The 142,865-nt window shown below is 48.1% G+C and overlaps 3 protein-coding genes across 4 annotated transcripts in view; 2 read left to right on the top strand and 1 right to left on the bottom strand.

Annotated features, from left to right (window-relative positions):
* Window positions 1-6,488, top strand: part of OSTN (osteocrin) — an 11,839-nt gene extending 5,351 nt beyond the window's left edge. The window contains exon 3 of the mRNA XM_077825487.1: window positions 6,404-6,488. Within this exon, the coding sequence (XP_077681613.1) occupies window positions 6,404-6,488 (85 nt within the window). The remainder of the gene's footprint in view (window positions 1-6,403) is intronic.
* A 7,528-nt stretch (window positions 6,489-14,016) lies between these two features.
* UTS2B (urotensin 2B) lies at window positions 14,017-23,313 on the bottom strand. The gene is made up of 5 exons (XM_077826044.1): window positions 23,211-23,313; window positions 20,867-20,968; window positions 17,085-17,122; window positions 14,958-15,051; window positions 14,017-14,042 (listed from the first exon to the last, which is right to left on the bottom strand). The coding sequence occupies exons 1-5, from the start codon at window positions 23,311-23,313 to the stop codon at window positions 14,017-14,019; spliced, it is 363 nt and encodes a 120-aa protein (XP_077682170.1).
* A 16,186-nt stretch (window positions 23,314-39,499) lies between these two features.
* On the top strand, window positions 39,500-96,016 carry CCDC50 (coiled-coil domain containing 50). 2 transcript variants are annotated; one of them, XM_077826108.1, is made up of 11 exons: window positions 39,500-39,667; window positions 65,294-65,356; window positions 65,948-66,077; window positions 70,143-70,233; window positions 76,413-76,530; window positions 85,080-85,195; window positions 85,907-85,951; window positions 86,794-86,898; window positions 87,495-87,574; window positions 88,918-89,027; window positions 90,201-96,016. In XM_077826108.1, exons 1-11 carry the CDS (start codon window positions 39,619-39,621, stop codon window positions 90,218-90,220), a joined length of 927 nt encoding a protein of 308 aa, XP_077682234.1. In that variant the 5' UTR covers window positions 39,500-39,618; the 3' UTR covers window positions 90,221-96,016. The 2 variants fall into 2 exon arrangements, with proteins under 2 accessions (XP_077682234.1, XP_077682235.1); XM_077826109.1 differs by lacking the exon at window positions 39,500-39,667 and adding an exon at window positions 43,367-43,420.
* The last annotated feature ends 46,849 nt before the right edge of the window (window positions 96,017-142,865 follow it).

Raw genomic sequence — 142,865 nt, 5'->3', positions numbered from 1 at the left:
AGTAAAACTGTTCAAGGAATATATACTGTCTGGGGTTTAAAAGTGAAGGGGGGGAGGTTAAATATTTCCAAGAACAGATGGCTGGTGAGAGGGCATCTTACACAGCAAATCTTGACTGACACTGTAGTGTGTGTAAAAGTCATGGACAGTACATGATAGGAAGGGCATCTTGAGTAAGGCCTTCAGGATCCTGGTCTATTGGTTTCACTGAGATTGGGTCCTGAGCAAAATATGCCTATCCTACAATGCACCTGTTAATATTCAGGCCTGGTACCTTGACTGTTCACCTTAGAGGAGATGGGGCTTTATGTTGGAAAGAGCCAAGGAGATGCAAATTAAGAAGGCAAAGGAGATGCGTGTGGCTGCAGGGCAAGACTTGCAGGGTGTCTGCTGCTCATCGTAACAGAAAGCATTCGCTGAGATCTCTCTCTTTCCCCTCCCCTGCTATTTGCTGCTGGTGACCATCTTCCCTCACCTTTCAGCCCCAGTCCAGCAAAGCACTGAGTGACGTGCTTAAAGTTAGGCACTCGCTTTACGTGATTTGCTGGAGAAGGGCCTTTGTGTGGATGGGTAAACAAAGTTCTGATCAAATAAAACCTGATCCAAGCCTTCACCCAAAACTCACCACAGACCTGGAACCAGAATTTTTACTGAGGCCTGTAGAAGTTTGGCTGACTGTGTTTAATTTGAAAGTGAAAAATATTCACTGGAGCCAGCCAACGTTTTCCAAAATTGTTTTTTTCAAAGATATTTTTGCAATTAACCAGCTTTAATACTCGCTCTGCACTTCCAGGCTCTGGCCAGTAGGGGGTAAATGATTAAAACCTCAGGCAGGGGTTTTTGCCCTTATAGCTCACTATGAACTCAAAATGGGCCCATTTCTGAGAAAACCAATCACTGCAGTAAGTGCGTGTGGTTTTTAAGCAAAATTTGGCTGTTTTGAGGAGCAAAAATGAGCCCTTTTTTCAAAAGAAAAATCTTTCCACAAACCCATGGAAATTCATATTTTAGATGTAAAAATAAAGATTTGATCGAAATTACAGAGAGAGCGAAACACCTGAGGAAGGGGAGGAGGAAGTTTGGGAAATGGGCCAATATTTCTCGTGACATTTCTCAAATCAAAAACAATTTCATCCAGGTCTAGCTGAACTCAGAAGTGCCAGAGTGTCACCAAATATCGCCTTTCATGAGATTTCCAGCCCCAGGTTCACCCGCGAGTGTCATTGCTCGGAGGAGCAGACAAGCTTTTCGCTCCTGGAGGAACCAAATGTTGAAGCCATTTGAGGTTCTCTGATCGCTACATTTTACACTGCTACTGTTCTCACCAGCATCTTGGGGTCACTCTATACAATCACCACACTAGCGTATAGACCAAGGGAATGCTGTTCGGTCATATGGACCAAATCAGAAATGGTTCTCAGCCTGTATACTAGGGCAAGTGTAAGCCAATGACAGAGTCTCTGCCTTCTCTAGTGGAGGGTCCACAGGAGATGACAGCCTGCTACTGTTACACCTTTAGCTCCAGGAGGTTTAGAGATCCTGAATATAATGGCTTGAAAAGCTCTCAGATGATGAAAAAGACTTTACACCCTGTATTAATACAGTGCTGTGATATACGCTCACATAAAAGAAACTTACCGCAGAGACTGGGGGAAAGCCTAGCCCCACGGAAGTCAATGGCAAAGTGGCCGTTCACTTCATCCCAGATTTCACCTACTCTTAACATTAAGAAGCTTTGGAAAGCATAGACAAAAGCAAGAGAAGACGAGCTTTCAGATGAGATTCGAAGCGAAGGAGACCCCAGTAAGCGTCACAGAGGCGTAAATCATGTTCTAAACAAAATTCCTTTTGATTTTCCTGCCCAAGGCCAAGCCCTGTTTGGTCAGCAGGCGAAGATGCACAGAAGCTCAGCAGACAGAAGCTCTGCAGGGTGGGCTGAAAGTCCCTGTCATTGCTGCAGATGGCCACAGGAGGGATCAGCTCAGCCGTAAAACCTCTTAGCTTTGATCCAGTGCTTTCGATGGGAAACATCAGGCCCAAATTAAAGAATTCTGGGGCCCTGAAATGGAGGGGCTCTCCAGATTCCTTAAATTGTTACTGCCCCTTATGTACCCAGCCCCACACAGACCCCTAAATGCCCCCTCACTTCACATCTACCCCAACAACCCTCCACCAGGCCCCACTGATCCCCCACATATGTCCCAGCAGCCCTGACTTACATCCCGCTGACTGCAGGCCCCAACACTGCCGCCCCACCAGCCACAGCCCCTAGCATCCCCCACTCACCGCCAACATCCCCCAACCCCACTGCCCCGCCAGCACTCGCCCCGTAGCCCTCACCCACTGCCCCCAGGACCTTCCTGGCCACTCACCGGCACATCCCCACAACTCAGCACTCCACTCCAGATGACAGTGGCTCCTCCTTATCCCGGCCACCCAGGTCTGCGTGCTCCCATCGCCCGGCCTTAAGCTGGCAGGCTTGGCCTGGCTGCTCCTCCGTCATGATGAAGGGGCAGCTGGGCCAAGTCTGAGTGAGTGCCATTGTGATCTGGCACACAGCGTCATAGCTCTGCTCGATTTGGGGGGTTTTCTGGTGGCTGGGGACTCCTCTGAGATGGGTCCCTCTGCAAGTGCTCTGAGTGCACCTTGGTTAGTCCAGGCCTGGGACCCGTGTGACAGGGGTTTTTTTAAGTTCTAGTTTTACAGTGAATTTAGGCATGGAAGCACAATGCTGAAAGGCACCAGACTGACAGCTCTGAAAAATTAAGTCCTCCTTATATCCAACCAAACACAGACAGAGAGCAGAACTGCACGCTGCCCTGATGCCTCTGATTCCCCCGCAGTGGTGCGTTATCATTAGGAAAAAAGGTGTGTTCTTCACACAAGTTAGGTAACATGAGGTAAAACCCTGGTGAAGACCAGGGCAATTGGCACATTTCACACATTTTAGCAGGATGAGTTAAAGACCTTGGGGGATCCTATGGTTTACCTGAATCCACTAACTCTTGTGAAAACTCCAGACTGCTTGATCTTCACTAGGATTTTACACTGTTAGCTAACTTGAGTTAAGAACATGCCTTGTTTCCTAGTGAAGACAAGGCCTAAGAGAGTGAAGAGAGTTCATTTTCCAGTCCTCCATCTCTTTGTAAAGTTTCTCCAAGGACAAAAGTTAGGATTATTCCCCAGGTGGAAATTCACTAGGTGTTTGCAGAAACACCAGGGTTTTTACTGCAAAGTGGCCGTGCTTTTATGGGTGAAATGCAAGTTCCTCCACTCTCAAAAACCGTGCTCAGTTTTTCATGAAACATTGGAAGCAGGGATGGAAATATTCCTTCTTCCCTTGTTTCGTTTTTCCTGCACCCCTGGCCGTATTGGTCATGATTAAAGACGCAAGGGAAGGTTTAGCTAGGAATATCTCGCATTTTGGTTTTGTTCTTTTAAAACCAATGATTGAAACCTCATGCTCATGTTTGTGGCTATTGAGTTGTCTAAACGTCGCACTGCAAACAACCATTTTAGAAAGGAGACTGGAAAACACCTGTTAGGTCTCCTCTATTTCATCCTTTCTACCTCTGCAGGATGCTTCCCCCGTGTACCTTTCCCCACAATGACGGAACTAGGAGTAATGGTCTCAAGTTGCAGTGGGGGAGGTTTAGGTTGGATATTAGGGAAAACTTTTTCACTAGGAGGGTGGTGAAGTGCTGGAATGGGTTACTTAGGGAGGTGGTGGAATCTCCTTCCTTAAGGTCAGGCTTGACAAAGCCCTGGCTGGGATGATTTAGTTGGGGTTGGTCCTGCTTTGAGCAGGGGGTTGGACTAGATGACCTCCTGAGGTCCTTTCCAACTCTTATATACTATGATTCTATGATTCTATGATTTACAGACTCTAGTTCTAAATGTCCAAAACAATGGACCAGCTTCGCCACACACACTTCATTTCAGAGAGCGTCCCACAAGCTAATGTTTGAAAGCTAATGAAGTGACTACACAGAATGATTTTAAAAAACCAAGTCACAGCCAGGAAAGTCTTTGCCCCAGGACATCCTGGACGAGGGGAGAAGTGACCTTAGACCATTGCTGAACCACCCAGCTTCTGGGCTGCTGAAATGGCCTCTGGCATAAGTTAGAGCAGCCCCCAGGGCAGCCCAAATTATCATTGTGCCAAGCTCTATGGCTACTCCCCTCCTGCCCCTGGCATGCCCCCTATACATTAACCCAACTTCTTCTTAACTTCTTCTGCACCTGGGGAATTCACCTGTGGCCTGTCGAGGCACATGTCCTGCCCCATGTGCTGCCAGCGTGTTGTCCGGGGGGACAGGATCAGCCCCTTAGTGTTTATCACAAGAAAGTAAAACACAATGTACTCTGCAATACTCAGCACGTAGAGCCCTGCCCACGCTGGGGCTCAGCCCGGATCTGGGCCCCTGGAGCTTGGAGTCGGCCCTTGCCTAAGGCATCCTGCCCTCCTTACAGCCCTTTCCTTGAGCCCTGGTTCTAGAGGAGTGGGGAGCTGAGTTTGAGTTAACCCTTTGTTCACCCTGGCACATAGACGTGGCTTGCAGTCAGGCTGATTTCCTGGGATTCACCCTCTATTTCCCATCCCACTCCTCTGAGTCACACCCCCGCCCTCTCCTCCCTATGGCCTCCCTCAATAATTCCTTTCTGGCCTTGATTTTCAGACCCTTTAGGGACTTGGCTCTACCTACAGCTACCTTTCCTCATAACCCATAATCCGTCCCGCCCCATAACCTTTCTGGGCTTGGCCACCCCATATGGCAGGGGACTTAGGCTCAGATCCTGCCCTTCATTCCTAACAAATTAAGTTGGCGGCGGTGAGGAGGTGCTCTCAGAGCTAAGGCCACCCTGGAGTTAAACTTACTAAGCTACTGAGCTGAGCTGCTGCCGTTTGAGCTGAGGACGGAAGAACGAGTCTGAGGAGGTTTCAAAGGGCCTGGAACTCTGTGGGTTTGAAACGTAACCGCGGATCCAGCCCTCTTTCCTCGAAAGGCCTCATATTTTAGCAACACTGGCCCTGTCACATTCTCAGCCTCGCCACTGAGCCAAGGGGACGCTCCTGTGGATTCCCCGGGGCTGCCAAAGATGGTTGGAGCAACATGCGCTGCATGCCAGCAAGTGCTGCTCCTGGCGAGCAGAGCTGGCGTGGGTGTACAGCCAGCTGCCTGCCAGTGGGAGGAGAGGCCCCTCAGGGTCAGCTGGAAAAGCTGACCAAGTTGCAACTGTTCGCTGGAGGTGTGAGAGAGGCAAGAAGAAGCAAGGAAGGGAAAGTGAGTTCAGAGCAGACAGAAGGAAGCCGGGGCAGGGCTGGGTGCAGCCTGGGAACTTGGAGACAAGGAAGCGAAATCTGTTTCGTTTTACAAGCTTGTTTCATGAACGCCATAAAAAGAGGGGGATGAGTTCAGCACTGCCATGAGGCCCTCTGCGCCACCTAGGCTGGTGCAAAGGGGCCAGATGGGGGGCCTCCTTCCCCACAGAATAACCCCAGCATGTGCGTCTACTATAGCAGGTGCAGAGACAGCTCTCCAGCCCCTTTGCTGCAGCCACTGATGCAAGGGACACTGGGGCAGAGGAGGGAGGGGGCAGATCAGGAGTGGGAGGAGGAAGAGGAGAAGAAGGCATAATGGGAGTGTACTTACCCCGCATTGTGTAGGATGGAACCTGCCACACAACACCTGTTGCTTCTTTGGAACTAGGGGACGAGTCTATCCGTCTCAATATTTCCCTGCCGTTTGCAACATTTGGAGGAACTGTTCAGTTTTGCTGTGACACATTGGCAAGGTCAGATTTGCTGCAGTGACTCAGACTGAGGGTTCATTGTCTTTGGTGTTTTTGTCTCTGACAGTGGACAATGCAGAGTGCTTCAAAGGAAGGTATAAAACCCCACAAAATACCTGACTGTGCCCATTGTACTTTGGAGGAGGGCAGGATGACCGCTTTATGGCCGGAAAAATAAGGTTTCCCAGCCCTTGTAACTTAATATTTTATATTTGCCTTAATAATATCCTGCAGCAATGAGTTCCATGGGTGAATTAAACTTTGCATAAATACTATTCCCGTTCATGTTTTAAAAAGCTTTTCCCTCTTCTTTGAATAGTAGATGAACAACTTCCAAATGGGGATAATGGACCAAATTCAGCCTTGCTGTAAACAGCTGCAACTGTCTGCTCCCTGCAGGGGTAGCTTTTCTTATAGAGGCTGCAGCTTATGAAATGCAAAACACCTTATTTTGAGTAATTGTCCAGAGCTTCCAGCTTTAACAACAGAGCTGCCCTGACCAAACCCCATTGCCAAGACTGGTGTGAAATGGAGGAAGCAAAGATGCAACCACTTTTTGGTTATTCCTGTGAAGTATCTATACCAGTTTTTGCCCTGGTTTTTTGTGCAGGAAGGTGGTGGAGTTGCCCAAGCGACGATTTGGAATTCCTCTGGACCGAATCGGAACGAACCGTCTTGCCAGCACCAGGGGTTAGCAGATGGTGCAAGTAAGTCAGGTTCACCAAAGCAATGTTCAGACGTCATGTAGGATCCAGTGAGGCTCTCGGTTACAGACCTGCAAGCTCATGTTGATGTCAGTGGATTTGGAAGGTCAGATCTGTGGAAAGGTGACTTCATGTCATCATGACAGGGGACCTGGTAACAGTCTTCAAATACGTTAAGGTCTGTTATAAAGGGAACTGTGATGAATTGTTATCCATGTCCACTGGAGATAGGACAAGAAGTAATCGGTAGCAAGGGAGATGTAGGTTGGATATTAGGAAAAACTTTCTAACGCTAAGGGTAGTTAAGCTCTGGACTAGGTTTCAAAAGGAGGTTGTGGAATCCCCTCATTGGAAGTTTTTAAGAATAGGTTGAATAAACACCTGTCACGGGTAGTCTAGGTTTACTTGGTCATGCCTCAGTGCAGGGGGCTGGACTAGATCACTTCTTGAGGTCCCTTCCAGCCTGACATTTCTATAATTCTGTATAACATTGCTTTATCTCTGTGTATTTAGCTTTGATGCCTTAAGAAGTTAGGAATTTGCAATCCCCACAATAAATCCAATACACCTAACTTTGCTTGGTTTCAGAGTAGCAGCCGTGTTAGTCTGTCTTCGCAAAAAGAAAAGGAGTACTTGTGGCACCTTAGAGACTAACGAATTTATTTGAGCATAAGCCTTCGTGAGCTACAGCTCACTTCATCGGATGCATTCAGTGGAAAATACAGTGAGGAGATTTATATACACACAGAACATGAAAAAATGGGTGTTTATCATGCACACTGTAAGGAGAGTGATCACTTAAGATGAGCTCTTACCAGCAGGAGAGTGGGGGGTGGGGGAGAAAACCTTTTGTAGTGATAATCAAGGTGGACCATTTCCAGCAGTTAACAAGAACGTCTGAGGAACAGTGGGGGGTGGGGGTGGGGGGTGGAATAGTTTTACTTTGTGTAATGACCCATCCACTCCCAGTCTCTATTCAAGCCTAAGTTAATTGTATCCAATTTGCAAATTAATTCCAATTCAGCAGTCTCTCGTTCGAGTCTGTTTTTGAAGTTTTTTGTTGAAGAATAGCCACATTTAGGTCAGAAATCGAGTGACCAGAGAGATTGAATTGCTCTCCGACTGCTTTATGAATGTTAAAATTCTTGACATCTGATTTGTGTCCATTGATTCTTTTACACAGATACTGTCCAGTTTGGCCAATGTACATGGCAGAGGGGCATTGCTGACACATGATGGCATCTATCACATTGGTAGATGTGCAGGTGAATGAGCCTCTTTACAGTCTTTACGTAAAAGAATCAATGGACACAAATCAGATGTCAAGAATTTTAACATTCATAAACCAGTCGGAGAACACTTCAATCTCTCTGGTCACTCGATTACAGACCTAAAAGTCGCAATATTACAACAAAAAGACTTCAAAAACAGACTCCAACGAGAGACTGCTGAATTGGAATTAATTTGCAAATTGGATACAATTAACTTAGGCTTGAATAAAGACTGGGAGTGGTTGAGTTATTACACAAAGTAAAACTATTTCCCCTTGTTTATTCAAACCCCCCCCCCCCCCCCCCCCCCCGTTCCTCAGACGTTCTTGTTAACTGCTGGAAATGGTCCACCTTGATTATCACTACAAAAGGTTTTCTCCCCCCCCCCCCGCCCGCTGGTAATAGCTCATCTTAAGTGAGCTCACTCTCCTTACAGTTTTCAGAGTAACAGCCGTGTTAGTCTGTATTCGCAGAAAGAAAAGGAGTACTTGTGGCACCTTAGAGACTAACGAATTTATTTGAGCATGAGCTTTCGTGAGCTACAGCTCACTTCATCAGATGCATACCGTGGAAACTGCAGCAGACTCTGCAGTTTCCACGGTATGCATCTGATGAAGTGAGCTGTAGCTCACGAAAGCTCATGCTCAAATAAATTCGTTAGTCTCTAAGGTGCCACAAGTACTCCTTTTCTTTCTCCTTACAGTGTGTATGATAAACACCCATTTTTTCATGGTCTGTGTGTATATAAATCTCCTCACTGTATTTTCCACTTTACGCATCCGATGAAGTGAGCTGGAGCTCACAAAAGCTTCTGCTCAAATGAATTGGTTAGTCTCTAAGGTGCCACAAGTCCTCCTTTTCTTTTTGTTAACTTTGCTTGTCTTTCATAGACCTTTTTAGAGTATCTTTGTCTGAGGCTTTGAGTTTCTGACTAGGACAATGTAACTTTCACTGCTTTTTTTTTTTCCTGCAGGTGCATCTGCGCTGGATGATTGATGCTGTATTGGGAATGTCACAGAAATATGGAAGACGCTTCAGAGAGTGTCTTGTCATTGAGTAATGATTCAACATTTAAGGAATTGACCTACTGCAAAATCTATTTCACATTGCATTTTACAAACAATAACAGATTCAATCCATCAGATCAGAACATTCTCACAGCGACGTTTTGGTCTGACAATAAAAGGGAACAGAAAATGAGTGTATATAATTTCACTGCATAACCATTTTTTTTTAAACTCATAAAAGTTTCTTATCCTCGCAAGGACTATTAGAATTTTTGAAGAAAAATAAAACTTTTAGAGATGCCAACAGCACTCTATGGAAGGCAGAATTGCTTTGTAAATTTCACTCAAGAGGGTTGGTTATTCGTTTTACTGCTTAAGGGGACAAATCCAGCTTTTATTCAGTCCTTATTCAGGCAAAACTTTTACTGATGTCAGCAGGAGTTTACCTGAATAAAACCCACATAAATACCTTAGGATTTAGCCTGATACTTGTAGCAATCTTTCCCTTACCTCTGTTGTACCTATGTCATGAATCTTTTCATCTGACAGACTCTGAAACTTGGTGAGGCTGTTACTTCCTTTACACCTCTGAGCTGATTAGTTCCTTTCACTCCTTCTTGTGCATAACATGTGATGAACTGGAGGTGCCCTCCATGTAGGAGATGATACAGCCCCTGAGCCGTCTTCATAGAGCACCTGGCTTTAGCTCCCTGAAATGTTTAGGGCAAGGAGATTTCACCCCCTTTTCCTTCTCTCACCCTGCAAAACATTACCGGAGCAGAGATGCGGCTCAGTCTCAGTGTTTGGATTTGCATCCTGATCTGATTTTTCCCGAAGCTGGAGGTGTTCAGTGCTGGAATTTGGGTCCAGCACAAAGAAAGGGGAGTCAGCTGGATAGCTCAGATCAGGTCCAAACTCCAAGGGTGATTTGTACCAATCTGTCGTCAGGAATAATCATATAGAGTCATCCAGGAAAGGAACTATGTCAGGAGGGGACCACAGGAGGCTGGGCCATACCTGGGTCTTTCTCTTAGGTGTGACTGAAGCAAGGCAGCAAGCAGCAATGTGCCACAAAACCCAGTTTTAGGCAGGTGGGCTGTGGCCTATGTGGAGTAGTGAATTAAGCATCCACCTTCTGATCTCATGTACTACGCAGAGGAGGGAGACTGGCCACTAGTAGAAAGTTGGCTGAGTAGGGAGGAATCCGACCAGCTCCCCAAGAGGGGCAATGATGTAAGAAACTAATGTTTAATGACAGTTCCTACCCTACCTCCCCACTCCCCGCCCCCCATGACTGGAACTGGAGCTGGTTGAAAACAAGGAATTTTCACAAAAATCTTTATTTTTGTCAACATTTCTCATTTAGAAAACTTCTCGATGTTACAAAGCTGTGGCCTAATAGGGTTTCACAGCTGTAGCCTGTCACAAATCTGTACTCCAAGGCACTTTGACCTTCACAGCTCCAGCGCTCTGCTGTCTGTTGTATCTGCCTTTGCATGGATTGTGGGATGGCATGCACCAATTTTCTCTGTCAGATAGGAAACGATGGGTTTGGCTGTTAGTTCTCTGCCTTTTTTTAAATATAAATGTAGCTATTAGCTTTTAACCACTAATGTTGTAGCATAGTCACAAACGATCACATCCCCAGACTGAAATCTGCAATGTTACAGAAAGAAAGCAGGGCTATGCCTGAGACGTGACGAGTCGCCTCATTCATTTACTCCCATTTTTCTTGGGTCTGCTGAAGTTTGTGTTGAATTCTGCTTATTTCTTTAAACGTGCAGTCTGAGGAGGACTCTCTCCCGGTTACACACCTGGGGAGGCTCAGACTGGAGAGATCCAGAGTTAATGCATTATGTTGGGATGCTAAAACTATGTTACAATAAAATGTACTGTGTAACTATTGGCCAGCGTTAGCCCTTTTCTCTGTTCTAACCACAGATAAATGGTGCGGTCTACAGGCATGTACAGAAATATCTCCACTTTGGAGGAGAACATTGAACATGGGGAAGGAGTGTTCTTTGTTGGTAATAGCATGGAACTGGGAGTCAGGACTCCTGGGTTCTATTCCCAACTGCCACTGGATTGCTTGTTTTACCGTGGCCAAATCACATAGCCTCTCTTTGTCTCAGTTCATCCACCAAGGCCTAACTTGAAAGGGTGCTCTGAGGCTTAAATTTGTTTGCAAAGCACTTTTTAAATCCATGGATGAAAAGTCCTACTTAAATAGTAAGCCTTAGGAGGCCCATGAAACATCTGTGTTAAAACTGAAGAGGAAAGAGTAAGACTGGGCACCATTGCTGTTCTCACAGACAAATCACGCTGGCCAAGGTCTTTGTCCATAGCATGGAAGTTAGCAAACACGAGGTGATGATACTGTGACATGTACTGTGTAGCAACTTTACCCGTTTTCCTCTGTTCACAAAACCATTCAGATGCCTTTGTGGGATGTCTGCTAATAAATCAACACAACTGAACAGAACATCTTGTGGAAATATGTTTAGAAATTCTTATGTGGGGTCCCTGAGTATCAGGATTCTCAGAGCAACAAATCAGCTCATATTATTGCCACGGACAAAGTGTGGTTATGGTGAGAAAAAATGGCTGTCCAAGTGGCGCCTGAGGAAGATAAAGTTTTCTTTTCTCCATGTTGCAGAGGAAAGTGCAAGAAACTTTACTTAGGGACTAACTTGCCCAAGGAGGCTGTTTCTACTTAACCCAAGGCTCTTGGTGGTTGGTTTATACTTTCCTATTCAGTCTCACTGTTCCTTGTGGTAAGATGCTGTCCTGGCAGCCTGCACGCAGCAGGGCATGGAGCTGCTCATTCGAGAGAGATAGGAAAGGGGACAAGCTGCCTCCTATATACCACAGCCTCAATCTGATGGCTAAGACACGTGTCAAGCCCCTCAGCCTCCCCAGTCAGCTGCCATGAATGCTAGCGTCCAAGCCCCATAGCCTGCCCCATGGGAACTTGAGAGGTTGCCATTAAAAGTTCAGCAATGAACTCGATGCAAGAATCACTGGGAGGGGTTCTCCGGCATATATGATGCAGGAAATCAGAGTAGATGATCCTAATGGGTCCTTCTGGCCTTAAAAATCTATAAATTTAGTAACATTTACCACACCACGGTATCTCATATTGATCACTGCCGCTACCTAAGTACAGGGAAATACACGGTACCTCAGATGGTGCCATGTGGGTAAACGCCAACCATGTAATAGTTACAACCATTTGATTCCCTTTGCAGACTCTCTGTTCCTCATGCTGCTGTGGACACGGCCAGGCTGCAGAACCCAGCTGGCATTTGCTATTCTGGCCGTTAGAAAACCTGGCTCATCACTGGAGAACCTGCACTCAGTTGAGCTGAAAGCCAGTGAGAGGCAGAAATCTAGAACCCTGAACAGGTCCCCAAACTATTGTGACTACACTACTGTTTTAAGAGAGCTATGGCTCTCAAGAATGGGCTGTGGTTATTCCTGTCTCCCTAGCTTTTGTGATAATAGAGAACAACAAATGAAGGCACGTTTACATAGAGATACTGAATATGTATCCATAACCAGCAGGAGAGGGGTAAGATTCAGGGCTCAAGTCCCAAAGAGTTAACTTTCGCAGCATAATGTACTTTGGGTGTGATCAAACTGAACTAATGTATGCAAACTGCTAATATATGCCAAGTACATTGACATTTGATGTGTGCCAGGTTCGGCATCATAACAAGACATGTAGTTCCCCTGTTCTTGAAGAGCCTCCAAGCTGTTGGTGTAAACATGCACCTTTTGCCAGAGCCCAGGCAGCTGGTGTAGGATAATAACTGACGCTTTGTGGGGAAGTGGTGTTTATGAAGAATGTGTACCAAGAAACCTGCAGTTAAATACTATGGCTAGACAGGCCTGGAGACACATGTCCAATTATAGCCCAAATCATTTCACTCATCCATACTGCAAAGCCACATTCTGTTCTTATTTATCTTATTGGGAATCCAGTGTTAACTCTATTGGCTTCAGCAGAGTGATCCTGGATTTACACTTGGGAATATGGCCCAGGAGCTGGATGTATTTCATTTGCAAATAATTTAAAAAAATATTCTCCTCCTTGGTTAGTTGAACAAGTGCCACTTTCAGATGAATGCCTGCAGCAGCAGTATGATGTTTTGTGAATTCTATGCGTGTGGGTATAGCTATGGGGCAGAGGGTGAAGCCAGGAATGGGTAAAGCCTGGGTGAAGTCCACCCATGTGAGTCACAACCCTCGGTAGCTTGGCACTCAAAGAGGTTGGACCAGTGGCTTAGCACTGCAGCTTCATCTCTGACACGGAAGTGCACTGATTCCCAAAACTGGTCAAAGGAAGCAGCTGCTACTTTTGTCACTGTTGAATACCCGGCTAGATAAACCCTTGGTCTATTCCACTGTGGCCATTTCTATGCGAAATTGAACACATGCATCGAGTATTCAAGCGCGAGTATGGAGGGAAGAACAGACCTGGACACCTGGGCCATGCTAATGCAGGAGAAAGAAAACATCAGGGGACTCTGTGAAATATAAATTGGCATTTTACCTTTATTTGACTTATATCCTAAAGGAGCCGGAATTCTGGCCCTTTTCTCCCCTAAAGTAAAGACTGGAGGATACACACACTGCACGCCGACAGGACACAAATAGAGACAACACTACAAAGCTGTGGCAACAAGCCAACCAAATCCGTACAGTGCACTCAGCCTGCTATCATTCGCCTTGTCAGTTAAACGGCAAACTCCTCCCCTCCCAGCTCCAGGCCTGCCACCGCCACAGGAGATGGGGGGCGCCGTTGTCCTGGGCCCAGGTTTAGAAGGGGAATGGGACCACCGACACCACAGTGAATAGCAGCCGCAAAGGGCATTCCCCTCTCACACTCAGGGGGGCTAGGTGAGGGTGAGGCACTAGGAGGGCCTGGAGAAAAGAGGAGTGGAGGAAAAGTGGAGGGATAAGAGCAAATCGGTGATATGCTGAAAGGAGACAGGGTAGGCAGATGCTATAAAAATGGAACGGGAGAGGAGTATGAGGGAAGAAGGGGTGAAACGCGGGAACTTCCCGGTCTTGTCCGAATTCCTGTCAATCCTGGCTGCGGCCCTGCCTAGCTCCTCGCTGGGAAAAGCACCCAAGGGAGCAGCACGATGAAGGTACAGAAGATACGTTAACACAGTGACACCACAGCGAGGCAATTCAGGGCCGGCCTGCTCTCTCTCTTCCTATCCCATCGGGGCTTCACACGCAGTATTTCCAAAAGCAGGCTAGGGAGGCCAGGAGAGAAAGAGAGATGTTAGGAAACAGTCTTGCAGGTGCAAGCTCATGTAAAACTCGACTGGAGGTAGGCAGCCATCCTGCATTCTTGGCAGGGGGAATGGACTGAATGACATCTTAGATCTTGGCCTCCTCTAATTCATTGTATTCTTGGTTAATTTCCATGTCCTTCCTCACTGTCTCTCAGCCACACGAACAATTGCTCCTTGTTTTGCCCATACGGAGACACAGGAGAGCAGTGACCTTGGCAAAGGGGACACGTTTTCACTATCAGCTTGTGTAATGTGGGCTGACTCTCTCTGCAAAAAAAGGGGTTTCTGCAGAATTGAGAGCTGGGATGTACCAAATAACTCCAAATCCTCTCCTGACTGAAAAGAGAGGTCTGCTGCAAGGCTGCTTGAAGTTTCCAAATGGATTTTAGAAGCACTTAAAGGATCCCTGGAGTGGTTTCAGTTGCTAAAATTCCTTTATACATGAGGACCTTCAACAGAGCTATTCCTTACAGCCTGGACTCCACAGTTTCTTTATGAACCAACAAGCTCTTAAAAGCTTCTGATTTTCCACCAAAAGGGACCAAAATAGAACCATTTTAGGATGCTGCCAAAGCCCCTTAAACTATCAAAAGCAAATGGAAATGTGGACAGGCAGTGCTAGTCAGCTCAGGCTAGAAGGAGATCCTGCTGCTAGTCAACAAGGCTGATTAATTAGCAAGCAACGGCAAAGCCCGTAGATGCCCAGCTGGTGACAATGGATGGCTGAGCTCTGTTTGCCTTGGGGTTCTCAGCATATCTGCTATCGCCCCCGGGGGTGCAGAGAGAATGCCCTAAAGGGAGCAGGCGGGCAGGAGGGCTACAGGCAGATAGATCCCAGGGGCTCACAGAGGCGGCTCTAAAACCAAAACCCACCACGTTTGTCAGGGTGTGATGGCAGCAGGCCTGCCTCGGCGTAGGCCTCCTCAGAGCCTTCCCCAGCCAAAAGCTCCTCCTTTAACTTCTCCAGCTGTTTGGAACAAGCACAAGGTTAGATTAACCTCTCCTGACCCACCCCCAGCCCTTCTCCCGCGAGCCACCCACCCACCTATCACTGCATAGAGTACCACCGCCTTATTCCTCTTGCCGCTGTGGCTTTGATATCCTCCCCTCATTTTCCACGCTCGTCTCCCGTTCACTTTCCCTTCGGGCAGCAGTGACCCTGTGGCACTGGTTTCTCTGGGGCAGGGATTCCATGTTAAGGGCCGTTCTTTCCCTCTTCTAGAGGCGAGGGCTGTCCGCGGCAAGGAGACTCTGTGCTTCTGCTCTGGCAACATAGCTCTCAGGAAGCCAGATCCTAATATTCCAGATCTCTGGGAAAGGTCCCATCTGAATCAGGGCACTGTGCTGGGGCCCGTCTCTATCCCAGTCGCAGCTAGGTGTGATATAGTGACACATTGCAGAGGCAGGTTGGACTGAGAGTCAGGAGACCTGGGTTCTATTCCCAGATCTCCCATGACCTGCCATGTGATCATGGGTGAGTCACTTCCACTCCCTGTGCCTCAGTTTCCCCTCACATGCTTTCTCTCCTGACACAGGCTGGCTGGCCCTTTGAGGCAAGCTGAGCTCAGTCGTGCCCATGATTTAGCAGCTAAGCCTAACCAATGAACTTGAAACATAAGGGTGGATCTGTGATGGCAGCTGGTTGCAATTGACTTAATTAGCTGGGGAGGTGAAGCCAGGAGATTGCTAGTTAAAGCTGGGAACTCAGCAGAGGGAGGAAGACCCAGGAGGAAGGAAGAAGCAGGAGAGCCTGAGGAAGTCAGGCTGAGTTTCCCCATTGAGCAGAGTAGGTTCCTGTGGGGGGGATCCCTGAGATGTGGCCTAAAAGGAGCAGGGAGATCCTCAGAGGTAAGCTGCTGGCATGCCTGGTGAAGGGAAGCAGCGGGGCAGTCCTGCTGGGGAAGAAGGAAGAAAAGAGAAGTTCTGCAGGGTCAGGAGATGCAGAGAATTTCCGTGGCGCCCGAGGGGGCCAGAAGAGCTGCTAGTCTGGGCATTTGATTTGGACTTTAAGTTGGATGGCTCTTTTGTTACCCTGGAAGGAGAGTGAACTGTCATGTGACGTGGCCGGAGGGCTGAGGCCCAGAAAACAGAGAGGGAGAGGGGAGAAGACACCGGCTGGGACTAGCCATCACAGCCACCGAACTGGCCACCGAGGGGTAAGAGACCAAGCTCCCTGCACTGCCATGTTCCTAGAGGTGAGGGCGCCTGCTTACACCAGCCTTGTCTGCTTAGACCCTCCGCTCTCTGGTGCAGGGACTGTCGCTCACAGTGGGGTGGATCACCCAGCAAAATGGAGACATGCTCCTGGTGTAGGCCTCGAAGTGCTACTGCGACACAATCATCATAAAGGACCTGGGAAAATTCAGATTAGGAGAAGGACTTTGTGCTGTGGTCCTGTCTCTAATCTGAACCAGTCCCCCCACCCATAGCTCCTTGGTGTGATGGGATTAAACATGAGAAAGCAGCAGCTCCTGCCTCTGTGGCTAGTCCCTTCTACCTCTCCCCTGGGAAGGGTTTCCCTCTTCTGGGAACTTTTTTCCCAAGCGTGCCTTTCCAGATGCTGGCCCTTTAAATATGGCCGAGATGGGTCACTGTTGCAGCCTAAACAATGTTCTCTGCTAGCTTGCTCCCAATGCAAAGCTGATGGTGGACTCTCCATCACTGGCCTCTTTTCAATCACGATTGGATGTTTTGCTAAAATATCTGCTCTGGGAGTTACTTTGGGGAAGTCCTAGGGCCTGTACTATGCAAGCGGATCATAATGGTCCCTTCTGGCCTGGCAATTTATGAATGTATTTCTTCCATCAGGTGAGTATTTTAAACCCCTGCTGTGCTTTCCTCTTCCTCTTCCTGAGGAGACGGCCCGTTCTCATGCTGGGGCACTGAAATCGAGGAAAACAGGCCGGGGATCGCAACGTACCCACGAGTCCAGTCTGGGTATTATTGACACTCGAATGGCTTTTGTCCCATTTGCTCTGCATCAATGCATGCGCCTCTCACCTGTTCAAGTTCTTCAAATTTCTTTGCCAGCTCCAAGCCTGGAATAAGAACACAGGTAGTGTTAATATCTGTAATGCTTCCTGAAACCCCCATGAGAAGGAATTTCCTCATTCACCCTTTATAAGTGCAAGGCCTCTTTACCATTGCATTCCTACTTAGCCCTGAAAATATAGGTTAGTTGAAAACCCAACAGAAGAGTTGGCATTCCCTACAAGTTCTATAGGACTTTCCCTTAATGATAAATAAAAAAGGGGGCAGGTTGTCATGTTTGTTTTGTAACTTATAAAACATACCTAATGGGTACAAATATAACAGCTAAAATACGGTCATGTACTGGCCAGTGCCAACTCAGCAGCTCTCCATCACCTTGGATGGGCAAAAGCCAGAACAAATGGGCCTAGTCCCAGGCCCTGAAGGCCGGTAACTCAGGCTTTGTCAGATTAAAGCAACAGGGGAATTATGTGTCTGTGATTAAGTGACCAGAGCAGGAGAGAGCCAATGCAGTCTCCATTACGGTTATGCTGGAGAGCGTTGGTGCCTCCCAGCTCCCGTGTCTTTGATTATTGGCAATCACAGACCTTGCTGTGGCCGATCCACATCTAACCACCCTTCACTCAGGATCAATGTAAGTGTGAGGGGGTGTCCACCCCACACAGGCCCGGAAGGGGTTAAGGTGCCAAGGCAGAGCCAGGGAGCAGGGAGTTGATTGCATGCAGGTTCAGCTGGGCAGGAACACGCGGGGCCAATCAAGCCAGGAAGCTGGCAATAGACGGGCTGCTGCTGGGAAAGGGTCAGTCACTCCCTGGGAAGAGGGAGGAGTGTTTGAGCAAGGAGGGGAACCAGGAGTTGTTGGACGCAGGCCAGGAAAGGAGCAGTGAGGGCTGGGAGAGGAAAGCCCGGGACTACTGGGTGTAGGGCCCCTGGACTGGAATCCAGAGCAGTGGGTGAGCCCGGGTTCCCCTACCAGCCACTGGCATAGACCAGGCAGGGGGCAGTGAATGGGAAGACTGCCTGGGTCACTGTGGGAGGGGCAGAGAATTGAAGGACTGTACCCCACAAGGGGGACACTGAGTGCCCCGGCCGGAGGGCTGAGTCACAAAGAGGACGCTGCGGTGCCTGGAACAAGAGAAGAGCTGGAGACGTGGTGTGATGGCATGTGACCACGGAAGGGTCGTCGACCTTGAGAGCTAATCCCCAGAGTGACCAGGAGGAGGTGCCAGACAAGCCACGAGTGGTGCACCCCGGGACAGTAAGAAGCAATTAAGCGCCTTGGTGGAGCAACATAGCTAACACAATAGAAAACACTGCCCAAGGGGCGAGGCTACGTGCAAGGCCAGTCAGAAGCTGAGCTATGTGGGCAGAGGTGTTTCCCTGGGTGTTCAGGGCAAACACAGCAGCTGTGCGTGGGGCCTGTCTACAGAGCCTTTGCCGGTACAGCTCGGCCAGCAAAGCCCCCTACTGGAGATGCAGCTTAGGCCAGTGAAAGGAGTTCTGCGGGCCCAGCTACACCCCCTCCCCAAACGACATTAGATATGCTGCCAAAAGCACTCCCCTGTGGGTATAGCTACGCTGAGGGCTTTTCCCCACCCGTAGATGACCTGGCAATGTCAGCAGAACTTTGTAGTGCAGACCAACCCTGAGAGAAGCAGAAAAGTGGCCAGAAAGCCAGGAGACATCCAGAGAAGCACTGGTAACATGGCCTTGAGAGGAAGCCAAGAGACAGAGCTTCTTTTGGGCAGAGTGCGGGTTGGAAAGATGCATGGAACCGTGGGGCTGGAAACTATCTGTTGCTGTTTGTTCTTACTGCGTTCAGGGAAACAGGCCTTTGTACAGAAAATAGACAGGATTGCACCAAAGAAACGTCTGTTTCCACCATCAATTTCTTCCCCTAATGGAGACAACCTGCAAGACTCAGAATATTGGCTAACTGCTTGGGCCAAAAGGGGCAAGAAAAGACATAAAGCCAATACATTAGATCAGTCTCGATTTAAAAGACAGCATGGTCCAGTGGGAATTAAGAGAGCTGGCTTCTATTCCTGGCTGTGCCTCCTGTGACACCTTGGACAAATCCCTTTAAGGCTCTGTGACCCGCTTTTCACATCAGCGAAACAGAGACTGCAAAAGCACTCCGAGATCTAGGGATGAAAACTGCTGCCTAAGCGCTTACGATTGTTACTGCACGCCCATCCACATGTTGCGGCATTTCGGGCGTTTGCTTTGGCTCCGGTTCCCACAAGCCAGCGGGCTGGCCAAGGACTGCGGCATCCCGAAAATGAACAGCAGCTGACATTGGAACAGACGGTCTCGGGGGAGAACAAAAAAGGCTAATTTACTGATGACACTTTGCCTGGGTGGAAAGCCTCTGCCTATGCTTCCCTCGGAGATTAATTGTTGGCAGTTGCCCGGTATAAAATGAAGTCTGCCTCTAGGAGTAATAAATACACTGACCCATAACCCTGCTCATTTTTGAATGCATCCCATTTGTAAGCTGAATTCCTTCATTAGCAGAAGAACTTAATCGGTTTGCTTTGCAGGATCATTCAGCCATTCAGAACTACGTCTGCCTCACTGAGTTTAGCAGAGGTAAGGGTGGAGACCATTGCAGTCCTTGGGGCATTTTGTCCCTGCTTATCCCTGTGCTTTCCTGTTTTCATCTGAATTGTCACTGTGTAGAGAACACAGCACAGTCCTGCTCTGAAGACCTACGCTGCCGGTGAGAACCCATCCATTGACTTCAATGGGCTTTGGACGGGGCCCTCAGTGAGCAAATGTTATCTCATAAGTTTGAATGATGCTCCCTCCTTTTATGCCATGAGAAGTCTCACGATACCCTGCCGCATTCTGGGGTTGGGATCCTGCCGAAATCAACAGGAAGGCCTGGAGCCCTTAGAATTACGCTCTCTGGTTTTTGGTCACGTCAGATCTCACGGGTGGGATAATGCCCCACGTGATAGCTCAGTGCCTCCCGTCCCCACCAAACCAGAACTGCAAAGGGACGGATCAGCAAGAAAAATCCCATTGGCTGAACTTTTCCCAACTTTAACAATGTCAGGTTCTGATAGGCATTCCCCCTGGTTCTTAGCTCATCCAGAGAAACCTTACTAAGCGTGGACTCCGGCTGAGCCCGATCACCTCTTTGCTCTCTGTAAAGCAACTACCCTGGATATAAATGATGATCAACTATTTGTGTGAGCTCCCGGTGAAGATCTTGCCGAAGTTTTAACATTCCAGCCAGACCCTGAGCTGCATCCGAGGGCTGCTAGTTGCGGCATGGGGGAGGGGCTGTCAAAAGTGGCTTCCCTCCCCTCGACGCGGGGCTTGCTCTGAGCAGGACCAGTCTGCTGGCACAGGATAGAACTCTTTCTAGCAGCCAGGGATCGCTGGGGTGCAGGGACACTTCCGTCAGGCTTCCTGGTCACTAGCCATGCCACTTGTGCTTGCTACGGGGGCGTGGGGGGCTGTAGAAGCGTCTACGGCAATTCAGAGCCACCTGAGAATCCCCCTGTGCTGCAGGAGCCTCCGGGGGCCAGCTAAGATGGCTTCAGGTCAGACTTGCAATGGAAAAACAGCATCAAGTAACCCCAGTGTACCAGATGGTCTGATCCACTGCGTGTAGGTGCCAATCCTACAGGGTGCTGAGTAGGCTCCACTCCCATAGCAAGCCTTGGTAATTCGGGTGCTCAGCCCTGAAGGATCAGGCCCTTAGTATTCAAATAAATAAAGCTCCCTCCAGGGAGCTGGGAGATGGGATCGATGAGCGTGTCGCCCGCCCCCTCACTTACTGCTGTCCGCTGGTTGCCTCCAGCCAAGGTTTTGGTTAAGCAGCAGAGTCATCAGCGCGTCTTGGTGGTTGGTGTCTCCTCTCTCCAGAAACCCTGGGCTTTCTGCAGCACATAAAACACCTCTCTCAGGCTGGGATGCCGGGACGAATGGGTTCCCCAGCACAAGACAGGAGGGAAAGAAATCGCTGCTGCATAATGGCAGGTTGGGAGGGATGGGGGGCAGGGAGAGGGAGATGTACTGGGGGGGGTGTCTCCCATGGGTGGGTGGGGGTTGCAATCCTCACCCCCAACCCCAGCAGAGCTGCTTCATGGCTGCTACTGCTTCTAACAGGTCCTGGTCAACGTGGTCCCTCCCTGTTACGCGGAGGGGAGTCAGACAGTGGCATTGCCCAGTCCGTCACCACTCACTGGGGACTCCCTCCCCCCTGGCCCCCCCAGCTGCCCCCCCAGAATCGCACTGGAGCTGGGGAGGAGCTGGGACTCCATCCAGCCTGTCTCCCTGAGACCAATACGGGGGTGATCCCTGGCGCACACTTACTGGAGTTCCCTCCAGCCTAGACGTAAGAGCCCCACCTCTGTGCTTGAGATACACACAGCACAGGTGACAAAAAGCCTTTGTGTTCGCCCAGTCTAGGGCCAGCCACAGGGCAGCCTGGCCTCAGAGCTACTCCTGGCCGCCCATGGGGTCAGGGACTGTTCCAGGTGCCAGGCAGGGCCAGCCGGTATGGATGTCCAAGACATACCTTCATTTTCCTCGGAAAGCCTCCTGGGCTGACTCTAGGCCACGGGGGGATTCCCTGTGCACAAGGGGAATCCTCCCAGAGCCTGTTAAATCAACTGCCTGCTGCCAGAAAGGGGACAAGGCCCTCTGTGAAACCCCCAGGCAGAGCGTTCTCTGTATTGCTCCCTTAGCGAGGGTGGGGAGTCGCTGCTCCCTGGAAAGATTCTCTCCAAACCCCACAGATCCACCAATATCTGATCACTGGACAGTCACCATAGACCAGGGCCGTATGCACCGAGACCCTGTAGTACTGCAGAGACCAGGACCTCCCAGCGCAGCCCAGCCGGTCTCGTTTATAGCCTGAAGCGAGGGGTCGGGCGCACAGTCAGCGTTAACTTTTGTGAGGCAAGCAGTGGGGACAATGCATGGAGCGTGCCCAGGCTCCAAACCCATTTCAGATCCCAAAGCTATGGAGGGGCTCATGTAGAGACCATAGACAGGCAAAAATGGTGCCAGAGGAACAGCACTCTTCTCTTCCTGATCCTCCAGGCTCCCGTTCCCTCCGCACATGGAGATGAGGGGCAATCATTTTACCAAAGTGGCTTCACCCTTATCTAACCGTGATGGTCTTAAAGCAAAACATACACACAGGGGCCAACCCATTATTATTATAGCTGATGTCATGGAGCCTAGTGGAGGCTTAGGAGGTGTGGGACATCTGTTTAGATACAGCTGCATAAATCTGGGGGAGCTGAGGAGCTGTGCCTACTCTGATGATCATAAATGCTGGCCAAATTCGTCCCTGGCATGGTACCTTGACCGGTGTCACTGGGCCTGATCCTCATCTCAGTTGCAAGCTGGAATTAACCCCCTGAAATTTAGCGGAGTCACAAGGGGGATGTGTTTATCATGGTGAGTTTAAAGAGGATTTGGGTTATGATGATTTTGAGGCATGTTGGAGTTTGCTTTAGAAAAAAAAATACAGATGCACAATCAAAATAAAAGGCATTATTACAAAACCAACCAGGCAGTAGAGGAGGAAAAATCAATTTAAAAGCAATGTTATTTTCCAGCTGGTATTTGGCTGCTCGTTTCCCCCTCACAGGCTCTGTAACAAAGAAGATGAATGACACCATTTCCCTGCAGAATAAGTGCAAGCCAAGACGCACTTAAGTTACTAAAAGAAGAACAGGTGAAAAAGAAGCCACCTTGGCTAAAATGTCTAGTGCTGACACCTAGGACCTGGCAGATCTTGTACGTTCTGTGTCAGGACCATCACTGGGTAATGCCAGGGCATTTTTTTCCCTAAGAGATTTTCTTTATGAATAGCAAGAGACATTCTCATCAGATGCATCCCTTCCGATCTGACACTATCACTGTTCAATGTGATGTATTATACAGCCAGAAACGGACACAGGGATGGTTATAGGTCACACGAATAGAATGAGGCCTCTCAGTCGCTCACATGTGTAGTAGAGTGAGGTAGTAATGGGTTACCTTATGTCCTTCCCAAGTGAAAATCAATGCTGTAGGGTTGTGTCAAGCAGAAAGGAAAATCCCCCAACCAACCAACCAGCAGAGATAAGTACCTACCTGCGTCATCTAGGCTGAGTTTCAGCTTACCTTGTAGTGCAAGAGGTTTTCCATGTGCAGACGGTATCGACAGCATTATGGAGAAAACAGTTAGGACCCCAAGGCAGTGCTGGACCGAACAGATTTTGTCCATGTTCCCGCCACCCAAAAGAACTCTTCCTTCACGCTCGATGGAGGACTTCAGTGCAACCCGGCTCCAGAGGAGCTCACTTTTAAAAGCCAGTGAATGTGCAAGGATTACAAATGGTCTTTGGAGGAGGGGGAGAAAAAAAATCTTCTGAAATATAATTCAACCTGTCAATATGATTCACTCCTTGGATAATGGACAGATCAACCCAGGAACAGACGTCATAAGGAACACGGTCAATATGTCTCTTATCTGACCAATCCAATGAATGTTCCCTCTCACACACACACACGCGCGCATCCATATACAGGTTCTGTGACTCTATTACAGAAATGTATTCCGTGAGCTGGCTCGAAGGGAGCTTTGCAATTTATTATTGTACTCTCCCGCGCCTGTGCTAATTAACCTGAGATGTAGAAAGTGCCAGAATGGTGGAGGGGAAGACAGGGCTGTTCATTTAATTTAACTGATTGCTGGCACTCAGGTGCATTGCTCCATCACAATAACTTTGTTGAGCATTGGCTTTATCATCAACTGGCAAAATGCTGCATTTGATTGCAGGGTAGAGTTTAGGCTGGGGGTAACATTTGACATCAGATATGAAATTCAACAAAGAGGAGCCAGATCCCTTCAGTTTTGTCCATTCGGGAGAAGGAAGGGTGTTTGGATGATCCATTTTGTTGGGCAAATGCCTATATTCTATTAAGATAAAATGTGGTATGATGCACTGTGCAACCTTTCAGTGTCTGTTTTAGGGGTCTGGCTCCATCTTGTTTGGCTTGTATGTATTGCCTTCCAAGCTCTCTCAGTGACCTGTTAGTAATTTTCTACTACAACTTTATGATACCAAGAAAGATGCTGCAAGAACAACCGTCCCGGTAAAACTCTGTTCTCAGCCCCTGTTACGTCCGCCGAGCGACGCTGCAAAGATGAGCTGCAGAACTGAGTCACTCTCAGCCTGCACTCGCAACAAGCTGATGTGGACGCACGGTGCCACTGACTCACCTGATCTTCTTGGCTGCCGCACACTGTCCCGAATTGCCCATCTCACTCCGCCTCATGCTGCCTGCAATTAGCATTCACTGGAAGGCAATATTGACTTGGAGTTGGGATTTCTGGGTTTTGTTTCCCAGCTCTGCCAACGACTTGTTGCGTGACCTTGAACAAGTCACTTGTGATGCCCCAGCTTACCCAGCTATACAACGAGGACTAAACAAATTAATGCTGGTGAAGCCCTTTGAGATCTTTAAGTGCAAGGTGCTATTTAAGTGCAGAAAATGACAGCGGTTGCTCATGAGAATGAGTGACAAATAGAACTGGCTTCTGCTAGACATATAGGCCTGACCCCACAAGATGCTCTTTTGCAAGGTGCCAGTGGGCCTCAGCTCCCACTGAAGTCAATGGAAGTTGCATTGACAATGTTCAATGCGTCCTTGCAGAATTGGGACAATAGCACACGAAGGTCGTGTAGTGCACATTTCCCTCTTGATCTTGATGTGCTGCACCCCTGCTTGCTATACCACTGCCCAGGCTCACCTGAGCAGACGTGGGCAATCGTGCTGGATTGCACTGAAGTTCTGTGATGGGAAGGGCATGACTATAGCTGGGATGACAGCATCTTTATTTTCAGCTGTGTCCTGTCCCAATGCAATCGGTCTTCAAGGGCATGTGCAAACCATTATCCTCTAGCCAAATGAGGTGCAACACGGAGGGGAACGATAGCTCAGTGGTTTGAGCATTGGCCTGCTAAACCCAGGGTTGTGAGTTCAGCCCTTGAGGGGACCATTTAGGGATCTGGGGCAAAAATTGGGGATTGGTCTGGGGGTTGGACTAGATGACCTCCTGAGGTCCCTTCCAACCCTATGATTCTCTGGCTTTGACAGGACTATAAAGCTAGAGGGAAAATAAATCTGTCTTTTGGGGTGCTGACAGAAGGTAGTGACTAGGCTGATTCCCAGGACCAGAGAAGCTGAAAGTTATCCTGCAACTCAATTATGATATGAGTGTGTTTAGCATCTCATTAACTGGCCACCCGGAGGCCTAGATTTCAAACAAGGACAATGTCAGTTACAGCTGGTTGAATTTATTTTATTTTATTTTGGTCAAAAAGTAATGTAAATGAAAATGACTTCTAGTCAAAATGGAGATACTTCATTTTTGATTAAATTTTCTGAGTTTGTTTAAATGAAAATTACCAAAAGCTGAAAAAAATGTAGGTTTTCAATTTGGAGTTTTCAATAACAAACAAACAAAGAAAAACAACCTGCACAAACCTGAAACATTCCTGCAAGAAAATTTTTCAAAACTTCCTGCAAAATATTGGTATTTTCCCACTAGCTCTAATTCTGATCTTTCAGAGACCAAACAAACCAGGACTTCCTCCATCATCAGAAGTTAGTGCATCAGCTGAGTGTGATACCTGGGGGACTAACTTGAAGGGGAAAGGAGTCCAGGAGAGCTGGCTGTATTTCAAGGAATCCCTGTTGAGGTTACAGGGACAAACCATCCCAATGAGTCGAAAGAATAGTAAATATGGCAGGCGACCAGCTTGGCTTAACGGTGAAATCCTAGCGGATCTTAAACATAAAAAAGAAGCTTACAAGAAGTGGAAGGTTGGACATATGACCAGGGAAGAGTATAAAAATATTGCTCGGGCATGTAGGAATGAAATCAGGAGGGCCAAATCGCACCTGGAGCTGCAGCTAGCGAGAGATGTCAAGAGTAACAAGAAGGGTTTCTTCAGGTATGTTGGCAACAAGAAGAAAGCCGAGGAAAGTGTGGGCCCCTTACTGAATGAGGGAGGCAACCTAGTGACAGAGGATGTGGAAAAAGCTAATGTACTCAATGCTTTTTTTGCCTCTGTTTTCACTAACAAGGTCAGCTCCCAGACTGCTACGCTGGGCATCACAAAATGGGGAAGAGATGGCCAGCCCTCTGTGGAGATAGAGGTGGTTAGGGACTATTTAGAAAAGCTGGACGTGCACAAGTCCATGGGGCCGGACGAGTTGCATCCGAGAGTGCTGAAGGAATTGGCGGCTGTGATTGCAGAGCCATTGGCCATTATCTTTGAAAACTCGTGGCGAACCGGGGAAGTCCCGGATGACTGGAAAAAGGCTAATGTAGTGCCAATCTTTAAAAAAGGGAAGAAGGAGGATCCTGGGAACTACAGGCCAGTCAGCCTCACCTCAGTCCCTGGAAAAATCATGGAGCAGGTCCTCAAAGAATCAATCTTGAAGTACTTGCATGAGAGGAAAGTGATCAGGAACAGCCAGCATGGATTCACCAAGGGAAGGTCATGCCTGACTAATCTAATCGTCTTTTATCATGAGATTACTGGTTCTGTGGATGAAGGGAAAGCAGTGGATGTATTGTTTCTTGACTTTAGCAAAGCTTTTGACACGGTCTCCCACAGTATTCTTGTCAGCAAGTTAAGGAAGTATGGGCTGGATGAATGCACTATAGGGTGGGTAGAAAGCTGGTTAGATTGTCGGGCTCAACGGGTAGTGATCAATGGCTCCATGTCTAGTTGGCAGCCGGTGTCAAGTGGAGTGCCCCAGGGGTCAGTCCTGGGGCCGGTTTTGTTCAATATCTTCATAAATGATCTGGAGGATGGTGTGGATTGCACTCTCAGCAAATTTGCGGACGATACTAAACTGGGAGGAGTGGTAGATACGCTGGAGGGGAGGGATAGGATACAGAAGGACCTAGACAAATTGGAGGATTGGGCCAAAAGAAATCTGATGAGGTTCAATAAGGATAAGTGCAGGGTCCTGCACTTAGGACGGAAGAATCCAATGCACCGCTACAGACTAGGGACCGAATGGCTAGGCAGCAGTTCTGCGGAAAAGGACCTAGGGGTGACAGTGGACGAGAAGCTGGATATGAGTCAGCAGTGTGCCCTTGTTGCCAAGAAGGCCAATGGCATTTTGGGATGTATAAGTAGGGGCATAGCGAGCAGATCGAGGGACGTGATCGTCCCCCTCTATTCGACATTGGTGAGGCCTCATCTGGAGTACTGTGTCCAGTTTTGGGCCCCACACTACAAGAAGGATGTGGATAAATTGGAGAGAGTCCAGCGAAGGGCAACAAAAATGATTAGGGGTCTGGAACACATGACTTATGAGGAGAGGCTGAGGGAGCTGGGATTGTTTAGCCTGCAGAAGAGAAGAATGAGGGGGGATTTGATAGCTGCTTTCAACTACCTGAAAGGGGGTTCCAAAGAGGATGGCTCTAGACTGTTCTCAATGGTAGCAGATGACAGAACGAGGAGTAATGGCCTCAAGTTGCAGTGGGGGAGGTTTAGATTGGATATTAGGAAAAACTTTTTCACTAAGAGGGTGGTGAAACACTGGAATGCGTTGCCTAGGGAGGTGGTGGAATCTCCTTCCTTGGAAGTTTTTAAGGTCAGGCTTGACAAAGCCCTGGCTGGGATGATTTAACTGGGAATTGGTCCTGCTTCGAGCAGGGGGTTGGACTAGATGACCTTCAGGGGTCCCTTCCAACCCTGATATTCTATGATTCTATGATTCTATGATCTATCCCCTCACTGCCTCTGAAGCTATTATTCCATTCAGACATGAGAAATCCCACATTATCCTGGGAGCACGTCCCCTGATAACACACAAGTTAGCATATGTCACCAGTTTGCCTAAGATCAGTTTAATATATAACAAGTGATTCTCAGGCTGAAATAGTACCACCTTAAGCAGGAACTCACTGTGGATGTTACAACCTTATCAATTATAGTTCAGACTCAAACCACCCTTTTAGAGGGAAGGGTCAGCTACAGAAACACTTGCGGCAACTGGTTTCCTGGCCCCCTCTCAGCTTGTCTCCAGACCTGGGGTAGAACTGAGTCTTGTATTGATATCAATGGTGGCTGCTGCTCTCCTGGTGATAGGTCTGAGTAAGGTGTCTCTGCTGAATCCATTTGTCAGCAGCCCTTGGTACCAATGAGGCTTTGCTGACGTTTTGTAGTATCTTGTAGAAGGATGCTGGAAAAACTCCTCGCTGGGGTTTGCTCTTTCATTGCAGAGAATTCCAGGGAGGTAGCACTGGGCTGCTACGACTGTTTAGTTGCCCAAAGTGTCCTCGCATCTATGGTGCCACCTCTCCAACATTGGGCATGAGGGGTCTGGTGCTGCAGTGTGATCACGGTACGGAGCATGATCATTCTGCCGGGCTCGGATCCTACAATGTCAGGTGTCTGGCCAAATGAAGGACCTGGGTGAAGGTGAATGGGCAGCCAGATATGATGAGACAGATATGAGACTGGCTGGTACAGAATGAGGAGGTATCTAGAGGAGTGGGAGGGATCTGTACGTGCCAGCCTGTTACCAAAGGTCCTATTGGGTTCATTGCTGCTGTGGGATTATGGGATGGCAGTGATTGGCCTTAATGAGAGGTTTCCCTGAATGAGGGCTGAATAAAAGGGACTCTGTGTTTGGCTCATTCATCCAGCTGGGAGAAGCTTTGTCAAGTTGCAAAATGTTGACAAAAAAATGTCATTGACATTTCAATTAAATGGAAACAAATTTGGATGAAATATTTGCGATATTTTTCTTGTTTTCAAAATCAGCTTCAGTCGTCAATAATGTCTTGCACGTCATCTGTTGAAGGACTGCCTCCTGTACTTGCAGGCAGCTGGCGCCTAACATAAGAGTTCGCCAACTTTAATCTTCATGGTCCTAATCTGTCATGGCCACTTCTCATGGGCACAAGCTTGTGAAGCTGTTGCTAGCACAGCATAATGTATCTGGGGTCAAAAGGGAAATGAACAACAATGGACAAAACCCACCAGTCCATATTGTTGGGAATATGCAGACCAGGGGCAAGCTGGCTGGATGCCACTAACTTCAGAGGAGCTGCTTCAACATGCACCAGCTCTGTGTATGGACAGAGGAGGTTAAGCTCCTCAGTGTAATCCCACCTCCATGTCTTTATGCGTTCGGCTCGTCTCTCTCCGCCCCTTGTGCAGACCCTCTTGGTTCTTGTGTGATAAACCATTCAGTCATGATAAGTGCCATCAATGGAGCTTTGCCATTATCTTCAGCGGAGCCAGAATTTCACCCAGTAGCTACCGGCTGCAGGATCGAGTCTCCAAGTAGCCTAACCTCGGATTCATCCCAAAGCAGCATTCGCACCTTTGGGACAAGCATCAGTCAAAGAGAATTCAACACATTCCTCAGATAACTGCTAAGACATGCCACCAGCCTTGGACTGATGAGAGGGAGAGAACGTGGAGGGGCCGCTTCACACAGCAGAGGTGGGGTTTGGAGAGAGAAATCCTGTCTTCACTGGCACTCGGGAGGCTCTGAAACGCTTCAAAGCTCCGCGTGGGTTCCAGGTGAGCCGGAGCGGCGTGGGCTGGGCTTGCTCCGGCTCCTGTGTTCTCCACTGAGCCGCCGCACGCTGGATCCTGGTGAAAACACCCTGCTGAATGCGCACCTCCCGAAAGAGTCTTCCCGTCCGGGACATGTCATCGCTGCGTCCCCCAGGCCATAGCTAATGACAGTGGTCGGCTGGCGTCACTGGCCAGGGGAGAAGGACACTTCAGAGAGACATTGGCCTCATGCCCACAGTTCCTCGGTTCATAGAGGCGGGGGTGGGGGTATGGGGAACGTTGCCCCGGAGCAGGGCCACTGTCAGCTTCGCTCATTCTTTCCACTGGACAGGGTCATGCATGTAGCTTTCTCCTCCCGTAGGGCCAGACTGCCCCCTCTGGACCCCAGTACTCCTCCTTCTCCCCGCTCACCCGGTCAGGTCCTTCCTCCCCCCACTCACTCCAGTGCACCTTCCCCTTCCCCCCGGACTCCTCTTCCCACGTGCCTCGCTCCATTCAGGCGTCTCCCCCAGTCCTCCTTTCCCAACTCCCTTTCCTCCAGACGGGTTCCCTCCCCCCTGCTTGGCCTGGCTCCTCCCACCATGCCAGGACTTTGCCCTCTCCCTGCCCAGGCTGCCTCCCCACCCCACCCCGCCCAGCCCCACATCCTCACCCGTAGCTATCCGGTCAGAGTCAAAGGGGAAACAATGGAAAATCCCCTTCCCCCTCCCAGCTGGACACAAGTGGCTCCTCCTTTCACACACATTCACCCCCCCGCAGGCACGGTGTCCCCCGCCCCGTGGAAGGGGGCGAGTCTCTGAGTGAGGGAATGAATGGACCATGCCTGTAGAACACCCCTCCACACACACACGCTCCCTCCTGGGAGCAGCCCTCAGTGGGGCAGGAGCTGTAGTTATTAGAAAATTAGACTTTCTGTTCTCCGGGGGCCGGTTAAAGCCAGTCAATATTTATGAAGCTTTTAATCTGACTGATGCAATTTGTTCCTCCACTACGTGCTTGTTGCTCAGCCCAAAATGACTATAAAATTAGACACTCTGGGTTAACTGTCTCCTGGCAAGCTCTGCTAAGAGAGGTGGAGGGGAGGGGTCCAGGCTGCCCACACGCTGTGGGTCTTGTTCACCGAGGTAACTAACACCAACTAACACTGAGGGAAGGACCTGCCGGCTCCGCACAGGGGTGAGGCATACTGGAGAGGAGCAATGCCTAGTGGTTAGCACAAAGGAGTGGGACTGAGAGGAGCTGGGTTCTCATCCTTGCTTTCTCCCTGACTTGCTGTGCGTTCTTGGGCAAGCTACTTAACGTCTGCCTCTGCTTATAATGGTCATAGTGATGCACACCTATGCCCTGGAGGGTAATTACCGTTGATTAAGTGCTTTTAGATCCTCAGCTGCGGGAGACAATACAATGATACAAACGCACTGGAATTTCAAGAAGGCCACCCTGGTTACAGGCAGAGCAGCTGTGCCAGCTACCCCATCAACGTCCTGACCTGGAGGCATCTCCTCTATGGGGCAGAAGGGGCATGGGCATCTCTATTGAGACTGACAACAGGGAGACAGGTGTGCCGCTCCCTCCCACTATGACCTAGGCGGTAACACCCCCACCCCAGCCCATTTCACAGGGCGCTGAACACAGCATTCCCCAGTCATGACTCAGAATGACCAACGTGGGGTCTAGGTAGCACTTCCATGAACCCCATCACGGGGCTCTGAAAAGGGGCCATCTTCTGCTCTCGTTTACACCAGTGTAAATCTGGATTGATTCTGCTAAAGTCAGTGAAACTATTTCCTACTGTCAGGCTGATACCCACTTGGATCAATCTCCGTTGTGACAAGACTCCTATCCGCCCTGGGCCCAACCCCAGTCCGTGGAGCAGCTGCCGTATCCGACCTCTGAACACAGCCGATTATACCAGCAGGATGCCATGGAAGTCACGGGAGTGACACCAGATGTAACAAACGTGCATGCTGCTGGCACCAGAGACAGCATCACTACAAATCAGACCCCAGGAACATCCCCGCCACAAACGTAGGCACCAGCCGCTTGAGCAATGGGCGATCTCCCCTAAGCGATGGTAGCTGTAGGCCTCATCATCCTTTCTGTGGGCCAGCCCCCATGGGGCAGCGTCACCCGCTCTGCCATGCATATGAAGCCAGTAGGTCACACAGTGCTAAACCCAGCCCTGGATCTTCCAAGGAGTTTTCCATAGGGCAAGCTAAAAGGGAGGCCAAGGGAAATAAAGGCATTTTAGGATCCTCATGGGCTTTCCAGCCCTCAGGATGTTGCTGGTTTCAGAGCACAGTGTCCTCCTAAAGGCACCCTTTAGTTTTAAATCCTTTTCATCTAAAAATGCATGCCTCTCACTCTCTCTCGCTCTCCCACTCCTATTCCTCTCCCCACCCATCGCTCTGACCGTCGGGATTATTGAGAGTTTTTAGCTGATTGGCTGAACATTATAGCATCAGCGTCTGCTCCGAATGGACACTGAATAAACCGATTCTGGAGGCAAATCTGGGTCGCTCCCCTGTGTAAACGCTGCACGCTGCTTTCCCACTGTGCCCTCTGCACTTCAGCTCCGTCAGCCCTTGGTGCTTCGTGTCGTCTGACAACGCTCTTCTGTTTGGGCTTTTATGCCACAGCTATCGGGCATCCAAGCACCCCTCCCTTTGGCCCGTTCGCCGTGGGGAAGCTGTGTCTGTATCCCACGGCAGGGTCGAGGTTTCCAGACTGCCCAACGTGATTTCTACTCCCCAGGTGTCGGGGCCAGCCCGGGGCAGGGAGGGCAACAGAGGGGTTCAGGACCTCAATGCCTTCACAGACCCTGCAGCCTGTTGATGGTAATAGATATTTGTGTCCCTTAAAAGTGTGCCTGGCCCACGTTATATCTGGGGGGCGCTACCTCTAACTCCGTCCTGGAGCTCAAAGGATCGTCAGCCTCAGCCTTCAACCTCAAGGCCACAGCTACAGCATCACAAACCCTGCTGCCTGAGCTCCCCCATCCCCGGCTCTGAACAGATACTGCAGCAGGGGCTGCCAGTCAGCCCTCCACTTTGTGAGGGGAGGTTTCTCTCCCCAGTCAGCCTCACGCTGGAATCCCCCGCACATTGGGGACAGGATTTGGGCCTCCCCTGGGACCTGGAAAGTGCCCCGCAGCATTCAGGTTCTCAGCCCAACCTGCTCTCCGGCTTGAATATCTTTGTTGATCGGAGACGGGCCAGGCTGAACGAGCAGAAAAGAAAGGGCTGCAGGTGAAATGCAAACCTGAGTGAAAAGTCTCAGGCTGTATGACTGGGTTCCACTTGATCATTAATGACAATAGCCGTGAACAGAGAGAGGCCCAAACCAAAACCCGGATCTAAGCATCCTGAACTTTGGAAATGTGGATCTGGATCCAATGCCGAATGTGACAAAGGGCCACCGCTTCCCTCATGGGATCAACGGGTCTCCTAGCTGGAGCTGGGTCTGTATTCTGAACTCACCGGTCCACTGACATAGCACTTCTCAAGCTGAATTCACAGCACTTTACAAACTGGTATAGGTGGCGTGGGTGTCAAGGATGGGCCTTTTCCTGTTCCCATGAAAAAACACCACATTTGAGAAAGTTGACTGAAAAAGCCTCCAGAAACATCTCAGTTCACCCATGCTCAGTCGAGACTTCCTAGAATGGGGCAACTGAATTCTCCACGATTTCGTACACTGAACATGGTCCAGCCCAGGGCTGCAGGAGCTGAGCAGAAGCTGCAATTGTTCCTCCCCTGTGCTGTGGGTCATTCTGGTGCTAAGGCACCAGAACTGAGAGCAGGGAGACTGTCTCTCCTGTGCCCTCAAGGCTCCCTTTGAGGGGGAAGCATGGCTGGACTGCAGTGGGAACAAGAGCTAGACCTGTATGGGGGGGCTGGGGGAGAAGGAGTAGATTCAGTCTAGGAGCCTGGGAGAGGAGACTGGGCCTGGCTGAGCAATCAGCCCGGAGGGGAGACCGGGGTGAGGAACCTGAGGAGGGAGACTGGGAGTCAGGGTGGGGAGAATACTGACTCTCTCGTGGGGATCCTGGAGGGAGACACTGGGACTAGTGGAGCAAGCAGCCTGGTCCTGGGTGGAGGAGGACTGGGAGGAAGAGCTGTGATTGAGGGAAGAGAGAGGACTGGGACAGGAACAAACTAGAAGGGCCAGGGCCCGGAGTCAGGGGTAGGAAGATGTGTTCCTCGTTTTCTGAGTGCCTGACTTCAGATCCTGGGTTCTGATGTGCAGAAGTGCTGAGCGCTCACAGCTGCACGTGAAGTCAATGGGAGCTGGGAGCTGTGCTTTGGAGTGCTAGATCAAGGTGAGTACTCTGAAAAATCAGGCCCTAATCTCACATTAGTCACCCAAAATTAGTGGACATGCTTGACCTTTATCTCTTTGAGCCTCAGTTCTGCCCTGGAAAGTGGGGCTAATCACACCCATTTATCTCACAGGGCTGTTGTGAGATAATTAACTAACGATTGTGGAGCATTCAGCTCCTATAGCAGTGAGCACCATAGAAAAGCCAAATTAGTCGTTCTGTATGTAGAACAGGGTTTGAAGAGTGAGCAGTAAATAAGGCCTCGGTTCATACATTGAACCGTGAGGATAAAACCATTTATTGAATAGCTGCTCATTATGTGAGCATCATCCATCCAGTGCACTGAATGAGGCAGGGTCCTGTGGAAAAATAGTATGTGACCATATAATTAAAGACTATCATAATGCTTATGCAAAAGAGGGCTGAGTTCGGGTTGCATGGGCAACCTTCATTCTGGCATTTCCTCACTTGTAAATGTTTGACTTTGCAACCTTAATAATGTTCTTTGAATACAGTGTGTGTGTGTGTGTGTGTGTGTGTGTGTGTGTGTGTGTGAGAGAGAGCGAGAGAGCGCGCGTATTAGACATGGAAAGGGGAAACAGGGCTTCTTAAATCCGGGGAAAATTTTTGCAGGCACAAAACTTTGAGTTTGTGTCAACTGGAATTTTTGTATGTGCAAAAACTTGGGCACCCAAACCTGGGATCTAGAGACTACTGTGGACAAAACTGCCCATTCGCCACCACTGCAAAGCAGTCACTTCTGGGTGGTGGTGGTGTAGGCATGGGGTAGAGGGAACATATCTGTCAGCTGTACTGCGCAGTGGGAGATGGGTCTAGGAGGAGAAGTGAAAATAACTTTCTCAGCTGAAAATACCAGTGGGATTTTAAGAGGGTTGAATAATTATTCAGGCTGGAATATGGTGAGAGCCCCTCCATAAATTGAATTGACCCCATTGCCTGGTGTCCAGTGCACTGATTTCAGCCCCGTTGAACTTTCTTTAAATGTATCTACAGTTTATTAAAATTTTGTCCAGAACCAGGCAGTGTTTGCAACAGTCTGGGTGCAAACTGTGGACCCCTCTCCACCACCTACTATCACAAAATTCTGTTCTCTACAGGTTCCAATACTGTGACATCTAAAGTCCAGATCCTGAAGGATATTTAGGCTCCTAACTTCTACTGGGCCTAAGTGCCTTCTAGGTGCATTAAATGATGCGGCTAACATCCATCTGTGACACAGAGGCCCACTGGTGCTGATGGGCAAAGGGTTCATTGTTCTTTACAAGCAAGTTCTGTTTGAGACCGAGCAAACTCAATACCCCTAATATACCATGTTCATGTATTTATCTGCGAAGGGTAGTATGTGAGGCCTCTACTGAAAGCTTGTAACTTATCAATACTCATAATCATTGTGAGATAAGTGTGCGGGTAATGTTTTCAATATAGTCACAAATTATGCCTTATGGCCTTGGAGTAAGTCACCAGGGATGCATCTGTCTCATGATGAGTCATCCAAGTGGGAGGGAGTTGTCACCCCTCCCTGGTCAGCCGGTGATGTAATGCAAGGTTCAATTGTCTTGCCCCATCCCAGAACAGTCAATGGAAAACTGTCAAAAACAGTTGCAAACAATCAAAACCACTTGGAGGTAAAAAGGAGCATTACAGGAGACGGGGATCTCCCTGCCAGTGGATGAAGACAAAAGATGGGTTCAGTACATCACAGGGTGGAGAAAGACTCTCTGCACCCATTCACTGAGGAGACATCTTGTTCTGAGGGGATGTTTTGTGAAAGACAGATCCTGATTCCTGGGAATCCAGCCAGCTCTGTAACAGACTGAACTCGGCGGGAGGGTGGGAGATCTGCCTTATAAGATAGGAAAGGTTGCTGCTGATAAGTGTGGGCCATAGTTCACATTTTTTATGATTTCATTTTGTATTGTAACCATTTGTTTCCATCCCTCCGGGGAGTAACTGCAGCGCTCCACCCAGAAGCAACCAAGGCCAGGTCTACACTACGGACATACGGGTAGAACTATGTCGCTCAGGGGTCTGGATTTTCCACACTCCTGAGCGATGTACTTATACCGACCTAACCTCCCGTGTAGACAGGGCTATGCTGGCAGGAGGACTACGTCCATCGACACAGCTCCTGCCTCTCAGGGAGGTGGATTAACTACGCTGGCGGGAGAAGCTCTCCCATCAGCTCAGGAGCGTCTTGGCTAGAGGACTGCAGTAGTGCTGTACACGAAGACAAACCCTAATACTGAACAGGGGACCAGCGCTTCCAGTATTTCGCTTGTAAAGCGCTTTGGGATCCTGCAGGACGAAAAGCACGACAGAGCCATAAGTTGTTATTACAATGCTGCTGGCAGTCTGTAGCAAACTCTGAACATCAACCTGTTTCCTTGGTACTATTCAATTCATCCCCACCTGGAGGCCCTCGGGTCATGTTCTCTTCATTATCTCTTAGATTTCCTGCGCATTCCAGATGATTAGTTCCCTTTTCCTTTCTCAGAGGTCTTATCTAAATATATATTTCAGCATCCAGCGCAAAGAAGCAGGACACTGATGGAGCAGTTGCAAAGGAAATGCTTTGTTTTGCCTGCCGGATGCAGCCTGAGAGCATATTATTTCCCGCTGTCTTTTGCAGTGCCTTGTGTCACCACATCGGGTCTCTGGGGGTCTCCGCAGATATTATATCCTTGCTACAGCAAGACTTGTGGGATCCAGGCTGTTGAGAGTGGATGTAAAGAGCTGCACCAAGGAAGCTAGGCCCAGTGCATAAATTATATGGGTTCTGCCCACCCCAGAACTATGCTACATATCTTTAAGCTCCATCTACCAGCACTTTATCGATTACTTATTTACATATATACAGGCACAGAGCACTCTTGTAACAGGCCTAAGTCACTTCAGGGCCCAGTGGCACCAACATGGCAGCTGCTGACAACAGTTAAGTTAGCTTTTGATTCTTTCATGTTTGATGGTTTGATATTGGTATTTTGGGCCCTAATCCAGCAACTGGCTGGCCCCTTGGCCTCATGTGGCCCTAGGAAATCAGTGAAGACTACAGCAGGAGAGTGTCTCCATGGAACAAGTGGCAGAACTGTGGACTTAAAACAGTGCTGTCCTTTTTGACATGAGCAGCTGGTCAAAGTTCAGGGCCTGCGGGTGTTCCAGTTGGCTGCAGGAACTGATGGAGTCTGGTGTGCTCTTTGGTGCAATCTTGCTATTGACAAGGAACGGATTGAATTCTGCTTCTCTGAACACAGAAGGAACCAAGAACAACAAGAGCAGTTTCTTAGCTTACAGCCCTCAAGCTTCTTTAGCTACCATCACACCCCAAAGCTCTCTCTCTAGCTTCTTCGAGGGTCACACTGTGCTTACAGGTCCTGCTTGGTTGTCTTGCCTCTCCCTCTCCCTTTGGTCTTGTCTGGTCTGATCTTAGGCTTGGTCTGCGCTAGCAATTCATGTCGGTATAACGCCGTCATTCGGGTGTGTGGAAAATCCATGCCCCTGAGCGACACAGTTATACCGACCTACCTCCCAGTGTGGAAATGACTAAGGCTTCTCCCGCCAACAAGGCTGCTGCCTCTCGGGGCAGGGGATTACCAACGGCAACAGAAGCTCCCCTGTCAGCGTAGGTAGTGTCTTCACTGAAGCACGACAGCTGCACCACCGCTGCCTTTTAAGTGTAGACAAGCCCTGAGTCCTTGTGGGATCTCTCCTCCCACACACACCCACCCAAACCAGCGCGTAGGTAAATGCTCCTGGATGGGTTCGCAGAGAGGCTGCACTAGCTATATGCAAGCTAGGAAGCTGCCTAGGGCCATAGATTTCACGGCAGCTGGTTCGGGCCACAGATTTGAATGGCATTGTGACCCAGTGCTCCAGGTGACAACTCCATTCACTCAACTTTGGCCTAGTTCTCTGTCTGTCATGGCAGATGAGCGGTTGAGCCAAACCGGGGTGGCGTGGCACCTCAGTGAACAGGATCACATTGCCACTTACTTAAATTTGGCCCAGCTGCTTCTCTGTCATCATAGAGGGGCGGCCAGGCCAAATTTGAATGGTGGGTGTGTCGGGGGGGCGGGGCGGTACACTGAAGTATTGTCTAGGACGGCAGATTGTCTTGAGTGGCCTCTGGGTTCACACACCCTTTGTTTTAGGTGGGAGCTTATGCTCACAGTTATGTTAACTGAAGGCTGAGTTCACACCTTTCAGTCTCAATGGGGTTTTAACTCACCCCATAACAAGCTCATAACAATAGCAACAACCTAAGCACCATGTTTGCAGGTATCCAGTTGTGGAAAATTATGCAATTATGCAAAATTATGTCAGACAGTTATTTAATGACAATAGATGCTGAGATTCAAAAAGTTAAAGCTTTATAAACTAGTAAAAGAAAATTGACAACATCACGATGTCAAAATATACAAGGTATATATAACTATCCTTATCCCAACAAATCACACCTGGTTTTACCATTCATTCACTAGTCCATTTGTAACAAGCATTATTTCAAAAGTCTAAGTCACTGGATTTTGACTCTAATAAGTTCTCAAGTAGCATTTTGCTTCCTTTGCCTATCTGTACATTTTGATTCTTATCAATGGAAATGTTTTGTCATCAGTTTGTGTGTGTGTGTGTGTACGGTGAAACTGATGACAAACCCACGTTTACTGATAAAAATCCAAGCTTAAATATAAACTTCAAGCTCTTTGCATTAAAGCGGCTGTACAAATGCAAAAAAACTGCAATTTTCTAGTTGTGCTGTGGTGCTGAATTAACTACATTACATTTAGACAGGATGGGAACAAAAACACACTCAGATTGGGGCTGGTCCTGCTTTGGGAAGGGGGCTGGACTAGATGACCTCCTGAGGTCTCATCTCCTGTGATTCTATGAAATGGTGGCAGCGTTTGGATCCACATCAGAGCTTTGTTGCCGCTTGTGTTCCTTATGTCTCTGGTTGACCTTTCTGGTCGCTTGCCCCTCCCGTCTTTCCTCCCAGCTTTGTTCAAAATAACAATAATAATAAAAAAAAAATAAGAAAACTAATCTAAAGCTGCAAACCCAGAAATCCAGCCCATTCTGGTGCCAGCCGATTGCAAACCAGACGTGACCGTGGGGGGTGTCATTTCCAGCCCCCTCTCTACCCAAACGCTCACGTAGAGGATCAAAAATCCAGGCTCCCACACAGCCCTGGTCTGCGCCGCCGGGCAAGCGGGCCGGGGAGGGAGCGCCGTGCTGCTCTCCCGGGGGGTATAACTCGGGCGGGCGAAGGGAACCTGCCGCGCCGCGCTGCTTTCTGTCCCGTTTCTCTCTCCGTACGGAACGCACCGTGCCAGGCTCCCGGCTCCGGTTACAGGGGAGCGCGGGCCGGAGGGAGGTGTCCATCGCCCCGCGGCGGAGGCGGCGGCTGGGGCGGGGGGGCTGGAGGAGGAGGAGGAGGAGGAGGAGGAGGAGGAGGAGGGGGGGGGGGAGCTCCGCGGCTGTGCTTTGCCTTCCCTCCCCCTCCCCCTCCCCTCCCGCCGGGGCCGAGCGCGGCAGCCCCAGCCAGAGCTGCGCGGGATCGATCCCCGCGGCCTGCCGCTCCCGGGCCCCGCCGCCGCCGCCGGAGGAGGGGAGAGCGAGAGCTCCCAACATGGCTGAGATCGGCATCGACCAGTCCAAGCTGCCGGGCGTCAAGGAAGGTAAGGCCGCCCCCCCCCCCCCCGAGCCGAGCCGAGCCGAGCCGGCAGGCGGGGTGGGGGGTTCTCCCCGCCTCGGGGAGCGAGCCAGGGGTCAGCCGCAGGTTTGATCCCCCCCACCCCACCCCACCCGCTGTGCGGGGCTCGGACGTCCCTGGGAAGTGGTGGAGTTTCTGTGTGTGTTTGTGTACACACAAACTACACACACATCGGGGGGTGGGGGGGAGGGGTGTGTACACACAAACTACACACACATCGGGGGGTGGGGGGGAGGGGTGTGTACACACAAACTACACACACATCGGGGGGTGGGGGGGAGGGGTGTGTACACACAAACTACACACACACATCGGGGGGTGGGGGGGGAGGGGTGTGTACACACAAACTACACACACACATCGGGGGGTGTGTGTGTGTGACTGTTTCTGCGGGCGAAAAGAGGAGCGGCCAGGGATGAATGGGGAGAGAGAGTGTGTGTGTGGGTCAGTGTGTGTCTTGTGCTGTTGTGAAATGTGACTCCCCCCCCCCCCCCGCCCCTTCTTGTGCTGGCGGCCCCTGAACCAAGCTGCACACCCCGCCTGCGATGGAAACCACTTCGCCCAGCCTCCCGGCGCCGATCCGGGGGGGCGGCTGGCCATGAACGCCTCCCCCCCGTTTGGTTCAGGGTGCCTGTGGCTGGCAAACAGAAACCCAGCCCCAGCTCCCCCCGTCCGTGGGAGCCGATGTGGCTTTGCGGAGCCCCTTTGGGCTACCAGGACTGGGGGGTCACAAGCTGGTGAAGATCAGACGCTCCAGAGATGGAGGGAGCCCGTGGGGAGATCCGGCTTTTTGTTCAGAGCCCTTTTTACCTGTTTCAGAGTAACAGCCGTGTTAGTCTGTATTCGCAAAAAAGAAAAGGAGGACTTGTGGCACCTTAGAGACTAACCAATTTATTTGAGCATGAGCTTTCGTGAGCTACAGCTCACTTCATCAGATGCATACCGTGGAAACTGCAGCAGACTTTATATATACACAGAGAATATGAAACAATACCTCCTCCCACCCCACTGTCCTGCTGGTAATAGCTTATCTAAAGTAATCGTCAGGTTAGGCCATTTCCAGCACAAATCCAGGTTTTCTCACCCTCCACCCCCCCCCACAAATTCACTCTCCTGCTGGTGATAGCCCATCCAAAGTGACAACTCTTTAATGTAAAGAGTTGTCACTTTGGATGGGCTATCACCAGCAGGAGAGTGAATTTGTGGGGGGGGGTGGAGGGTGAGAAAACCTGGATTTGTGCTGGAAATGGCCTAACCTGACGATTACTTTAGATAAGCTATTACCAGCAGGACAGTGGGGTGGGAGGAGGTATTGTTTCATATTCTCTGTGTATATATAAAGTCTGCTGCAGTTTCCACGGTATGCATCTGATGAAGTGAGCTGTAGCTCACGAAAGCTCATGCTCAAATAAATTGGTTAGTCTCTAAGGTGCCACAAGTACTCCTTTTCTTTTTACCTGTGTTGGTTTAAACTTAGGTCGGATGGTTTTTTTTTTGTTTGTTTGTTTTTTTTTTACCGGCCCTAAAACGGGGACGGGAGGGGATGGGACTCGGCAGAGGCAAACCAGGCGCTGCTTTCAGCTTCCTCGGGGTCTGCGGGTCACTTCCAATTCCGCTGGCCTGAACGTGCTGCCGGGGCCAGCGCCTGGCCGCAGACCGGCCCAGCCGCGCTTCTCCTTTCCTGAACGCCGCAGAGCTTCTGTGGGGGCCCGGGGAGCGGCCCCGGATTTATTAGTGTCCCTGTGGAGAGAGGGCAGCGGGGGGCTTCAGCACACCCCTAAGCATGGCAGACAATAAGCCTGGCTATGCAGTAGCTGGGAGCCCGTTCATGCTATTGATATGCAAATCTGCTCTTCACAGCCCTTGCCCCCAGCAAGTTAAGGGCCCAGCCTTGGGATCACAGGGGAAAGGCAGAACTGTGGAGGGCGAAGAGGTTAATTCTTCATCTTTTGGGCCAAAGCACGTTGTCAGATGAATGGTGCCCAGGATCTAGTTAAAACACGCTGTGGTCCCATGCATGCTGTGAGATTTAACCACGTTTTAACGGTGCCCCGTGTGTCACGGTTCAAAGACGTGGGTAAAACATGGGTCAGTCCTGCCCCTGCTGCAAGGCCAAATGTGTTTTTGCCTGTGTCTGGACTAGCCATGTGGTAACCCAGTCCTCTAGCATCACAGATCTTATCTGTGCTCAGCTGCAGCAGTTAGCTCACGAAAGCTGATGCTCAAATAAATTTGTTAGTCTCTAAGGTGCCACAAGTCCTCCTTTCCTTTTAACTAGACTGCAGTGTAGCTGGGATTTTACCTCTCAGGGCTTTCTTGGGTTTGCATTGTTCTAGAAGCAAAACAACCACATTTTTTGTTTTTTTGTTGAAAATTAGTTTAACTCTTACTCAGAGTGAGTGTGATCTAGTAACTGTAGCAAAGGCCTGGGAACTGGGAGCTCTGGGTTCAGTGCCCAGCTCAGACAGTCAGTGACTCAGTTTCTCCAGCTGAAAAGCAGGGATAACAATACCTGCGTACTTCAAAAGGGTGCTGTTGGACATTATTAAAAATGCTCTGAGGTCTTCAGATGAAAAGTACTGTTTACGGGGAAGATATTGTTCCTGCTTACAACAGAGCAAATCTTTAGTAACGTCACCAGTCGAAGGAGTTACTCTGGATTTACACCAGTGTTACTGAAAGTGGTGAATGTTGTAATTACTGTCTACATCCATTCAAAACATCTTAGACATGTTTCCAAGTCTGTAGCCAATAGTATTTGTTTCATAGTTAATACAAAATAGCAAGCATACACTTGAAGATCCAGTTTAGTCTTAAAAAGTTGAGTAGATGGAGGGGAAACAGGCCAAACCCTAAGAATTTTGTGTTAAAGCTTCTGTTTATTGCCAGTAGAGAATGGTAGCATTCAGGGTGAAATCTTGGCCCACTTAAGTTAATGGCAAAACTCCCACTGATTTCAGTAGAGCCAATATTTCACCCTTAGTGCCAAATAACAATTTGATTATGGAGTGTTACAACATGGCTAAAATGTGCAGGGTAGGTGGAGCCTTTGTGTTCTGTAAAAAGAAAAGGAGGACTTGTGGCACCTTAGCGACTAACCAATTTATTTGAGCATAAGCTTTTGTGAGCTACAGCTCACTTCATCGGATGCAAAAAATACCTCCCCCCACCCCACTCTCCTGCTGGTAATAGCTTATCTAGAGTGATCACTCTCTTTACAATGTGTATGATAATCAAGGTGGGCCATTTCCAGCACAGATCCACCAATTTTTTCATGCTTTGTGTGTATAAAAAGATCTTCTACACTTTCCACAGTATGCATCCGATGAAGTGAGCTGTAGCTCACGAAAGCTTATGCTCAAATAAATTGGTTAGTCTCTAAGGTGCCACAAGTACTCCTTTTCTATTTGCGAATACAGACTACAGAACACAGGTTTCAGAGTAACAGCCGTGTTAAAGTCTCAGTCAAATACCTTTAATTTACTGGGAACATAATTCATCAGGTTTTATTCTGATGGAAAGCGCTGAACCCCAGTTGCGCTCTGTTTAGAATAGATTGCTTCATTACTGACCTCGCTGTTTCTAGCATCTGCTTATGATACCAGACAAAGGGAAGAAACAGAACAGCTTCCATAACCAGGGAAATATTTGTTCCAGAGGCAGAAAATCACTGTCCGTCCTTTTGGAGAAATGTCCACTCTGTTTATTTTGGACACAGGTCAGTGTGGTGATTCATTAATGGTTTGGAAGACCATTTTGCTACTCTGTTTGCTTCGGTTTCTTTATTTCTTAACTCTCCCCCAGATGAGAACTATCGCTGAGGGTCTAGTCATTGTGACAATAAGATGCCCTGGTACTGCTTGGAAGAATAAGGGTGTCGTCACTGTTTTAGTGCTGCGGTCATATAAAATCTCTTCTAAGCTAAAAAATGTTAAGCTGATTCTGTCCTCGGATGGATAATCTAGCTAGATGCTGCAGGAAGTGGTGCTGGTTATTCAAATCTGCAGATGACTTCTTACTAAAGCCAGGTCACTTTTGCCAACACTTAAAAAGAGTAAATGGGATGATCTGGGTAATTAGAGGCTTGTCTGTCTGACATTGATCCTGGGCAAGATAAGGGAGTGGCTTACATAGGGCAGAATTAAAGGAGGGTAATATAATTAATACCAATCAACATGGGTTTATGGAAAATAGGAAGCTAGTTTGACAGGGTCTACTTTTTTTTTAAATGAGACCACAAATTTGGTTGATGAAGGTTATAGCATTGGTGAAATATACTTAGACTTCTGCAAGGCATTTTGACTTGGTACCCCACAACATTTTGATTGATAAAACTAATTTGGCACACACTAAATGAATGAAAAGTTCTCTCAAAATACAATTGTAAATGGGGAATTATCATCGAGTGGGTGTGTTTCTAGTGGGGTCCCGCAAGGATCTGTTCATGGCACTCATCAGTGACCTGAAAGAAAACAAAATCAGCACTGATAAAGTTTGCAAATGACACAAAAATTGGATGAGTGGCAAATAACAAAGAGGACAAGTCACTGATAGACTGATCTGGATTGCTCGGTAAGCTGGATGCAAGCAAACAATATGCATTTTAACACAGCTAAATGTAAATGTGTGCTTTTGGGAACAAAAAATGTAGGCCACACTTACAGGATGGGTGATGCTTTCTGAAAAAGATTTGGGAGTTCTGGGTAATCAGTTGAACATGAGTTCCCAGTGTGATGTTGTGGCCAAAAGGGCTAATGTGAACCTGGGATATGTAAACTGGGGAATCTTGAGTAGGAGTCGCTGGAATACTGTGTCCAGTTCTTGTGCCCACAATTCAAGAAGGATGTTCTAAATCAGAGAGGGTTCAGAGAAAAGCCGTGAGAATGATTAAAAAATGAGAAACCATGCCTTATAGCGACAGACTGCGACCAAGTCACCCTTAACCTTCTCTTTGTTAAACTAAATAGATTGAGCTCCTCGTGTCTAGCAGTACATAGATGGGGGAACAAATATTTAGTAACAGGTTCTTTGATCTAGCAGACAGAGGTATAACAAGATCCAATGGCTTGAAGTTGAAGGTAGGATACAAAGTGTACGGTTTGAACAGCGATGGTAACTAACCACTAGAACAGTTCAAGGGTCATGGTGGATTCTCCATCACTGGCAATTTTAAAATCAAGATTGGATGTTTTTTCTACAAGATTTGCTCTGGGAATAACTTTGGGGGTGCTCTCTGGCCTCTGCTCTGCAGGAGGTCAGACTAGGTCTGGGGTGGGCAAACTTTTTGACCCGAGGGCCACATCGGGGTTCCAAAACTGTATGGAGGGCCAGGTAGGGAAGGCTGTGCCTCCCCAAACAGCCTAGCCCCCACCCTGTCCCACTTCCCGCCTCCTGACTGCCCCCCTCAGAGCCCCCGACCCATCCAACCCCCCCTGCTCCTTGTCTCCTGACAGGCCACCCGGGACCCCACCCCCCATCCAACCACCCCCTGTTCCCTGTCCCCTGACTGCCCCCTGGAACTCCCTGTCCCTTATCCAAGCGCCTCCCCCCTGCCCTTACCATGCCGCTCAGAGCACAAGGACTGGCATACACGCCTCCCGGCCAGAGCCAGCCACGCCACTGTGCTGCCCGGCAGGAGCTTGCGGCCCCGCCGCCCAGAGCGCTGGCAGCACGGCGAGCTGAGGCTGTTGGGGAGGGGGGGACAGCAGGGGAGGGGTTGGGGGCTAGCCTCCCCGGCCAGGAGCTCAAGGGCTGGGCAGGACGGTCCCGCAGCCCGTATTTCGCCCACCTCTGGACTAGATTATGACTGAGGTCCCTTCTGGTCTTAGAATCTGTGAATCAGTAGTAATATCAGTTCAGGGTTTGATTTTTTTTTTTTCATTGATATTAAAAGCCGTAACAGCCCTAAATGCAGCTATACCAGCAAAATCACTTTTGTGGCGGTATAACTTATTTCTTTTGGGGAGCTGGTATAGGCTACACCGGAACGCTTTTGTCGGTAGAAGCTGCCTCTACCTAGCTATCCTGGCAAGCCTCTTCCAGTGTAGACTAGGCCTCAGTTCTTCAGCCCGGTATTAGAAGCCACTTTGTTGTTGGAGTTGCCATCTTTTAGACGAGATGCAAAGTGCAGTTTCTGACCATTGTGGTCACTAAAGAAACCATAATAATATTTATCCAAAGTAGTCATGTTAGATGCGGTGCCTGGCCAAGTTTCGTCTTGAGCTATTTCTTGCCTGGGTTCATATTTGCTGTTTTAAGAGGAAACAGTCTTTTTCCTTCCCAGCCCTGAGCTGCTGGGCAATGTTACTGTGCGCTGTTTGACCGCTGTCAGTTTCCATCCCAGAGGTGCTGCACGGTGGCAGTGAAAAGATCCATATGCATACTTCGTGAGGCCTCTTTGACAACCTCTGGGACAAAAGCACGCTGGAGATGGACAATTATTCCTAATCAGTTACTTATGAAACTGACTTGTGATGCAAGTAGTTGCATGCCAAACTGATCCCCATCCCCTAGCATAATACCAGAGGTTAAAGCAAGGGAATTGTGTGTAGGGAAAAACACATTTCCCTGGCTTAAGTAACCAGCCCTTCTCCACAGCTCCCCACCTTGTTTCAATCTGCTTTAGCCACTTCATATCAACACATGGATGCAGTACACACGTGTATCCTAAGGGGCGCAGGTGGGCTGGAGCCAGGGTGTCACTGGCAGGATCCAAACTGTTATCTCTTAGGGCACGTCTACATTGTAGTGTAAGCCCTGGGATTGAGCTCAGGCTCAAGCTTAACCCTCCTTCTGCCTACACACAAATCCAGTTAAGTCAGGGATTGGTCCAAGGACCCAGGACCCTACAGGAATGGAGAGTCTGACCCTGAGTCAGTCTGGGATCTATGGTTCAAGCAGTGTAGATGCTTCCTTGTTGGATTTGTGCTCTAGGAGTCTGCCAAAAGTATCGCATGGGCTGACTTTGTTTGTCTCTGGACAGCCAAGCTAGGTGGTTGCACCATGAACAGAGGGTAGAATGACCACATTTTGGGAGGGCGCTAGGAAGTCTGGGATATGGGTGGTTGGACTTAGCAAATGCAATGCAGATGCTGGGACCAGGGTTCAGGAATTCCTGCCCTGGGGTTGCAGATGAGTGTAGATGCTCAAGCCCTAGGCTAACAAACCCAGGGTCTGCTAACTCGAGTTCCCCTAACCCTTGGCTTACTTTGCAGCGTAGACAGACCCACAGGGATCCCCCAGAGCTGCAAAGATGCCACCTCTCTTTCCAGGATAGTCGAGTCCCTGTGGTCCATTTGGTTGCTGCTGCCTCTGCCAGGCTGCGAGTTGTGCCACTGGCTTTGTGACGCAGACACCTGCCGTCTGGGACAGAGACCCAGGCCGCTGACCAGGCAGCAAGGAGAACGCGGCATAGATTCCAAGGCCAGAAGGCACCACTGTGATCCTCTGGTCTGACCTCCTGTACAACGCAGGCCACAGAACTCCCCCGGCATAACGCCTAGAGCAGATCTTTTGAAAAAACCTCCCTGCTTGATTTAAAATGTTCATGCGCTGCCTTATGATGCCAAGTGGATCTGAACCGGTGAACAGCTCTGGAGCCTACTTCCAATCCCCTGTGCCAGCTCTGGTCATTTGTTTCCCCCTCCTGTTTCCAGCAGGTACCTGCCCTCTGACATAAACCACCCTTTCTGGGCCCCAGGCTTGTCGCCAGCTGTGTCCCCTAATTTGGAACTGGTTAAGCTGTCTTGGGTCAAGTGCCATTTAGTAGCAGTGTAGCACATGTGTGCTCTGCCGCTAAGCCCCCAGTGTAGACAAGGCCTGACTGTTTCAGTGCGGCTCTTCAGGGCGGGTGGCCATGACAATGGCTGCATTACAAATTCCGCTCTCATTGAAGACTCTCATTTGACTTTTTTTTACAAACACTGAGCTGTAGTTTCAAAAGCTGCTCTTTGTGCCGATGCCAGCTTGACTGGCTTCTCCACACGTGTCCCTGGCAGGCACAGCTGCTGCCGTGGGGGAACAGGAAGGGCTTGTATGGCTATGTTCTGTCTTGGCCAGGGTTTTCTCGGTGCAGGCAGGCTGCCTGGCTCCCGGCGCAAAGCTCTTTTATATGATTGAATACAAGTTTGTTCTGAGCATCAGCCCCGTCTTCCCCTTTCTCCTCCCCCTCCACCGCCTGCCCTCTGACCGCTGCAGCTTCCCCGACCTTCACGGAGACCCTCGCTAGTAGATCCGCATAGCTGCTGACTTTGAAGGCGGCAGATGCCGGGTCACGGAGCAGAGGTTCTGTGTTTCTCAATCTCTCTTGGAATCTGCCCAGATTTACTGATGCTATTGGCTTATGTCAGGCTTTTCAGTGACTGTCTATGGCAGAGGTGTTCAGACAACGGCCCGTGGGCCACATCCGGCCTGCGGGACCCTCCTGCCCGGCCCCTGAGCTCCTGACCTGGGAGGCTCGTCCCTGGCCCCTCTCCCACTCTCCCCCCTCCCCTGCAGCCTCAGCTCACTGTGCCGCCGCGCAATGCTCTGGGTGGCGGGGCTGCGAGCTCCTGACCCGATGCTCTGTGCCGGGCGGCGGCGTGGCTGGCTCTGTGCCGGGCGGCGGCGTGGCTGGCTCTGTGCCGGGCGGCGGCGTGGCTGGCTCTGTGCCGGGCGGCGGCGTGGCTGGCTCTGTGCCGGGCGGCGGCGTGGCTGCCTGTCCCGGTGCTCTGGCCACTGGTGCTCCAGGCAGTGCGGTAAGGGGGATGCGGGGAGAGTGGATAGAAGGCAGGGGAGTTTGGGGGGTGAGCAGGGGTCGGGGGCGTGGATGGGGTCAGGGCAGTCAGCGGGCGGGGAACAGGGGGGTTGAATGGGGGCAGATGTCGGGGGGGCAGTCAGGAAAGAGAGGAGGGGTTGGATGGGGCGGCGGGGTGCAGTCAGGGGCAGGGGTTCCGGGGGCAGTCAGGAGACAGGGAGAAGGGGTGGTTGGATGGGGCAGGGGTCCCGGGCTGGGAGGGCAGTCAGGAGTGAGAGGCGGAGTTGGATGGGGTGGAGGGGGGCAGTCAGGGGCGAGGGTTCTGGGGGCGGCCAGGGGACAGGGAGGTGTGGATGGGGCAGGGGTCCCGGGGGCGGGGGGGGCGTTAGAGGACAGGTAAAAGGGGTTTTGGATGGGCAGGAGTCCGGGGGGGGCCATCGGGGGTGAGAAGCGGGGGGCGTTGGTTAGGGGGCGGGGGCCAGGTCACACAACACCTGGCTGTTTGGGGAGGCACAGCCTCCCCTAACCGGCCCACCATACAATTTCAGAAACCCAGTGTGGCCCTCATGCCAAAAAGTTTGCCCACCCCTGGCCTATGGCCTGTGTTGTGTGTCTGCAGGTAAATGGGGGTAGAGGGAAAACAACTTGGTGTCTTTCAGGACTGGAAATAGGTTCAGAATTTTAGATTATTGGTATGGGAGCGGGGAATCTCCTTAGGATTTCTCAGAGGTTCAGTATGGAAACCCAAACACCTTGCTCATTAAGGTTTCACTTTGGTCTCTCTGAAGCCAGAGCAAGCAGGCTTTGGCCTGTCAGTTTTAGTGTCATCAGGACAGCAGCAGTTCAAGCGGTTGAAGATCTGCAAGGTCATTGCTAAAGCACCTGCTGCTGGGGTCCGGGTGACTGACTTCTAGCGTTCGCTGTGCAGGGTCGTGGTTTTCTGCTTCGTGGCTTCTTCTTGGAAATCACTCTAGGCCAGCGCTTGGGGACTGGATGGCTCGGGGGGATATGTTATGGGTTATATAGGGCCTTCCATATCCGGGGCACTGTTTCACATCGGACCCTGGTGAACAGTAATTGGTTTTCTGAAGTGCACAGATTCCGTAGGGGCTTGGCTGGGACTCATCACGCCTGTGACTAGAGCTGTGGGGAAGTTGCCGTGTGAAGCCGTTCATCTGAGCGTTGCTGGCCTGGGTGTGAGATTTGCATGAGCCTTGTAGAGGGTTTGGTCTGGGCTAGAAACAACTGGTTCCTTACTCCAAAAACTTTTCCCTGAGCAAACAGGCTCGAGTGTCTTCTCCCATCCCCCCTTTTCACATCTGACAGTGCTACGGATTGTCTGTAGCTAGCCAGGGACATTGCGCAAGGAAGAACAGTGTTTGGCTGAGGGCTGTCTGTACGCTCACCCCTGGCTCCAATGTTTTCTGCAGGCAGCAGCCAGTTGATTCCTTTGCTTCTGCATGGTATAATAGGGGTAAGCCCCATCGTTTTCAGTTTAAACCGATTTCTACCCAAAAAATCCCAGGTTTTACAAAACGTTTTATTTGTTTTTTTTCTAATTTTCACCCTACGTTTGTATCATTCAAATATATAAAAATAACTTGTTTTATTGTGAAAATATAATACGTTGCATGAGAGAGCTGTATTACGATAATACATTAGTCTGTGTGTATAGGCAAAGCTGCCTGTTGAGTAAGGCTAGGTATTAGTCTAGACTCAGGATACACACAATAAACAAACAGGGATGCACACAAGCTCTAAAGGGTGTGCACCTCTGAAGCTACTGATGAATCTCCCGCCCACCACATACACATTTCGAGCTGTTAGCAGATAACGATTTAAAGATCTGACATACTAAAATGGGAAGAAAAAAATTTAAAATAACAAAAACAGGAGAAAAGGACGAAGTTGAGTGTATGCGCTGCAAATGGTGTGGCCCAATTATCAAATGTTAATATTTATAGCCTAATACTTCTAAGTCTACAGTAAACTGTTTATTCAAATAAAAGTTTTCATTTGTGATTTAGGGATATATTGTTTTCTTAAACTCAGAGGTGGCGTTGTGTTTTTGAATTCTGTTTTAGTTCTGCAGCAAACCACATTGAATTCCATTCATCAAAGCATTAATCTAATCATTGCTTCCCCCCCCATCCTTCCCTCCACCAAAATAACCCAGATATTTTCCTAGACAAATTATTAATAGTTTTTTCCCACTGATTTCCATCTATTTTTGTTGTTGCAGGAATAAACACGGGTAAATTCCTGGGAAAAATAAAATAATAACCAAATCGAAGGGCCCTAAGTATGAGGTATGTGAGGCCTCAGGTTCAGGGAAGCAGTCTCTCTCCTGCCCTGATCCTGAAAGGAGAGCAGGGAAGACTCAGGTGCCCCCTCTCCTCCTGGACTGTAATAGGCTACTTCAGGAAAAGCAGGGCCATGGGGCCTGCAGGGAGGCGGGCGACCGTGATGCTTTTCAGTTTAGGAGGAAATGGCCCTGTTTTGCAAGGATTTGCCTCTTGTTGTCTCGGAGACTTCTGAGTTGAGCCTGTTTGTTCAGAGAAAAGTATCTGGCGTAAGGAACGAGGTGTTTCTAGCCCAGGTCAAATCCTCTGCAAGGCTCACGTGACTCTCACACCCAGGCCAGCAACGCTCCGATGAACCGCTTCACGCGGCATCTTCCCCACAGCGCTAGTCCCCAGCGCATGAACTTGACAATCCATTTGCCAGACAGCTGGTCAGTTTCACACCAGCCTACTTGCTTCCTCATCTAGATTTAGCTCAAGCTCAAAACATGAAAGCCTCTGGGGGAAGGGAGGCGGCTCTTATGCTTAAAACATTGAACTAGTACCTAGGAGATTTGGGTTCAGAGACTCCCTGTGTGCCCTTGGATAGATCGTGCAGACTCTTTGTGCCAGGTCCATGTCTGTCATCCCTTTTATCTGGCGTGTCTGTTTGGATCATAATAGAGAGTCACCGTGTGTTTGTGTGGTGCCTCGCACAATGGGGCCCCGATACGGCTATTATGGTTGTAATAACTTACATTCTGATCCCAGTGTCTGCGCCCCCGATGCACTGTCTGACCTCACGGATCTCTCTGTGAATCAGTTACTCTGCCTTTTAAATACACCGTGCCTCACCGTGGTATTGTGGGGATTAACTAGTTAGTGTTTGTAATGAGCTTTGAGATCTCTGAAGGCAGGTATTGAAGGAGCCTGATCCAAAGACTCTCAGCAGTGTTCCACTGACCTCAGTGAACTTTGCATCGGGCCCTGATGATGATTTGATTTGTGCGCTAACCCACGGTGCAACCAATTAACCCAACAACTCTTTGCCGTCCAAATAAAATAGTCTAACTTGAACTTTTTTGGCTTGAGCTGGTGATGGTGGTAGATTTAGTCTGTGCACTGCTGACAGCTTTCCCTGTGGTCACTGCTATGTGGGATAAAGCTGAAAGTGTGGTAGGAGTGAGTCACTTTCCATTAACTTCCGTTTTACAGGCTGTTTCGAAAACCGTGTGTGGTAAAGTGTGGAGCCCACATGTGCGTGGGTGCAGTGTTTATCTCCTTCTTCCCCCGCACCAAGCAACCTCTTTGAACCAAACTAATATTCTCAGGGGACGGATTGACTTATGAGAAACTGTTGAGACATAATTATGTGGAGTTCAGCTAAGTGATGACTAAGGGGGAAGGGGACATAAGTCTACAGATATTTGAAGCATATTAGCACCACTGAGAGATGGGAATTACTCAGTGTGCTACAACAGGCCAGAACAAGAGTTAATGAGAGACAATTAAGAAAAGAAGCATTTGGTCTGAATATTAAGAAGTTTCTTGACAGTGAGATGTGGTCTCCTGCAGAATCCACTCCTAAAGGACATGATGGATGTTGCTTTCACAGCTAGACTGGACGAGACACTAGAGCGTGTCCCCATCGGAAATGCTCCTAGAGAGATGGGCTGAGATGGCCACATGTGACATGCGTGACTCCTAGAAAGCGCTCCACGGGTTCTGCGGCAGCCTCTCCCACCGCTTTGAATGGAAACCTCTCTTCTATGCTCCTCAGTTTTCCCCTTAACCTTTCACTAGAGTGTGGCTCTTTCTCCTCACAATACAATAATGCTATAGCCTCTCCCATCTTAGAAAACCCACACACCCTTGACCCCTCTTGCTCTCCACCTATTGCCCCATCTTCCTTTTATCTCCAAGCTGACTGGACATGCTGTTTAGTCATTGTCTGGAGTTTCTCTCCTCCAGTTCCATCCTAGACCTTCTGTAATCTGGCTGCTGCCCCTTGCACTCAGCTGAAGCCACTCTTGCCAAAGCCTCGAATGACATCTTCCCAGCCACATCTCAGGACCAGCACTCCATGCTCATCCTCCTTGACCTGTCAGCTGCATTCAGCATCACCAGCTGAGCTCTTCTTCTTGTAATCTTGTCTGAGCTTCTGTGACTCTTTCCTCTCCTGGTTCTCCTCCTACCTTTCCCTTTGCTCCTGCGGCATGTCCTTTGGGGATCTTACTCATCCCCTCTCCAGATTTCTGTGCGGGTTTCTTAGAGCTCTGTCCTTGGTCCCCTTCTCTTCTCTTGCTACATCTTATCTCTGGGTAATCTCATCTGCAAACACACATTCAACTACCATCTCTGTGCTGACGACTCCCAGAACTACCCTTCTACTCCAGACCCGTCTCCTTCTGTCCAAAGTAATATCTTTGCTTGTATCTCTGACACCTCGTCCTTGTGAATGTCTAGCCATCAGCTCAAGCTCGAAGTGGCTGAACCAGAGCTCCTAATTCTCCCTCTGCCCCAAGCCCTGCCTGCTACGTCCTTTCTCTAACCCTGTAGACAATTTCAGAGTAACAGCCGTGTTAGTCTGTATTCGCCTGTCACTCTGTCCCGGAACCTGGGTGTCATCTTCGACTCTGACCTCACGCTAGGTCCTCGCTCCAGGGTATGTCTAAATCTTGCCAATTCTGTTTGCATAATATCTCGAACATATGGGCTTACGTATCCATCCACACAGCTAAAACTCTTGTCCATACTCGCTAGAGCGGGGTCTGTATAATCTGTAATGACGTTACTGAAGTCAGTGAAGAAGCTCTATAATCTTTCCCAGAGGAGCATAGAGAGCTCTCTCGTTCATTCAATCCTGTCCTCCTTATATTTTTTTCTAAGTTTTACCTCTAAGGATTGAGCCAGTGGTGACATGTTGGGAGAGAAAAGGAGTACTTGTGGCACCTTAGAGACTAACCAATTTATTTGAGCATGAGCTTTCGTGAGCTACAGCTCACTTCATCAGATGCATACCGTGGAAAGTCTGCTGCAGTTTCCACGGTATGCATCTGATGAAGTGAGCTGTAGCTCACGAAAGCTCATGCTCAAATAAATTGGTTAGTCTCTAAGGTGCCACAAGTACTCCTTTTCTTTTTGCGAATACAGACTAACACGGCTGTTACTCTGAAATCTGTCATGTTGGGAGAGCTGACACTTCATGTTATCCAGCGAACTCTTTACCATCCCCCTTTCCATCTGTCTGTGCATCTCTCTCCTGAGTGGCCATGTGAGCCCCTTCACCAGGCTGCACGGTCGAGGGCTTAAAAATGCTGGCGAAGCATCCAAGATGCATGACCCTGTCTCTTCAGAGCGCTGCCAAGCGTTGCCCTGGAGCCTGACAGGCCTGCAGGTTAGAAGAGAAAGCAGCAATTTGAGTGAGGAATTTATTTTTGGATGTAGCAGAAATGGGACGCGCAGCCCGTCGGGGAAGTCCAGCATGTCCCTTGCGTGGCACAACGTCACTTGAAATGCTGAAGAGAAAGCGAGTTAATGTAGGAAAGCAAATGCACCAGAGTACAACATGTTCAGAGGAAGTAAATGCCCCAAAGAGTGCAAATACTGAGTGAGATATTAGCTCTGTGGCTGTCAAACCTTCAGGCATGCAGCTGTTCCTAGTGCTCTGGGTAAGATATACTGGGGTGCATACAGAAGTGCCCTGATTCTCTTTGTGAAGGGCCTGATTCTGCACTCACAGGTTAAATGAAAGCCTAAAGGTAGGCAGTGGGCATCAAGTCGTACAGAGCTAATCCACCGAAGACACAAAATGCTGCTTAATCATCTCCATGTGACATTTTTGGGGGACCGTTTTGTGCACGTGATGAGCCGCAGGCTATTTGGCGTTCAGCATCCTCAACTCCTGTTGCTTTCCTTCGGAACTGAGTGGGGGCTCTTGGATTTCCTAGGACTGGGGTCAGTACACGCGGTGCCCAATTCACTCCTCCCTGCTCCTCGCGTAGACTGCAAAAGGGATGTAAAATGTTACCAATTCTGATCTGCACTGGGGTGCTGGGCAACGATAACCTGGACTCCTCGGAGAACGTCTCTGTGCTCTGCTGTATCACTGATCGGTTTAGTATAATGCATGGGGGGCCTGATCCTGAGTCACTGACGTGAATGGGGGTTTGGTCATTGAGTTCCGTGTGGGCTGGATCAGGCCCTGGTGAGAATATTAAAAAAATCCAACCTTGCAAAAGGCCTGCTGCAGTTAGTGATGGGGGCAGGTTTCTTCCGGTATAAGCCAAAACGATGATTCCTCAAAACCTTTCTCCTGGGTGGGCTGGCTGGGGTCTCCCACCCTACCATGCAGGAGGTACCAGTGTTTCCTGAGTAATTATAATCTTGTTCCTGTATCCTCCTTCGCCACCCACCTGCGTTCTTCCCGGCCCCTCCCCCCCGCATTGCATTTTGGGTGAAGTTATGTTGTAAGCTCTTAGGGGTTGGAACCATTTCCCATTTGTGCTAAGAGGCACTCTTCGGGATTTTCAAGAGGGTCTAGTGACTTTGGCAGCCCAATTTGACTGCCCTTAAGGGGGACTGATTTTTCAGCCAGCACTGAGCACCTAGCCTGGAAAATCTGGCTCCTTTTAAGTGCCTCAGATTGGGCATCCCAAAACAGAAGTACCCCAAGTCACTAGTCATTTTCAAAAACCTGAGCAGCTCGGGTCTTTAAATTCTGTGGCCCAGGGCCAGAAGGGAAAGAGGAGAAAGTATTAAAGTCTTATTTCAAAGCCATTCTCCCCTCCCCTCCCCTCCCCACCCACCCCACTCCTCCTTCCAGGAACTGGTTTTTCTGACTCCAGAGGATAAAAAAGGCCGATCTCTCTATCCAGGATCCAAGCGTTGTTATTCCAGAGAACCCTAGGGATTGTCAGTCTCCTGTTTTGACCATGGAAAAACTCATCTTGAGCTTTGGGTGTGTGCAGCAGACGCGCACTGAGCTGCGGGAAGTTTTGTAAGACTTGGTGTGCAGGTCACATTGACAGAAGTGAGTGTTCACAAGCAGGCTCAGAGAGAGCATTTCACAGAGGGAGGAGGGCTGGTGGGTTTAAAAAGAAATACTGTTACTCTGATGCTTTGACTTCAAAATATGCGTTTTGTGTCCAGTCTGGTGCTGGTGAAAGGTGCCGGACTGACACTGGCCTAGGAAGAGCATGATCCTGGCCACTTAACCCTAACCTGAAGACACTAACTCTAGGGCAGAGAACATAATTCATGCTCCGTAGCCCAGTCCACGTCTGCTGAGTCTGGCAGTCAGGAGGCCAGTCTCTGCAGAGGTACTTTTCCTAATGGACATTTGTCCACTAGGCACTGGGCTGAGACTGGGGTGGCCAGGTGTCTGGTGTTCAACCGGGAAGTCTGGTCAAAAAGGGGACCTGACAGTGTCCGGTCAGATCTATTGACCGGACACCCAAAGTCCGCTGACTGCAGGCGGGGGAGGCAGGCAGGGAGGTGCTGAGTCATCACCCGCGCCAGTCCCTGCTCAGCCAGGACCACCTCTTACCTGCATCGGCAGCTGCCGCTCCTAACCCTGGCTCTGCAGGCAAGTCCCTCCTGACCCATGTAGGGCAGAGGGGGTGGGGGAAAGCCGTGAGCGAAGGAGGGAGAGGGAAAGAGGAGCGAACGGGGGCAGGACCTCGGGGGGAAGGGGCAGGGCAGGAGCAGGACCAGGACCTGGGGGGAAGGGGCAGGGCAGGGCAGGGGCTGGCCCTCAGGGGAAAGGGGCAGGAGAAAGGGAGGTTTCGACACTCCCGCTGGGGTGTCTGGTTTTTAGATATTACAAAACTGACAACCCTAACTGAGACCCTAAACTCAGTTTGCCCCGGGGCCAGCAAACATCCTCAGATGGCCACGCTGCTCAGTTACCGTTAGCATGGGCTGCATTTGAGACTGTGGCTTAGAAGCAAAAGGCTCCAAGGACTGATGTCCTCCACTTGAGCTGCCCAACCCTGTTTTCCACACTTTACCTGGCTCCTGCCAAAGCCGAATTCCTCTCTCGGCAGCAGTTTCCTGATTTCACGCCCCTGCATGGACTGCCTGAAACAAAAAAAGGTCTTAACGTCATCTGTAGAACCCAAGTTCAAGCTGTCTAGGGTTGTTATGGGCAACAAAAAGAGGTGCTTGTTCGTACCATGCATTAGCGTGCCAGCCCTAGGATCTTATCTTTGCAACAGGGGAGAGAGGGAGGGAGGATGTGAGATCAGTGCAAGTGCCTTGCAGAGCAGTTTCACTCATTATTTGGGGGTGAATGTTTCCTCTGGAAACTGCCTTCTGGCTCTTTCTCGGTTATCTCCAATCCGGTGTCGTCTGAGTCACATTTACCTCCGTGATTCAAGGAAGTATTTTGCAGCCTTCAGAGAAGTCACCCAAATTGGAAAAGAGACTTTTAGGAGAGTTTTTTAACAACTCAGCATCTTTCCAAATCCGTTGGGCTGGAGCTGAATGCACCTGCCGCTTTCAGCCTAACTTGTCAACAGTTTGACAGTTCTGGGTTTTTTTTTTAGCTGACTAAACTGCTTTGTCTTGTCCCTTCTCTACTCCCTGCTCAGGATTTGAGATTCTAGAAATGCAGATGTTCCCCACCAAGTGTGACTCTGACTTGCTAGCAGCTCCCATGTTTTGTAAACAGAGTTTGTTTTGTGAATGGAACAGCTGATGGAAAATAGTAGGAAAAAGAGAGCTAGATTTTGGTACATACAAAAAGAAATCATAGAATATCAGGGTTGGAAGGGACCTCAGGAGGTCATCTAGTCCCACCCCTTGCTCAAAGCAGGACCAATCCCCAACTAAATCATCCCAGCCAGGGCTTTGTCAAGCCTGACCTTAAAAACTTCTAAGGAAGCAGATTCTACCACCTCCCTAGGTAACGCATTCCAGTGTTTCACCACCCTCCTAGTGAAAAAGTTTTTCCTAATATCCAACCTAAACCTCCCCCACTGCAACTTGAGACCATTACTCCTTGTCCTGTCCTCTTCTACCACTGAGAATAGTCTAGAACCATCCTCTCTGGAACCACCTCTCAGGTAGTTGAAAGCAGCTATCAAATCCCCCCTCATTCTTCTGTTCTGCAGACTAAACAATCCCAGTTCCCTCAGCCTCTCCTCATAAGTCATGTGTTCCAGACCCCTAATCATTTTTGTTGCCCTTCGCTGGACTCTCTCCAATTTATCCACATCCTTCTTGTAGTGTAGGGCCCAAAACTGGACACAGTACTCCAGATGAGGCCTCACCAATGTCGAATAGAGGGGAACGATCACGTCCCTCGATCTGCTCGCTATGCCCCTACTTATACATCCCAAAATGCCATTGGCCTTCTTGGCAACAAGGGCACACTGCTGACTCATATCCAGCTTCTCGTCCACTGTCACCCCTAGGTCCTTTTCCGCAGAACTGCTGCCTAGCCATTCGGTCCCTAGTCTGTAGCTGTGCTTTGGGTTCTTCCGTCCTAAGTGCAGGACCCTGCACTTATCCTTATTGAACCTCATCAGATTTCTTTTGGCCCAATCCTCCAATTTGTCTAGGTCCCTCTGTATCCTATCCCTGCCCTCCAGCGTATCTACCACTCCTCCCAGTTTAGTATCATCCGCAGATTTGCTGAGAGTGCAATCCACACCATCCTCCAGATCATTTATGAAGAAATGTCTGGCAGGAAGGCTGATCAATTCCTTGGCTGTAGAAATGGGCATTAACTGGGAACACAGCAGAAAGGCCACGTAAGCTACTGGACTCGATCAGATGGATGTAGGTGTAGGGTTTGAGACTTCATGGCATTTGTGTGGCATGTGAAACTCTGTGTAACAACACAGGGAGCTGATCTTGTTGTCAGTGTATTGGACCTGTTAAGGCAGCTGCCATTTGGTGCAGCATGGTACAAAGGGGACAAACGCACACTGTGCTCTCCCCTGTACTTTACTTTTGCTCTTTCTTTGTTGTGTTTATATAAATAAATAATCAGTAGACCTAAATTTGCCTCTGCCCCCTGCTGACTCTGTGGTTATCTCACTTTCTCTGCTGCAAACTAGCATTGGAAATGCTGACTTAAGATGATGAGGTAATAGGGAAAGCTAAGAAAGCTGAAGTGTCGTTTAAATTAGTATGTATTTCATGCCTTTGGTTTGTCTCTGCCCTTTGGCAGGTTGAGATCTCAGCAGTGACCCCAGGGACTCTGTTATAAACCACAGAGGCTGTGCAATGCTGTGCAGTTTCATGAGGGTCTCAGCATTTTGGGTTTCATTCACTCCGCTACAGCAGACCTGTACATGGGGCCTAGGTGGCGATCAGTCCATTGTGTGACCCCTGCAGCAGGGCGGATTCATCCTGAACGCCATTGCTTTGCTTTGTCCTTTGTGGAGGTGGCATCCAGCTGCCTGTTCCAGCAGCGTCTCTGGAGGCCTCTCCCATGAAGGCACTTCCTGCAGCTGTGGGAGCTAGAAAGAGCGTCTGGGATTCCTAGACTGACAGCTCTGCCCCTCCCAGCTGGGTGGGAAGTCTTTAGCATGGCCTAGCCCCTTGCTGTTGCAAGACCGGCTTATTTGGAGGAGAGTAAACCTGTTGTCCGACAAAGCATAACGCAAACTTGCCTGTTAGAGCATCTCTGTTTGTGTCCCTGCTGCTTCTACGACTGTCTGATAGCCCCCAGTGTGGGCCTACAGAGGTGAAGTCCAGTTAATTTGTGATATGGAATGTGCATTAATCTGTTTTCTTTCTTAATGCATGTAACTTAAGGACATGGAATTTCTTTGGTTTAGGTTTGTTTGCGGAGATGGAAGGGTGAGCTTCTCCATTACTCTTTGGGCCATGCCGTCTCTCAGCTAGAACTCTGTGCCCAGCAAATCCCATGTAACTAGAGGGTATTGCATATAGATTTAATTGTGCAGGCTGAGGTTGGGGAGCTTAATTTCAAAGGGCCAGGCATGGACTGAGAATGGTACAGAGAACTAGTCACTTGTATTTGCCCCCAAAACATGATGCATGCCCATAGCGAAGGCTGTGCGGGTTTTCTTGAGCTTGTTGGCCGTTGCTGTCATATTGACTTCTTTCCAGTATCACAGGGCCAAATCCTGACAGGTGCTGTGCACCTGCAATTGTTCCTAGCTTCAGCGGGAGTCACAGCTGTTTGGTGTCTGGCCCATCGGAAGTACTTGCCCTTCTGTCTTACTTTCAGTGTCGTTCTCAGAACAACGGGACCTTGGCCATAAAGCACACAGCTGAGTTACAGCGGCCTCCAACCCAGGCTGGTGTATGATGATGGCAAAAGGCTTCCTCAGGCAGCTTTAGCAGCCCGGAGGGAGAGCTGTACTTGAGCGGTCAGAGAGCGGATTTAGAAGAGCAGATGAGCATGTTGCATCTATGGCCAAGTGGATTCTTCAGCGCTGCAAGCATGAGTCCAAATGCTTGCTTGAGCAAATACAAGGCTAGCCTCTGTCGCTGTCCTCCTGGGATACCTGGCTTACTGAGTAAAGCTGTGCTCGGTGACCAGCTCCTAACACTTTGGAGGTACTCCAAGAGATGCAGAGAGCTGCAGTGCATCTCCCCAGCAACAAAGGGAAAACACGCCAATATTACAGCACTGTTGCCAGCCCCAAATGTTCAAAAATCAGGAGTCAGGCTCACCTCAAATCGTGAGATTACAGTATGTAGTAATAGTAGATTTGATGTTCTTGTTATTTGCCTTCTGCTTTTTGATCCTTTAGGGTGCACTGGGGTCACATTTTGAAGCTTTCTCCACAGCCACCAGGGCTAGAAACTTACTTGTTCTTTAAGAAACAAGGCTGAAATCCTCACGTATCCACTTGGCTCCAGGAGCTGGGGCTTTAAGGAAAATACTAATTATCATGAGAGTTGGCAACACTGCTTACGGCGATGAGTGTGGTATAAGGATCTATAGAGAATAGGACTAAAGACTTGGGCCTGTTGTTTAATGGTTCTGTCTCTCGATTTACCCAATTGTGTAATGGATAGACTGGAGTTATGTGGCTTATTTCTCTAGTGTTTGTGAAGTGCTTGGAAATTCTCTGATAGATGGTTCACTGCTGCAGTAAGTGCAAAGCAGGATTGCTGCTTTGCAAAGATTTGTGTGAATTTAGTGTATATTTAGTGCATATGAAAATGAGGGACTGAGTTGACAGATTTATGCAGGGTTCGCTTCCTCCTCTCACACACAGCCCCTGCTATTCCAGTCCTGGGCCTCCCATGCGCATCCGTTGCTAGTCGAGATTGTACTGTGTTTTTTGCAGTCAGCTGGCCAAATGGGAAGCTAGAGAAAGATTTTGTTTGTTTATACATGACTTGTTTCCTATGAGCAGTTAACATTAGTCAGTGGTTTGTATCATCTTCCTTAATTTTGTTACTGCTATAGAAAAAACCATAAGAGAACCATCCAGAGTGGTATATGCTGAAAGTGAGTCACAGTGGGATCTTACTGCTGTAACCCTCGTCCTCTTCTCCATCTGACTCTCACTCTTATTCAGGGCCTGATCCAAAGCCCACTCTGTATTTGATGTTTGTTATTACTACTTCAAGCCAGGGGTGCGGAAGCACCCCTAGTTCTAGCTACCCTGGCTGGATTTGTCTTACAGATGAAACATCCAGCCACACTATTCCTGTCCCCTTGTGGTATTAGGTGTGTACCACTTCCTCTTCAAAACTATTCTGAACTGTTGGTATGCTCCGTGAAGCAGCGGCCACTTCTACCCGGGAAATGACAGCATTTCAGTGTCGGGCGAAGTGGTTCATACATATAAGTTCAGAAAGTTTGCTGTGATTATTGTTGCGTGAATAATTGACTTTTTTCAGTTCAGGAGATGAAATGAAAAATAATTCGGTTAAAACCAAAACTGATTTTTCTGGGGGGGCTATCTCACCCTCTTGAGTCTAACAAAATGCTTTGTTCAACCCAAAATGACGCGCTTCCCCCCCCCCCCATTTTTACATTTTCTGTTAGCTCAATTTAAAGGATGCAAAATACCCTAAATTTCAAAATGAAAATCAAAACTTTTCATCTCTAAATGGCTGAAACAAACTATTTTAATATTTTTTGTTCTTTTTTTCATCTGAAACTTTCTCATAAATTTGGATAGAATTCTGCATAGTTTCAGTGCCCTGAAAAATGCATCTTATGGAAAATTTACTATTCACTGAAATTTTTTTACCCAGCTATAGTTATGATTCCTTGGAATGGCAGCACTCTATAAACATAAGAGATTCCTCTTTTGTGTCTTATTGTCCATCACATTGGCCTGTCAGAAAAATCAAAGTACTATAATTCTCTAGCCTTGATTTTGCAAGCTGTCCTGTGTGGAACTCCCCCTAAACTGGATAGATACCCAGTGCATGGAAGACCTGCAGGATTGGGCCCATGTTTGGCATGGTTGGGGGCACAAGTCATAGTTTATTTTCAAAAAGAAAAGGAGGACTTGTGGCACCTTAGAGACTAACCAATTTATTTGAGCGTAAGCTTTCGTGAGCTACAGCTTACTTCATTGGATGCATTTTCCACTGAATGCATCCGATGAAGTGAGCTGTAGCTCACGAAAGCTTACGCTCAAATAAATTGGTTAGTCTCTAAGGTGCCACAAGTTCTCCTTTTCTTTTTGCGGATACAGACTAACACAGCTGCTAGTCTGAAACCAGTTTATTTTCAGTTCATACAGATGTTGGCACATACATACTATGGAGAGACTGAAGTGTGTGTGTGTGTGAGAAAGAGAGTGTGTTACTACTCTGCTGGCTATCATAACAAGTTAAAAATAAACCCTAGTGTTTTCCCATGGTGTGGAAATAGCATCCCTTTGAAATTCGAAGTGTGAAAGTGTCAGGCATTTCCAGAGCTGTGACATGCAAAACATGTTCCTCCCAGACTGGAGCCAGGGGGAGGCTGGAGTGAACCTCTTCCTGTCTAATTTGTCTCCAGGCCATTTTCAATTTCTTTTTTAAGAATTTATACTGATAGCTCCCTTATTCTTATGCTAAGGACCTGATTCTGCACTTACTGAAAGTTTTTTGCTGTTGTTTTCCATGGGAGCCCACACTTGTAGTAGGCCTGATCCTTCAGGGTGCTGAGTACTGCTGGTTGGAAAATGGGTTATTTTTTTTCCTGTTGAAATCTTAAAAAGCCCCCCCCCACACTCTCTCGCACACCCCCCCCCCCCACAATGTTTTCTGTCAATTTTTTCCACAGAAAATGTTGACTTTTTGTAAGCAAACCAACAAACGTGCTCACAGTTTTGGGTGAAAACTAAAAGGTTACCATGGAAAATCTTGTTTTATTGGAAACCCAGTTTTCCGATGAAAGACTGTTTTGACGGACAACATTCGACTAACCCTGGGGCTGAGCCCCCGGTGAGCTTTGCTTTCTCCTGACGCCAGCCTCGCTGCTCCCTTCACATCTTTCATCTGCTCTCAACTCTGCACCTTCTTCGGTACTCCTGTCTCCAGGGCTGGCCCTAGGGGAAATGGCACCCTGGGCGAACTTGTATTTTGGCGCTCCTAGCCCCTGTGTGCTCCCCCAGCTCCCCGCATCCCCAACCCTTCATCCCTAACCCCTGCACCCCTAGGGGGGCATGGAGAAACTTTGGGGTGGGGGGGGTGAGCAGTATGTGTGCGTCACTGCTTGCCTCCCCCTCCCCCATGTTCCTCGGCTGGGAGGGAGCTGGGAGAAATCTGGCTGCTGCCCTGCCAGCCAGGAGCAGTTTCTGATTCTACGCTGGCAGTGTGCACCTCTGCGCTGCTGCACCCCCCCCAGATTACCGGTGCCCTGGGCAGTCACCCAGGTGGCCCACCCCTAAGGCCGGCCCTGCCTGGCTCCAACCCTTTCAGTATAAATCCGCCATATCATGTAGGTGCACGTGTGGTCTGAGATGTCTGTGCAATGGAAATGAGTGTGCAAAGGGGATTAGATACTCCGATTATGGGGATTCTTGCCCACGGGAAGAGGGATCAGCTGGGTGCTACAATAGGAAAGGTCTACTGACACTGAGTGTGCATGAAGAGCATATTCTTGCTGACTTGGAGAGGGCTGTTTATTTTTACTGCCCTCCTCTGGGGCACTGAGTGAAAATAATCCATTAATGCCACACGGTTGGACCCCACCCAGCCAGTTCCAAGGAGTCACCACCGAAGGACACTAGCCTGACCTAACTCTTTGTTCATTTGAAAGGCAATCACGCACATGCCACACACAGGAGAGCTGAAATGCAGCTTCCGTAAGAGAGAAGCTTAAACAAAAATGAAAATGTACTTGTATTTTCATTCTAGTTTTCAAATCAAATCATTTGACGATATCCCAAAAAAGCAAAAAAAAAAAAGTCCCAAGGACTTGAGTTGGGGGGAATTGAGAAAAAATTCTTACCCTGGACCAAGTCCCACCCTACTCAGCTTGGTCGGACTCCCCAGTTCAGGGTGCCCATGGTGGCAAAGCAGGGAGGGTCCTGAGTAATAGAATCCTAGAATCTCAGGCTTGGAAGGGACCACAGGAGGTCATCTAGTCCCACCCCCTGCTCAAAGTGGGACCAACCCCTAGCTAAATCAAGTCCATATTGCTAACCCCAAATGTTCAGAAACCAGAAATCAGGCTGACAAAAATCATGAGATTGGCTTTAAAAATCACAAGATGGTGTAAAAATAATAGATTTGGTGTTTATTGGCCTCCTGCTTTTTGAGCCTTTCGGGTGCACCAGGGTCACGTTCTGAAGCTTTTTTTTTCTAGCCCTTGTTTCTGTAAGAAACCAGGCTGAAATCACCACCTATCCACTTGACTCCAAGAGCTGGGGCTTTAAAGAAAACACTAATTATCATGTTTCAGAGTAACAGCCGTGTTAGTCTGTATTCGCAAAAAGAAAAGGAGTACTTGTGGCACCTTAGAGACTAACCAGTTTATTTGAGCATGAGCTTTCGTGAGCTACAGCTCACTTCATAAGTGAGCTGTAGCTCACGAAAGCTCATGCTCAAATAAACTGGTTAGTCTCTAAGGTGCCACAAGTACTCCTTTTCTTTTTACTAATTATCATGAGACTCGTGGCAAAACCCTCTCGTGATTGTATGGCAAGTCTTGTGTGTTCATGGTTTGTCGTAAGCCTTTGGACGCTGAAGTCAGGTGAGCAGAACGCTCGGCTTTTAGCACATGGTTGCAGAGAACAAGTTTGCACGTGACCCCCAAAAGGTGCAAAAGCCAGAGGACAATACAAAGAGCATGATGAATCTCACTTTTTTTGCATCTGTCTCGTGGTTCTCGAATGCTTGGAACCGGCTGTGTTGAAAGCATGGGCAGGGCAGGACGTCATAAGAAACATGAGCAGAGATGCAGGCACTGTGGAATGGCTCGGGGCTGAAGGTGAGGACAAGGGAAGGAAGTGCATGCTAAAACTACTCACTTAGTGGGAAAGGAGAAAGCTCACCCTAGAGCCCAGCAGAAGGTCGGGTGGGGAGGGGGGAGATTGTGTCTGATTTATTTGCAACTGTTTGTCTTCCCCATGCTCCTGGACCCTTTGTGTTCCTGGGATTGACCCTCTGCCCCTCTCCTCCCCCCACACAGTGTGCCGAGACTTTGCCGTGCTGGAGGATCACACCCTCGCGCACAGCCTGCAGGAGCAGGAGAGTAAGTGTCTGGTGTCTGTCCCTTGCGCTCGGTTTGCATTGAGTCTGTCCCAGCAGGGTCCAAAGTGCAGAGACAGGGGAGCAAAGAAGGCAGAATTGTCGCTGGAGCAACGGTGGGTTTTCTATATGGGATTTAAATGTTTTGCTCTTGGATTCTGTCCCCTTACGATGTCAGTGTTGCTAGCAAAACCTCTGCTTTTAATTGGAATCAGATTTTTCTTCCCAATTTAATTGTTCAGATTATTCTTCCTACCTTTCACAGTGGCTGCACACTGTTAAACAGCTGCTGTGCTACACCCCAGCGATGGCTGCATTTGAGTGGTGGGTGAAGTGATCTCTTTGGGCCTAAATCTCTTTGAGGTGGTTTTGGTAAAACGTTACACCGGTGGTGTGTTTTTGTTTTTAATATATTGGCCCAGGTTTTCAAAAGTGTCTAATGATTTCAGAAGCCTCAAGTTTTAAGTGCCCAGCCTGAGGCACCTTAAAGGTGCTGCCTGGCATTTCCCTGACGCAAAGCGCATCCTCTTTGAAGCCCGCCTGCCCATTTATGTACCTATATTGATTCTGACATTCCTCTTCCATTTCTTTCCAGTTGAACATCACTTGGCAACAAACGTTCAGCGCAACCGCTTGGTGCAACATGACCTGCAAGTGGCCAAGCAGCTGCAGGAAGAGGAGGATCTGAAAGCACGAGCCCAAATCCAGAAGCGCTACAAAGACATGTGAGTGGGGGATGGAGTCACACAAGCGCTTGTTTCACAGGGTCGCTGCCCTCCGAGCTGCTGCTGTGCTTTCAGCTGATCACTAGCAGAATCTGTGCCAAGGCCAGTCAACCTTTTGCTCTTCTTATGCTCCTGTTTCTCTCTCCCCTGTACGGAATACAAATCAACGTCCGTAAACTCTATCTGGATCAGCCGCTTATGTCAGGCAGCATGGTTAATCGGCTCGGATCTGCTTTTTATGGTTGAAAAACGTTTTCTGGCTGACAAGCTTCGCCCAGCTCGGGTTGTGGGTTCTAATCTTGGCTCTGCCAACTCATTCGCCTCCTGGCCTTGGGCAGGTCATTTCTCCTTTGTCTCGTTTGGCCTCTCTGTGAAGTGGGGAAGACTTAGCCACTGCCGTCACAGCTGGAGAATGTTTGACATAGCTTTGAGCATATAAAGTGCTACAAAAATGCCAGGTATTGTGATGAATCCCCCTGTTATAAGAGGTGCAGATATCGGCATGTTCCCATTGTGAGTGTTTTGTGCTACTGAGTCGTGTAGGTAGCTGTGTATCTTCTGACATTGCTTCCTGTGTACTACACCTTCAGGTTTTCAGGAGTTTGTGGAGGCAGGCGCTGTTTTGTGATGCAGCGTGTTTCAGAGGCAACTTGCGCTCTCCCATGGAGACTTGATTTTTTTTTTTTTTGTCTTGTTGTTTTCCTTAATCTTAGATCAAAATCTCTCAGACAAAAGAAGGGTTTCACTTTGTGCTTGGACAAACATAAATCACTCTCTGACCTAATCGTTTAACTCCCTGTTCACCCTATCGGTTTTGGTGTCCCTAAAACACTTTGGCTGAATAGAGGTGAAGGAAGAGTGAATGTATGTGTGTATAAAATACATACTTACTTTTTCTAGCCGCTGTCTGCTCTGAACGTGTGAACCGCACCAGCGTGTGGGTACACAAGCTTCACATTCCAGTCTGCAGCGAACATCACTGTTTGCCGACTAGCCCCATTTCTCAGCAGGTTTTGATGCTGCTGAGGCCCTGCAAATGGGAATTTCCAACCCAGCAAGCTGCTGGGCTGGCAGAACGGCTGAAGCTTCCTGCTAAAGGTTGGAAAAGCATCGTGTCAGCAGCACTCCTGTGTCCTCTAGCCTCTCAGCAAGAAGCGATGTGCAAGCCTGGGGATGTTACGGGGTGTGCAACTGGATCTCTGTTTCTTAATCCTCTGTTGGCTCCTGCTGCCTCTTTCCTGAATCATAGAATATCAGGGTTGGAAGGGACCTCAGGAGGTCATCTAGTCCAACCCCCTGCTCAAAGCAGGACCAATCCCCAAGCAGGACCAATCCTGCCTGTGAGCATTAAGCCCCGTTAGAGAATGACTTCACCGCCACAGCTAAACCAGGAGGATTTCCCATTGGAAGGGGATTGGTGAGTAAGGAAGCAGGAACAGACAATCTCTTAAGAAATCAATATCTTAATATCCTAGCTTTCTGAGGCTTTTTTAAATCCTAGATTTCCAAAGTTAGGAAGCACTGGGGAAGATAAATGCAAGGACAGAAACACTTGGAAACGGATTTTTTTTTTGTTTCAAGTTTTTAATGAGGTATCAGGTCATCTTTTACATTAAGTCTAAGAGCTCTTCCTAAATGTGGTTGAATAACCTGCTCATCCTGCCTGTCCTAATAGCACCAAAGCTCACAGGTTATTGTGCGTATATACACGCACACACGCACAACCTGAGCTGGAATGTAATTTTGCTTTTCACAGCACTGCTCCAAACTCCACAAAGCATCTGTTAAAGGGACCATTTTAAATTTAATTTATCTCTTCCCCTACCCTTTCTCTTTGTGCCACTCTACCCCACTCCAATTATTTGCCAAAGCTCATATGAACAGAAGTATTTTCATGAAACAGATTTCTAAAAGTAATGCAGTAAAAATGGAGCATAAACCTATGAAGCATTTTTCAGAACAAAGCCCAGTGGGTTCTGGCTATCCGGGGATGAAGGACAGTTGAAGTCCGGAGGTGCTGGCACCTGCTCCTTCCATTTGACTTGTAGGGGCTGAAGTTTGCTTAAATAAAAATGGAAAGTTCTTCACTACACTCTGTCAAGTGATTAAACCAAGTTCCCAGTTATTACCGGCCAAACAGTGAAAGAGAAAGTATAACCCATCGGTGCAATTCAGTGGTTAAAAAACAGCTTAGTATATTGCATTCCAAGAGACTCATCAGGAGCAAGAAAATGCTTTTGCTTTTGTGTAATTTTTTTTTTTTTCCATTCCCACACAGCCAAGCACACTAGAAAGTGCTGTGAGTAGAGAGGAAGTGACTTTGGCTCCCATGCTCGGGGAAATGATTAGCTGTGTCTCTTAGCCATCTGCTGGAAGTGGTGTTTTTTACATTGAGCAGACTGTCTGGCACTGGTGAATGGAGCTCCTCAGCTCTGCTTGCAGACGTCAAGGGGGATTGCAGGCACTCGGTACCTCTCAGGATCTGACTCTTTAGGTTTACTCTTCCTGGATCTGTGCCATGTCCTCTGAGGTTTCGCTGAGTTTCTGGTCCTAAAGGACCCAGAATGTTAGAGAGAGACAGACAGACAGACACTCCCCGCTCCCCTGCTGTAGCCTGTTGGACAGCAGGTTTGCATGGGATTCACTTGAGACTGTAAATCCCTGCTTAGATCAGGTTTGCCCAAGACCAAACCATGGTCCATGCTTGGAGCCGGGTGAGTTCACCTGCATTTGAGGGCTCCAGAAGGAAAGTTTCACACCCATCCAGTTGTAAATTCAAATGTTGCTAGTGCAGGAGAACTGGAAAGTGAAGGTGACCAGACACACAAGTGCATCGTATCAGGCTAGTCTCACTGCCTGAGCTGAGTGAAATGCAAAGAGATGCAAACCTCAGTAACAATGGAAAATCGATGAGAGGTTTAAAATTCTTTCTGAGTGATGTAGGTTCTGTCCTTCATCTCCTCTTCTCCCTCTACACCATATCTCTGGATAACCTCATCTGTAAACACAAATTCAACTACCATCTCTGGGCTGATAACTTGCAGATCTACCTGTCTATTGCAGACTTGTCTCCTTCAGTCCAAACTGAAATCTCAGCCTGTCTCTCTGACTTCTTTTGGGGGATGTCTAGCTGCCAGCTCAAGTTGAACATGGCTAAAACACAGCCCCAATCTCAGTGCCCCTCTGCCAAACCCTTTCTGCTGCCTCCTTTCTCAGTCACTGTGGCCAGCACCACCACCCCACTTGTCACTAAGCCCAGAACCACAATGTCCTCGCGTCCACACTCTATTCAAATCACAGAGAAAGAATCGGCAAAAACGTCTCTAAGATATGACCTTTTCTAGCCATCCGTTCAGCTAAAACTCTTGTCCAGGCTCTCGTCATCTCGCACCTCCGCTACTGCAACGTCCTTCTCTCTGGCCTGGACAAATGGAGTCTAGTCCCACTTGCATCCATTCAGAATGCTTCCTACCCTGCAACTTTCACCCTGTCACCTCTCCACAGCCTATCCCTGCCCTGCCTATCCTCTCTCTTTCGCTGTCAAGCTGTCGATGCTCTCCTCTGATCGCCCTGTGCTGCCCGACTCTACTGCCCAGCTGTTAAACTTTCAAACGCCTTCATGCTTTCTTCTGTGCTGCCCCTCCTGCTTGGGAGGAGCCCCCCCAAAACATCCACAAAGCAACCTCCTCCTCCTCCTCCTCCCTCAAAACTCTCCTTCACCATGATGCCTGCAAAAAAACTTGAGTGGTTGAACCATTGGTGTGCTAGGACCACTGCCTCTCATGCTGACCAATACTGTCCCTTGTTTCCTGGTACTCCCCCGTCTGTCTGTCTGTCTCCATCTCTTGTCTTTTGTCGTCCACTTAGTCCCTGCCGCAAAGAGCCGACTTCCTGTATCTTTGTTCTGTGTTTGTACAGCACCTTGCACGATAGGAGCCCCAGTCGCTACAGTAATACAAAGAATAAATAATGCTGGTCCTGGAGTCCGTTGTGCTCTGTCTCTGCAGTCTGGCTGATGTCCATGTTGTTTGGCGCGTGTGACCTCTTCCTCCTTCTGCCTTCCAGAGAACAGCAGGACTGCGAGATAGCTCAGGAAATTCAGGTGAAATTGGTGATTGAAGCAGAGCAACGGCGCAGACAAGAGGAGAAAGACGAGGTAACCCTTCAAGATGTGGGGAAAGCAGGGCTATTTTTATTAAAGCGGTGCAGGCATATTCCAGCCATTGGCCAAACCAACCCTGAAGATTGTGTTTGCCCGGTGGGGGTTGGATTATGCCCAACTCCGTGTGGATGTGCAAGATGGGAGATGCCATGCAAGGGGAATTCATGCAGCCCCTTATGTCCCTGTGCAAGAATGGGGCATAATCAGTCCTTGTGCTGAAGGTGTGTGAGAGCTGTGTCAATCCCCTTGCACTCTAGGCGGTGCTGTGCCTGCCTGACACACAATGCCGTAAGGAGAACCTCCTGGGGTGGTGTGACAACGCACTGCTTCCAGGGCAGCCAATGGATGAGAAAACACAGTCTGGCCATAAGTGTCCATGTTCTCTGAAGGGTTTGGACTAAAATCGTTTTGCTGAGCCCAACTTCCAGGCTATATATCCGGGGAAGCCACAGAGCGAGGGAAAAGCTGCATCACCAACCAGGGAACAGCACCCTTATTTAGGAAAAGGATTCTCTGAGGCCCAGCTTCTCCTCTGCAGAGTAACAGATGTGCTGTCTCTCTCCTAACTCGGGGAAATAGAAATAGGAATTAAGACTCTAAAGAGAGGCCATGATAGCAAGCGGCGCTTGCTCTTTGGGGAGTTGTTACACAGCAGAGGGCATTGACCACTGTATGGTTTCTAGGAGAACTTCAAAGAGCAGAATTTCTCCCTTTCATTTGACGGTCAGCTTGCTGGGAATATGATTTTGTAGCTTTCTTGGACTCCAAAGCATCATCCCCGCTCATGACACTAAACAGGTGATCGACAGTTGACCAGACAAGCACCTAAAAGCTAAGAGGGTGTGAACATGCCCTCAGGAAATAAGCGAGTGATATTAACAAACCAAAGGTGTGTGCAGTAAACTTGCCTAGCTGGACAATGGGTGGGGCATTGCAGAGCCTTCCCTTGGCTTTCCCAGAGCAGTGTGTTCTGCTCTCTCTGAGACCACATCCTTCCTAGCTGCTGCACAAATAGAACTGAGGTAAACGCAGCAGGTGCATCCTGGGCCATAGTCAGGGCAGCAGTTAACAATCTGATGAAATGATCGTAAGTGGAATAATAGCACTGGCCTCCTTGGTACAGCAAACAGAGGCCCTTATGGATGAAAAGTGCTCGATAAGAGCTACGGGGTCGTGGTATTATTGTAGTCTTCTTCTAGTCAGTCGTTTTCCCTCCACCCCTCTCCCCGGCACATGGGAGGTAGCTGAACTTAGGTGAAATTAACTAAACACTGGATTGGCCTGTACCTATGGCTGCAGATCACTCCTATCCTTGAGCCTGGGTTTCTTGCCTTTTTTCCGGGTAAAGGGACGGAGAGAGACCCGAGCCCTATTTAGATGATCTGGTACGCGGTGCGCTTGCATGTATTTATGTTGGTGTATTTTTGGTACTCAGCCCCGTAGTATGGATTGGGCGGAGTTCAGAATGCCACACTCTGGATTCTGGCTCCACCGGAATCCCTTCAGGGTCACTGGGGCTCCTTATGGAGAAAGGGGCTTCTCAGCAGGACTCAGAGTTGGGCCCTTTGTGATGGGACTGCATAACCCCTTGTGCAAAGGAAGAACAGACACGGACCACGTAGTGGAATTCTTTCGCCTGTGCAGATTTGGGCCCTGATCCTGAAAGCTGGCCAACATAGGTAGAGCCCCAGTGACATTTTGGATCAGGATTATATGGTGGTACTGCCCGTGTTAGCAGGGGACTGGACTCAGTGGGCCAGGAGATCCCTTAAAATCCTGTGTCCTATGTCCCTAAGTAAAAGGGGTCTATTCCTGGAGATCAGCTTGCAGGATGGGGACTTCATTAGTAGTTCTGTTGTAGCCTGTACTATGACTTTGTGAATAAAATCCCTGGAGCCGTGCCAAACTATTTATGCTCATACTGTACACGAGGGTGTATTGTTTACTGAGCATATCTGGTAACTCCTGTCACGCTGATAGCATCCCATGACTGCAGATTGCAGTGGCTCTGTGCTAAGGGCATTGCCGCTCTCTGTCGCACAGGGTTTTGCAATGAAGCGCTTGGCCTACCTGGTCAACGATCCACTTTCTAAGAACCAGCTGATACGGATTTACAAGTCCAGAACTGTCCCAGTCCAATAGGTAATATGCTTAAGTTGATCTATTTATAGACTTGCTGTACTCAATAGAGATGGGGTTGTCATTAACTCAGTCAGGCAAAAGGATGTTTTTGTAAATGCCACTTGGTGCCCCCACCTGCCCTACAATGCAGATTACCGTAAACGGCTGATTTAAACCCTGAAATAATGGAAATCCCATATCTGAATTTAAATCCCAGCAGCAAGTCCTTCAATGCCACAGCAGAAATAGAAGTGTATCTGGCGTGTTTTCAGTAACAGTATTTATCACCACAGTACTTTGCATTTTTGTAGCGCCTTTCTTGCTAGCACTTCAAAATCCTCACAGCAGCTTTGGGAAGAAGGTGTTGGCCTCAGTTTCTTCATCTGCAAAATGGGGACAGAGAGGAGAAGGGATTTTCCCTGGTATCTCAGTGAGTCAGTAGTAGCCAGGTCCTCTGACTTGCTGTGTCCTCTCCCTGACTGGCATTTCTAAAATCCTCCAGCTGCTTCATAGTTCCAGTCTAGGGCATGGAGAAAACCTAGGGAGTTTAGACTAGCACAGTGCTAATGTAGTTCCTATGCTCACTTGCACGAGGGAACTTTTATTGCACACCGGCAGGGTCCACAGGCTAGTTGGTGCACGACAAGCTGATGTGGACTGAAATTTCCATCCCTCTGGTGTAGACTAACGCATTGTGCAGACAGCTGGCATTCTCTCTTCAGCTCTCCCATTGGGTTCACTCCAGGTGCAGGGGGTGTCTCCTAACGAGGACGGGGTATTTAGAGAAGAGGCCAGGAAGACTGTGGTCTACGGTGCTGAATCAGCGTCTTTGCCCACTGACGTGGAATGGAGAGAGAGTAGGACTTTGGTGCTTCGCTCCTGAGGAATCCTTCCTTGTCTGTGCTGGCTCTGAACCATTGTGTGTCCCAGGTGCCATTGGGCTGTTGCGTTCAAGGCAGACTCACCTGAAGCTGTCTTCAAATCACATGAAACATGGCCTCAGACCCTGGGGATAGAGGGCCAAAATGGCCGCTCACTGTCTGCAGACTTGGCCCACGTCCCAGGGATGTTGGGACTTCTCTCTGCGGTTCCAAAATGGGGGGTGTTGGATCCCACCATAAGGCCTGCCTGCCTGGCCACGTTCACTCTCAGCCCTTCTGGATTCCAGGGGGACCTCATGACGTATTCCTCATGTTCTTTTTCTTTAGCTTTCTCTCTCTCTAGACATGGTTTAGCTGGCGACAGCTGAGTTCATTCCCTCTGCTTTTCTATCAGCCTTGGTGCACCACGTTCTGGCCTTCACTTTACAGTGCCCCAAGACAGCATCTTCTCCCACCAATTCTGCTGCCAGAATCTAGTGTTGAGTTTCTCCTCCTCCTCCTCCTCTTCTTCCAGCCCTGATCCCTCTGCTGCAAATCAGGCTGCCCTGGGAGTAGCAGAACATGGGGTCCCACAAAGAAGAGGCCCCCAAGCAGCTGGTTGCTTTGTAGGCACTACAGTCTCACCCTCCCAATAATCACAAAGGAAAACCAATTAGGAAAGTGGCACGCTCTGTGGTCTTAGTGCACCTCAGTGGACAAGCAGTGACCGCACTGGCTGCAACACCTCTCCACCAGGCACTGTTCCTTTCTTATAAAGATCCCTCTCGAGTTTCTTTCCCTCCAGCCCTTGGCCGTTACATTGATGCATTTCTGTGCTTGACGTACCACAGTCCCTGTAATTAGCACCCAGTTTGAAGCAAGTTCATACCTGACTTTGGAAACCCCGGCGCTAATAAACAACTCGCATTTGGCAGTGACGCAACCCAGAACTATGCTAGTGGGAGGAAAAACAGTGGGGTAAAGAGGAAGGTGCTTTGCAGTGCCGCGTGGGTGGGCATGCGAAAGGGTTTTATTTTTAATAACCTAGCTGTGGATCCTGAAAGCCTGGAGCTTTAAAATTCAGTCTCACCTTCCTTGCTTTGGATATTCTGGCTTTCAGGGCTGGACTATGCATGTGATCGCCTTCAAACATCAGAACGGGCACCTCACACCTTCCGCATACAATTGTAGAAACATAGGACTGGAAGGGACCTCAGTAGCTTATCTAGTCCAGTCCCCTGCACTGAGGCAGAACTAAATATTATCTAGACCATCCCTGACAGGAGTTTGTCTAACCTGCTCTTAAAAACCTCCAGTGAGGGAGGTGCCATGGTCATAACCAAAGTGATGGGGGCATGACAAATGGCTATAAAATGATGAAGGCTATAGGGATGGGAATTCTCATCCTACTATTCCCAACCCCTTTCCTTCCACCCCTCTCTCCCCCTCCCTGACCCCAAGAAAGAAAAGAGAGAAAAAATCCAACTAGCTACGAAAGCAGAGCTTTGACCCTGGAAAGGGAGAAGGGTCAGACAGGGATTTTGGTATTGCTTTCTTGATATTTTTTGTTTGGTGGAAGGCGCTCAGATACTATATTGTTGGGTGGAAGTATATACAACCCAAAGTAGATAGAGAAAGTGAATTGGGTGCTCCTAATGAGCCATTCTTATAACACAAAATAAGGGGGTTCAGTGAAATGGAAAGGCACCAAATTTAAACCCAATAAAAGAAATAGTTGTTTACACGACTCATAATTTACCTATGGAACTCGCTGCCTCAAGAAGATACTGAACTAAGAGCTTAGTGTAGGATTCAAAAAAGGATCATTCATTCAGATAGTTATTGAGACGATCTCCAGACATATTTGATATGAGGATTTAAAAGAAAATGTGTTTTGATTGGATGTGGAAACCCTCTTGCTTCAAGGTATAAGGCAACCAGTAACTAACAGGTTAGGGAGAAACTTCCCCTCTGGGCTGGTTACTCCATGAGTGACTATTTCAGAGTTTCTTGCACCAACCCTGAAGCATCAGGCAGTGGCCACTGTTCAAGCAGCATAGTGGAATTGATGGACCACAGTATGGCAGTATGTGGTCCAGTATGGCAATTCTAATCCTCCTATAGCCATTTCAAGCTCTGCTCGTGTTGGGTATTTGAGGAGCAGCTGCAAGATCTGTATGTAGCTAAGGCTGGAGACCTGCTGATTTGAATGTGAGGGAGGTGGGCCTACCTTTTACAGACAGGAAAAGTGAGACCCGGGTGACTTGTCTGACCCTATCGAGGGAGTTTGCATCAGGGCTGGGAATAGGACTCAAGAACTCCTGGCTCCCAGCCCAGTGCTCAGACCTACGACAGTCAAAGCTCCCTGAGCCAATGGCTCATCAGACTGATTGGTTAAGGCACATCAGTTTCAGAGCTGACTATCCACAAGGGAGCGATGTGGCCAGTGTCAGGTCCGGCTGCCTTTGATTGCCCTAACCCCATGGAGCACTCGGTGCCCATTTTGTAATTGGAGGTAGCCGTTTGGTGTCAGAACGAGCGAGACTTGAGCCCACGGCCTCCAGGATTGCAGCTGAACTTCTTAACCACTCCGCCAGCGCACCTACAATTGGCCTCGCTTAAAATAAAATCAATACTTACTGCCTGCAGTAGCTAAAATTAACCCATTCAGATATTCACAACTTCAGAGGAGAGTAGAACACCACAGCACAGTCAGTGCTGATTCACTCCCTGGTGCCCCTTGTATGCTGATTTGTGCACTGGGGGGTTGGTGGGCAGGAGGCTGTCCTGCAGGATCCCTTGTCCCCAAAGGACAGGAGGACAGAGCCATGTAGTCCCCTAATTCATTCCCTTTGGTAAAGAGAGAACTGGGGAGTGTACTAGCCAGCATGTGGGTCAGGTTATCGCTTGGTCTCCTTGTGCCTTTGTCTTCCCTTGTGTAAACTGAGGGTAATGAACTAAATCCCTGGGATGTTGAGAGGGTGAATTCACGGTCTGTGATGCTCATTGGGATCTTTAGATAGGAGGCCTTCAGAAATGCGAAGGATTGTTACTTACAGCATATCGCAGGAGAGGCATCCACAGCTGTTACAGGTACAACTTAGTATCTCCTTGGCGATAATAAGTGAAGGAGAGAGAGAATTCCCAGTGCTCTCTGGAAATGTCCTGACTCTGTCTCTCCTCCACCTCTAGGACATTGCCCGCATCCTACAGCAGAAGGAACTGCAGGAAGAAAAGAAGAGTAAAAAGCACTACCCAGAACCCCAGGGACACACCGCTCATGAGGACAGTTACTACCCAGAAAACGGAGGTAACCTTTCCTCTCTAGCGCAAGGATCACACGCTCTGTAGTACTGGTGATCCTGAGCTATACAGTTTGACCTTCTGCCGGAGAGCTGGGATTTTGGTTTAAGTTCATTTCTTCTGCTCTGCTTAAGGACCCAGTGACATCTATTGGGGTTTTGTCATTGACTTATTGGGCCCTAGGCTAGAATCAGGAGATTAGATAAAACTCTTGTCCCCATTTTTATTTTAATGTTCCGTTAAAATGGGTTATAGGGTGGGGATGGTATGTGTGTAAAACCTGCTTGTGGTTAAAGATGATATGTGGCAGACAGTATATGTGTCTAATTTATTAACATGGAGTGTACTAACAAGAAAGCTTAAGGTAATTGAGGCACTACAATTTTAAGGACAGTGTTTCCATTTTTGATTTGTGTGGTCATCTGAAATACCCACAGTGGTCTAAGTGTGTAATGAATAACTAGTCTATGGAGTGGCCTTTCAAACAGAATTCCTATCAGGTATGTATCCAGCATTAGAACCAGTATATTCAACTGGTATGACTTACTGGAAAACAGGAGGGTCTCCAAAGAACAGCTTCACCAAGATTATCACTCTGGTCTGTTAATCATGGAAAGAATATAATCTGCAGGGCTGTTTTTCCTTGGGGACCTGCTTTTATGATCAAACACAACCTCCCTCGAGGTCAGGGGAGAATCAGGGTGTTTAATTATTGAACAGCCTGAAAATTGCTCTGTTTGTTGGTGGTGGTTCTTTCTGACGTTCTTCCTCCTGAAAAATGTGTGTTGGGAAAGGATTTGCCATTTTTTGATTCAGGAATTGCACAGTTGAAGAGCAGACCTCTGATTTCTGACCTTAAGATCTGTGTCTGATTATTACATATTTCATCTGCCCTCCCAAGTAAAATGTTTAACTAAAGTTCAGTCAGAAATAAGCTTTAGGATGGCCAGAAAGTTCATACCACAAACTGTGGAGCAGCAACTAGATGGAAACATCAGAATGATGAGATCTACCATACACAGAATGTTCTCCCAGTGAAAGTGGTGACGGACTCCCTGCTGGAATCTTTTAGAATGCGACTTGGGAAGTCAGTGGGGGACATGCTGTAGGGGAATAATCTTGCTCTTGTTGGGGTGTGAGGATTGGCTAGATTTTGCAGCAGAAGTTAGAGATGGAAAAGATCTATGATCCTCTGAACCTGTATGCTAAGAAGATATGCAGCACCATGCGTGATGCACCTGGAGAGCAGGATATCCTAAGAGAGGCTGCAAACTGGCATGGTGACATTTCCTCCCACCAGACTTCTTCCACCTGTCATGATCTAGTCCGGAAACATGATCCAACCATGGGAGGGGCAGGGTAGAAGGTCCTTAATCAGCCAGTAATAGTGGCCTTTTTTTCTCCTTGCATTTAGCAACTAGATAGCTAACTGTAGTGGGTTCTCTAGAAGCACCGAGAGCATCTAGCATGTTGCTCTGGCACCTGTGAAGTACCTGAGCGCAAGGTGATAAGGACCCAGCATTATTGGTTTGCATTATCCTCACTTTATGTGGGTTCTAGCTGGAAAGTGTTGTGATCTGCATCCAAGCTTCCCCCATATTCAGAGTGGGTGTGGATCCGAGATTCTAGTTCAGAACCATCCCTATTTTTAAAAGGAAAAATAAATACAAAAGAAGAAAGATTCTGTCCTGGAAGAATCTGTCCCTTGGAAAATATTGTCCTATTCACCCTGTCTCTTATTGTTTGATAAAGTGGCACCAACCCCTAAGAGTGCTTATGTTGCAACTGCTGCGGGGCACCACGGTTACTGCAGGTTGGGTGGAAGCTAACTGTCCTGAGATTCACTGACACCAAATCTCCTGCTCAGGTTGTCTGGCATGGTAGAGTTACCCACACAGAAAACAGTCCTTTCCCAACCGAGCTTCAGCATTTCATGCCATCCTTCCCTTTCTTTTCCCTGTCAGAGGTGGTTGCTTGGCTTGTTTTTGCTTTTTTCTTGAGCTGTGCAGACAAGATTAAACGAATCACAGGTGATGCTGGGTTGTAGGCACTTGTTTGTGTTGTGCAGAAACTGACTCCTTGCTTTCCGACTTTCCTTTCATTTCTAACCACTGTTCAGTAAATCATCCAGATAGGTTTTTTTTTTTTTTTTTTTAAAAAAAAAGCGCTATTCATCATCTGCAGATAACAGTTGCCATTTGAAATTGTCCAGGAAAACCCACCATTTAACAGACACTGCCATACTTATCCTTTCCGCTCTTGGTTTTTTGTTTGTTGTTTTTAAAATATATATCTATCTTGCATAAAAGTCATGCAGATTTGCTTTCAAGATTGGTTTGCAGTAGGCTGCATTTCTTATAGCTTTGAAGAGATTTTTCTAAACAGTATGATTTAAAGGGACCCAGTTGTTTTGATCCCCAAGTCTGGCTTCTTGTTTCAAAGGATAGTAACAGTTTAACTGTGCTTTCCTTAAAACAGAACACAAACAATGTGCAACAGAACATCCTTAAAATGAGCATTGCTATTATATGCAATGTTGTAGCCATGTTGGCTGCAGGATATTAGAGAGACAAGGTGTGTGAGGTGGTATTTTTTTTTTTTTTTATTGGACCAAGTGCTGTCGATGAGAGAGACAAGCTTTTGATCTTACATAGAGCTCTGCTTCAGGTGTGGGAAAGGTACTCAGGCTATGTCTACACTACAAATTACTTTGGTACAATTTACGACGCTCAGGGGTGTGAATAATCCACACCCCTGAGCGACCTCTGTTATACCAACCTAAGCACTGGAGTGGACAGCGCTGTGTCAATCGCAGAGCTTCGCCTGCCGACATAGGTACTACCTGTCGTGGAGGTGGCGTTATTAACCCAGCAGAGCTCTCTCCCGTCGCTTAGAGCAGGGGTTCTCAGGAAAAAAACTTTGGTGTTGCTGGTGTCCGCTCTCTCACTTTTTCCTGAAATACTTAATTAGCTTTAGGAAAACCAAATAAATATTCACATAGACACCTCCAAATCATTGAGGTTTGTTTATTGCTCATTAGTAAGTCTGTTGTGAAAAGTGATGTTAACAAACATGCAGCTGTCACTTTTCAGAGCAGGCTTAATCAGCCCTGGCAAGCCTGGGCTTTCTATTTACCTGTGAGACACTGGTTACATCTACCCTGGAATAAAAGACCCAGGGCATGGCTGTGGCTGGCCCAGGTATGGTTTGGGCTGTGGGGCTAAAAATTGCTTTGTAGATATTCAGCGCAGGTGGCCGGAGTCCAGGCTTGGGGTCCCAGAGCCAAGCCCGAACATCCACACAGCCATTTTACAGCTCCCTGGCCCAAGCCCTAGAAGCTCAAGTCAGCTGACCCAGGTCAGCCACAGGTGTTTGATTGCAGTGTAGACATACCCGCTGAGTACACTTCCCATACCTGAAGAAGAGCTCTGCGTAGCTTGAAATCTTCTCTCTCACCAACAGAAGTTGGCCCAACAAAAGAGATTCCCTCACCCACCTTGTCTCTCTTAGCTATTATGAAACTGTGTCCACAATGGAGAAGGAAAGTCCCTCGCTGTCTCATTGTGCTGCAATCCTGCTTACAGTTATCTCTGCTTAGTGTGAATTCTTTCTCATGGCTGTACTGCTGTATGAAGCACTTCACTCTGCCCCGTGACTTTCCTTAGAAATTAAGTCGAACAGAAGATTGGGGGGTGGCACATTTCCAACTCCCCCACGGTTAAATATTTGTATTTAGTTGTCACTGTGAAAGCAAAACCAAAGAGGATTTCCACCCGCTTCGTGGAAAGCTCAGATGAAGCAAATCTGCGAAACAACCAAGGGAATTTTTTTTTTTTTTTTAAACTACATTGCTTAGGTCAGGAACCATTTTCTGAACTTAGTGTGTAAGTTTTGTCAAGTACCATCCGGCCCTTAAATTTCCACAGTGATACTTAGAGTCTAGACTTGAGTTCTCTAATGTGGTAACTAGGGCCCTCAGCCTTCCTGCTTTCTGATTCACAGAAGGGAGGGTTGTTAGTCTCGGGTTACTTTTCGAGCAAGATGCTCAGATACCATGGTAATGGGTGAGCTTATAAAAAGGTAGAATTGGCCTGTCTCCAAGCTGCCTTAATTTCACAGCATGGAGCTTTATTCCTTCCCCCATGAAAACACATGGCGGTGATCTTCTCTCCCCACCCCTCCCCCCTTCAGAACAGGTTTCAGAGTAACAGCCGTGTTAGTCTGTATTTGCAAAAAGAAAAGGAGGACTTGTGGCACCTTAGAGACTATAAATTGGTTAGTCTCTAAGGTGCCACAAGTACTCCTTTTCTCTTCAGAACGGAGACCGAAACATTTCTGGAGGGCTGAGTACATCTCTCCTCTCCCCCACCCTTCCACCCCTCTCCACTGAGCTGCCCTTTGCGAACCTGGTTCTGGTTGGGTCCAGGAGCAATCGGAAGTAAGGCAGCCCTGTGCAATGGGCTTGTCCCGTGCTCTTTGTCAGCCCAGCCGGCAGCGAGAGGTCCCCCCATCTCTCGAGTTATCCAGCCTTGTTTTTTCAGGCGCTCAAGCTTTAGATGAGGATCCAGATGGCTGGGTGCTTAGCAAACCAAAGCTGCCCCACGTCAGTCCCTCCTCCATCACTTGCTCCTCCTAGTTCAGCTGCTTAATTAGGTCCCCATTGTGTTGTGTAACTCTCAGCTGCCCCCCTGTACCTCAGCCTCCCGTTCTGACCCTGCATGTTCGTGCTGCCCATCTTACCGGTTTCCATGTGGAGCTGCCTCTTCCGCTAGTCCTGCGTCACGCTTGTGCCATCGCATGCTGTGTGAGCTCGCCCCTATTCGTTGGCATTAACTTGTGTGTCACTAACCTGCTTCGTTGTTTGTCCCATCCCTCATCGCTCAGACCACCTGAAGGGTAGCTCCAGGGAGCAGGTTTCTGAGTACTCGCGGCCCCGCCGAGCCCGGAGTGGTGACAGGCACGCGCGTCAGCGGAGAGAACCCCAAAGAGCCTCCCTGGCTCTTTCTGACAACGCCACTGAATGTGAGCACCCTGCCGCCGAGGCATCTCAGAGCTCTCCTCCGCTGAGCAAGACCAGGGACGGCCAGCAACGTAGCAGGGAGCGGCGGAAACCAGCCAGCCGGGAGAGGCCTCGGAGACCTCCCAGCCTTGACCTGGACAGGACAGCTGACTATGAGCCCTGGGACTGCAGCAGCAGCTTGGAAAGGAAGCCACTGAGCCGTGAGAGATCCAGGAGACCTCCCAGCCTTGACCTGGACAGACCAGTTGAATACAATGCCTGGGACCACAGCAGCAGCTGGGAGCGGCGGGAAAGGAAACCAACTAGCCAGGAGAGGCCTCTGAGACCTCCCAGCCTTGATCTGGGCACAGAGGTGGGACGTGCCAGCTGGGAGCAAAAAGAAAGAAGGCCATTGAGCCAGGAAAGGCCTCGGAGGCCACCTGCTCTTAAACTGGACCTGGAGACTGACCAGGCAGCCTGGGGCCACAGCAAAAGCCAGCAGCAGAGAGACAGAAAGCCGCAGAGCAAGGAGAGAGCGAGACGACCTCCCAGTCTTGATCTGGAAGCAGCTCAGGACCACAGCAGCAGCTGTTTATCATACCCGGAAAACCACAAGTCCCACCGCCAAGACCGCCTGTCCCCTAGGGGGTCTTGTGAAGTGAGGCTCCGTGACGCAGAGGAATTTCACAGGCAAGATCATAGGAGGGGTCAGGAGAGCGATTATAAAAGAGCAGGACACGGGCCAAGAACGTCTCCCTCCCCCCACACTGACAACTGGGAAAGGGACAGAGACCGCCATCGAGACCCAGGTAACACAGAAAGGTGGGTGGGGGAAGGATCCAGGGTATGAGGCTGATTTGTCAGGTTGTCCTGGTTCTTCTCAAGGTCCCTGTCTAGAATATCTGTCTGGGCCCCATCTGTCTAGACCGCCAGTTTGTTTCCTAGGCTTGCGTTAGAAGTGCCATTGGAAAGTTCCCGGGTCTCCCCTGCTCCAGTGTGATAAAGATAGTTCTGCGTCGACTCTTTGGACATGACGGTGATCGGAGCTGCCCAAGTACCTAGAGAGACAGAAAATGGTCTTGGCTCTTGTTCTCTGTACCAGGACGGCCCCCCTTCCTTAATAAGACCCTCCATATTCGTATTCAGACTCTTTCTGGTATATGCTAGTGGGCGGGTGAAAAGGAATTGCTATGAACTCTATTCCCGCTGTCTGATGGAAACAGCCTTTTACTAATAGTGATAATTACCGTATCTGCTGTCTCCTGGCATCAAAACAAAAACAGCGAAGGCCAGGGCCTGAATGAGCCAGATTCTGCTCTCAGCCACGCTCTTGCCACCCTATTCTGTTTACTGGGATTGTAAACAAGGGCAGAATCTGGCCCCCCGAGTGAGGGGTATGCTCTCTTTGGGGACAGCTTTTCAAAAGCGCTCAGCACCTAGCTGTTTCCACTGTCCTCAGTGGCTCCTGGCCACCTCCCTTAGGAGCTCTTGTTTTTGAAAGTCCAGCTGTGTGTTTAGATGCCTTAGTGGGAGCCACGGAGTTCGGAGCGGCTGTACAAGATCTTAGCTTTTTGCCAGAGAGAGAGAATTTCTGTTTTGTTTTTGTTTTTTTTTATAGAGAAGCGTTTCCTGGTTCATTGTGTGGTGTGTTGCTGTACATGCTTGTAGAGCACATGGATTAAGTGCACTTTAAAAATCCAAATATGCCATTAGAATTTAAACACCTACTCTAACGCCTCTGCTATCAGCGAAGCGACAATGGTCTCGTTGCTAAAGAAAAAAAGCCAGGAGTTTGGAGACTTGGGGTCTAGCTTCAGCTCTGCCCCAGACTTAGTGGGAGCTTGCACTCGTCACCTAACTGATCTGCACTGCAGCTTCCCTCTCCGTAAGGTGGAGATTATCCTGCATATCCACCTTGCAGGGTGTTGAGTCTTGTGCTCTTAGAAGCTTTTAGAAGTTTGTTTTTTGGAAATGCAAGTTATTGATAAGGTGTGTGTATCAATAAGGGTCACAGTCATTCCTCTGGGAGACCACGGCATAGCATCCCACTGGATGTATAGCGACTGTACAATGATGAAAATAGCCAAGCTATACAAGTAGCAGCTCATCTCCTCTTCCTGTGGGTCTTAATTATAGCTGGTGCTTTGTGCCAGAGGTTCCTCCTTCATGTGGGCAGGAGTCATATGGAAATTACCACTGTATTTCTATATTCGGTCTGTTTAGCTTAACAAACAATTTATTTAGCTTAACAAAGAGAAGCTTAAGGGGCAACTTGGTAACAGTCTGTAAGTACCTACATGGGGAACAAATATTTGATAATGGGCTCTTCAGTCCAGCAGAGAAAGGGATAACGTCATCCAATGGCTAGAAGTTAAAGCTAGACAAATTCAGACTGAAAATAAGGTGTACATTTTTAACAGTCAGAGTAATTAACAGTTGAACTACTTAGCAAGGGTCATGGTGGATTTTCCATCACTGATCATTTTAAAATCAGGATTGGGTGTTTTTTCTAAAAGCTCTGCTCTACGAATGATGTCTCTGACGTGTGTTATCGAGGAGGTCAGACTAGATGATCACAGTGGACCCTTCTGGGCCTTGGAAGCTATGAAATAAACGTTTCTCTTTGTATTCTGAGGAAAAAAGACTAGCTAAGCCCTGGTCTACCCTTAAAATTTAGACTGGCCGAGCAACATTGCTCAGGGGTATGTACAATTCACACCCTCGAGTGCTGTAACTACGCCGACCTAACCCCTGGTGTAGATGTGGCTGGGTTAATGGAAGAATCCTCCCATTGACCTAGCTACTGCCACTTGAAGAGGTGGATTTACCTACATGGAAAGAAAAACCTCTTCCCTCCTTGTAGGAAGAGTCTGCGCTACGGCGGTAGGTAAAGATTATTAATTTTGGAGCAGATCGTAATTGCTGAATTGAGGGTAGAGAGAGATGATCTGATATTCAGAGAGAGGCACTTGCTGGATGATCCTGAGATCAGAGTATTGTAGCCCAGCATCTGAAGATGCGAGCTAGATAGGGCTCTCATTGATTGATTAAGTGCAGCATCCTTGTATCTGGTCCAACAGGAATGAGGACAGCCCCTGAGCTTCCTCCGACTCTCTCTCCAACTCCTGGTCCAAAGGGAGTCTGGACTGGCTCTAAAAATGTATCCTTGTGGAAACCGTCTAAAATAGGGGTGGTTTGACCCCACTTTCTGCCCAGAACAAGAACTGAACCTTGTATGAGCTTCAGAAAAGTATTTGTTTAATTATTTTCTCTCCCAAAGAATTTGCTCCTTGCTGAATTTGTGAACCAATCGGGGGCAGTAATGACCAGACATCTCACGCGAGCCTGTCCCAGGCTGGTTCTGCAGAGCCCAGCATTTCAGAGAGGCTTTTTCTACATCGCTGTCTCCAGTACTGGATCTCTGGACCTTCTGAGCAGAGCCCGTTTGGGCTTCTGGGAAAGTAGCCGATTGCAGTTGGGTGGATGAGGGTGTGGGGGTGGTCCCATTCCAAGCTGCGTGGGAGCTGAGGGATTTGATTTCTCTCGTGGTTTTGCAGGATTGAAGTCGAGGGGGATGAAAGAAGCTGTTCATGCCAAACCCCGAGTGGCCCGTAGGGACCTGGAGCTGCATGATGCAGAGATCGCTAGGAAACTGCAAGAGGAAGAGCTTCTGGTGAGCAGAGATGGCAACAATTAACTAACGAGTGACTGGGGAATTAACCCCTTGGCCAGTGTCAGCTGCTGTTGAGAGCTAATGTGCAGCTGTCATGTAAGGGGCCAGATTTTTAAAGGTATTTAGGCGCAACGGGAGTTAGGTGTTTAAATACCTTTAAAAACCCATCCCTAAATGCTTTGGATCCTATTCCATGCATTGTAACAGTGACCTCGTGTAGTTTTCAGTAAATGCAACTTGATTTTTATCATTTCTTTCACGCGTACTCAGTCTTTCCCAGAGCACTGGGTAGAGTCTGGTAAGGACAGAGGCAGACACACCTTAGGCGGCTCAGGCAGGTGGAGAGCTGAGGTGTGATCAGCAACAGGGCCGAGGAAGGAGACAGATGCAAGAAGGGCAGCATGGGAAGATGGGAGGTGCAGTGGAGGAGTCTGTCTCGCTGATGCTAGGAAAAGCTATGCAGGAGACTGGATTGGACAGGGAGGGGAGCAGGATGAGTTGTGGCTGGGGGAGGGCCGGGGGTGGGGTAGTCTGGAGGGTTTTAAAAACAAAGCTGGTCACTTTAACCTGGCTCGTGAGACAAACGCGGAGAAGGTTGATGTGCTTGGGGAGCAGAGAGCAGTGTGCGTCTAGGCAGGCCCCGAGCAGCATGGTTTTGCTATTGTTTGATTGACTCGAGATGTCTCAAATGTACTGCTTTCCGTTCTCTAGGCCAACCAGGTTGATAAGCGGGCAGCACAAGTAGCCCAGGATGAGGTGAGCCCCTGTCCCTCTAAGAGTTTAATCATTTGAACCAAACTGCTGAGAATCATGGTTCATGAGAAATGTCGGCCTGCCTCTGGCACTTCCCCCCGTCCCTCCATCCTTGCAGGGCTCCACCTGCTTGTCACCTCTTTTCACTCTCTCGCGACTTGAGGGCAGTCCTTTTCTTCCTTTGCCAGCTCCTGATGGTGGCCACGTAAGAGTGACTCTAGTAGCCCTGAGGGGGACTGTCCGAGAAACCCCACCCGGGTGGGGAGAAAGAAACAAAGGACAGAAAGGGGGTGTCCCGATCCAGACTGGTCTGCCACCAAGTCAGAAACAAACAGTGATGGGCGGTACATGCAGTGTCTCATCTGCCCCATCCCTGCAGTGTGGCCTCTTCTCTGGGCAAGTCCTGGCCCCTTCAAAGTCAATGGAACTTTTGCCATGGACGTCAGCGGGGTTGGGGTTTCACCCTTCATTGGTTGTTAACTTTGCTGACGCTTTGCATCATGGCGTGCCCATAAAGCAAATGGAATCGAAGGGCAGGTTTGGCCGTTTTGTCCAGCTTCCCGCTCAGTCTGGCCATTTGAAGAATGTGGCCACAGTGAGGTCAGCTAATAAGATGTGCCATGAATTCCAAACCCAGGGGCTTTGCCGCTGTCTCATTCTGCAACCAGCCGGATGGGGGATCAAAGTGCCTGTGATGGCAAGTGGGCAAAAAGCACCATCCCTAGCTCCTCTGATAACAGTGGTCATTGTAAAGCACAGTGGGAAAGCATTGAAAATTCAATTGGCTTGAAATCAAAATAAAGCCAGAGCTCTCTCTGCGTGGGTCTTGTATTTTTTCCTGGTAGGAGATAGCTCGCCTGTTGATGGCGGAGGAAAAGAAGGCTTACAAGAAAACGAAGGAACGAGAGAAGTCCTCTCTTGAAAAGAAAAGGCAGGACCAAGACTGGAAGGTATGCCTGGCTTCAGAACACCCCTACAAAGCGAGTGGTGGTGGTCCCATTTTCCAGATGGGGTAGCTGATGCACAGGTGAAGTGGGGTATCTAGAAGTGGTGTCAGTCCAGATTGCAAGAGGGGCTGTAGATGCCAGCACTTGGAGGGTTAAAACAGGAGAGTAGCTAGGATGGAAAATGTTAAAGGGCTTGATCCTGAAAGGTGCTGAGCACCATGACCTGCTGCACCTGTTTAAGCCCTCTCACGTTGTGAGTTCTCAGCATCTCATCTTGGCCCCAAGCCCCTGAAGAAATTCTGCAGATTGTTTCTGAAACCCTGCAGATTTCCTCTGGCTTAATGGATATAGTTGTGTCCCCTGCTAGTAACAAGCCCCAACAGCATAACAACCTGCCTCGTATTTACAGCAAAAGGAGCTTGGCTCACGAAGTTGGTGCTTTTAGTTTTGGAGTTCCCAGGTTTGCTCCCTGCTGAACGGGTGTGGTCACGGCTTCTTTCATGCAGTCGTAGGGGGCTACTTTGGACAATCTGGCCCATGTTTTGTAAGGAAAGTATATGGCTCCCCAGTGACCTGCCCTCTTCTCTTCTCCCCCTCAGCGTGACACAAGTGAATTTGCGCGTCCAAGGTCAAGAGAGAGGCTTGAACCTCAGAGACTCAAGAGTGACAAACCTGCGCGGTGAGCTGCACTCCCAGTCTGTAAAACTGGGCAAATCTGCCGAGGAAACCATCAAATGGTTGAATCTCAGGGAGCAGATGCTGGAAGATGACATGGAGGCGGGGAAGTGCAGGGGCTTGAACACTGAACAGGGATGGAAGGTGCAGGGTCCTGTGAGGTGCTCCTTGAGGTTTGGTGTTTGCTTATATGGGTCCGTGGCATTTAGCTGTCTTTGCCACTATAAGATGGGGACCCTACAGTGGCTGAGTTTGGGCAGCAACACTTGATAAGTGGACAGTCGGCTCTGAGTGGGTTAAGTATGTCCAGGAGTTGGAGTGGCTGCTTTTGAATGCCTGAAATCAAGTGGACGCCACAGTTGTCTCTGTGCAGCGTTAATAAATGGAGACATGTGCACTGCCCTCCCCCCTCCCCCCCCCCCGACTCATAGACATGCTCAAGTCAGACAGCTGCCTGAGTACAGGCAATCCATTGCAACTGGGTGAATCTTATTGATTCACCACATTGCACTTCAGTGGTGGAGGCCCATATTACACCCTTCCCACGCACTGATACGGTGCCCGCAAGACAGGGTCAAACGCTGGGGTTGAACGTGGTGGGTTTAAGCCCTGTTACTGGGACGAGACTAATAAAGACTTTTTTAAAATGAATAAAAGGTAAGGCTGGTCGGGGTGGGGGGAGGAATCAATAAAAATATTCGACTTTCAGAACTTTGCAAGGTTCAAAATGTACCTATTTTCACCGCAGAATTTATCCTGGTATGTTTTTATCGAATTTCCCAATTGAAATGTTTTGTTTACTGAAAACACATTGAAACCATTATCCAATGAAAATTTTCAGTTACATAAAAGCGACATATTTGGAGAACCTTGAGGAATGTTTGTGAGAAAAGGCCTATTTTTAGATGGCACAATTTTTCATTCAATAAATTCTGACCACATCTATTAAAAGGCGACTATTTAAAAGCCTTAAAGGCTGGAAATAATGCCTAAATTAACAATGGTAGTAATTAACCATTGGAAACAACTTACCAAGGGTTGTGGTGGATTCTCCATCGCTGGCCATTTTAGAATCGGGACTGGATGCTTTTCTAAAAGCTCTGCTCTGGGACTTATTGTGGGGCAGGTCTCTGGCCTGGGCTATGCAGGGGATGATCACAATGGTCCTTTCTGGCCTTGGAATCTGTGAATGAAATCTCTGAATAAAAGGCAAAAGTTCAGCCAGGAGAGCAAACAACACAGACGCCTTTGCTGCAAAATTGCAGGATTGTGCTCCGGGGTATTATTTTGGGTGCTTCATCGTTGCTGTAATTTTTTCCCTGACTGTCTCCTTTCTGTTCTTGGCAGGCCGCCACCACCTCCAGTCACAGAACTGGCTGACTTTGATCACAGTCGTGGTTTTACAAGCCAGCCTAGCTCCGTGCGTCAGTTTTCTAAACCGGAGTCTTCTCCGAAAGGTAAGAAGAGAGGCCCATTACTGCTTCAGCACTTTGTTTACTTCGGTGACGCAGTTCAAAGAATCAGCCTGAAAAGTATTATTCTCTGATGGCTGCTGGGTGTGGATAGATAGAGAATATCACATTACACCTTGCAGACACATGATTCTGCTCAATAAGCCATCTGTTCTCAAGTCCCTGCCGCAAAGAGCTTACATCTAAGAGCTAAATTCTGCCACTTGAGAACACGCAAGAAAGAACAAGAACAGAATGGTCTGGCAACTTCATTTTCACGTGTGACTAACTCAAGGCACAGGATGAGACTGAATGGTGTGAAGGCAGTAAAGCAATTTGGGCTTCAGCTGACTCATCCTGCTACATAGAACAATCCTACACACTAGGAAACCTTCCAAGAGTTGTCTGGCTGGTGGATGACAAGGCTGAGGCTTTTCTGTACAGCGCTAGACTTGCCGTGTTCATCAGTCTGTTTGTGGTTTTTCCATAGCCCTTGTTACTAGAGCATCTAAGCACGGTGCTTTCTGAAATTGCTGGGGACTGGGGTCCCTCAGTTCTCCAGCTTCCATAGCTAGGTGCACAAGACAATGGAGAGGAAGGATTGCGGGGGCTAGCGTATGTGAAAGAGAGGGGAATGTTGGGGGCACTTGGTATAGGTTACTAGATGTTGAATCAGTGCCTAGTGCCATTCTCACAGGTGGGCCGTAGGGGGCCATTCACAGACTGAGCAATTGAAGGGTTTGCCTTCTCTGTGGACCTATCCAGGTGTTTCCCAAACCTTTTACTGACCCTAATAGTACACGTTCCCCACTTCTGAATGTTTGAATGCACCAACGCTCAGACAGTTAAACAAACCTCGGGGCTGCTAAGAACTAGAAGAAAGCTTTAGATCCGGCAATCCTCACTGTGCTATATGCCAGTGGTTCTCAAACGTTTGTACTGATGACCCCTTTCATGCCCAAGCCCCTGAGTGTGACACCCCCGCCCCCATGCAAATTAAAAACGCATTTTTTCATATTTAACACTGTTATAAATGCTGGAGGCGAAGCGGGGTTTGGGGGCGGAGGCTCACCGCTCGCAAACCTCATGTTATAACCTTGCGGCCCCCTGAGGGGTCACGACCCCCCAGTTTGAGAACCCCTGCTCTGTGCTAACTGATTTTTCCCTTTTGTTTTATAGGTTTCCATTCCAAGCAGTAAAAAGCTAGACTTTGCATTGATACTGACGCTCTTCTGTAGCAGACATTACTGGAATTCCCAGGAGAGCTTCTCATTTCCTTTACCCAACTCGAGTTCCATCCTCAGGACTTCTTCTTTTTTAAATATCATGCCAATAAGTAGTATATGTTCATTCTGGTTTCCTGGTGGTTTATGATCACTTTAGTAGTGCAGTAAAATCTAGCCACTGTGTAGCTGGCCAGCTGTACCCAGCTAGCTGACTGACAACACCTTTACAGCCCTCTAAATCCCATTTAGCTACAGCTGCATCTTTGACAATTAGTGGCTTGATCTTTGGGAGAGAGAGAGAGAGAGACAGACAACGGGGGGAAACATCTGAGGTGTGAGGTGGATTATGGCAATGCAGAAATCCAAGGAATAGGATGGAGATTAACACGTGACTCAGATGACACACAGCTTTCTGTTGTAACCAGGATTGCACATCTCCCCGAGTCCTGAGTGAGAAACCGGAGCCAAATCAACACAGAGCAACTGCTGTTTTCCATGGTAGTTGGCATGAAGGTGAACGCGTCTTCGTACATCTACCAGCAGGCTGCTCGGACGTCACGCCCTTTGGAGAACCCCCTGTTCTGTCTACCAAGTCTCTGCTGTGCTGTCGCTTCTTAGGAAACACCTTTTGGGTGACCCATGTAACATGCTTCTGTGTCCGAGTGAGGCCTCTGAATAAGGGGTTATAAAACTTCAGCTCATGCAGTACGTCTTGTATGTATTGCTTTTGAGAAGTTCTCAGTTTCTTGATGCAGCTGTCTGGTGGAGCCAGAGGGGAATATAAATTCGTGGGCCATAGGGCCAAAAGGGACCATTATGATCATCTGGGGTGACTTCATGCACGGCATGGGTCAGAGAACCTCACCCAGGAAAAATGGGGGGAGCTAGTATTCTTTACACCATTGAGCCCAATCACTTGTGGCTGAACTGGAGTGGGTCTTCTAGAAAAGCATTCAGTCTCTGTTTAAGATGCCATGTGAGGATGAAGTAATCACTTCCCAGAGTGCAGGAATCCTCCCTCAATTGAAGATACCCACTTAGGTTCTCTCCTGTACTGATCCTTGTGCTCCCCGCCCCATGGGAGATGAGTACCTCCTGAACCACCTCCCAGTGCTTTCAACCTCAGCGTTTTTGTCAATCTCTATGCAAATACATTTGAATTGCAAAGCTGACCATAGATGTACAGTAAGTTCTTAAGCCTATCCAGCCAATAAGGGCTAGATGGCCAGTCCGCAAGTCAGTGGTAGGAATCAGAGGCAGTGGACTGGTGAGCAGCCTGGGAGGGAAATTCCTTGATTTGCTGCTACTCCAGAGAGGTAGTAAACTGCACCGAGTCTGTACTTGGTGCATCACCTCCCAGGGTCAAGATGCTGCGGGGCGCACGGAGAGGTAGGGAACGCAGCGGCTCTCCAGAGCCTGCTTGCATGAAGCGATGGTGCACTTCACTGGCACAAGGGAGTAAGGAATGCTTCTGCCCCCTCTGCTCCTTTGTAGCAGTCTGCAGGAAGGGCTACAATCCGGCCCCAAGGCCACATCTTCGCTAGGAGGAAACAATGTGTTCTTAACTCCAGCTAAGACAGGGCTGTCTGTAGCTGTCCCACGAGTTAAAGGCTATGGAGCAGCCTAGGGTTTACCCTGACTTTCTAACTCATGTGAAAACTACAAATTGCCCTGGTCCTCACTAGGATTTTACCTCTGATTAGTTACCCTGTGTTATAACAACAATACCTGCCATGCAGCACCTTTCATCTGTAGATCTCAGAGCAATTTACAAATCATTTTACAGATGGGGAAACTGAAGCATAGAGAGGGGAGGTGACTTGCCTAAGGGCACCCAACCGGCCCGTGGCTAAGCTGGGACTGGAACCCAGTTTTCTGAGTCCCAGTCCAGTGCTCTATGTGTCAGGCCACACTGCCTCTGTTAGCTAGCATGAGTCAAGAACACACCTTTGTTCTGAATGAAAAGAAGGCTTCGGTGAGTTAGAAATAACGTGAGGGTTTTCTGCATTGTTGGTGTCCCCCGCTGTCGAATGGACTCACACCAACATCTCCAGACTGCAGACGAGCGTGCCTGCTTTCCCCTCTGCCTCTCTCCAGGGGATTCTGAAGCTGTCTCTTCCTCTTCTCAGGAAACAGCCCAGGCAGTGGCTAGATTTGACTGCTCTTGTCTCCTGCCCTTTTAATTGCCCCACATCCATCTCGTCAGGAGCGTTAATGGAGTTTTAAAGGAAACAGTCCCAAAATGCACAGTGTGTTTTTTATTTGATAATCTTGGCATTTGGAAGGTTTTTATGTTATGAATGTTTATTTTTATATTTCATGGAACAGTCAGTGTTTCTACTGCTGAGAATGTCACTTCCTTTCCTGCATCCCCCCAACCTGTATGTATTGTGAAACGGAACAGGGGCCGGGGTGACAATTCTCAGATGGTCCAAGACCAGGTCCTGCCCCTCGGGTCATCCGGTAGTTGCCAAATCAGAATATGGTTGCGTTTTACACTGGCTTTGTGCAAGTATAAATGATGTCACAAGGTGGGGAGGAGAATCCAACCCCTAGAGCTCCGCTACTGTCGGGGTTTGGCAGTTTATGATGATTTCCCCTCCCACGCCCTGACTGGAGGCTGCAGTTTCCATCTTATCCCCATTAGGAAAGTCTTTAGGAGCCCCATCCTGCTCCTGTTTCTGGGCCCGATTCTGGAAAACATCCCTATTCAAGAAGGGTGCTCAAGTCCCATTGAAGTCAATGGGACATCACATGCTTAGTTAGGTGGCAGAGCTCCCATTGACTTGAATGGGAACTGGATCAGGCCCTAAGAATCCATCCCTGCTCCTGTTGAAGTCAATAGGCATCTTTTGTTGAGCAAGGATCAGGTCCTAAATAGGTGGAAGATCGAGGACCTGATTCACCACAGGCCTAAGCAGCCGTGAATGACTCTGCTGATATCAGTACAGTGGCCGCTGCTTACGCCAGACATAACATTGGCCCTTCGAACTAAAGCTCCAGCTGCTTGGTTGGTGTCCGTGATGATTCTAATAAGACCCAAGCAAGGCTGTGTGCTCTTTCCCTGATGGAAAGCCAGGGAACCAACCTTTCTGTTGCCCCGTTGAAGTAGCTTGGCCTATTGCCTTGCTCTGAATTAAAACGTATATGGCAAAAGGCCGGGAAAACCTGCCGGTGTCGTTCCCACCTCTGTTGCATTTCTTCCTGTGTGCTTTATGACAAGTAACAGAAAGTCCATGGTAGTGAAGCACGTTGCTTCCCGAGTTTCCATAGCCGGCAGGCACACGTCACTAATGCTTCCCAAAGCTTTGATTTACACAGCTCACTTCGTACAACAAGAGTGGGAAGCAAACGAATTTCCATACCCAGTCTTGGCTGATGCTCTTGCCACCACTTGGTCTTCCGTCCAAAGCACAACAGTTGTAGCCATCTTTGAGGAGTGCGGTTAGGCAAACGGAGTGATCGTGCCTTAATCCCGGGGTAGTTGACACCATAGCCATTCTGATCAGAGTCAGTGTGCTATAAAATAAACCCAGCCTGCCATCTTAAGACATGTACTGTACAGTGAGGAGAATGGAGGATGCCAATGGGAGACAGAGGCAGCAGGTTAACCTCATGGTTTTTAAAGGACTTTCTTGAGTGAAAAATCGTGTTTTAATTGGTAGGTTATTTTTTATCATTTGGCTTCCCTCATGGGGAGGGAGGGTAGAATCTACAACAGCTGAAGCTGCTTAGCTCCACAAAGGGATCTTGTATGTACAGTATTTTTATATTGCAGCAAGGCAGGCTTTTAAGATGGGAATTGGGACAATTCATCTTTAATACAGGAAAAAATGGATTTTTTTTTAATAGCCCTCAACTTTGTGATTTTCATTTTGTGCCAAATTAGACCAGCTGTTCCAGCATAGGGTATTCATTCAACTTGCCACACTGGATTGATGTATGTATGTATTTTTATTTTTTTTTCGGGATTTAATGTTTGATTAAGATTAGCCTGTATGCAAGCTAACTGTGGATTTCAAATTGATGATTTCCGTGCGTGGGAATGTTTTGGAGGCAGTCCAGATACAGTGATTTTATTTTAAGGCTGCAGAATGCCCAGCCTTACCGTGTCCTCTTGTATCCCAGCATGGCCAATCAGTAAAATAATCAAAAGTGGCCTTCTTATGCAGCATATCCTCCCGGGCATCTGCCGCCCTGAGCAGGTTCTCAGTGCTGTGAGCCTTGGAGAGCCAGTGTGGCTGTGCTGAGATACGACAGGGATGGGCACAATATTTAGGCCTAGATAGAAGTGGGTTGTCCCACAGGCCTTGCCCCCTGGGAAGCTCGATCCAAGCAGAGTTGTTGTTATGGAAGGGATCCTGCAGCACCGGGGAACAACCTTTGATTTTGCACTTGCCCCATCATTGCCCAGACCTGCAGTTGAATTTTGCCCATCTGCCAGTGCAGGGGACAGTTCTTGGCCCTTGTCTCCCGGGTTCCAAAGCTCTCTTGACTTCCCCTAATGTTGTTGGTTTGAGAGACCTCTATGGGGCAGCACTGATTCTGATGGGAGGTTTGGCAGTGCAGCTTGGAGCTGTATATATCACTCGATAGCTGGTTGCTTCTGTGGAGAAGATATTTTTAATCACTATAAGTAGCAGTTGCACAGTTTATTTTTTAAGATGATGCTGTAACAGACCTTGTGGTTCTCTAATAATTTCACGGTCGTTGTCACTATGCTGCACACAATGGCTACAGCAGGCCTAGAACTCAGCACCTCCTGCGCTGAAAGCACAGGGCCTTGCCTCTTGAGCTAGAAATGTCTCTCCATTACCTTTTAGCAGCACAGGGTCTATAATAAGACGCAGTTCAGACTCTATCCAGCAAAGGGCAGTGGTGGAGACAAACCCTGCCCCCTTAACTACAGTCCTGTCTCTGTCCCAATAAGCCGTTTCACTGTATCAGTGTTCTCTTTAAGTCGATTCTGCTGCGTCTCCAACTGTGTTTATGCACTGCAATACAGCTAACCACCTCAAAGAAGTAACTAATGTAGCTCTTCAGGGTAAACTTTCAGCATGGGGCAAGGAGATATTAGCCATAGAGTAAAATTAATTAGTCAAGTGGCTAAATCCCTCAGAGCTGCAAATATACCCTGTGCTCTAACAGCTAGCCCATAAATGTAAATTGGACACTGACAATAATCCATCTATGCAACCCTGTTATTTTTTGACTGTTCGTCCTCTAGTTTTATCAGGTTTAACATAGAACTTCTGAATGATATTTAACCAAAGTATCACGTTTGTGTGTATAGCATGATTTGCTTCTTTTTTCCTGAACTCATTGAATGTAAAGAGAATATCGCCTTGTCCATCTTGTTCAATAAACCGTAGTCTTTTGTTATCCACCTGCATTCATCTGTGTTCTTCTCCAGCGATGCATAAGGCTATTGAACTTAATTATTTTTCTTGATGTGAGTCAAAAGACTTGCTAAGTACATTTTCCTTGTCAAGTGTCCACTTTTTGTTGCTTCTGTAAGAGCTGGAAGGTGTGAGATTTCACATTCCAGTTCATTCCATCCTTGGCTTCTTTTGGTGCTTAGCTTATAATAGCAATGATTATGTTCTTCCAACTTAATAGAAGTAGCAAAATATTAGTTTATATTTTAACTCGATTGTATTGTGTCCAGAGGGATTGAGAAGGGGTGGGTAATGTCATGGAAGGAATCTGGCCTGTGTCACTTATTGAGACTGTGATACTGGAAAAATAAAGCAGTGGATTCATTTGCAAGGTGTTTTTTTTTTTTTTTTAAAGTGTGGTTTATAATTTGCAAATAGTCCATTTGAAACTTCCCGAGTCTACCTAATCATAGTATCATAGAATATCAGGGTTGGAAGGGACCTCTGGAGGTCTAGTCCAACCCCCTGCTCAAAGCAGGACCAATCCCCAATTAAATCATCCCAGCCAGGGCTTTGTCAAGCCTGACCTTAAAAACTTCTAAGGAAGAAGATTCTACCACCTCCCTAGGTAACGCATTCCAGTGTTTCACCACCCTCCTAGTGAAAAAGATTTTCCTAATATCCAACGTAAACCTCCCCCACTGCAACTTGAAACCATTACTCCTTGTCCTGTCATCTTCTACCACTGAGAATAGTCTAGAACCATCCTCTTTGGAACGACCTCTCAGGTAGTTGAAAGCAGCTAACAAATCCCCCCTCATTCTTCTCTTCTGCAGACTAAACAATCCCAGTTCCCTCAGCCTCTCCTCATAAGTCATGTGTTCCAGACCCCTAATCATTTTTGTTGCCCTTCGCTGGACTCTCTCCAATTTATCCACATCCTTCTTGTAGTGTAGGGCCCAAAACTGGACACAGTACTCCAGATGAGGCCTCACCAATGTTGAATAGAGGGGAACGATCACATCCCTCAATCTGCTGGCAATGCCCCTACTTATACATCCCAAAATGCCATTGGCCTTCTTGGCAACAAGGGCACACTGTTGACTCATATCCAGCTTCTCGTCCACTGTCACCCCAAGTCCTTTTTCGCAGAACTGCCTAAATAAGCCTAAAATGGGATTAGGGAAGCAGAAAAGGGGAGGAAACCTGACAAATGCGATGTGATCAACCACCTTAGAGGCGCCAAAGACTACTTTCCAAATGTGTGCAATTGAAACATGCAATCAGACACGAAGCTGCTCCCAAGTCACAACTTAATTTGTAGCTGAACAAGCTAAAATAATATGAGGGTCCTAAAGACAGGATCAAGGTTTGGAGTTCAAACTGTAGACCTTCCTTAATCATTTGTTCATTCATCTCCCACCTGTTTGCTAAGTGAATTCACGGTGCTGCTGCAGAAAAGAGTAGCCAGAGGATGTTGGGTCACTGCCAGGGTCATCAGAGGCAGAATCCTTGTCCGCAAGAGACCACCTTTCATATCAGGCCCTTTCATAATGAGTCAGCCTAACTTCCATCCTTAAAGGGTCTTTGTGAGTTTAGGGGCCTGGTCTTCCGCAGTGCTGAGTGCACTAAACTTCCATTGATTTCAGGTGGTTTCATGCCGCAAGCCTGGTATGACATCCTCTCCTGGTATGACATCATGCTGATTTACCATTCCCACCATCCTGTCCCCTGTCTTAGTTAAATACTCCGGAGCCTTGTGGACTGCTCCGCCGTGTGCACCTTCGCCATTTCCCAGCTTCAACCTCTTGCCCTCGGGTCAGGGTTCCCTTCTAAAGCCAATTCCCATGGGGGACAGCAGAAGAAAAATTACCAACGTGTTGAGAAAATGAAAATATATGGAGCAGTTAAAAGCCGGAAGGAAGCTGGCTATAAATAAATGGTATTAAGTTAAAAATAGCACGTGTGTTTCAATGTGCTTGCAAATTATTGTCAGCATCGTGCTGGTCTGTGAAATGCCTCTTTCTTTTCTCCGGGCACTTGTCTATAAACAGCCCTGTGCTAGGAGATCAGGGGACATATGCTGGGGACTGATAAACTGGGGGCTCTGAGGGGTAAGTAGCGTACCGCAGAGGCAGTATTCGTTGCCTGCTGGGAGAAAGACGTAATGTGAGAGAAGGGGTTTGTGACGGGTTCTACCCAGGGCGCTGCTTGAAACTGGGGTCCTACTGAGCCCACCTAACCCACCAGCCTGTGCTCCCTTTACACTGCACTGCTGTGACAGGCTCTCAAGCCCCCTCCAGCGCACACACACACACACACACACAGGTAGGGACACACCCAGCTGCAGCTTCACACACATGCTGAGATCAGCTCTGTATGGGAAGGCTCAGCTAATGAATTGCCCAGTACTCAAGTGCACACCCCCCTCTAGAGGGTAAACCCAAAATTGTAACGTCTTGCGTTGCACAGAGAACTATACAGTGCAAGCTCATGAAATTCGCCCCGTCCCTCAATGTGGAGAGGGATATGCACAGTTTTCTGCCGCAGGGTATAATTTCCATACACACTGGTTTTAGACCAAACAAAACAAGTTTATTAACTACAAAAGATAAATTTTAAGTGATTATAAGGGATATCAAATAGATCAAAGCAGACTACTCAGCAAATGAAACAAACTACTTAGGCAGTCTAAGCTTAAGATACTAAAGAATCTAGTTACAAGTAGTACTTTCTCACCCTAAATGTTGTTTTAGGCAGATTACAGAGATTCTTGAAGGCCAGCTGCACTTACTGGCAGCTTACACCTTCAGATACTCCATTCACTAGCTGGACAACCTTCCAGCCTGGGCTCAATCCTTCTCCCCTCATTCAGTCTTTGACTGCTGTAAACATCTAAGAAACATCTGAGGCGGGGATTCAGTTAAGAACAAGCCATGATTATGTCCCTCCTCTGCCTTAAATAGGTTTTACATATGGCAGGAATTCTTTGTCTTCCAGTGTGGTTCCTAACCCTGCTCAGTGGAAAAATACTAATATCATGGAGTCCAGCATCAGGTGACTTGATCACATGACCTTGCAGCCATACTTCCGAGGCTGTTTGTAGTGTCCCCAGGAAGGCTCCCCGGTGAGAGATTAGCATCTTCTAAGACCTATTGTTCTTCCGAATGGCCCTTTCCAGCCAGCAATCTAGACTGATTGTATTCTGTCTAGTGGGAATTCCCCAGGGGTAAACACATTTGTAATAGATGCATAGACAATATTCCTGACTTCAGATACAAAATGATACATGCATACAAATATGATAATCATATTCACTAAATTAGAACCTTTCCAGTGATATCTCACATGCCTTATCTTGCACATTGCACAAAATACATCATAATTATGCCATACTCACATCATAAAAATTTTACTATGAAGAATATTGGGCGTAATGAACATGGAAACCAAGAGAGAGAAGCCAGTCGGGACTCCGCAATTGCTACCACTTTATTGTGGAAAGTGCTCAGATATTATGGTGCTTGTTGGTACTATAAAGCCCTAAAGATGTAAAGGTAGTGGGTGGGGGAGGTATAGGTGGGCCAGACTGGGTGGATGAGACAGCTTCAAATTGGCTTGTCCCACCGGCTCCAATCAGGCATTCTGCCACATGCCTTGTATTGAGATCAGGCACAGGAAGGGGGAAGCTCTTTTGGGACATCATAAAAATAGAGTGGAAGGAAAATGGGAGAGACATGGTAGCTGCCACTGGGGGGATGCAGGGGCTACATTGGAAAGCAAATAAACAGCAGGAAATAACTCCACCCGGAACTATGTTTGTTGTATTAGCAACCTTTCATACGAATGTCTGCCATTGGCTTGGTACTGAGCTTCTAGTAGAAAATGTCCAGTTGTTCAAATTTCCATCTTGCCAAATACATTCTGTGCTTTAAAACCCCTTCTAAATTAGAGCTGGGGCATGTCCCACTGTACACACGGGTGCAGAATTCGCCAGCTGTATTACCTACAGAATAAGATTCCACTCGTGCAGTCAGTGTGAAGCAGCTACAAGCATGGGTGAGAGCTTTTTCTGTGCAGAATATCAGCAGGTTGAGTCATAGCTGAGATGCATGGTCTGTTACCATCTAATTTTTAAATTCTCGGCCATTTTGACTTCATGAGTGACATGCCATGCTGTTGCATGAATGTATCTATGCTATGCCAAGAGTCCTAGATCTTTGGGATATCAGAAGTAACTCAACCAATGACCACCCTGGCTGTACAGCTAATTTGGATGCAGCGATTTAATTGGTTGTACGAGGGAGACTGCACAGATGTTGGATTACTTGGCCCAATTGCTACAGTTCTTTAAAAACTCAGACCACAACCAGTGCACAAGATTGTCGCAAATGCACGAAGCTCCTCCCTGCAGCAAAAGCCTCTCAATTTGCCACCCACGCAAATCAACACAAATGTCCCAGCACAACTCACCTAGACACAAATCACCACAACTGAAATAATGCCAAACAAGCATAGGTCCCCCACTGCAGCACGCCCACCTCCTTTGCCACCTGCACAAATCAACACACATCTTCCAGGACTGTCACTGTGTCATTCTGAAGCCTAGGATGTCTGCTGCATTGCAGTGAAGTGATGGAAACAGCTACAGGTGTGGTTAAGAGCTCCTTTTGTTCAGAATATCCCCAGGTTCAGACAACACCTGGCTTCATGAGAACCAAACGGGATGGTGGAGTCCAAAGGCGGTGGGAATCATAGAATCATAGAATATCAGAGTTGGAAGGGACCTCTGGAGGTCATCTAGTCCAACCCCCTGCTCAAAAGCAGGACCAATCCCCAATTAAATCATCCCAGCCAGGGCTTTGTCAAGCCTGACCTTAAAAACTTCTAAGGAAGGGGATTCCACCACCTCCCTAGGTAATGCATTCCAGTGTTTCACCACCCTCCTAGTGAAAAAACTTTTTCCTAATATCCAACCTAAATCTCTCCCACTGCAACTTGGGACCATTACTCCTCGTTCTGTCATCTGCTACCACTGAGAACAGCCTAGAGCCATCCTCTTTGGAACCCCCTTTCAGGTAGTTAAAAGCAGCTATCAAATCCCCCCTCATTCTTCTCTGAATGTGACAGCTGCTCAGAGAAGGATGGAGTCACGGCTCTGTGGAAACAAAGAGATGTCTGTGCCTCCAGCCAGGGGTCAGCTCTGTGTACAAACTTTGGGGAACATGTTCAAACAGCATCACTGCTCTCTGCAGTGCAGTGCGTGGAAGAGCAAAGGACAAGGAGTAATGGTCTCAAGTTGCAGTGGGGGAGGTTTAGGTTGGATATTAGGAAAAAAATTTTCACTAGGAGGGTGGTGAAACACTGGAATGCGTTGCCTAGGGAGGTGGTGGAATCTCCTTCCTTAGAAGTTTTTAAGGTCAGGCTTGACAAAGCCCTGGCTGGGATGATTTAATTGGGGATTGGTCCTGCTTTTGAGCAGGGGGTTGGACTAGATGACCTCCTGAGGTCCCTTCCAACCCTGATATTCTATGATTCTATGAAACAAGTGCTTTTGGTTTGGGCTTTTACACACACATAACTTTATGAACTATATCTGTGGACCAGCATGGGCTTTCAGCTCAATATACTATGTATCGGGAGGAGGGAGGTCCATGTGATAAAATGCAACCACTGTAATAAATAAATTTATCACGCCCATTTGACCGCCAGCCCGTCTGTGGGACTTGTTTAGTGGCTTGGGATGTTAGAATGATGTCAGAGAGCTGCTAGTTACTTCTTCTTCTTTTTTTTTTTAATCAACCTGTCTGAGAAATGTTTGCTCTTTCTCCTCCAAAGTGTGAAATTTCTCAGCCTTAAAAAAAGAAGCAAATACTATGAGGGATGGCTGAAAAGATCATTTGATTGGAAAAGGGATTTTTAAGCTGTACCAGCATTTTTGTGAAAGAAAATCCTTATTGGTTGAAATTTTCCAGGTTTTTGATTAAATGATTTGCAATGAAATTTTTGTGATGCAACTTTCATGTTTTTACTAGAATGGAGCCTAAATGAAAATATTTCAGTGTTTAGTTTTTTAAACTGAAAAATTCTCTGTGCAAATTGTTCTGTTGAGACCCTGGAAAAATCTGTGAAATTTAGAATAAATTTAAAGTTGTTCATTATGTTCAAATTATCACAGAAAAGCAGTCTCGTTTTCTCCATCAGCTAGATAACACTTCAGTATCCATTCTCTGCGCGATAATACTTCCCTGCCTCCCAGAGCGGCTGTGAAGACTGAAATGCTAGAGTGAGACATGAAGTTAACTGAAAAAGCAAAGGGTAGGATGATCGCCCATTTGACAATTTTTCCTGGATATTTTGGGTTTAGTTTTGGTTTTTATTAAGGCCTGGTTTCCACCCAGTGAATGAACTGGTATCACTATGAGATGCAGAATTGTGATTTTTAAAACAAATCTATGTAGATTATACCCTTTCAACCCCTTACCCGGATGCAGTCATGCTGGTATAAAGATGCCATATACCAGAATAGTTCAGTCCGGTCCCTGTACAGCTATACCAGCATAAGCAGCTTTATGCCAAGATAACTGCATTCATGCTGAAGGGGTTGTAAGCTACACCAGTGTAAAGTGGTGCTTATTCTGTGCGCTGACAAGGACGCTAACTATTGCCAGGGTTATATCTTCTGCCGGCCACTAGAGGTCTCTCCAATATACAGGTTTCAGAGTAGCAGCCGTGTTAGTCTGTATCCGCAAAAAGAACAGGAGGACTTGTGGCACCTTAGAGACTAACCAATTTATTTGAGCATGAGCTTTCGTAATATACAGAGAGACCAAGAGCCCTGCTTTCAGTTCCAGCTATCACTTCCCTGCCCTGTTTTGGGACAGTCTCTTAGAGGGGATGAGATAGGAACTGAAAGCTTCCTACTGCTCTGAAATAATTATAGATTAGAAGATGAGGTTTAAAAATTTAACCCAGCCCAAGCGTCGTCATCCCCATGCCCAAGAATAAAAGAAGCTGGAAGAAAAACCCAGGGGATCTGCAGTACCATTGGATTCAGCTGGACTTTTCTTGTTGAGGGCGAATGGGCCAATTGAATCGCTGGTGTAGCTCAGTTGATCTCAGTGGAGATACATGAGGGCTGAATTTTTTGGCATCTTGTCTGCAAACCAAGAAAAGAGCAGTTGAAAGCAGGGCAGGGCACGTGCTGAGTGTGAGCTGAGGGGCTCTAGACCGTGGAGATACATGAGGGCTGAATTTTTTGGCATCTTGTCTGCAAACCAAGAAAAGAGCAGATGAAAGCAGGGCAGGGCACGTGCTGAGTGTGAGCTGAGGGGCTCTAGACCGTGGCTTCCATCCAGACAACCTCTGACTTTAATGGCAAGGCCAGGCCTGTATTGCTCATAAACTGAAATGAAAAGCAAGTTCTGCTCCTCTATGGAGGAGAACCAAATACAAGCAGCTACTGAGACAGCGTGGTCATTTGCCACTAGCCCTTGGTCAGCATCTGAGCAGGAGGTTTTCTCCCCAGGCCAGACAAGAGCCCGGATAGGATGGGCAGAGCAGCAAAAGGCAACCGTGTTGCTTGCACTGTACCTGCTACATTCAGCAAGGGATGCTGCAGCTGCCGGAAGCCAGGTTTCTACTAGTGGCGGCCAGAGGCAGGGCATCACCAGGGAAGGCCTCCATTTACGGATGACTGCGATTAGACTGAGCCTAAATCTCAATGCCGGTGGGAGCTCCTCTGACACCTGTCCATCCCCACCCACCCACCTTTTGAACCACCGTGGAAGAAGACACCCGATGCAGATGGCAGCAGCTTGCTGGAGAAATGAGCTGAAAAGAGAGTTTGAGAGATCTTCAATCCATCTCTAATCCTGCAGGACACTCACCTAGGGCTGCCAGGTGTCCCCCGCTCATGTGACAGCCATGCATTTGGCTGCCCTGGCACCTATTCCTGCACACTGGTGGGATCCTCATGCGTTTAGCTGGCCTACAAGCAGAGCTGCAATTCCTCCCAGGGCTGCGTGATAGGTCCTGGTTTGAGGCAGCCCGTCTGACACTCGTCTGGCTGTTCCACTGCTGGATCTGAGGGGAGATGGCCACAGCAGTGGTAGCCAGAGGCTGGGAAGGTGGGGGCAGCAGGTGGCCAGATGGCTACTGAGAACAGAAGCTGATGGAGCTCAGTAAAAGCCCCAGGCTCCCCGCAGGGAGCTGCCTCTACCTAGGCAGGCTCCCAAACCCCCAGGCTGAGAGAGAAAGAGAGACACACCCCCACCCCGACCAGACCCCAACCCTCTTCCAAAAGACACCCACTTACCCTAGCACAGTCCTAGCTAGGGGCCTGTCTGAGCTGAAATGGCAGCTGTAGCTAGTGCGACTCTGAGCTTTACCAAGGGGCTGGGCTATCCGCATGAGACGGAGCCAACAGGGGAGGGCGGGCAGCGTGTGGGAGGGGAGGGGATTTTAGGCTGAGGAATGAAGACGGTTGCATTGCTCCATGAAAGAAAGCGGCCAGTGGTTTGTATTGGGTCTGGACCTCATCCATGAAGGTTGCCGAGGGATGTGTTTTACCTGCACCAGGCCTGCTGTATGTTTTCTCCCCAGCTGCTCAGACCCTCACCTGCCATGGTGCTTAAGAGACGTGACTCTTTGGCTCTCACAACATCTGAAGACTCCTGCCTGATATCTACATCATGGGGAGATGCTGAATAGCTCTCCAGGGAGGAAAGCGTTGATATACGTCCATCGCTGGACCCGTAGGTGGGGCATCACAAGGGCAGATACCCCTCAAGGAGGGCACTTCATGGACAAGAACCATGTGCCCAGTGTTGTACCAACCACAGAGAGCACCACACAGTGTCTGCCAGATTTTCCACTGAATGCATCCAATGAAGTGAGCTGTAGCTCACGAAAGCTCATGCTCAAATAAATTTGTTAGTCTCTAAGGTGCCACAAGTACTTCTTTTCTTTTTGCTCTCCATTAGTCAGGCAGTTTGTGGCTGGCTGGAAGATGGGGTAGCCTCAATGGGACGCAGAGGGAGGAATTTTGTTGTTGCTGACAAGCAGTTCTTAGCAGGGGGGCTGTGCAGAGCTTTGCAGGGGGGAAGACAGGCAGGTTCACTGTATGTGACGCGCACAAGTGAGGAGCACGAGACCTGCACAATGCAAACTGCTTACACCACAGCTCAGGTGTAAACACAGGGGGCAGCGGAAGTGTGTCTTGAAAATTGTGCGTTGGCTAGAGGAGTTCATGGGGCCTGGTTCTCTCCTGCCTTGCACCTTGCATAGCCCGTTACACATTAGTTAAGAGGGCAGCAAGCGTTAGGAGCGGTGTAAAGTGAGTGCAGAGTTCTGATCTGGCAGCATCTAACTCCCACTTAGCACAGAGGACAGTGATGACCCAGCCTGGGGAGAATCGCTCAGCATGGTTCTAGCTTGGGCGGGGGCTTGGCAAGGACCTTGCTTTTTCCTCTTCCGAGCCAAAGGGAGGGAGCCGGGTGGATAAGGGTAACTCGGGGCAATCTCTTTGCTGAGCCCGCACCAGCCACAGCAGCGGTCAGACCAGCCCTGCAGAAAGGGCCTGACACACAGGAGTGCTGGCCAGGAACCAAGACTTTGCTCTCCATGCGAGGGGGGCGGGGGCAGGGGTAGGGTAAAGTGTCTCTGGGGGAAGTGGATGAATAATTACAGCACCTGGGACACAGGGCGGAACAGCAGCTGTTGTGGGTCTCTGGGAGGGAGCCAGGGACTGGGGGTCTGGCCTTCCAAAGACAGGAGCCCAGAGGGCAGCAGTGCCCCAGGGGTGAGCTGGGCCCAGCAGCAGCATGGGGTAGCTAGGACAATGTAGTGCAGAATCTGGCTCGATGCCATCAAGAGGAACAGGCGCAAAAGCAGCTGATGGAAGGTGGCCTGTCCTTGTGCAGCTCCTTGCAATGTCTGCTGTGCTTTTACTTGAAGGAGACAGCAGAATTCTAATAATTCCTGGTGAACAGGACACGGTTGCCGTCGACATCACACAGACAAATGAAGCAAATGTTTTCTTCTCTCTGGCTTGCCTAGCCTGGGAAATAAGCTGCTTTCTTCACAGAATCAGAAAAGATCCGGGTTGGACAGGACCTCAGGAGGTCATCTAGTGCCACCCCTTGCTCAAAGCAGGACTGACCCCAACTAAATCATCCCAGCCAGGGCTTTGTCAAGCCGGGCCTTAAAAACCTCAAAGGAAGGAGATTCCACCACCTCCCTAGGGAACCCATTCCAGTGTTTCACCACCGTCCTAGTGAAATAGTGTTTCCTAATATCCAACCTAGACCTTCCCCGGCTGCAACTTGAGACCGTTGCTCCATGTCCTGTTCATTACAATCAATCAAGCTAAGGTGCTTTTTTAATTCAATTTAGATCAATTGAGCTAGCGAGCTTAAGTCAGTTGAAAACCCAGTTTGACAGCAGTGTAGATGCAGTGTTGACACCTTCAACTGGATTTTAGCAGGGCAAGTGGTTGCATTAGGGGCTTTGCCTGAGCGGATAGCCCAGCACAGGTTTAAAAAGGAAGTCACTTTTTTTTCTGCACTCATACCTTTTGCTTTTTGTAAACATTCTGGCAATTCACTGGCCAGCGCATTCACAGACACAGCAAATACTCACAGGAAGTGAATTTCGAATTTAAAAAAATCACAAGGATTGACACCAGAAACCTGAGTTGAAGAGTTACACTCACCCAGTCAGGGAAGAGAATCCAAGGTGACCTACCTAGCCAGTCAAAATAGCTGGAATTCTGAATACTGAACACTAGCAACAAAACTGCTCACAAACGAGCCATAGCACAGAAAGTATTTGCAGAAATGAGAACCGCAGCCAATGGGAGCTGCAGGGGCGGTGCCTGCGGATGGGGCAGTGTGCAGAGCTGCCTGGCTGCACCTCCGCATAGGAGCTGGAGAAGGGCCATGCTGCTGCTCCCTGGAGCCACTTGAGGTAAGTGCCACCCAGAGCCTGAACCCCTGAGCCTCTCCCCACTCCCCAACCCCCAGCCCTGATCCTCCTCCCACCCTCCAAACCCCTCGATCCCAGCCCAGAGCATCCTCCTGCACCCAAAACCCCTCAGCCCCAGCCCACGCCCAGAGCCTGCACCCCTTCCCGTGCCCCAGCCCTGATCCACCCCCTGCCCTCCGAACCCATCAGTCGCAGCCCGGAGCACCCTTCTACATCCCAGTCTCCTCATCCCCATCTCCACCCCAGAGCCCACACACCAGCCAGAGCCCTCACCCCACCCCCTGCACCCCACTCCTCTGCCCCAGCCTGGAGCCCCCTCCCACACCGTGAACTCCTCTTTTCTGGCCCCACCCCAGAGCCCACATCCCCAATCAGAGCCCTCACCCCCTCCCACACCCCAACCCCAATTTCGTGATCATTCATGGCGCACCACACAATTTCCATACCCAGATGTGGCCCTTGGGCCAAAAAGTTTGCCCACCCCTGATCTAGACCATCCCTGGCCGGTGTTTGTCTAACCTGCTCTTAGAAATCCCCAGTGATGGAGATTCCACAACCTCCCTAGGCAATTTATTCCAGTGCTTAACCACCCTGACAGTTAGGAAGTTTTTTTCCCGTCGTGGGCTTTTTTCCCCATGGCAGGCTTTCCCCCATAAACAGGCTTCCCACCTGGTCTGGTTGAACCCATTGTCAGGTGACAGCAGAGTAGCTCTGTCTATGGTCCCTTCAGTTTTTAGGCTCTCTGCTGAGCTTGCCAAGGAAGAGATTCAGCAAATGTGCCAAATGTGACAGTGACCTCAATCCTGCAAGGTCTCAGCGAAGTTAGGGGACTGCACGTGCTTTGCTGGATTGGGGCAGAGTTTATAACACCTTGTAGAGTTAAGCCCCATCTGGGAACTGGACTGAGACCACTGGCTCATTTTATGTAGGCCACTTAACATCTATCCAAGGGAAATAGCTTGTGGTCACCTCCTGGTAACTGTAATGGAACCAGTTAGTCTCTAAGGAGCCACAAGTACTCCTTTTCTTTTTGTAATTGAACCAGTCACCTATAGGCAGAAGGCTCCATATCTCATTTCCAAAATAATGTACTTATTTCTACAGGCCTATGGCTGGAAACCAGCAACTGTGACAATTCATCCTCCGGGGGTCCGGGAGCCCCATATTGGAATGTGATGGTGCAGTGGTATTTCCCATACACGTTGTTGATGTGGGTTTATAGGGGAGTGGGTAGGAACACCTATAGTTAGTTCTTAACACTTTTAATTGCTAGGGATTCTTGCCACCTTTCTTTTTAATGATACTGCACCAAAGATCTGTGTATATGTTCTTTTCTTTATACAATTACACACCAAAGACCTATGCTAAACGAACTTTATGTAGGTGGCAAAGCCAAGCACTCAACATTTAGGAAATGCCAGAATTCAGGTTTCCTGTGCAACCTTAATTCAGCTCCCCTTGTGCGTATGCATCATGCTACAGTCTTTAATGACATGATCACATACTATTTTCCCCCAGGACACCTGAGTCATTCAGTGCACAGGTTGAGTGTTCTGGGGGAAGAATTAAAGCTGCCTGAGCTTGCTCAGAGCCTCTGTGCTGGGACTCTGAGTAGAGATTTTTGGGGAACACTGTTCCACTGCTGTGTTGTCAATTATGAGTTTCCCATACCAGATAAAACCTTGATGTGTGGTGACAATTAAATCTCATGTAAGGGAATCAATTAATGTCCACAAGTAATCTGGCTATTTAATATACAAACACAGGGCTGCAGTTCCTAAAAACCCCAGGTTATCTTTCATCCAACTCCCTAACCCTCACACAGGCAGGAACACAGCCTGCTTTCACTAAGAGCTTCCTGCTTTCTGAGTCCCACACTTTGGGTTTACTGCTTATAAGAGCCCTTCCCAACATGCTCTCCTGGCTGCTGGCCCTTTAAATCTGGGGGAGAGAGCTGGCTCCAGCCCTAGGATGGCTGCTGGGTCTCTGATTACTGCAGGCTGCAACTCCCTCTCTCTCAGCTAGTATGTGAGTATTTTGCTTCTTGTATGTTGCTTAGTTTTTTTCTTCTCCCTGGGGAGGTGACAGATGCTCGAGGATGCCAAAAGCATCAGACCATCTCCTAGTCTGTTATTGTCTGTCATCAACACCACAGTCGTTAATCCAGAGCACCTGCGTGTGCTGCTGCGTCCTTGGGAAGGGAGCGACCAAGGGCTTCTCTGGCTTCTTTCGTTGCTGTGCTCCGGGGAGGCCTGGCCTGCTCTGCTGCAGCCTCAGGCAGTGTCCTGTCCTATATACAATGTACCACTTACAGTCCGCAAGCTTGGCAACTTGGTTCTCTGGGAATATGCCTGGGAGAACAATGTGCTGGTCCAAACGGTCGCTGAAGGGGAACGTCCTCTGCTGGAGCTCAATGGGTTTGCAATGGGAGAGGGTGCTCATGAGGAATTGTTTGCAGCTCTCATCTGCTTGGGTTTGTTACACATGAAGCAGTAAAACCAAATCACTGTATTGCAAGGTGTGCTTTGTTCTTTGTTTGACTCCGTTCACTGTTCAGAGAAGAAGCCCGGGATTGGTATGGTCCTGTCAACGCTGCTTGAGAGATGATGGATGGCCTGTTGTTCGAAAGCGCTAGAGAATATCCTGTAGAGAAAAGCTCTGCCCATGGCTGTGCAGATAGACAAGCTACTAGAGCAAAAGTATTTTATCTGCTGCGTGGGAAAGCGGGCTCAGTGCATGCAGAGCATAGAATGGACCAACGTCCTGCCCCAAGCAGTCTAACACAGAGAGTTGGTCTGTTCCAGCTCTGTTTTCTACAATCAGATGTCCCCCACACTTGGCATTAACTGCTCACTATTATCCTATTACGAACCTTTATTCTTACTGTGTATTACTGTATCCTCTACTAGTCATACCGTGAGCTTTCTCTCAGCTGGTTTTTGCACTGGTGTGTTCAGGTAACTGGAGCTACCTCAGTACCTAGAGAGAGAAAGATGAGAACTCAGTGTCACTCCATATTCCTACCTAGACTATTAAGGTTGCTATGTCCCTCCCATAGTTATTCCCACCCTTGGGAAGTGAATATAAAAGGCTGCTAAACTCTACCAAGGTCTTGTCTACACTTAAAAGATTTGCTGCTTTCACGGTGCTGGCATAGTTAGAACAACAAAACTTTCCCAGTGTAGATGCAGCTGTGTTAGTACAAAAATGCTTATGCTGGCATAGTTCACTCTGCTCTGGAGCAGAATAAGCTATACCAGGCTAAAGGATCTTGTACCAGGATAATGTGCCAACATGAAGACTGTTCCCAGCACAGCTGTGCTGGTAAGAAATCACCCCCTTTACTGACACACTTATGGCAATAAAACTTGTGAAGTGTAGATCAAGCCCGACACTGGGAGGAGTTCACATCCATGCTGCACGCCCTTCTGGCTACAGAAGGTGCAAGACTGTGGAGAATAGCCTTCCACGGGAAGCAGTGGGGGCAAAAGATCTATCTGGCTTTAAGATTAAACTCGATAAGTTTATGGAGGAGATGGTATGATGGGATAACATGATTTTGGTAATTAATTGATCTTTAAATATTCATGGTAAATAGGCCTAATGGCCTGTGATGGGATGTTAGATGGGGTGGGATCTGAGTTACCCAGGAAAGAATTTTCTGTAGTATCTGGCTGGTGAATCTTGCCCATATGCTCAGGGTTCAGCTGATCGCCATATTTGGGGTTGGGAAGGAATTTTCCTCCAGGGCAGATTGGAAGAGGCCCTGGAGGTTTTTCGCCTTCCTCTGTAGCATGGGGCATGGGTCACTTGCTGGAGGATTCTCTGCTCCTTGAAGTCTTTAAACCATGATTTGAGGACTTCAATAGCTCAGACATAGGTGAGAGGTTTCTCGCAGGAGTGGGTGGGTGAAATTCTGTGGCCTGCGTTGTGCAGGAGGTCGGACTAGACGATCATAATGGTCCCTCCTGACCTTAGTATCCATGAATCCATGATTATTATGCAACATGTTCATTATGGTAATGCCTGAAGGCCCCCCAGGAATGGGCCCGTTGTGTGGACACTGTACAGACCCAGAGTAGCACCTGCCCATTGCTTCGTATTCAGAACTCTCAGATGCCGTTGAAGGACTGAAAGACGTCAGGGAAATGAACAGCTGCCGAATGGTGGGAGAGTGACTGGCACACGGCACCTTGGACGGCAGGCCCAGTGTTGACTCTGCTTAGACCTGGGTAAAACACTAGTCCATGAGAGATTTACCTGAGCTGGGGCGGCTGCAAGGTTGGACGCTGCCAAACCTATGGTGCTGGCTCTCCCCATGTCTTTCACCTGGCATTGTTATTTACAAAGTAATTGTGAGTTCTCACGTAGTCGCATTTACCTCTCTCTGGATATCTGATGCAGTCACTGGACAATCAAGCTGCTGCCTCATTACACATACTTCTTCTTTCTCTGCCTTCCACCTTTCCAGCAAGTTAGAGGCCTGGTTTCCCCCGGCACCAGCTTCACACCCAGGCCCCTCCATTGACTTCTCTGAGTTATTCCTGAGAGCAGAGTTAGGGCCCAGTCTCTGCTCTCGGCCTGCCAGTCCTGCAGCCTCGCTCAGCCGTTCTAGAATGAGTCCCCTTGCTGAGCTCGCAATCTGTGGAGAACAGGAAAAATCAGCTGGAAAGGGACATGGCAATTTGCTTTAGTCTCCAGATAGCGCTGGAGACTAAAGCTCTCTAGCCATGGAATAGGGGGGCAGCAGTATAAGCTTCCTCCACAACATTCTCTGCCAATATGCCTCTACCCTCACTTAGAAAGACCTCGTGGCTACCGTGACCATTCAGTTCTTGGCCTCACAACTGACACTGACAGTTGTGACGGTGGGTTTTGTTGTATGGATATTTACCCACCTGGAAATGGGCAGAGTCAGCCAGATGTATTGCATGGGGACCACCCGTCAGTCATCAGATGATAGCGTTTAGATTCATCTGACCTGGGCCAGATTCCAGTGGGCTGGCATACTTACTGTGAAATTTGGGGAGTGCAATTCGGGGAGTGCAACATACAATATCTCAAGCAAGTATAGTTTGGCTCACACTCTAATGATTGGCTTGGTCCTTCGTAATCTGGTAAGAAAGCAGGTTTACTGAGTGGGGTTGTGTTAGGAGAGCCACCAGGCACAGCAAGTTGTAGGTGACGCAGTGGACTACCCACTCCACCAGAAACAGTGACTGAAATTGGTTGATGTCATTCCAGGCACGGTTTCAGGTGAGGTGGATGCACAACCTCAGATCACAGAGAGAGAATCAGGTAGCGTCTATCACACCAAGAGGCAGGGTCTGTATCTTGGCTCCTCACTGCTGTTTCATCTCCAGAGATTTTGGGTGCTGTGCAGCAAACACACTCCACCTGCAAAAGAAACAGTGTGTTGAGAAGACAACGTGCTGTTCAAATAATACCGTAAGGCCTGCAAGTAAGGGCTCCTGCAGAATTCGTGCAGCACCCTGCTGTCCGGTGTGGCTGGAAGTGTGCTGCACGCCATGGCCGTTGGGAACCTCCCAGAGACAGCTGGGTGGAGAAAGCGGCCACTCCTGCTCCAGATGTGCACGCCGCTAGCGTCTGTGCGGATGGGGAGCTGCTGTTAGCAGCATAGGGCTTATCGGGGCACCGTTGAGCAGTTCTCATTCCACCCAGGAGAGTGGCACGTGTGCTTTAACCAGTTGTCGCCGTGACAATTGAGCAGCTGGGAAAAGGAGCTGAGTGGCCACCCAGGAGTGTGAAGTCCCCTGTCGATCCACAGAGCAGACAAAGCGTGAGCGGCGACAGTGCAACCTTCCCCCCTGCGCAGACCCGAGCCTGCCTCACCCCCAGCCTGGAGGGGTGGGAAGGGAATCCAGTCTCCACGTCCGCTCAACTCGTGGCTTCTCCACTGAGGCGGCCAGAGACACGGTGTTTTGTTTGCTATGTATTGTTATCGCTCCGAACCCTGGATGGCCTTATTCAGCTTCTCTCTGTGTTACGCAGGCAAAACGTGGCTGGGAGTTTGCCTGTGTGAAACCTGGGGATCCGTTCTCCCCTCCACATGGGATCCTGGGGAGGAGCCTGCCTGGGTGGAACAGGCAGTGATAGTGTCTTGCATCTCACCTTGCCCGATATCCGCTCTGGAGGGTCCCCGTGCTGCAGAGCACAGCTCCTACAAGCCTGAAGCGGGTCGGCTGCCCCCTCCAGACGGGGTTTCCTTCACGCACTGGGAGAATGGGGCCCTGGGTGGGGATTTCAGAATCATCCCCTCCTTGTTATCAAAGGCCACATTTCCTCCGCCCCCCCCCCCCATCCAGCGATTTGGCTTCGGTTTACACTGGCTGTAGGGCAGACCTAATGTGTTGCCCCGCGCTGGGATCAGCTGCCGATTGCTTTGAGACTAAGTTCCATCCTTTCCCCCTTAATCCAGACTGAAGTAAGGACCATTCCAGAGATCCCTCTGTGCCCTCCAGCGGCTGTGCATTGCAGCTCACCATTCCAGACGCTCTCGGTGAGCTACAGCCTACCTGTTACCCCTCCCCAGGCTACACCCCACAGCAAAGCTACAACCAGCTGCCGTAGATTGATGAGAAATGGCAGCAGTGTCTCAAATGAGCCTTCCGCTAAACAGTGCCCGCTGGGAAGGAGTCTCACTATTTTAAAGACAGAACGCAGCATTCTTGCTATTTGTTGTTTACTGGCATTGCAGTAGTGCCTTGCTGCCCTGGCTCAAGGCTCCGTTGTGCTAGGTGCTGTACAAACACAGGACAGAAAAATGCTCACGGCCCCAAATTTTTAACCATCTAAGACAAGAAACAGCCAGCTGGGGAGCAAGGAAACAATGAGCCGAGAACAGAGAGGACACGTCTTTCTGGACTTCTACTGGAGCTGCATGTCTCTCTGCTTAACGGCTGGCGAGACCCAGGCCTATGAAAGCGACTGTCACAGAGCTGAGGGGCTGTGTGGGCTCTGCTCCTGGCTCTGCAATGCGGGTGGTGGAGCAGGCCACTGTGACGGTTCAGAATTACCCTGTTCCTTGTGCACTGGGGAGCTGCTGAGCACCATAGCTTCCACTTCTCCCTCTTGCGCGTATATTCACCCAGTATGGATTATGTCAGCATCATATTACCGAGGCTGCCTGCTACTTAGAAGGTCAGCAGAGTGTCTCATTGAAATATTTATGTCCAGTGCCATTACTTCACCGAGGCAGTGAGCTGAAATGAATGAGCATTGAATTATGCCCTAAATGCACATAAAACATGCCTCAACCTAATGAGTCTCTCAGCACATGACACATTTGTGGCCCGTGGTATCCTTAATTTTTCATGGACCACGCTGTGGCTTATAGATGTGGCTAAAGGGATTTCCTTGTAACAGAACTGGTTTTGCATCAAATTACTATGTGTATTTCTTATTTATAACTTGAGGTACTTGAGAACATAACTGGGGTCATATTTTCATCTCAGTGCAGGGAACTAAACACAATGCACAATACGCCTTCCCAGCCCAGGCGAGATCTTCTGCTTCATTTCCATTTGACTGGGTAAAATATGCATCGTGTCTGTAAAATATACCAGGATAGGGTAAAGGGCTGCTCTTGTGGTTGAAGCTCTAAAGAGCTTAAAACCACTGGTATCCATTTGGTGAAATACTTAATAGAAGAAAATTGACACCAGCAGACACTGTGTTGGTGTGCCAGAGCTCTTTAGCCAGCTAACTTGAATTGTTTGCTACACGATAGTATGTGCAGTTACACGGGACCACCACTGGGTGACAGCATCAAGGCGAAAACGTTGCAAAGACACAAAACTAAAGTGGGCATATCAGACATTAATACCCTGGTTTTCAAACATGTTTTATAATCTTTCAGTTTTTTTTTCCAGCAGACCCTACACTCTTTCATAGTGGATGAAATGCCCCCGTGTGCAGGTCAGTACAAGGTCCATGCACTGCCTAAGTCTCATGTAAGTCCTGCTTTGAGGACATAATGGAGACTCAGTGGTACACAGACATTATTAGTCTAGCCTGCTCCCTAGGAATTTCACCCAGTGTGACTAAATGAGAACTTCATGGGTCCTTTGGTTTTGCCTGCCTTGCCACTCATGTTCTTCTGAGGCTGTATCTACGGCCATTGTCATTAGGAGAAAACAACAAGGAGTCCGGTGACAACTTAAAGACTAACAGATTTATTTGGGCATAAGCTTTTGTGGGGAAAAAACCCACTTCTTCAGCTGCAAGTGGTTTTTTACCCATGAAAGCCTCTGCCCAAATAAATCTGTTAGTCTTTAACAGATTCCACCGGACTCCTCGTTGTTTTTGTGGATACAGACTAACACGGCTACCCCCTGATTAGAAGAAAAGTTATTCAGCTGTAGGAAAAGTTTATCCTTCACTTTTTGTTAAAGGAAGAAGAAAGGAACATTCACAAAAAACATAATTTTTTGTAATAGCTTTTTCCTAAAGCTGCAACACCACAGAATTCATTCCAGCGGGACAAAAAAGAAATGGACTGTTCTTGGAGATATTTAGAGCACAAGGGAAACCACAGTATTATGAGGATTTGCTTCTCAAAGCAATGACTGCAGTGGTGTTTTAACACGCAAGGTAACCTCACTTAGTGAAACCTACTGGTTGGACAGTAACACACGCAGAGATTCCCTGTTAAATGAGGAGTTGGGGCCAGACTCTGTTAATCCAGAAGAACTCCAGGGAAGCCAGTGGAGTTACTTGGGAATTGCACTGGGTAACTGAGATCAGTAGCTGCTGGCTCACAGACTTATCCCCTTACTTAAAACTGTTTTAAAAGATCTTAACATCTACTTGAACCTTAATATCCCTGGGCGGCTATAGTGTGCCAGGCAGCAAGGAAAACCCATTTCATGCAAAGAGGAATTTATTAACCTAGTTTTACTGGATTATGTGGAAATCAGATGAGCATCAGTTGGGTTGACTGGAAGATAAATAGCCTACAGGGACTTTGCAGCTGTCCAGCTCAGGAGATTCCTTTAGCTTGCTGGAAATAGTTCCAGCAGCATCTTTGTGTCACTGAGACGTCAAGAATTTCTCCCCTTTAGGACGTGAGTGGCAGGATGGTCCAGTGGTTAAATGCCCAGGCCACGGATTCGGAAGGGCCAAGTTCAACTCCCACCTATGCCACAGACTTTCTGGGTGACATTGGACAAGTCACTTAGTGCACCTACCTCAGCTTCAAGCAGCAAATTGAGAACAAGGATATTTGTCCTGTCAAACAACTCCATTGACTTCAGTGAGGTTTTTGCTTCATTAAGGGCATTTTGGATTTGACACAGTAAATAAGCAGGATCCATTGGTACACAAGGCATAAAAAGACACACGGTTAGTAGCAAAGTTATTAAGATAAACCTCAGCAGGAGAGGCCTAATCAGAGGTCACGTAGTCAGACACCACTTAACAGTGCAGCACCATCATTTCTGACACAACTGAAATTTAGCCTCATGACGATCAATTGATCTTGAAGATTAATTGTCCCCAATAACATAGTTTTATTCCAAGCTGAAATACACAAAGGACAATTGTCCTTTGAGTTTAATGGATCTGTCTCGCTTTGGTATTCACGAAGGTAAAGCTGCTCCCCGCATCTGCTGTTTGTCTCAAACCAAAGGAAGGCAAATGCAAGCAGCAGGGAACTGGCGCAATCAAAGGGATGGGTTTTGTTCGTAATGGGATTCCCCAGCCCTGACCTGGAGGGAGCACATGGTAGGGTAGGAGGGTCGCTGAGTCCCCATGGCCTGTTCACTCATTGTCTCAGTGCTGAGATGGCTGACAAGGGGTCCGTTCCTGCCGCTTTGTGGCCGTGGTTTTTGTGGAGCAGAAGCTCCTGCCCTGGGAATGTTCTCAGGGAGCACAGTGAGAACCCTTTGCTGGTTTGGCTCACGCATTTTGGCCCTTTATAGAACCGTGGGCTCCACTGGCTCTCTGACTGCAGTGCAGTGAGCGCTCTGACCTTGCTCTGTGTAAGCGTGTTCTACGCACAGAACAGAGGAAAGTGTGCTATGATGGGTGAACTGGAAAAAGAAGGCCCGGTTCAGGAGCGGGACTGAGTTTGGTATCGCACCAGGGTCTCAGGAATATAAAGGTTGCGACCATGCAGACTCTAGAGCCTCAGCATAGAACACTGTCCTCTTGGCCTGTCCAAAGTGACTGGCCTCTGTACAGAGGCCTCAGTGACGCCAGGTGTCCAGTTTTCGGTCAGAATGTCTGGTCGAAAAGGGAAACTGGCAGCGTCCGGTCAGCACAGCTGACTGGACACTTAAAGTCCAGTTACCTGCATTGACCAGCCTCTTCCACCGGGGGTGGAGCCTGGGGGGAGCGGAGCTGCTTAGCAGCTGCTGCTCTTCCCACCCCCCCGCCTGACGGAGAGAACTGGCGGGCCCCCGAACTGGGCTCCAGAGTAGGTACTAGTCCCATTCGGCGGGGAGGAGGGGAGGGAGGGGGACGGACAGGACCTGTCTGCCCCCCCACCCCCTGCTGTGCCCTGATTTCCCTGGCCCCTCACTCTGGGGACCCCCCTGCCCTATTGTGCCCGGATTTCCCCAGCCCCTCGCTCCGGGTACTGACCCTTGCCGTGCCCCGCTGGGCCCCGACTGTGCAGGCAGTCTCCATGTCAGCTCCTCCCAGCCTGGCTCTGCAGGTGGCAGTCGAGTCCCAGGGTGAGCGACAGGGGTAGGGGTGGAGAGCGAGCGATGGGGGGGGGGGGAAGGTGGGGCAGGGCCTCGGGGAAGGGCAGGGGTGTTCGGTTTTCAGGGATTAGAAAGTTGGCAACCCTAGAGGCATGGGGGGGGCAGTATGTAGGGTCACATGCTCCCCCGCCCCAGATTTGCTGCTTGGCTTGTATTGAGCATGCTCAGTAACACTGCGGAAGCCGGCTGTCCTCACTCTCCCCCCGCACTGTCGGCAGGCGGGGGTCGTCTTTGCTTCTGTATCTCAAAAAAAGCTTATTTCGGTTTCCTGTCCAAGACGGGAGGAGCCCCACAGAGGTGTGGGAAGCCAGGGCCATTAGCCTGGAGATTGCACACTTCCACCCCGCATTCCCCTCTGCAGCCAAGTCCAATGGCCATAGGGCCCTTGGCAGAAGACTCTGAGCTGAATTTATCTCTACCAGGCATTTTCTGTGGGCCCCAGAAGAGAGGCGGATGGTGCTGCAGAAGCAGCCGAGCCCTGGGAGTGCAGGCTTCAACCTCAGAAGAGCTCCTTGGGTTAATTGATCTAGTGAGAATAGGCGGAGCCAATGTTTGTCTTCATCAGAGTGGATTGCATGAAGTGAGGGAGAACACTGTTGTGTCCTGCTGGATAGGGCACACCTCAGCTTTCCCCTTCCCCGCAGCCTGTTGTGGAGTGCTGCTGTTACAGCTGCCATATTCCACCTCAGAGGTGGCTGCATATCAGTGATGGGCAAAGCGATTTGTAAATTCATATGCCAGCTGAGCTGAGATACTTAGGTTTGTAAAAAAATTACTTGACACTTTTTAATGCTCACATCTCAAAGTGTTTCACAAGAGTGTACAAGTATTATTATCCCCATTTTCAACGTGGGGAAACCAAGGCACAGAGTGATTAAAATGACTTACCCAATGATGCAAAGGGGGGTTCAGAGAACAGAACACAGATGTCCTGATTCCCTCACAGAGCCAAGCTCCTTTCTGATGCCTCTTCTTCTGCAGTATATTCACAGTCACTGTCTGACACTGTCTTTGGCCCCTTCTCTGTTGTCTCGCTGGTTGTTCTTTTGAGGCAGTAGAGGGTAAGGGGGGACTATTGTCCCCATGCATGTGGGGCTGTGAGTGCTGAGCTCCCCAGGAACCTTTGTGAATCTAATATCTAGGGACAATATCAGATTTCAAGATGTTAATCTCCCTTTTTCCCCTTCGCTGCATTTCTCAGATCATGCGAATGCAGCTAAATCCAGAGCCATTGAGTTCTGCCTTTAACATGGGTGTCGTCAGGCTGCAGTTTGTGTGTTTCATTTGCCCTCTAAAGTCCCTTCCTTTCTTTTGGAAACCGTCTCCCAGAACATGGTAAATCTCTGCATGACACATAGGCATGGGGAAGCATTAGCCGCTGTCCGATTACTCTGGGCTTCTGCCTCTTTAGGGTTAGAGAAGGGAGCTGCTTTTGAATTCACTTGGTACTGAACCAATGTGGCAAATATGGGGCCAGATTCTGGCCAGCCACTGTATGGACGTGCAAAGGATTAGCGGACACAGGGGGGGTGTGCCTGCTCATCCCTATGGCCTGGGTGGGTCAGTCCCTACTCCCTCTGGAACCGCGGTAGCACTAGCTGCCCAGAAGAGGGCAGCAGACAGGAGAGCAGGGCCATGAGTGCCACCCTTTCGAGGCAGCCCACACTGCTGTCTAGACACTGTGCCTCTCGGGTGGTAGAGGACAGCTCTAACATGTGTGCCCTACAATTCTGGCTCAAGTTGGGGGACATCCTCACAAGCACTCCAGCTGCTTTGCAGCCCCAAACCTACCTCCCTTGGCCCCAGTAGCCTGCAGGGTAACATCTCATCCATTATGTCCAAGTCAGAAAGAGTCCAAGAAGACTTGGCTCAGGCTGGTTTTGGTTTATCCCTTCTCCTAGCCTCCATTGGCACAATGTCTGCTCAGCGAATTAGCTCTGCAGGCCAGGGACCGTGTCTTCACACCTGCTTGTAAAGCGCCTGGTGCACTGTAGGTGTTATAGTAATCATATACAATGACAGTGAATAACGTTTCAGAGCCACAAGGGCTTTAAGACTTGGAAAACGAATGTGCTAGACTTAAAACTAACGTTAATGCCAGAGCCCTGGCATTTCTTCCTTCTAATATTTAATCTGCCAAGACATTAAATATTTTAACTTTAATGTAATTAACTGAATTAAATTGAACCTGCTGGAGTCAGACATTGAAAAAGCCCTAGCCCCCACCGCCAAGTCTTGCCTCATATATCCTAACCTTGCTTAACACAGGGCTGGTGAAAATCCCACTGGGCCAGCTCATGAGGTAGAAGGTTTTACTTGAGTAAGCGGAGTCCAACAGAGCTATATGAGGCTCCCACAACTGGTACATTTCTTCCCAGGATCTCACATTCAGCGCACACAACTACCAGAGTTCAGACCTACCAGCATCTACGGGTCCCATGGCTTTTCCACTGAGGTCAGTAGCTGAACTCCTCTATGGTTAGAAGCTGGACGCTCATGAAGAGGCAGTCGCTGAGGAGAGCTTTGCTGAGAAAGGCCTTCAGATTTCCAGAACAAAAAGAGGGCTTCTTCCCAAGATCACAACAATAGCAAACGACTTTCATGTTTCCTAGGGTTTTCTTCTGGTTTGTTTTGTGTTGCTGATAACAGTGTAGCAAGGGCTCAGGAAAAACTGGTTTACTTCCTGAGGGAGGGAGGAGCGGGGAGAGAAGAGGACAAATACAAGGGAACAAAGTCACACAGTCAGTTTTTTAGTTAAGTAAGATCTTCCTTGAATGAACCATACAACAGCCTTGGTCCTGCAATTGGATCCATGCAGGTAGCCCCTACACCAGTGCAGAGCTCCAGTGAGGTGCAGAGGTTTGTTGTAATGGGCCCAATTGCAGGATCAGGGCCAGCGTGTGTGGAAAGTCCTCGCTCTATTCACAGCAGGGGTGTAAATTCATCAGGACTCCTGTAGAGCTATGTAAATATCGGATTATTTGGTTTGTTGGCAGTACTGAAAAACAACTGTTTCTGGTTGACCCTAAATAATTTTTTTTGGAATTTTTCAGTGAACCAAAAAGTAAAAAAAAAAAGTTTTTTTTTGTTTGGGTTGAACCCCAAACAAGAGGTGTTATTTTGCTTTTGAGCTTTTTGAAAGATTTAAATTTTTTTAAAATAAAATGGAAGTACATTTTAAAAGGAAAAGTCATTTTGAATGGAAAAATTGAAACATTTTGTTTTGAAAATGATGAAATGAAACGTTTTGCAACGTTGGGGATTTTTTTCCCGCACTGAAACAATTCAGTGAATGCTATACAAATCTGTGAAAGGTTTCAGTTGTCCCAAACCTGCATTTTTTGGCTAAAAAAAAAAAAGTTCTGGTCAAAATTTTTTGCCCACCTGTCTAACTGGATTTTTTAATATGAGCTCAGATTCAGCAATGGAAATGAGGAAAAGAAAAGATTTACAGAGCTAGTTGAGATCAGGTCAAGTCTAGCTGCAATAAAGATGTGGGGAGGGGTGGGGGGGTAGAATTTGATCTTTTGCTGTGTCATACTGAATTGTGAGCTATTTTTTCTCCACACCTGAACATAGCCATTGTATGGACAACATACCCCCATAGCTCAATGTCTGTACTTTGACCGGTTAAACTTTTACCAGCAATTGGGGAGATTGCAGATTATGTATTCCTTACGCCACCAGTTCCTAAACCGAATTTCGCACCCCTTGATAATCTGTACCTTATCCCCTGATAACCAGAAACCTCTATGCTTGAACTCTGTACCGTTTTCTTTTTATTTCAACATTATCTTAATAAAATTATTAAATCTGTTCAAGCACCTCGGAAACTCTGAGAATGAGTCAGGAGTGAGGAATGCAGTGAACCAGGAAACAAGGGGCTGTAATAAAACAGCTCCATTGAGCAGGTGCCACATAGCCTCAGGGCGACTTGAGCAAGAGCTGTTGTGACAAAAGCCTCACACTGAGCTTTCTCAAAAAGAAAAGGAGGACTTGTGGCACCTTAGAGACTAACCAATTTATTTGAGCATGAGCTTTCGTGAGCTACAGCTCGCTTCATCGGATGCATACCATGGAAACTGCAGAAGACATTATATACACAGAGACCATGAAACAATACCTCCTCCCACCCCACTCTCCTGCTGGTAATAGCTTATCTAAAATGAGCACTCTCCTTACAATGTGTATGATAATCAAGTTGGGCCATTTCCAGCACAAATCCAGGTTTTCTCACCCTCCGCCCCCCCCCCCAACTCACTATCCTGCTGGTAATAGCTCATCCAAAGTGACCACTCTCCCTACAATGTGCATGATAATCAAGGTGGGCCATTTCCAGCACAAATCCAGGTTTTCTCACCCCCCCCCCCCCCACAAACTCACTCTCCTGCTGGTAATAGCTTATCCAAAGTGACCACTCTCCCTACAATGTGCATGATAATCAAGGTGGGCCATTTCCAGCACAAATCCAGGTTTTCTCACACCCCCCCGCCCCACACAAACTCACTCTCCTGCTGAAAAAAAGGGGGTGGGGTGAGAAAACCTGGATTTGTGCTGGAAATGGCCCACCTTGATTATCATACACATTGTAGAGAGAGTGGTCACTTTGGATGGGCTATTACCGGCAGGAGAGTGGGTTTGTGTGTGTGTGTGAGGGGGACGGAGGGTGAGAAAACCTGGATTTGTGCTGGAAATGGCCCAACTTGATTATCATACACATTATAAGGAGAGTGATCGCTTTAGATAAGCTATTACCAGCAGGAGAGTGGGGTGGGAGGAGGTATTGTTTCATGGTCTCTGTGTATATAATGTCTTCTGCAGTTTCCACGGTATGCATCCGATGAAGTGAGCTGTAGCTCACGAAAGCTTATACTCAAATAAATTGGTTAGTCTCAAAGGTGCAACAAGTCCTCCTTTTCTTTTTGCAAATACAGACTAACACGGCTGTTACTCTGAAAACTGAGCTTTCTGGGTACCTGCAATTTCCCCCTAGGCACCAATAAACTCTATTAAAGATGACACTATCTCCTGCCCCCCCGTCCCCCCCCCGTCCCCCGTCCTCCAAGTCATTTGCAGCCCATCACAGACAGAAAGTAGTAACTGGCTTGAAACAAAATTCTACATCTAAACCTCTGGTGCCATATCCTCAATGGTGTAAACTGGTGGAATTCCATTGACTTCAACAGAACAAAGCTGATTGACACCGGCCGAGGAAGACGGAAGCCATACCAGGTGATCTCTGCATCTTCTCAAACCCGCTCACCTTTCAGGTATGCCATGAAATGCTTGCAAAGGAGCCCAGGGGGGCAAGGAATACATGAAAAAATGATCTGGCAAATAATTCTGAATAACAAATGTGTTTGAGAGAATCGTGCTCCACCCATGGTCAAGTCTCCAGGAGAAAGCGGTGGGATGGGTTCAATACATTATCTGCTGTGAAAATTAGCTCCTCTCTGTCTGGGGACATAGCAGGTCCCTCCAAGGCTGTGCCTGTGCTTCTGACCTTTTGGCTTCTTTTAGAAGCCAAGCCAGCTCTTGTCCTCTTAAAACACCTGCAGACCTGTACAATACCCATCTTGCATCAACCGATTTCTGATGAAGGGACCTGTCTGATTACAAAGAGGCTGATCTCAGGGAATGGAAGCTATCAAAGATCTCCAGGATCAGTGTTATGTCCCAGCTTTTAAATAGCCCCTTGGAGGAGCCCCTTCAGCGTGTCAGACCCCCAAGCAGTCCCACTCTTCTTTATGGTAGACCATGAGACCCCAATGCCTCCGAGACTGAACCTCTAGGCTCCAGTCTTCCTGTTACTAACCTCGAGTTCTGCCCGGTGAGTCCACCTGGGACAGACTCTTGGTCAGAGGCTTTTTGTCCTCTTCAGGGACCAGTGCACCTTGGTGAGTATTTGCAGGGACACCAGGCAGCCTTTCAATAGTGAGTAGGGTTTATTAGTCCAGGGGAACCCAGCGTCAGCAGCCCTCAGGTTAGCGCAGAGGAGCAAGGGTTCAAACAGCTAGTCAGTGTCAGGCTCCACCCAGCCAAGCTGCTTATCCTGCCCTCCTGTCACCTCTTGGTCCACTGTCTTCCTCCTGCAGAGCCATGCTGAGTTGACATGTTCGACCTGCCCAGAGGGGATAGGTGTCAATGCTTCAGTCTTTGTGTTCCCATTGCCTTTCTGGATCCTCCATTGATATGGGGCAGTTTAACAACCTAGTCATAGCACCCCCCAGACAGTTTTGTGACTAACATCTCCTGTCTCCGTCTCTGCCTCAAGAACAGCCTCTAAACCCTTTACACTCCATGTGCAGCAATGCAAAGCAAGAGGGAAAGTGAAGCGCACACAGGAATGGTAAAAGTATTACAGAACATCGGCCAGCCCAGAGAGTCAGAATAGCTGTTCGGTTTATCAATTTAAATGATCTGGGTCATTTGGAGGGAAGATAATTTCCAACGAAATGAACAGATAAAAGATTTCAATGGAGTTTGGTCCCGCTCTTTAGAGCTGATGTGCCGTGTGACTGAGCTGTGTTACGATACGTACAGTGTCTTGCTGGGAATCTTAAAGAGCAAGCAGTGAGCAGTCATTCATAACAATATCTTACTGAATGCAAATCTGCATGTGATGCTCACTGCTCTCTTGATAGGGAGTGCGGTCTGGTGGGAAAAAGCCTGATTTAAAGCCCATTTAAGTGATTGGAAAGACTTCCATTGACTGCACTGGGCTTTGGATCAGACCCTGGGGCACAGGACTCCTGGGTCCTATTCCTGCCTCTGGCTGCTATGGGACCTCGGCTAGGTCTCTTGTAGGTATGCTTTGTCAGACTTTTTCCAGTTAAACTGCCCCAGCAAGCTGAGTTTTCTCGTTGGTGAATTTCTTTTGCACTGAATTCTTACCAGCCTGCCAATGTGCTCAGACACAGAGGAGAAAGCATATTTGGTAAATCCAGCGGAGTGAATTGCCACACCTCACTTTTCCCATTGGTAACTACAATGCTTGTCTATGGTCCCTTACAGGTTTGTGGTAAGGCTTTCATTGGTTGTGAAGTGGTCTGAGATCTTTAGTAGTAAGATGCCATTTAAGATTCCGATCGAGCCCATGTTTTGTCAGTGGTGATCACTTTTAATTATAAACAGCAAATAAAATACTGAAAACTGAGCCATCTGATGCTAGATAACAGAACAGGGATCCAACTTTTATTCGTGTTCAATAAAATCACACACTAACACCCCAGACCAGCAGCTTGCCCTGTGCAAATTCCAGTTGTATTGCTCATGCTCGTTCCATCGAGCTGAAACCAGGCGAAGTGGTAGCCCCCATCACTGCTACACATGCCCACAGCCCACTGGCCAAGGCTGGTTCACTCCCATTTGTTTGTGACACAAGGAAAAATATATACCATATCTGTATTTATGTTGCCCGTTGGCATGACATATTCAAAAGGTCTAAACTGAGCATCCATCTCTAAATGAGCATTCTCCAGTCAGCAAAGAGAACGTTGTCCTCCATTGCAACCCGTTAGGTATCTTGGAGGGGGCAGGAAGACTCAGCAGAAAGGTGCAGTAGCTTAGTAAATCATTGAGTGATCCTTTATTAACTGGTTTCAGAGTAACAGCCGTGTTAGTCTGTATTCGCAAAAAGAAAAGGAGCACTTGTGGCACCTTAGAGACTAACCAATTTATTTGAGCATAAGCTTTCGTGAGCTTTACGAAAGCTTATGCTCAAATAAATTGGTCAGTCTCTAAGGTGCCACAAGTCCTCCTTTTCTTTTTATTAACTGGGATTATGTCAAATGTGTTGGGCACCTGGGGAACATCAGATGAGATGTGTACATCTTGCTGGCTGCAAACCAGCTGCATCCAGTGTAGTTGCTCTGGGGAGTTGAGTTTTCTCTTCAGAAACTCTGGGCTTCAGAGTCAGACACATTCAGGGTGCAACTTGTGTGCAGATGCCACAATTGTGCAGGCAGGTCATGATCCCCGAGAGGAACCATGAACTCTATTTGCAAACACAGTTGCCTGAGTTACGTGCACAATCAGAGTAAATGCACTTACAAATGAGGTATGCCACGATATCGCTTGCCTTTCTGAAAACCAGGCCGATTGGCTCTAGCGGAGCCGGATCAGGCCCTTGAAGACCTTGGCTCACTGCCACACGACTGCTTCTCTCTTTCTCCCAGTGCAACAGCACTGCAACAACCCAGCATGCAGACAGACTGAAATACCATCCTACCATTTATTAGCCTGCACTGGCCTGCCTGCTGTTGAGAGTAAATAGGACCTCAGGCCCGCCTAGTTACAAAAGAATAAAATACCTTGTTTTGCTTTTACAGCAGATAGTAGCCACACAAACTGCAGACAGGTTATTCTTAGGACTACATGGTCTTAAGTTGTAGCTGTCTGACCTGCCTAATAATAATAACCATTATTATTATGAGCAATTTATGATTAATATAGTACTTTCGGGGCTGTGCAGTCCTACAGCTGGGCTTTCCAGCTGGCACCTAGCCATTCAGATGCCTGTTGGAAGTGCTGACTGGAGAACCCACATGCAGAACTGGGCTCCCTGATGGAGGCAGCTAAGGTTCTGTGCATTGCAGAATGGGCTCCAGACCCCACATACACAAAAAACAAACACTGGAGGCAGGGGGCATTTGTCTGACCCGGTTGCAAGAAATTGGAACAAATCAGCATCCAGCTCTGGCCAGACTTGCTGTAACCCTTTTAAACCCTGGCTATAATTGGCTAACAATGAGTGGCAGCAGCCTGCATATGTCTCAGCACTGGCTCAAATTCTTTTGCCATCAGTCAGAGTTGCAAGTATCCCCCTCTGATGTCATTGAAAATCAACCCTGGAAATGACAGGTTTCAGAGTAACAGCCGTGTTAGTCTGTATTCGCAGAAAGAAAAGGAGTACTTGTGGCACCTTAGAGACTAACGAATTTATTTGAGCATGAGCTTTCGTGAGCTACAGTTGCATCTGATGAAGTGAGCTGTAGCTCACGAAAGCTCATGCTCAAATAAATTCGTTAGTCTCTAAGGTGCCACAAGTACTCCTTTTCTTTCTGCGAACCCTGGAAATAACACTGTAACCTCCATCCTTCACACTGGTGCAATGCACGGACTCTGCCACAAGGTGGCACTTAGCCATTAGTAGATTGTTTGCATTACAGGCGATCCACCCCAGCGCGTGATTTGTGTCAATTAAACTTAGTTCAGAGTCTGATGGAGTGGTGGAGGTTTCTGTGCTTCTCTCCCTCCCAGGCTTTTGCTTCGTGACCTGAAAAGTGCATCTGACTTAAGCACTGAACCTTTTAAATACCTGTCCCCCACATTCCTGTAGTTTGGTTCGTATCGAGTGAGGAATGGGATAGAGGTCCAGGACGGTCTGTCTTCATTGTGCAGCGGATTTCTCTCTAGTACATCTGCTTCCTCTTATCCAGCCCTGGTGCATGAAAGGCGGAGGCGGGACACATACAGCTGTGCAGCCAGATGTGTCTGTTGTCATTTTCTAGCTGACGAGGACAGTCTGTGGGCAAAGGGGTATTTTTGAGGGCCGGTCTAACTGCGTGTTAGACCACTAGGGGCTGGTCCTGGCACAGTTCTGTCCCTCACAGACTACGTGTCACGGCATCCCTGGCCGCTGGCAAAGAGTTGAGGGAGACAACCCACAGAGCAGGACGAGATGTGCCAAGCTGCTATGCCAAGGTTATATTGATAATAGCAGGATTGTGACCCAGTACGACCATGATGGTTACAGAACAAAAGGAGCAGCAGAGTTAACACTGATCAAGCAGATTCTTGTTTCCCTGGACAGACTTGGCTAGAAAGCTCCCTCGCCCCTTCACAGCAGTTATTCTTCATTGGCTCTGCCAGGCAGCTTTCCAAAACCATGGGATTTAAAGGACTGGCGGTCAGAGAAGCAGAAGAACGGGGTTGGGGAACTCTGCTTTTCAGAACAAATGCAGCCCCGGCTACATGGCAGAGAATTCCATTCCCCGCATGGCAGCGAGGCGCGTGCCAAACACAGCCAGGGAAAAGGCAGAACAGGGCTCCTCGATGTGGTGTTCTCTGCCGGTGGGGCGTTCAGACGCTGCACCAGGCCTTGATCCCGCAACGCTCTTAGGCATATGCTTAACTCTCAGCACGTGAATAATCTCACTGACTTCCCAGAGGATTTGTTAGGTCCTCGGCGTGCTGCTTTTCTGACCTGGGGTAAAGATTCCCTGCACCCTCGTTCAGCCTGATCCCGCACAGGGATACACCCACCCTCACCCCTGACTGGCCCCACACCTGCCCTCCCTTCCCACCCCCCAACACCCCCATGCAGTCTGTGCTGCTACTTCTCAGCATCCCAGTGATGTCACTTGGGCGGAAAGGGCTCGGGTGACTGTCTGGGGAGGGGGGGGGGGAAATGTGACTGACTGCTCCCGGGCCTGGACCCCGTGGAAGGACAGTGCTGGGATTGGATACCGACAGTGTTTGGGGGCCACCTGTGAGGACGGGTGATAATATCGCCTAGCTGTTCTCATCAGCAGATCTCAAAGCACTTTACAAAGGACACCCCCATTGTACAGATGGGGAAACCACGTCTCAGAGCTGGGAGGTGACCCAGCCGGCCAGTGGCAGAGCTGAGAATAAAACCCAGGTCTCCCAAGTCCCAGTCCAGTGCTCTGTACTTTCTGCTATTTCACTTACCAGATCATGAAATAACAAAACGTAGGAATTACGGGTATGTACAGGGCTCCTCAAAGTCAGAGGCTTTTAAGAATACCAATGAACCACCCTGGGAGGTAAGGACGTTTCAGTAGCTTCATTTCACAGATGGGAAGACTGAGGCACGGTGTAGCTGAGGCCCCTTCTCCATTAATTAATGCCTCAGGTTTTGGATCCTTCACCTGAGATATGTGGGGCCTGAATTCCGAGGTGCTGAGCACTCAGTGCTCTGGGCTGACGTGTATCAGAGCTTCAGGTGCTCACACCTCTGACCATTGGGCCCTAGGTGTCTCAGGCTGGACACACAAACACTGAGTCACCTCCAACCTGTGGCTACATTAGGAATTTGGCCTCCTTGCCTGAGGCCCCGCAGTAAACCCGCGGCCTAGATGGCATTAGAACACAAGGAATCCTCCCTCCCAGCCCAGGCGCGAGCCATTCGAGCACGCTGCCTCTCTCAGCTAAGTTATCCTTTACCTACTGGGCCAAATTCTGAGGCCCTGAGTCAACTTTTGCTCTGTCTTCGCCCAGCTAAACTGCCATGTAAAATTACTTAATGCTTCATGATTTAGCCCATTAAGAATGAATAGCAACTAACAGCTGAGAAACCAGGTGTTCAAATGACCTGAACTTAATGTCTTATTACACCTAACCCTTTAGACACCACAAAGGTGATCATATGAGAGACTGACTGATTAATGATTAACAGCTACATGATAGACTGTATCTCTTCATTTGAACTCAATACTATTAATAATAAAAAACTTAGGTGCATATATTTGTCAGAGCACTTTGCAAATATTGACTAATTCATCCTCACAATCCTCTCTATATATGCTTTAATTAAACAGCTCTCATTTGCTTAACTCATGCTAACTGTCTCATTCAATATAAATTAGATGTGTATTTAGGAACCTTAGCTGGAAGCATGACCAGGAATTTATACGAAGAATGAATGCGACCTGTGTTATTGGTCGTGGGAGGCAGCAAAACTCAAACTGTGAGACATTGAGCAGACCTGTGCTGGTGTGCGTTAAGCAGCGAGCTAGGCGGGTAGGTGCTTCTGTAAAATGCATACATTGCCCTGGCCCTGAAAAAATCAAAGTCCCGGTGTGATGTTGCCATGGTAATGCTGGTAGATTGCTTCCCGTAACATCTGCCTACAGACTTGGCACCATGTAGTTTAATTTTTCAGACCTATTGCAAGGCTACAGCCTGGAAGTTCATTACATTTCTGCACGGTGGGTTGGCATCTTGACATGAATTACACAGACGGGGGGATGTCGTGATAGCTAAGATGGAGCTACCCATAACATGCACATCCAAGAGTCTTCCATTTCATCAGTTCTCCATTACTGCCATGAATATGTTTAGTAACTAGCCTGGGTATCTCTTAGCAGATGATGATATTTCTCTGGTTGCCGAGATGCTTGCTTTGGGATGAGCTGTAAAGCTGAGACCTTCCCAACTTTAGGGGCATTAAAGACCGCCTGGCACTTTCCCCAAGAATAAGATGTGCACTGGACATATTCCAGTGGAGTTCATTATATTCTGCCTAGCTCAAATTCTGTCTTTACTTTCAGTTAAGTGTTGTTTCTGTTCTTCATGTTGTGTCCTAAAAAGTGTAGTGCCATGTTGTTGTAAGCTGTTTAACAGCTGCTATGTGCCACCCTAGAGACAGCTGCAATTCATCAATGAGTGAAGTGATTCCCTGTGACTACATTTGTAAGTCAATGTATAAAGTGCTGAGAGATCGCCCATGTAAGTGTAAGTTTCATTCACATTACAAAATGTGTAGATAGGCCAAAAATACAATGGAGCTGGACAACGGGGGAGGTCTAGGTTGGATATTAGGAAACACTATTTCACTAGAAGGGTGGTGAAGCACTGGAATGGGTTACCTAGGGAGGTGGTGGAATCTCCTTCCTTAGAGGTTTTTAAGGCCTGGCTTGACAAAGCCCTGGCTGGGATGATTTAGTTGGGGATTGGTCCTGCTTTGAGCAGGGGGTTGGACTAGATGACCTCCTGAGATCCCTTCCAAATCTGATATTCTAGGATTCGATGAACTTGTGGATTTGGAGAGCTTGACCCAAACCTTTGCACTGCGTAACATTTTTGAATTTTCTCAAAAGAACTCAGCTTTTCTTTCCCCCGGGAAAAAGGGTGACTAAGAAGCTCAGAATTTCCCAGCTGTTGTCACTGTGCAGGCAGGTGGCATTTCACAGATTTAAATTCACACCCTATTTTTATAGTGTGATAGGTCCCCAAGCTTCCCCCAAGCGTGGAAAATGTCCCTTTCCCCCTTTTCCATTGCTTTGCCTGGCCTACGTGAAGGCAAATGAGTATCTGATCACCTGTATAAATGGCAATGTGGGATTCCATGTTTATTATGGCTCATTGGGTCCAGATCACGTGTGCTCAATTTGTAGGTAAAATTATTTTTTTCTAACTACCTGCACTGCATACTGAACCTGGGAGTCAAGCCGGATCCTTTCCTTCTCCTGCATCATCACCAGCAAGAAAGGTTCTGCAGACCAAATTCTGCTCTCAGAACACCTGTGCAACTCGATTGTCTTCATCTTATGCCCTCTCTGCACACCCTCCCACCCACACCTGTGCAACCCCAATCATCTTCAGTAAGGTTCTAGGCTCTACGTCTGTATCCATCTATTTCTTGAGGTAAATTGTAAGGTCTTTGAGCCAGGGACTGTCTTTCTGTTCTGTGTTGTACAGTGCCAAGTCCTGAAGATGGTTATCTGTGTGAGAGTGAACGATTGTCTTGTGCAATGCCATCTGTGTTTTCTAGCCGTTTCCCTTACATATCGTAAGATTTGTGTTTTTACCATTGATGCATGTTATGCTGTCGATAGTGATGCTGGGGCCTTTTCTTGAGTTGAAAGTTACTTTAGAACCCAAGTACAGTGTAGGAGTAAATCACATCATTCCATGCAAGGTGTATTACTTTGCTTATAACATCGAATGCTTAATTGAACGCTTAAGGAACTAGCTGAAGCAATCCTGGAGCTGGAAGCAATTAACTTTGAGAACTCATGGAGAATGGGTGAACTCCCAGAGGACTGGAGAAGGGTTAGTACTGATCTCTAAAAAGGGGAACAAAGAGGACCCAGGGAATTATAGACCAGTCAATCTAACTTGATACCTGGAAAGATACTGGAACAAATTATTAAACCATCAGTTTGTGAGCACCTAGAGGATGATACAGTTATAAGGAGCAGCCAGCATGGATTTGTCAAGAACAAATCATGCTGAACCAACCCAATTTCCCTCTTTGACAGGGTTAATGGCCTAGTGCATAGGGGAAACTGTAACCGTGATAGATCTTGATTTTGGTAAGGCTTTTGATGACATGACAATCTCACAAGCAAACTAGAGAAATGTGGTCTAGAGCAGTGGTTCTCAAAGCCGGTTCACTGCTTGTTCAGGGAAAGCCCCTGGGGTACCGGACCGGTTTGTTTACCTGCCGCATCCACAGGTGTGGCCGATTGCAGCTCCCACTGGCTGCGGTTTGCCGCTCCAGGCCAATGGGGGCTGCAGGAAGGGCAGCCAGCACATTCCTTGGCCCGCACCACTTCCCGCAGCCCCCATTGGCCTGGAGCAGTGAACCGCGGCCAGTGGGAGCCACGATCGGCCGAACCTGTGGACGCTGCAGGTAAACAAACCGGTCTGGCGCGCCAGGGGCTTTCCCTGAACAAGCGGCAGACCGGCTTTGAGAACCACTGGTCTAGAGGAAATTACTATAAGGTGGGTGCACAATTGGTTGAAAGTCTATACTCAAAGAGTCGTTATCAATTGTTTGCTGTCAAACTGTGGGATGTATCTAGTAGGGTCCCACAGGGGTCAGTCCTGGGTCCAATGCTATTCAATATTGTCTTTAATGATTTGGATAATGGAGTGGAGCTTATGCATATAAAATCTGCGGGTGATGACAAGCTGGGACTCGTTGCAAGCACTTTGTGGGACAGGATTAGAGTTCAAAACAATATTGACAAATTGGAGAATTGGTTTGAAATCAACAAGATGAAATTCAATGAAGACAAATGCAAAGTTCTTCACTAAGGCAAGAAAAATCAAATGCACAAATACAAAATGGGGAATAACTAGCTTGGCGGTAGTACTGCCAAAAAGGATCTGGGGGTTAGAGTGGAGCAAAAGTTGAATGTGAGCCAACAATGTGATGCAGTTGAGATAAAAGTGAATATCACTCTGGGGCGTGTTAATAGAAGTGCATGTAAGACACGGGAGGGAATAGTCCGGCTCCACTTGGCACTGGTGAGGCCTCAGCTGGAGTTCTACATCCAGATCTGGGTGTCACAATTTAAGAAAGATGTGGACAAATTGGTTAGAGTCCAGTGGGCAGCAAGAAATATTATAAAAGGTTTAGCAAACCTGGCCTATGAGGAAAGGTTAAAAGCTGGCCTTATGTAGTCTTGAGAAAAACAGACTGAGGGGGGACCTGATAACAGTTTTCAAATATGTTAAGGGCTGTTCTAAAGAGGACAGTGATCAATTGTTCTCCAGGCCCACTGAACATAGGACAAGAAGTAACTAGCTTAATCTGCAACAAGGGAGATTTAGATTACATATTAGGAAAATTTTTCTACCTATAAGGGTGGTTAAGCTCTGGAACAGGCTTCCAAGGGAGACTGTGGAATTCCTATCACTGCAGGTTTTTGAGAACAGGTTGGACCAAACCCCTGTCAGGGATGGTCTAAATGTACTTGGTTCCTACCTTAGCACAGGGGGATGGTCTTGATGACCTCTCGAGGTCCCTTCCAGCCCGACATTTCTATGATTCTTGGTTTGCACAGATGCAACTGACTGGATCTCAGTTTACAATGCTGTTGATGAGGTACAAGAAGGATAGAATCCAGCTCAATCTTTCTGGGCTGTCTGCAGGAGTAGAAATATATTTAGTCACTAATGTCAGCACATTTGACTCGGAACACGCAGTGCTGAGCCAGACATTAAGAAGGTGCCATTGTGGCATAGTAACATTTCAGAGCACGTCTCGTTCAAAAGATCCTGAGGTAGTAAACGGAATGGTACCAAGTATTTTTTGTGGGAAATAATGAAAACATTATGTATATTTTCATCAAAATGTCCCATATTTCAATAAAAATCAAAACCATTTTTTAAAAAGCTTTTCAGTAAAAATTTTGGGGCTTGGTGACAAGCTTGGTTTCTGTTTTTTCTTCAAAAAACTAGAAAGAGTAATCAAAATTGATATTTTTCCACAAAATTTTTCTTTTTCAATGAAAAGGCACATTTTGTCCAAACTATGTTGAGAGAGAGAAAAGTCCATCTGGCTCTAGTAACTGTTGGGGTTGCCCCCGAGACCTCTTCCACTCAGGTCCCCCCAAAACTCAGTTCCATGCCACTCTTGTTACTCAGGTTCTTTTATGTGGCATCCAGCAAAGCCATGCTGAAGTGGTTGGACTCAAGCATAGGGGCCGGATGCAGGGTACATTACAGATTCAAATGACATAGAAATCCTCTCCCTTGATCTACATTTACACCTTTCATTGCATTTACTATACTTTGCTTTACACAGTTTGGAACTGGCTTGGTCAGTTTGTAGGAACCAATCCCTGTACAGCATGTTCTGTCCTTACATGGTCCATGTTCAACCTAAGCTTTAGTTTTACATTCCTGGCTTATTTTGTCCATTGCCATCTTGTTCTTTGCGAATGGGTATTCCCTTCCCGTGTCTTAGCTAGTTCATTCTGTCTCTTAGCTCGCTGACCCCTCTTAGTTAACACAAACATTTGGTTTTCAGCCTGCTGATCTATTTACCTCCCTAATCCTGTCTTCCAAAACATAAGGCCTCCCACATGTTTAATGTCAGTCCATGTTTAATGTTTGTCTACAAACAACGACTTCAAGATGAAGGGCTGAGTGGAGCCTGCCAAGGTGCAGAACTGTGATTCCAACTAGTTCTCCTGCAGCTGTTACTCACAGGTATGGACCCATTACTCAATGGGGCACTCGGGATTGAGCGTTGGGTGCTTGAAGGTTAGACTGCTGATGCTACCCTCAACATGCTCTAGTTGTAATGGCTTTGCTGACGTGTAGTTACACTTAAAAAAGAAGAGGCAGCTGAAGGAGGAGGAGGAGACACAAAGGTAGGGGAAATTCTGTGGGGGTTAATTTTCACTCTGAGCACTAGGAATGATTAATTTTGCTCCGGCTTGGAGTGTGTGGTTAATGAAAAGAACTTGGTCAAAGAGCTGAATTAAAAGCTCCAAGACAATGACACACCATCACAAGCGGCAAATGCATCCCGGCTGACTCCTGGAAGATGTATGTTGTTTACAGATTATAAATCAATAGTGGCTTGTCCCCTTCTCCTATAATATTTCAAATTTATTCCTTGTGATTCATTGACTTACTATCAAATTTCCTATATTAGACAGATTATTCCATTCTCTTGGATAAAGCTGCTGCTACAGTTTTATCTCTAGATATCAGTGTCTTTGTTTCGATGGTATGGCATTCATAATAGACGGCTCGCGAGGTACACACACCTATAGGGAGCCTGCATATAGATTTCTCAGGCTCTTCACTATTGTTAACCTATTCTGTGGTCCTTGTTAGAAAACCATGGTAGGGGAATATACTAGTGGTTAGAGCACCAAACAGGTTCTTGGTAGTCCTAGGTTCTGTTCTCTGCCCTGCCACTAGCTTACTGAGTGATCTTGAGTAAGCCATTTAGGGTGAAATTTGCCTTTGTGTACAATGGGCCAGTGTAAAGGCCCAAGTCGATTCCAAGGCCGGAAAGGACAACTGTGATCATCTAGTGTGACCTCCTGTATAACACAGACCAGAGAATTTTCCAAAATAATTCCTAGACTAGAGCTTTTAGAAAGACAGCCCATCTTGATTTAAAAATTGTCGGTTATGGAGAATCCATCACACCCCTTGGTAAATTGTCCGACTTGTTAATTATCCTCCCTGTTAAAAATTTACACCTTATTTCCAATCTGAATTTGTCTAGCTTCAACTTTCCAGCCATTGGGTCTGGTTAGACCTTTGTGTCCTAGACTGAAGAGTCCATTATTAAATATTTGTTCCCCATGTAGATACTTATAGACTGTGATCAAGTCACCCTTTAACCTTCTCTTTGGTAGACTCAAGGAGCTCAATCTATTTAGCTTATCACTAAAAGTTAAGTTTTCTAATCCTTTAATCATTCTCATGGCTCTTCTCTGAACCTTTTGAATTTATCAAGATCTTCCTTGAATAGTGGGCACCAGAACTGGACACAGGATTCCAGCAGCAGTCGCACCAGTGCCAAATACAGATATAAAATAACCTCTCTGCTCCTATTCAGATTCCCCTATTTATGCATCCAATGATCACATTCACATTTTTGCCACAGCCTTGCACCTGGAACCAATATTCATCTGATTACACACACACACACACACACACACACACACACACACACACACACCTATCTTTTTCAGAGTCCCTGCTTCCAGTGATAGAGTCCCTCATCCTGTACGTCTGGGCTACATTCCTTGTTCCTAGACGCATCCATTTACATTGTGCCGTATTAAAATGCATGTTTGTGTGAGCCCAGATTACCATGTGATCCAGATCCCTCTGAAGTCAATGGACGTCACAGGCCCTCAGTGCCAGAATTTGGTGTGGTGGGGCTGGGGAGAAGCAGAAACTTGAAAGCCTCCACAGGCATAAGTGACAGCATCACGATGCATCTCCAGAGAAGATGGGGAAGGGAGGCTGCAATAAGCAGCCTGTAACTTTAAGGATCAATTTTCTTAGGCATACCAAAAATTCTCAGTTGCACCTGTTCTGAAAACTCTTCTGAGTTGGGAGGCAAAATATTTGCTAATAAGCTTAAGGTATGTGCAATAAATTCTTGGTTTCTGGATGAAGGAGAAGATGCCTAGAGTTTTGATCTTTGCCCTGCAAGGAAGTTCTCTGGCTGACAGAATTTGTGGACAATTAATTAGACTATGGAGTTTATCACCTAGTAGAATCATAGAATCATAGAATCATAGAATATCAGGGTTGGAAGGGACCCCTGAAGGTCATCTAGTCCAACCCCCTGCTCGAAGCAGGACCAATTCCCAGTTAAATCATCCCAGCCAGGGCTTTGTCAAGCCTGACCTTAAAAACTTCCAAGGAAGGAGATTCCACCACCTCCCTAGGCAACGCATTCCAGTGTTTCACCACCCTCTTAGTGAAAAAGTTTTTCCTAATATCCAATCTAAACATCCCCCACTGCAACTTGAGGCCATTACTCCTCGTTCTGTCATCTGCTACCATTGAGAACAGTCTAGAGCCATCCTCTTTGGAACCCCCTTTCAGGTAGTTGAAAGCAGCTATCAAATCCCCCCTCATTCTTCTCTTCTGCAGGCTAAACAATCCCAGCTCCCTCAGCCTCTCCTCATAAGTCATGTGTTCTAGACCCCTAATCATTTTTGTTGCCCTTCGCTGGACTCTCTCCAATTTATCCACATCCTTCTTGTAGTGTGGGGCCCAAAACTGGACACAGTACTCCAGATGAGGCCTCACCAATGTCGAATAGAGGGGGACGATCACGTCCCTCGATCTGCTCGCTATGCCCCTACGTATACATCCCAAAATGCCATTGGCCTTCTTGGCAACAAGGGCACACTGCTGACTCATATCCAGCTTCTCGTCCACTGTCACCCCTAGGTCCTTTTCCGCAGAACTGCTGCCTAGCCATTCGGTCCCTAGTCTGTAGCTGTGCATTGGATTCTTCCGTCCTAAGTGCAGGACCCTGCACTTATCCTTATTGAACCTCATCAGATTTCTTTTGGCCCAATCCTCCAATTTGTCTAGGTCCTTCTGTATCCTATCCCTCCCCTCCAGCGTATCTACCACTCCTCCCAGTTTAGTATCGTCCGCAAATTTGCTGAGAGTGCAATCCACACCATCCTCCAGATCATTTATGAAGATATTGAACAAAACCGGCCCCAGGACCGACCCCTGGGGCACTCCACTTGACACCGGCTGCCAACTAGACATGGAGCCATTGATCACTACCCGTTGAGCCCGACAATCTAGCCAGCTTTCTACCCACCCTATAGTGCATTCATCCAGCCCATACTTCCTTAACTTGCTGACAAGAATACTGTGGGAGACCGTGTCAAAAGCTTTGCTAAAGTCAAGAAACAACACATCCACTGCTTTCCCTTCATCCACAGAACCAGTAATCTCATGATAAAAGGCGATTAGATTAGTCAGGCATGACCTTCCCTTGGTGAATCCATGCTGGCTGTTCCTGATCACTTTCCTCTCATGCAAGTACTTCAAGATTGATTCTTTGAGGACCTGCTCCATGATTTTTCCAGGGACTGAGGTGAGGCTGACTGGCCTGTAGTTCCCAGGATCCTCCTTCTTCCCTTTTTTAAAGATTGGCACTACATTAGCCTTTTTCCAGTCATCCGGGACTTCCCCGGTTCGCCACGAGTTTTCAAAGATAATGGCCAATGGCTCTGCAATCACAGCCGCCAATTCCTTCAGCACTCTCGGATGCAACTCGTCCGGCCCCATGGACTTGTGCACGTCCAGCTTTTCTAAATAGTCCCTAACCACCTCTATCTCCACAGAGGGCTGGCCATCTCTTCCCCATTTTGTGATGCCCAGCGTAGCAGTCTGGGAGCTGACCTTGTTAGTGAAAACAGAGGCAAAAAAAGCATTGAGTACATTAGCTTTTTCCACATCCTCTGTCACTAGGTTGCCTCCCTCATTCAGTAAGGGGCCCACACTTTCCTTGGCTTTCTTCTTGTTGCCAACATACCTGAAGAAACCCTTCTTGTTACTCTTGACATCTCTCGCTAGCTGCAGCTCCAGGTGTGATTTGGCCCTCCTGATTTCATTCCTACATGCCCGAGCAATATTTTTATACTCTTCCCTGGTCATATGTCCAACCTTCCACTTCTTGTAAGCTTCTTTTTTATGTTTAAGATCCGCTAGGATTTCACCGTTAAGCCAAGCCGGTCGCCTGCCATATTTACTATTCTTTCGACTCATCGGGATAGTAATACAGAGGTGGCCTTTTAAAGACATCTCCTCAATACACAGTATTGTGGTAACGGGCTTATTTCTTTCTCAGACATTAATGTCAGGCAATTTCACAGCATGGAGTGCTGCCAATATAATAGACATTTGCACCAAGCAGCATTGTTCATGTATCAGATACACTCTTTTTGCAAAGCTGATGGCTGTCATATTTTACCATGGTTGAGCCTTATTTTTACTCATTTAATGGGCTTGTCAGGCACTTCATTTACAAGGCATGTGCAATAAAATAAGATCTTGGGTATTGTAAACATGTTTTTAAGGGTTATATATGTAATTCCTTGTATCAGGTTTAGTATTTCATCAGATGGGCTGCCCTGCAGTCTTGTCTGAACAGTCACAAAATCATTATGAGTCAGACTAGTAAAGAAAAGCATGTCACTGTTTTCACAGAAGAGCCATGCAATTGCACACCTAATATGTGCACACAATTACTGTGGCTTTTCATGCAAATCAGGTATCTGGACACCCCGTTGTCAAGGGAATGAGTAGTTGCATGCATGATTCACCTAGCATGGCTGTGAGATGGTTTGGTCTGGTCTATCTGCAGAAGCAAACTGTTTTGTAACATGGCCAAGACACTATCATCATGTTGTAATGGGGTTCTCTGACATGTTTGTAGCTGAAGTGCCAGACCCTCAGCTGGTGTACCTGAGTGTAGCCCATTGACTTCCCCGGAGTATTTGCACCGGCTAAGAAATTGTCCTGTAGCATAGACAAGATCTCAGTGGGAAAAGTGACACCAACCCTCTTCTGAAAGAACCTGGGTTTTCTTTAGAGGTTGGCTATCCGTGCAACTGTCTGGACAGACCTGGTTCTCCGTAAGGCGGCTGATGGGAATACAGCTGGAAATAGCATGACTGTGGGGCACAAATAGCCTAATATCTGTGAGTCTGTGGTCCTGTATGTATGTGCAAGCGGCAAGGAGGGCTAGACGAATGAGCACATGGTTGGGAAGAGATCAGAGTTTTGCCTCAATTTCCCCATGTGTAAAATGGAGATACTTTCCCCACCTCAGGGGGTGGGCTGGGGATCAGTGAGTGTTTGTAAAGCACCGGGCACATAGGGCTATGAGCTATTGTTTTAATAATCAATTATCGTGGAGAGGCCCATGATGAGAAGACAAAGAACTAGCCAGTTCTCTTTTGAAGACACTGTCGCTGAAGGTCGGAGAGGATGTCTGGCGATTGGGCCGTCTGTGTAGCCAAGGCAGCATGGCTGAGAAAAGGTAGCTGCAGTACAAAATACAGGCGGTTGTTGTGACATAGGGTTTCTAGGCCCAGGATGTCCCATATTGTACAGGACCAATTACTGAAAGTGGTGAATGAGAGGGTACCTATGCCATGGGGTTACAACAGCAAGCCCGGCCTCCCCCAGGGAGAAGTGGCTGAGCTAGGCATAGAACCAAGGTCTCCTGATTCCCAGACCAGTCTCCACACTGGGAGACAGGGGGCTTTGTCTCCCTTCAGTAGCTTATGCACTTACGAGGCTAGTAAGTCTCATGCAGCTGGTGGTGAAGGGAACTCGTCCTTCAGCTCAAGATGGAGTGGTTCATACTGTCACTCTGCAGGTCCTGCTGTCAGCCCACATGGGGTCCATTACAAACACAGCAGAGGCTGCTCCTTGTCCAGTAGCCACATGAACATCTACAGGGGAGCCTGGGATGCACTGCCTGGGACCCCCTGTTCCTAGAGCTCTGTGCTCAATGACATTCCCTCTACTGGTGTATTGGAATGACAATGCCAGCACAGATCCATCCCCTCTACTTAGATGGTAAGTTCCCTGGGGCAGGGACCATCTCTCTGATCTGTGTTTGTACAGCACTCAGTGCCATGGGGTCCTGCTCGATGACTGGGGCTCCGAGGTGCTGTAGTCCTATAAATAAATAGCAAGAATAATATAAATATTAGGCATTCTAAAAAGACTTCTGGGGGTACTGTTATGCTCAATAAGTGCCTAATCTAAACCCCATCAAAGTCAATGGAAAGATTCCCATTGGCTTGAGTGGGATTTGGATCGGGCCCTCAGCATGCATGTATCTGTGAGCTTGGGTTAAAAAACAAATCCTCCTCTCGCCACAATTGTATTTAGTAGGACAGGCCGTTAATAACAACATCTACGTTGATAGGAACCTAACCATATCAATGCATCCCGCTGCTTTTCTTTGCTTCCTGCATATGATATTTGCATTATCACAGTTGTATATAATTTTCTTCTGGGGATATTTATTTTATTTTATTTTATAGTTTGTTTTTGTATTTGGCCAACAGTTGGAAAGTCTGTTCCCATCCGGACTCAGGCCCCTATTTAGCCTGAGCTGTCTATGATACGTACCTCTGTTCTCTCTCGAATGCAATCCCTGCCTGGTGCAATGCAGTATTATTGTATGTTCTGTGTTCTCAAGACTGAATTGCTGCACTACTGAGCCCTGCTCTTGTTGTGCAAATTAGCAGACTTTCACTTTCACTGTGCGGCAGCCCCTCTATTCCCCTCCCACCACCCCCACTCAGAACAGAAACCTCCCTCCGTGGGGAAAAGAAACAGGATTGTGTCAAATCCACTCCCTTTCCCCTCTAGTTTGTTCGGCTTTTCCTTGTCAGAAGGTGGCAGGATTTTTCAGGACACTCTCTTCATTTGGAAACATCAGCCTCTCCTGCAAATTAAAGGGTTCTGTAAATCTCCCTGTGTGGGTTGTGCCCCTGGAATTTCAGCTCTGCAGGGTTTACATTTGAGGGTTTGCTGTGGCGTGCAGAAGACAACAGTAAATGGATGCGTCCAGCCCACCTTCAGCATGGGAAATGTTCTCAGACTCGTACACTAATTACTTTGTGCGTGCAGCTACTCAAATTGCAAGTTGAAAACGTGTCAAGTTTCTGAGCAAGACCCAGCATAACTTCTTCCTGTGCAATGAGCTACACATTAGTTAACAGACACGGCCCACAGACAGTTAGAAAACTGTACGAGTACTTATGGACGGCAGGGCTTTCTAAAAAACTCTGGGGACAGACTGTATTTCTCCCCCCAATCCATTGCTGACGTGTCCCTGAACTGTCGGAAAAGCAGTGGCTGCCTCATAATTTGGAATGGGATCCCTCTCTTTTTCAGGCAGCAGTCATTGCTAATATGTATATAACTCCTCTGAGGTTATGATCTCAAAGCAATCCACAAACATTTCATGGAGCTATACTCGTACAGACAGGTAAACCGAGTCAAAGACAGATCAAGACCTCAACCCAGCAAAGCACGTGTTTTTTAAAGCACAACTGCTTTGCTGTTTTGGGGCTCAAGGTCACAGAGAATGAGTGGGAACAGAACCCAGGATTCCAGACTTCACATCCTCTAGGCTAAAATAGGAAGTCAACTGGAGCATTATACACTGGGAGAGTTTCAATCAGATTGGAGGACAGATTAGAATTCAAAGCAACCTTGGAAAACTGGAGAACAGGTCTGAAATCAAGAAGATGAAGTTTGATAAAGACAAGTGCAAAGTACGCCAGTTAGGAAGGAAAAATCAAGTGCACAGCTCCAAAATGGGGAATAACTGGCCATGCAATAGTGCTACAAGCTAGTGTCTGGGGGTTGTAGTGGATCACAAATTGAATATGAGTCAACAATGCGATGCAGTTGCAAAAGAGACTAATATCATTCTGGGGCGTATGAACAGGAGAGCCATGTGAGACACGAGAGGTAATTGTCCCTCTCAGCACTTCTAAGGCCTCAGCTGGAGTGCTGTGTCGAGTTTTGGGCGCTGCACTTTTGGAAAGATGTGGACAAATTGGAGAGAGTCCAGAGGAGAGCAACAAAAATGATCAAAGGTTTAGAAAACCTGACTTATTAGGAAAGCTTAAAAAAATTATTCTTGAGAAAAGCAGACTGAGGGGGGAACCTGATAACAGTCTTCAATTATGTGAAGGGCTGTTCTAAAGAGGACAGTGATCAATTGTTCTCCATGACCACTGAAAGTAGGACAAGAAGTAATTGGCTTAATCAGCAGCAAGGGAGATTTAGGTTAGGTATTAGGAAAAACTAACTACTGTATAATGATAGTTAACCTGGACCAGGCTTCCAAGGGAGGTTGTGGAATCTCCATCACTGGTTTTAAAGAACAGATTGGACAAGCACCTGTCAGGGCTGGTCTATGCAGTGTTGTGTAACCATGTCGGTCCCGAGATATTGGAGAGACAAGGTGGGTGAGGTCATATCTTTTATTGGACCAACTTCTGTTGGTGAGAAAGGTGCTCAGAATGCCACAGCTCAATACAAGGTGGAACAGATTGTTTAGCATAAGTAATTAGCACATATTCTAAGGGACCATTCAAAGTGAAGTGGCCCACTAACACTCCCGTAATCAAGGGACAAAAAGAGGGGGTTAGTGGGTTATAGATTGTTGTAATAAGCCATAAATCTAGCTTCTCTGTTCAATCCATGCTTTTTAGTATGTAGCAGAGTAATTAATTTAAGCTCCCAGGCTTGTCTTTTAAAGGTGTTGTGCAGTTTTCCTTTGAGGCTGAGGACTGATAGGCCAGATAGGGAGTGATGGCTTTGGGAAAAGCGTTCCCCCATGTGTGACAGGGTGTTCTTCTCTTTTATAATTTTCCTGTGTGAGTTCATTCGAGAGAACAGTGATTGTCTGGTTTCACCCACGTTGTTGTTATTGGGGTATTTAGTGCACTTTTGTTAAAACAAACAAAAGGAAGTATTTTTTCACACAACACACAG

Source organism: Eretmochelys imbricata, chromosome 9, assembly GCF_965152235.1.
Source record: "Eretmochelys imbricata isolate rEreImb1 chromosome 9, rEreImb1.hap1, whole genome shotgun sequence".
NCBI lineage: Eukaryota > Metazoa > Chordata > Testudines > Cheloniidae > Eretmochelys > Eretmochelys imbricata.
This window is presented reverse-complemented; position numbering and strand designations above follow the sequence as displayed.

What these genes read in the sequence shown, in the direction of transcription:
- UTS2B (XM_077826044.1), bottom strand. Translation starts at nt 23,313, where the DNA reads ATGGACAAAATCTGTTCGGTCCAGCACTGCCTTGGGGTCCTAACTGTT. An exon ending in AAAACCTCTTGCACTACAAG is followed by an intron (nt 20,969 to 23,210) that starts GTAAGCTGAAAC and finishes TATGTGCTGCAG; the next exon opens with AAAGCCCAGGGTTTCTGGAG. An exon ending in AATTTGAAGAACTTGAACAG is followed by an intron (nt 15,052 to 17,084) that starts GTGAGAGGCGCA and finishes TGTTCCAAACAG; the next exon opens with CTGGAGAAGTTAAAGGAGGA.
- CCDC50 (XM_077826108.1), top strand. Translation starts at nt 39,619, where the DNA reads ATGGCTGAGATCGGCATCGACCAGTCCAAGCTGCCGGGCGTCAAGGAA. An exon ending in GACAAGAGGAGAAAGACGAG is followed by an intron (nt 70,234 to 76,412) that starts GTAACCCTTCAA and finishes CTCCACCTCTAG; the next exon opens with GACATTGCCCGCATCCTACA. An exon ending in TGCAAGAGGAAGAGCTTCTG is followed by an intron (nt 85,196 to 85,906) that starts GTGAGCAGAGAT and finishes TCCGTTCTCTAG; the next exon opens with GCCAACCAGGTTGATAAGCG.